The sequence below is a fragment of the Phocoena phocoena genome, chromosome 2 (assembly GCF_963924675.1).
Source record: "Phocoena phocoena chromosome 2, mPhoPho1.1, whole genome shotgun sequence".
Taxonomy (NCBI): Eukaryota; Metazoa; Chordata; class Mammalia; order Artiodactyla; family Phocoenidae; genus Phocoena; species Phocoena phocoena.
In genome coordinates, this window is record NC_089220.1 from 119097125 (window position 1) to 119241303 (window position 144179).

Sequence of the window (144179 nt, forward strand, 5' to 3'; positions counted from 1 at the left end):
TACACTCTTAGTACCAAGACATTAAATGAAGTTTATTGGGGCTTCCCTGGTGGCGCAGTGGTTGCGAGTCCGCCTGCCGATGCAGGGGACACGGGTTTGTGCCCCGGTCCGGGAAGATCCCACATGCCACGGAGCGGCTGGGCCCGTGAGCCATGGCCGCTGAGCCTGCGCATCCGGAGCCTATGCTCTGCAACGGGAGAGGCCACGACAGTGAGAGGCCTGAATACCGCAAAAAAAAAAAAAAAAAAAGTTTACTCGCCTCTGCCAATATTTTCTACTTTAGAGTAGCATATATTCTTCTATTCTGTCTCCATCATGGCGTAAGGCAGAAATGAAACAAAAATAACATGTCTTGTAAATATTTGACTATTTTTCTCTACACAGGCTAATATTAAAAAAAACTTTCTGGTAACATTCTTTACATAGCACATGTATTAGTTTTGTTTATTTAACAAGGATGTTATTACTAATACTATGTTTTGTTATTTTAGGATTTTCATTAAGCAGACTCATTCCCTTTCTACAAATGAAAACCAAGTCAGTCATCTAAAATCTCAATTTCAAATCAAGAGGATTTAGTCTTCTGTTTTCATTAAAATGGAATTTATGGTGGCGTTCAAATGGGTTAGACTGGGCACAAAATGACAGAAGTAGATTTTTTTCTCAAAAATTTCTGCAGAATGCCTAGGAAATTCTCAGATTTGTAAAAGTTTATTTTACATTCTTTGCATGTTCATTGTGTTAAATTGTAATATAAATTAGTGGCAAAACTCTTGCTGTTTGGCTTCTCTTACTAGGTTGAAAAGTTGTTTTATTTACCAATGATGCAGGTTTAAGCAAAGTTGAGAATTAATTACAGTAGTGAACTGGCCTTCTTTAGAAGGACCTCCTTCATTACTCTAGCTCACAGACTATTAATTATAACAAAGTGTAGGATGTCTGTTTTGAGATCTTAATTCCAAGCTTCCTTACTCTTTTTTATATTGCTACTTGGCGTTTCAAGGAGTTTACTCCTTTGAAGCAGCCTTTAACAAGGCAAATTGTAGCTGCAGAAAGATTCTGCTTTGAAAGCACATTAACAAAATCAATATTTTTTAAACACCTTGATTAAACTATCCTATCCTTGTCACTTGATAGAAGACAGCTCAGTATTGTAAAGAAAACAGTAAGGGTACATCTTCTCTTTTTGTGCTCATGTCAACTTTTTCATGTGATCATTTTTCCAGTTTCACAAATAACTACAACAGTTGCCATTTCTAGGAATTATGTTTTTAGCTGAAACAGTAACTTTTTCTTTAACGCCTGCTTTTAAGGCAAGCCTTTCAAAACCATAATAAATTGTTTTAACTTTGGTTAAATTATCATCCCCCCCTCCACTTCCACAGAAATGTCAAAGCCTCTGAGAGGCAGGGCCAATAACTTTTGTTTTCATCAGTACTACTCCTTCAATTGGTTCAACTTCTTCCCTTTCTATTTTGCACCAGGGTTACAATCTTGTGGCCAAATGAATTTACTGTTCCTAACAAGCTCCAAAGTCTCAGCTATAAAAAGGAGCCATATATTAACCTCGAATACTGTATGAAATGACCTTGCAGCAGACTCTCCTTTGAGTAGTAATAAAACATTTTATGTATTAATTTGAAAAAAATAAAACAGTTCATTCAACCAGGTGCATTTTGTTCATATTTCCGTTTTCAAAATCTTTTTTCCTCTACTGTTCAGTCAACTCTGGTTAATATCAAGGACAAAGAAAATTTACAAAGTATTTTCCTTATATGCTATGTAAGCATAACCAAGGACTTAAATTTTGAGATATTGTCTACTTGATAATGGGTACCAATGTCAAATAATAGAAGTTAATAAAAATGGCTAAATATTAATATTCACAGATTAAAAGTTCTATGGCAATCAAACTTTTCTTTGGACTTTCTTCAGGAACTAAGATTGAGTATAACCATAAATTAAAGAAACTTTTAAGTATTTTTATCATTTATATAAATAAACATCAAGGAAAAAAAATCTTTTGAAGTAAAAATTGGTTTAAAAAAAGTGATTAAAAATAGAAAAGCAGGGGCTTCCCTGGTGCAGTGGTTGAGAGTCCGCCTGCCGATGCAGGGGACACGGGTTCGTGCCCCAGTCCGGGAAGATCCCACATGCTGTGGAACGGCTGGGCCTGTGAGCCATGGCTGCTGAGCCTGCGCGTCTGGAGCCTGTGCTCCACAACGGGAGAAGCCACAACACTGAGAGGCCCACATACCGCAAAAAAAAAAAAAGCAGGAATGTTGTCAATGTATTTGATTTCACTTACCTTGCAAGTTTTCTTCTATCCCGTTAAAACCACTATTACAAAAGTGCCATATATTATACTGTATTAGAATATGCTAATACAGATATCCTGTAACAAAGACCTGGAAAAAACAAGTGCCTTAGGCAAGAATGTTAATTTCTGTCTTGTAAAACAACACTTTGGAGATAGATAGGCAGTCCAAATCAGTAATGGTAGCAAGTCAACAAAACTGTATGGCAACCTATCATTCTGTGTGATCTCTTCCACAATAGAGCATTGCCTCTTCTGTAGAGTCTAAGATGGCTCACAATCATATACACTTCTAAGCAAAAGGATTGAAAAAAGGCAAAAAAAAAAAAAAAAAAACCAGTCTGTTTTAAAGGACACGTTATCATTTCCCTCACATTTCACCAGCCAGAACAGTCATACTTGCAAGGGAGACAAGGATGTAGTCTTTATTCTGGTGTGCATGTGCCTAGCTGAAAATCAAAGGTTTTATGACTGTGTGAAAAGGAAAGAATGGATATCAGGGGGGAAACTGGTGTTCGCGACACAGATTTCATTTTGATATTTACATAATGAGAAATTTAAACTCGAAAAACATTTTACTGGAAATATGCCAGGATTTGCTAACTAACAAATACCATTATCCTGGGTTTTCTTTTCTAAAGGATTCCTTCACTCACTCACTAAAAGCAATGAAGTACACAGCTATCTGAGTTTCCAAGGTATGTTTTATTGGTATAAAACCAAAATAAGGTGATGATGTAATTGTCTCATCTGCCAATTAGTTACATAGAAGTAGGTGAAAAAAAGAATTTTCTGTTGCAATTTCTTTATTGAGGGAAAAGGAAAATTTTTTTCCTTATAAGGTAATAAAATACTGATTAGTCTTGGCAATTTATTTGACTAAGCAACTTTAGAGTACTAAAACAAAAATAGTTCTTTAACGTTTATCAAGTAAGTAAAAAGTCAGCAATTTGTTACAGCTTCTGAAAAAAATGGTAAAATTGTAAAGCAGAGAAAAATTTCCCAAGCCATCTGTGTATTTTTCTCCTTTATTAAGGGAGAAAAATATCTTCATGAGTCTGCTGAAAGATCATCTAACATTGCAGAGGTAGTCATGGAATGTCTTAAATCTCCTTTCTGTTGATGAATCCTTTTTCAGTCTTCCTATGCAGAAGACTATTTAAAGTCCTATCACACAGCAGCTACCTATCTGGTGCAGTATAGCCATAACTGGTTCACTTGTGCCTGATGCAAAAGCTCTCAACTCCCGGTCTTGCATTACATTATGTACAAACTTGTCCTTCATCTAATATATTAAAAACTACCAAATAATCTTCAGAATGTCAAAGCTACAAAACAGCTACATATAAAGTTTTTTGTTTGTAATATACATATCCCAAGTTTCCATTTTCTGGAAAAGACAGAGCCCAAAAGTTATACATTATGAAAGCCACTTTACAGGTGGCTTTATTTAGATGACCCAAGATGAATTAGTGCCATTATTGTTGTATAGCTGTGAAATAGATCATCATCCTTTACCTCATTACATTTCTTCAATATAAAGTTTCCAGTGACTATGCGATCACATCCAATTTCTCCATTTCCAAAGAAGCCAAATAAAGGAACACTAGGAAAAAACTTTCTAAATGCATCAGCCTCCACATTCCCCTTGTCTCTATAATACTGAAAGCCCCTGCCAACACACGCAAACATGAAGCCAACGGTATTCTGCTCTGGAATGTTGGCTGCTTTGAGGCGCTGCATGGCAGCCTCAGCAGTCTTCTCGTCATTGACATCCTCATTGAGAAGCACTGTGGCACTCTGGATACGATGTCCGCTAAATGATAGTCCAACCACACCGGTGGCATCAATATCCAGAGGGTTCCTAGAAAATTAAATTAGAAAAGTGGTAATATATCATGAAACACCATTCAAATTTACAGTATAAAAGAAAAATCCTCCTGATTCATTGGTCGGGAAGTGCTGCCTTAGTCTACAGTTAGTCTGAGGCTCTCTCTCCCTGATCAGAGGACTGTAATAAGGGTTAAAAATTAAACTACTGAAATTAATATATTAAAAGAATGCAGAAGGCAGATCTACGGAGAAGAAAGCAACCACTTCCTCAGTCACAGATACAAAGGGGCAAATGCATCATCTCCACAAAGATTTCTAAAATCCAACCTGAGTTTTAGAAGGGTACAGAGTATTCTTACCTTTCTCACTTCCCTGAAAAAGGAATCTTACAGTTTTATGCATATATAGTATGATATGTATTAAAGCTTTTGGTATTATTTACCTCTTTGGTATCTTCTCTCCCCTACCTCAGCTGTCAAATTCTAAAAGAGGTGTATTAAATATTCAATCATGGAGGATAATTTTATTAAGAACCCATAATTCCAGAAGTTTTAAGCTCTATACTGTTTGGTCCATAAAGGAATAGACTATATTGCTGTGTCTTACTTATTGCTTTGACCTGATAATGTAGCTTAATCTGAAGGTCAAATCATACATTTTCTTTTTGTTTCTATTTGCCTGGTATTTTTTTTAATGAAATATTTTATGGCTACTACAGAAAATAAAAATAAAATGCCAATAAAGTTGTAAAGCATAATACAGTGAACACCCATTGGGGGAAAACCAAGTAAGTACCTAATATTTCTATCAGAGTTTACAAAATGGACAGGATTCACTGGGTTAACAAGAAAGTAAGACTTAAAAAGCTTAAGTACTGAGCAACTTAAGGCTAACTAGTGGCAAAACCAGTTTCTGAGGGGCAGAATCCATCTTCTGAAGTCTGCTGCTGTTCCTTTAACCTTATTACATTTCCTCTTTGGTATACAACTGCAACACGAGTCTCCTGCCTAAAAAGAATTATTCACCTTTTTTTGGAGGGAGCGGGGCTCCTATCTGGACACCATTAACATGGAGCACTGATTTACTCAATGGCTTCCCTTACTCCATGACACAGTGTAAAGACCACGTTAAAATTAATGTGTCATGTAAGAGGTAATGATTGTTGAGGGTATATTTCCCACATTAGGTATAAAGAGTAGATTATATATAGACAGCCACGCTAACAGGCTAGCACCTCAGTTATATGTCTGAGTGAGTTGCATTTCAAAAATCAACTGTATGTTAAATTGCCATTGCCCTATCTGTATATAATTTCAAAGTAAAAGCAAAGACAATAAGGAAAATTAGGCAAAAGGAGAAATAACCCACAGATAGCTAACAAGAATCAGGTATACTTATGCATGAAATCCAGTGCTTAGAGTTCAGTGTAGTTGGCTTTCCTCCCTTCTTCCTCAGGTTCCAGGGAACTCAACTTAGCTACCTGCTTTCCCTGATCCATCAGTGCTGACTACCAGGAGGGAGATGATGCCTGGGACGATTTAAGCTGCTCTTAATGATACTGATCTCTAACAGTGTGTCTCCATGTCACCACTCTAGGATCCAAATACTAAACACAAATATAGAGAGAAACAAATAATAGTGCTTGCAGGAAACATCTGGAGAATGGGGGCGGGGGGGTCTCATTATCTTGCTTTTGGAAACAGCTGATATTTATGTCCACTTAATTAGCTCAAACTCAAAATACTACATACTTTCATTGGAAATGGAAAAGTAGTAATGGTTCAAGATAGAAGAGCAAATATTTTTTATCTTTGAAAACCAAAGCCCTAATAATAAAATGAAAGATGCATCATTTTTGAGCTTGAAAAAGCCTTTCAAAAGATCTAGTACAGTATTTCCAATAACGTGTGCCAAGTAATATTGCTATATGTGGAATCTAAAAAAATGGTACAAATGAACTTATGTACAAAACAGAAATAGAGCCACAGATGTAGAAAACAAACTTACTGTTACCAAGGGGGAAGCGGGGGGGGGGGGGGGGGGGGAATAAATTGGGAAATTGGAACTGACATATACATGCTACTATATATAATATAGATAATAAGGACCTACTGTATAGCACAGGGAACTCTACTCAATACTCTGTAATGACCTATATGGGAAAAGAATCTAAAAAAGAGTAGATATATGTATATGTATAACTGATTCACTTTGCTCTACAGCAGAAACTAACACAACATTCTAAATCAATTATACTCCAATAAAGATGTTAAAAATAAAAGATCTAGTACAGTATTTCCAAAAATGTGTGCCAAGTAATACCAGTCAGCCTGCAAGATGCTCCATGGACAAAAGGTTTTGTGGCCAAACAGATTTAAAAAGGGCCACAGGTAATAATATTCCCCCTCCCTCTAAAAGATCCAAAGTACTGAGCACAGTATTAGAGGCTCTGAGAAGTTTTACCATAAAGATGTACTGCTGAACCACGCATTTCCTTTAGAGGAGGAAAACAGAACCAGAGGAAGTGACATACATATGAACCATAAGAAGTCCCCTACGTACGAACAAGTTCCATTCTGAGAGCATGTTCTTAAGTCCAATTTGTTAGTTAAGTCCAACAAAGTTGGCCTGGGTACCCACCTAACACAATCGGCTCTATAGTACTGTACTGTAATAGGTTTATAATACTTTTCACACAAATAATACATAAACACAAACAAGAGAACATTTTTAATGTTACAGTACAGTACCTTGAAAAGTACAGTAGTACAGGACAATAGCTGGCATACAGGGGCTGGCATCCAGTGAACAGGCAAGAAGAGTTACTTACTGGAGGAGGGAGAGGAGGTGGGAGATGGTAGAGCTGAAGGATCGCCAGCAATAGGAGATGGAGGGCAAGCTGCAATTTCACTCATGCCTGACGCTGATGGCACAGGTTCTGGTTCCTTGCTGGATTCAATTCTATCTACCGTCTTGAAAAAGTGATGTCTGGGTAGTAGCTCTTTTTTTCTCGTCACAGATGACACGGTAGCACTGGATGGCATTCTGAACAGCTGCTACAACCTTTGTGTACCATTTTACGTCTGGGTCCTATGCCTCAAAAAGTTAACAGTGCCTCCTCAAATAAAGAAAATCCCCTTGGCCATTTCCTGTGTCGTGAATCTCTTCGGTTCTTCAGTTACTTCTTCTTCCTCTTGTTTCTCTGTGCCCTTTCTCTGGCCCCCCAATTCCATCAGGTCTTCATTAGTAAGCTCCTCATGTTGCACAGCAAGGAGTTCAATGAAGTGGTCCTCTTGTAGACCTAGCTCCAGCTTCTCGCTGAGAGTCACTAAGTTGCTGAAGACCTCTTTGGATTCCTCATCCACCTTCTCAAATCCACAAAAGTCATGAACAAAGGTTCTTCCAAACCCCATTCATGGTGACGGCCGTAACCTCACGCCAAGCAAAGTCAATGTTTCTTATGGCCTTGTATATGTTATAGTCCTCCCAAAACTGTCAGGTTGTTCCTGATTTGTCACTTGCCTTTACTGCCTGACGAAAAGTGTGACATAAATAATATTTCTTGAAAGTCACTGTAACTCCCTGGTCCATAGGTTGGATGAGAGACATTGTATTCAGTGGCAGATGCACTACTCTGACGTGGGATGAAAGCCGTCTGTGAATGGGGGGGTGGCCCAGAGCACTGTCAAGCAGCAAAGGAATGCTGAACGGGACGTCCCTCTCCAAGCAGTATTTCTCTACCTTCAGGATAAAGTGGTGGACAAACCAGTCCTGGAAAATGGCCTATGTAACCCAGGCTTTGGGGTTACTCTTGCACACAACAGGAAGAGAGCCCCCGGCTGTGTTTTTAAGGGCTCTTGGGTTCTCTGAGTGATAAACTAAGAGAGGCTTCAGCTTCATATCGCTGGAAACACTGCCACCAAACAAGAGTTAGCCTATGCTTTGCTGTTTAGAGCCTGGCATCAACTTTTCCTCCTTACTGATGTAACTTCAGTCTGGCATCCTCTTCCAGTACAGTCTCATCCACATTAAAAACCTGCTCAGGTAAATACGTGCCTCCATCAGTAATTTCTCGAAGCATTTCAGGAAATTCCCGGGCAGCTACCATATCTGCACTCGCTACCTCACCACTTACTTTTACATCATGAAGGTTGACTCTAGTCTTGAACCAATGAAGCCAGCCGTGGCTGGCATTAAAAGATGTGCCCTCTGATTCTTTGCCATGTTTCTTCTTCGAGTCTTCATAAAGGCTCTCAGCTCTCTCCTGAATCAGCATTAAGCTGAGCGGGACTCGACACTGAGGCTGATGCTGCATCCACACACTGAGAAGCTTCTCCATCTCCTCCATCACTTTTCCACACTTCTTCAATAATATTGTCAACATCACCGGCACAGCAGACTTCACATGTTCTTGTCCTTGTTCTTTAGAATCGTGCCAATGGTTGAACGATTCATGTGATGATAATGAGCGACGTCTACCATCTTTTTGCCTCGCTCCACTCTCTCAGTTCTTTTCGCTTGGCGTTTCTTAGCAGTATCAGCTACATCACCACTGCTTTTATGCTTGCTTCCGGACATCCTGGGCTTTAATTAAAGATACTGTACTACTGTACTCTATACAGTACTGTACAGTACACAAAAGCATAACCACCTGTAGAAGATGCACGCATGTGACAATGTATGCCAGTCACGTGAACTAATTCACGTGACTGGACATGCAAACGCACAAAAGTTTTGCAACTTGAAGGTTCGTTATGTAGGGGACTTACTGTATTGCAGTTACAGAGTACAGAGCTGCCAAGGGAGCTCAGTAGACAATGCTGAAAGTCAATTTTGAGGAGAGTATAAGTCCAACTAAGTTCTTAAAGGATAACATATATAAATTTCATTCTTCAAAGATAAGCAGAATTACACTGTGTGAGCCACTCAACCTATGTCTATTGCAAAACGGAATTAACTATTAGCAATTCTTTAAGCATGTTTTTTAAAAACCCAAACGTTTCCCATGAGAACATTTCCCATGATGTGCAGAAGAAATCAGAAGCACATCAGACATACTTTTCAGAGGTCAGCGATGCCAGGTTGTCCACCTGGCCTCCAGCCAAGATGACATTCATGTCACTGAAAGTGCTCACTACGTGCTGCAGATAATTACTGGCTCCCACTTTACAGCAATTATAGCCAAATACAAGGACCACACGAAGCTCAGGGTTATCTAAAAGACCTGCAAAGAAATGAAGAGAAACAATTAAAGATAGCCTTAAAAGAAATCCTTAAAAAGGACTTCTTCATTTTATTATTTTGCAAAATGAAATGTTACTGCTAATGTCCTGTAAGCCTAGTTAAGTGCAATTTACTGTTTAAGCTGTCAAGTCCTCCATTTTTTTTTGCAAACTTTAACATTACTCAAAATCTTTGCTATGATTAATTTTTCATCATTAAGAAAACTAAATGGCTATTTGAAAATAATACAATCAACACTCAACACAAATAAGGAAGCAGCTATGTAACTGAGCAGCACCCTTGGTGGGCCTTGGTGCAAGCCATTCCACACAGCCACCACCTGGAATGGAAGGGAACACTGGTTTACAAAGGACAGAGTTAGACGCAGTGGGAATTTAAACATCCAGAGAAAATGGACAGAAACAGCACTAACCACCTGTAGTGGGTTGAATGTGGTCTCCCAAAGACATATCCACACCAAATCCCTGGAAAGAAGAATGTGACCTAACTTGGAAAAGAAAAAGGGTCTTTGCAGATGTAATTAAATCTTGAGATGAGATCATCTGGATTATCCATAGGCCCTAAATGCATACAAGTATCCTTATAAGAGAAATAGAGACAGACAGAAGAGGCAATGTGACCACAGAAGCAGAAACTAGAATGATGCAGCCATAAAGAATGTCGATGGCATCAGAAGGTGGAAGAGACAAGAGATTCACCCCTAGAGCATCCAGAGGCAATGCAGCCGCATCAACACCCTGATTCCAAACTTCTGGCCTTCTGTACTGTGGTAGAATAAATGTTTTAAGCCACTAAAGTTTGTGCTAATTTGTTACAGCAGCCTCGGGAAACTAATACACCATTAAAATACAGGCCTTATCCATATATTCCAGGAAAGGGAGTGGGAGTGAAGGTGGTTTAACCATTGGAAACTCATTCCAAAGCAGGGAAATACTCAATTCTGCAGCATATGGATGAAAAGCAGCCACCACTAGAGGGCAGCATAGTCTATCAGGAGGCAGGCAGTACTCATGCTCTCCCCTACAAGCTCCCAGGCTTTCACATGTGCCTCTTGCACCTTGTTTATACACTATCAACTTGAAATTTGCCAAAGAGGTGGCTCTGGGACACAAAAAAGAAAAAAAATCAAACACCTGACTCACATTTGAGTTTCCACTGACTCAGCCACATGACTTCCATCTTCACAGACATAAGGGTAAATAAAGGTTGCCAGAAATAAGGCTCACTTAATAAGGAAACGGGGTGGAGTGGAGGTGAATGACCAATTCCTAACACCAAATAATGATTTATCTAGGGAGACTGCCTCTGGTCCATTTCTAATTCTCTATACAGTACATCACTGATTTGGAGAGTAAGAAGGATATTAGTACAAACCAGTACTTTCAAGATACCACATACCCCAAACCATTACTAAAAGGTCTTTTTCTCCACACAGACCAGCCCAGCAAATTTTCAGAGAATGTTTTTTTTTTTTTAGAATGAATTTTCAGAGTCAAAAGAGGCCCGTGGGATCAACAGTTTACGATTGTTTTACAAAGAAGGGCTGCTAATCCTAGAAAAGTGACTGGCCCAGGATGGCATCTTGGCAGACTCTAGACCCACATCTCCCGACTCTCAGTTTTAAGTTTTAGAAACCTAAGAACTTCTAAGTCTCTCCCTTTCCTGATTTCTAAGCTCTAGGCCCTCTTTTACAATTGCCTACTAAAATTTTCATCTGAATGTTCTATAGGCACCGTCCTTATTCATCCAACGCACACTGAGTGCTTTCAACATCCTCCTCCAGTGGTCTTGTTCTACAGCGGGACCACACACACACAAATCTAGAAACCAGACTCACTTCCCCCCACCCAACTTAGAGAACAAATCTGCCTTAGCCCAGGCTGGCTGCCTGACAGAGCAGACAGGTCTGTATCATGTACCAGAAGGAAGGTACAATTCAAACTCCTTGCCACTAAAAATTGAGGCCTAAGATACACGAGCCTGAAAAGACGACTACCCAGCTCATTCTGAGGGAAATCCTGGCACTGCCTTCAGTCCTGCCTCTGGGGAAACAGGAGGGCCCTCTGCTCACTATCAGCATCTGAGGACTTTCAACTTCAGGAAAGCACGCTGGCCATATTCTCAGCTCCGATGTTTTTTGGGCAGATGACGTACTCAACCAGCCCAACTATAAAAGGTGCAAGTTCCAGTTCCCTGAAATCCAGCATGAGATCTAAGTCACAGCAGACTGAGTGGCTGAAGAGCACGTGGGCCATCCATTCCTTTGGCAGCTCTAAACATTTTTAGATTTCACAGAGAGCTCAGTAACCAGACCTCATTGGTTTGGATCCTACAACTGCTTTTATTTTAAGGAGACATAGTTGGGGTGATGCCATTGGTGTTCATAGAGCGACATGGGGTAAGAAACAGCTTGAAAAACAAGCTATTTATTATAAGGGCATATGGATCCACTAGAATTTATCTCAGTTCTCAGAAAACTGGGAAGAGTTAATGCTTCTTCTGCCCTAGCTCAGCCAAACCTGTGGCCCACATCTAGCAAATGATGATGGTCTGTATCTCATGTACTACCCTCCATCCTGGCTGCACTATATTCCTCCTACACATGTCCCTCAACTCAGAATTCCTCCACTGATAGTCTATGTATCTTTGTATGCTGCCTTAAATTCATTTTCAAATAAGGCAGAATATAAATTCATTATAGCTATGCTCAAGCTGGAAGGTTAAATAAAAGGAAAAAAATCAAATCTAGACACCCAGAGCAGCATCAGATTCAGGAAAGCCAGCTATGAAGAACTATTCCAAAGATTGGCTAGGACTGCTTGAAAAGGCTTTAGGTCTGCATGTTCAGATTTCTACTCTTTAGGGAAGCCTCTCTGAAGACAGCTGTTTTATGGCCTGTTTGAAAGTGATGTAATCTAAATGCATGTAGAAAACCTACGTGAAAGATAATGTCTACTTGAAATGAGAGGCTAATACCATGAACAATTCATAGATAGAAGCTGTGTTCTCTCTTCCTCACAACCTTAGTTTTAGCATCACCTCCTTCCCTGTATCTTTATATCCATCTTTTTTACACTAAACATGTATAAATATGAAGTCAGCATGCTAGGACATGACTTTTGGAGTCAGACCTGGATCAGAACTCAGGCTCAACCCCTTGTAGCCATCTGACTGAGCCATCTACTAGACTTCTCCAAATGCAGCTTCCTCCTCTAAAACTGGGGCAGGAGCAAGTCTCAAGAGTGGTTGTGATGATTAAATACGATAATGTCATAAAGAAGCATCCAACCCTGCTCAGTGCCTGGCCCCCGGTAAGGGTTCAATAGAGGAGAGCTAACAAAACATGTTCTGGCTAAACTGAGGGCCTCGACCACGAGTTACACAAGTTATCAAATAACGAAATGACACTCAAGATGCTATTTCCCCTTGAATCAAATGAATCTGAAGCAAACATCATATTTAGAGGGAAAATAAAGAAGCCATGCATCCTATCCTCCAAACCAGCTAGGGGTCACCTGTGCTGCTCTGGCTATCACGTAGTTGTCATGCTTTTTTGAGATGCACCTTATCCAAAAATCTCTCTGATATCGTTCAATGAGAAGCCGTGTCACTTTACGTACATGGTAGGGGATTAAAAAAAAGAGAAGCACCACACCAGTCAGCTCCATGAACATGAGCCTACGGCCCGGGGGCTCAGGGGCTGTATCCTGCCAGCACCATAACCTGGGAGCTGGCCCCCACCAGGCCCCTTACAGCTCTCTGCTAGTTCTCTGCTCTCTCCTAGCTCTTTGCTCCTGGAGCTGAATGAAATCCACCACAAAGGGCAGGAAAGCCTAACAAAACACTGGCACCACCCTCCTTCTAAGTCACCTTCCTGCTTTAGAAGCTGCCCAGCTTTTTCAAGGGCTAGGCAGCTTCTAAAGCAGGACAAGTTCCGTCACTTAACTTTTAGCACCATTTTTCTCTGCTTTGCACCTGATCACTGACTGTGGCCCCCTCAAGATTCTCTATGAAATCTCCAGATAATTTAAAAACTTAATCCCTCAAATTTTTTTTGGACTCTGACTTAACAAATAATTAAAATTTAGTTTTTACACCTCTCAGTTGCTGGCAGAGTAGTCATCAGAAGACCAAAATGAAGTAAGCAGAAAGGACCTGAACAACAACCATTAATTACCTGATATTCCTAAATTTGTATCTGTGGTCGAGACCATTCTCCTGAGCTCCAGACCCACATATTCAACTGTCTAATCAATGTCCCCATCTCAAATTCAATGTGTCCAACCCAGAACTGATCATCTGACTCCTCCAACCTGCGCCCCCGTCTATTCCTTACCTCAAGGAGAAGGTACTGCGCACCTGCCCTGGCAGAAACCTCGGTGACAACACTGCCATGGTCCTCATTCTCACCCCACAACGTTTTAACCCATCACCTCACCCTGTGGACTCACGTGGGAACTTCATCTTGAATCCGCCCATGTCTCTACAACACCACTGCAATAGCCACAACAGCCCCCGTTCCCCTTGCCTCCTCTCTGTGTTCCTCCAAAGCCATCACACCACAGCCAGAGGGGCATTTTCCAAACACCCATCAGTTGTGCCACTCCTTAGTTTAGAATCCCGGCTTCCGCTGCCCTTGGGCACGTCAAGATCCTCAGTGCTGAGCGGCCCCACCCTGCATCCCAGCTCCACCTCACACCACACCCCTCCTCACACCCACCACTCTCCAGATACGCTGGAACTCCTTACATTTCCTATGAGCCGGTGAATCCACAGCACCTAAATCCTGAAGGTGACTTGCCAGGCCCTTTCTATGTCCTGTCCTTTCATCTATTTTTGTCAGTAAGCTGGAAAGAAGGTACAATACTCCTACGATACTCTTCCTGACTCCACATCTGAGGGACCTCTCCCCACTCTAGTTCACTTCTACCCAGCGCTCTGCCCAAATGTCACTTTCCCAACACCCCAGAGTGGATTAAGTCCATGATTACGCTTCCTAGCACCTCTTCTACTTGGTAACACTTACACATCTGTGGTACTGTATTCAAAGTCGGCCTGGCCTGCTAGACTGGAAGCTCCAAGAGGCAGGACAGTGTGTCTCCAACAAGCATCTCCAGAGCCCCGCACATACAGGGACTGGCATATGACAGGCACGTGAACAATTTTTGAATGCATGGACATTGGCTTTTATGGCACTTAGGGAACAGAGGTATTTTTGCCTTCACTCCTTAAGAATTAAGTGCTAGCCCACATACACATACACACACATATATATATATATATATATATATTTTTTTTTTTTCATTCCAGAGACTATTTTTAACACAGGATACCATACAGACTTTAAAACAACCTATGCCTTGTTTAAGAAATGCACCATTTTGGTAAGTTCTTCAAAAAGAATAGAAAAGAAAGTATGCATGTGTATGTATATATATAAATTTATACGTACCGTGACAGTGGGTCCGATTACGACACTCCCTATACACAGGGTCTGGAAAAACTATAATATCACACACGAGGTCCCTGCGCACAGAGGCACTGCCTATTTCACAGGAGGCCGAGCTGCTTTGTTTGCTCACACACCACCTTCTAGTCAGAGTGGCCAAGTCTACAACGCAGGGGAAGACAGACCACAGCCCAGGGGCCAAATCCGGCGCCCCTGCTTTTGTATAAAGTTTTATTGGAACAAAGCTGATTTTTTACCTACGGTCTATAGCTGCTTCTGCACTCCCAACGGCAGAGTTGAATAGATGCAACTGAGGCTGTATCACTGGCAAAACCTGTAATATTCACTATCTGGCCTTTACAGAGAAAGTGTGCCGAGCCTGAGGGACACTACCAGGAACGGGGTGCCTTCCACTGTCATGGAACATAGATAAGAGTTGCTCCGGGTGTCTGGTTCAGGAGTGCAGGCTGGAACTCTGTGGAGAAGGCACGTCCCACAGGCTCCAACCACACTCCTTGCCCACCTCAGAGGCCTCCATCTTCTCGTCCACATAAAAGACAACGGTCTAATTTCAGAAGTGAAGAAAATAGTATGGGAAAGAATAGAGATTATCATCTCAATCTAGGCAAAGCCTCAATTTCCAGAAGGCCACGAACAGGATGAAAATGATGCCTTGGAATAAGCCAAACTTGTTGACAGCAAACAGCTTAGGGAAAGGACACCAATAAAAACGCTTCACACAGCAGAAAAACGTGGGGCTCTTTTTCATTTCAGTTTTCTGATTCCTATACTTACTTAGCACTATAATGCAAACAAGGTCTAAAACAAATCTAATAACTATTTTATCATAAAATAGATGGTTCCTTCCACTCAAGATTTTGGGTCTTTCTTGTAAATGGACAAAACTAGGCTTCTAGCTTCAAGCATACCATGAGGACCTCAATCATGGATTCCCCAAGTTGCTCTAGGGCAGAGGGGAGCATGCCCAGGAGGCACCACACTTACTTCTGGACCCAAAAAGACAGTACAGAGGAGGCTTGGCAATATGACCTTCAGCAAAAGCACTGAGTCAAAGGCCAAACAAGCTTCTCTAACAAGTTAACCCCAATCAGTTCATCTGCAGAGGTAGATGCAAGGCCTTAACACTGCTTTGCTTGAATAATTAGTTTGTTGCTTACTATATTAAATTAAGCTTTCTTATCAGAGCTTAGAAACTGAGCTAACTCTTTACCTCTTCAAAATCACCTCATGGGGCTTCCCTGGTGGCACAGTGGTTGAGAGCCCGCCTGCCGATGCAGGGGACACAGGTTCATGCCCTGGTCCAGGAAGATCCCACATGCCGCAGAGCGGCTGGGCCCGTGAGCCATGGCTGCTGAGCCTGCGCATCCGGAACCTGTGCTCCGCAACGGGAGAGGCCACAACAGTGAGAGGCCCGCGTACCGCAAAAAAAAAAAAAAAAAAAAATCACCTCATGCATGACCTGTCTACTCCAGCCAAGCTTCCTGCCTGACATATCCTACTAAACCGTTGTTTGATATACTCTGCCTTAACTTACACTATTTCTAAAACTTATCAAGTTCGTTACACTTATTCCCGTCTTTCTAATTAGTCAATATTGAACTAACCTGTTTCTTTTAATTTTTGAAAAAACAAATGCTTATTACTAGCATAAAAGAGAAATAAAACCTTAAACTTTTCAGCTTCAAAAAACAAAATAGGGCAAAATGATAAGAAAATGTTCAAGGGCTTCCCTGGTGGCGCGGTGGTTGGGAATCCGCCTGCCAATTCAGGGGACACGGGTTCGAGCCCTGGTCCGGGAAGATCCCACATGCTGCAGAGCAACGAGGCCCGTGAGCCACAACTGCTGAGCCTGCACTCTGGAGTCTGCGAGCCACAACTACTGAAACCCGCGCGCCTGAAGCCGGTGCTCCGCAATGAGAGAGGCCACCGCAATGAGAAGCCTGTGCACCGCAATGAAGTGTAGCCCCTGCTTGCCGCAACTAGAGAAAGCCCACGCGCAGCAACGAAGACCCAACACGGCCAAATAATTTAAAAAAAAACAGAAAATGTTCAAAGAGGAAGAAATCCTTCAAAATTCAGAATTAAATACAAGTAAGTTTATTATCAACAGAGTATTTATGGAAAATTCATCTCTGGTTCTCTCAGGCTTTAATGTAAGTAAAATAATTTAAAAAGTAAATCCATTCTACCAAAAAAATATTGCACTAGCCTCTGTTAATCACTAATTTGAATTATCCACATCTGCAGTAACGTGTACTTAATTCAGACTCTCTCAAAGTAACAAACAAAATCAATCAACAATACGGGCAATTAATGGTAAATAATAACAACTTACCTACTTCAGTGAGTTGATGCCTTTCTAGTGTTAATTTCTTTGGATCCATAATAAAATGAAAGGGTTTTATTTTTATTCCTTCAATTTGAGGAAATAATAGAGCAAAACCAGATTCTCCAATTTCTATTTCCTGAGGTGGATTGCTACTTGATCCCATTGGCGTCACTAGGGAAAAAAGTTAAACAGTTTTGTGAATAGATTCAATAAAAACAGAAGTTTCATCTGGTGTAAATTAAAAAAAGTTACCCAGCCACATCTAGGTAACTTCAGTTTAGGTCACTAACATAATCAATAAGGTAACAGGCCACTATCTGAATAAGAGTTTCTTAGCTTTGAAATTTTTAGAGGTATAAGGTCATGATGCCTAAAATTTACTTTCAAATTGTTCAGAAAGAAATGTTTTCATAAACAAAGACAGAAAAAGCAAATGTTGCAAAAATTTTTTTACAACAGTGAATCTAGATGAAGGATATATGGGTGTTTATTGTACTATTCTATTATTCTTTCCCCTTTTCTATAGGTTTGAAGCTTTTCTAAATAAAAAGTTGGGGGAGGGTAGTAACTACATCTTCACAGCAATTCTACTTGTAAAATTTACCATAGAATATTTGACAATTATATACACTATATATATTGTGTGTATGTAGAATTGAAATACACACACACATATATATATAACTGTATTTGGAGATAAGGCCTTTAAATAAAGAGGCAATTAAGGTTAAATGAGGTCACACGGGTCAGGCCCTAATCCAGTAAGATTGGTGTCCTTTCAAGAAGAGGAAGAAACATCAGAGATGAAGGCATACAGAGAGAAGAGAAAAAGCTATGTGAGGACCCAGTGAGAAGGCAGGTGGCTATATGTAAGCCAAAGAATGAAGCCTCCGAAGAAAGGAAAAATGCCAACGCCTTGGACCTCCAGACTCCAGAAATGTGAGAAAATAAATTTCTGTTGTTTAAGCCATCCAGTCTATAGTATTTTGTTATGGCTGCCCTGGCAGACCGATACAAATACTGCAGATTACAAGTTCACTGAAAACTGTATTTTATATAAGTATATAAATACATATTTTATGCACGCACATACATATACACACATATATACATATATCTATACTACATACCTATCTGTATCTATACTCTGTACTACATACCGAAAGTCTGGAAGGTTATGCATCATAAAATTAACAGAGTGGTTAACTCTACTTAAAGCTTAAAGTAGCTTAATTTTTTTCTTTTTTGCTTTTCTAATTTTCCTTTACTTTTTTTAAAAAACAGTAAATGGCTCTTACTAGTATAAAAAAGAAACTCGTAAAAAAAAGTGTTAATAAGCCTTTTAGAAACCAAAGATAGAACAAAATGGAAAAAAGTTTTCAAAGAGAAAATTTCAGAATCTAATCAAACCCCACATAACATATTCTGAATTTAAAAACATGAAAATAAAATTTCAGAGTTTATTATGAGGCCCTCTTCTACAAAAAAATATCAAAACATAAAAGCAATTTTTTTTGTCCGTAGCAGGCCTCAAGACAATCCGAATTAAAAGCCAATAGGCTTTGTTATAGAAATTGACAGGATGCTTCTAAAATATATGTGGAAATGCAAAGGACCTAGATAGCCAGAGCAATTTTTAAAAAGAAGGACATCAAGATCTATGGAAATCAATCTTTAAAAAGGACATCAAGACCTACAGTAATATGACTCTGGCTTAAGGATACACAAATAAATCAATGGAACAGAATCAAATCCAGAAACAGACCCACAAACATACAGCCAATTATTTTTGACAAAGGTGCTGAGACAATTTAATGAGGAAGAGAAGTCTTCAACAAATGGCATTGGAATACCTAGATAAACATATGAAAAAAAATTAACCCTGAACCTACCTTATACCATACACAAAAATTAATTCAAGTTAAGTCACAGAATACTACTCTAGAATTTTTTTTAATGAATTACTCATATGCAAAAGAACATGAGTCTCAAAAATATTATGTTGTTAAAAATATTTATGTTGAGTGAAAGGGCCAAGATAAAGAGAGTATATAACATGATTCCATTTATATTACATTCAACAACAGGCCAAACTAACCTATGGTCACTGAAACTGGAACTGGGGTTTCCTATGGAAGTAGGGGATGGCAGGAAGAGGGCATGAGGGAACGTCCTGGGGTGATGGAAACATACTAAATATTGACTCGCATGTCAGTTTCACCAGGATATGAATTTGTCAAAACTCATTAAACTGGGGCTTCCCTGGTGGCCCAGTGGTTTGAGAGTCAGCCTGCCAACGCAGGGGATGCGGGTTCGTGCCCCAGTCCGGGAAGATCCCACATGCTGCGGAGCAGCTGGGCCCGTGAGCCACGGCCGCCGAGCCTGCACGTCCAGAGCCTGTGCTCCACAACGGGAGAGGCCACAGCAGTGAGAGGCCCGCGTACCGCAAAACAAAAAAAAAAACAAAAAAAAAACTCATTAAACTGTACACTCAGGATTGTGCATTTCACTGTAAGTAAAGTTGACCTCAATTAAGAAAGAAAATGATCTCTGTATATATAAAAATGAACAAATTCTCAAACTTGAAATTTTTCCAACCTAAAGAAGGAAGATGGGTTAGTAGCCAATGGCTATTTTAGAAATAATCACTAACTGTGGCCTAAGAAAAAGGAATCCAATTAACTGTCTTGGAAGTTTTTCTGTGACAATATGTGGAACAAAGAAAGTGCTCAGCTGTGGGAACAAGAATCAATAAGGGTAAGGAGTAGGTCCAAGAAAACACAAGAGGACAGGTCCCGACTAAAGGGAGTTGGAATGATACTCACTCCCGACATGAAGATCGTTAAGAGAACTTAGAAAGATGACCAACTGCTCTGAAACATGGCAAACACGAGAGGAAGGCTTCAGGTAGACTGCCCACCCCTCACTATGGGGTCATGGAGGCAAGAGTGTTGCCCAGGTTGGCCCGCCCTCTCCTGTCCCTAACCCCCAGCTGCAATTTTAAAGAGGAGAACCTTAGTCATGCTTTGAGGATGCCACAGAGTGTAGGGTGGGGAGGTCTAACCAAATGATGTAAGAAATGAAAGCTATGTTTCTATAGAAGCATTTGTTAATAACTAATAATGGTAAAAACTAGATCACTCATTTAAGGAAAATTCGAAAGTTAAAAGAAAATCAGTCACTGCCGTCATTTTTTTTAATCCAATGAGAAACAAAATTTGTGGTGATGGGGCTGATATAATAGTATAGGGGTGGGAGCTGATAGCAGGAGGGATGAAACAGTCCCCCATCAACCATACATTTACCCTTATTCATCTATAAACACTTGAAATCCTTTGTAGTTCATTGTACAAGACTCCTAAATTCCAATCAAAAGTCTCTCAGTGAAGATTAAAAATGCCATTTACAGAGTGCAACAGGAAATAATAATAGCTAACATTTAGTTACCGCTTATTGCATATCTTTATTCTAAATGCTGTACATGTGTTAACTCATTTAATCCTCAAACCCTCTGAAGAAGGTACTATCAATCACCCCCATGTAATAGATGGGTAAACTGAAGCCCCATGAGGTCAGCTAACTCGCCCAAAGTCATACCGATACTAAAGTGGTACAGCTGGGATCCCAATCTAGGGATGCGGACCACTGCACCATGACAGCTTTAACAGGATCTCGCTCCCCCCATTAGATACAGAACAGAAGTCAAAATAATTAAAACCAGCAAAAATTCACCAGTAGCAAACTTGGAAAAGGAAAGTTCCTGCTATAAACTTCAAACAGTGGCAGCCAAGCAGAGAAAGAGAAGTTTCCTAGTAAGGCCTACTGCAGCTCCTGATCCCAGCCCTGCCTCACCCCATCCACCAGAAACAGTTCTGGCTGAACTGACAAAAGTAAGAATGCTTGCTAATACTTTCCAGTTTGTAGAAAGGAAGAATGAGATCTCTGTCCTCTTATGAATGGCTCCTGGAAAGATATGAATTAGATTTGGTTTACATGGACAGCCCTGAGATTTGAAATATTAACCACAATAACCTAAGGAAAATTAATATAAGTGAAATATAATACGATGGTATATATGACCAACTTTATTGTACTTTGGATGGCCAAAAATATAAACATGCTGTTAAGCTACAAATAACCCACCAATCTATAGGACCCCACATTAATGCAAAGCATGGAAATCAAGTTGGTATTCTCTCACCTACAATCCCTGGGGTCACAATCCCAAGGACTTGGCATTGTTTTGGAAATAGCTTCTCAAGGGCAAATGCTGCTTCCATAGAAGTTCTTTTCCTGGCTGTAATAACATGGGAAAATTATTCATTGTCATCCATTTAAGGTCAAATTTGATGAGGAAGGGGGAAAAAAAGCAAATATTAAATTATTTTACACCAGAACACTTTACAAGGAAGTCTAAAAGCTTTGATTAAAAACAAAAAAGTTTTTCTGTTTTGAGCCCTTGTTTTATATGTTAAATTCTAAATCTGACCTTAAACATTGCCAGTTTGCCTTCTTCTACTCGTTCACATACTGCTTCTGCCTCAATGACATCAGCAGCAGCAGCTGATTTTCAGATTTACTCTTATACCTTTCTGTTCAGCTGATATTAAAGCATAATGACTTTTCTACCACACTGTCACCTGGATTCAAATCAGACAATGATAATCCACTATCCAAGTCTAACTCTGGGCGTCAGTGTGCCCAACATGGGATATAGTCTACTTCTTCGTTTAGCAAGCCAAGAATGCACAGTATCTACAGATAACCTTGGTAAATGGTCATCCAATACAATAAAAGGCTTGAATACCCAAAGACATCCTGTTTTAATAGTAAAAAGAAGTGCCTGGAGGATTAAAGTATTTCAAAAAGAGAAAAACACCTTACTAAAGAATTTGTTTCAATTGTACCACAAGGTTTAGAAATCAATCTTCAAAGCAAAAGGGCTTCTCAAAGTTCAAAGACAGCATATTCATGCATTCTCCAGGGAGTAGGCCCATAGCCTCAGAAAGTCAGTAACTCTCAGAATGAGAATAGTATTTATCTCCAAAAAGACGTACATAGGGAACAAAAAATAAAAATCCAAAACTTTTTCCTTTGATATTCACCTCTCTTATGGCCACGACACTCCTCCAGACTAATGAAAGTTTCTGAATCAGCCATGTAAAGAACTGTCTGTGGTAAGATATGGACATTCTGCAAAGGAAAAAAAAAAAAATCAGAACCTGATCACACAAATCTATGAATGCTTTTGTGGTCCCTTAAAGTTCTGCCCTGGTCCAAACTACTGTTGCCCTACCCTCCCTTCAGGTCAGTATTGGCATTCTGAGTCGATCCATTTCTCACTCATTTTTCACTCATGAGCTTTCATTTTCAGTTCATTCATTTGTTGAGCATCTATTACTTCTTCAAGTCAAACTCATTCCAGCTTGACTCAAGAAGTTCATTTTCACAATAATTTAAGCTCTTAAACAAAAACATTAAGTACCAGCAAAAGATTCCACTTGCTTTATGTGAACAGGTACCACAGCAACAGAAACATCTCAGCAACAGAGGGAAGGTATACAGACCGTATCATTCCTCCTTTTATTGCCTACCGAATTAAATAATCCAGGCTTTCACTTCCAGCTTGCCAACTAGTTTCCTACAGGAATCTATTGCTCACTACTATCCAGACAAGCCCGCTTCTGTATATATTCTTCTGCAGCTCTCTTCCTTTTGTACTTGATTTAAGATGGTTTCCCTTAAGAAACAGCATTAAGTGCCAGACCCTCTATAAAACCTTTTCCTAGACTTCCTTAGGACCTCTGACCTCATATGCGACATCCCTGACATCCCAGTCATTCTTGTTTGTGTCTTATCTCCACTTACAAGGGAGGGCTGTAAGCCCTTACAACATGGGCTTATTTGTTTTCCACCAAAATTCATAACAGACAAGTGGCAAAGTGGCTCAACTAAATGAAAAGGTGAACATGTTTTTCCTCCTAAGCTGGTTATTTTCAAAGATTTTTACTATCAAAATGGAATGAAAAAGTGAGCATATAGCAAAGCCTCAACACTGACTAAATGAAAAAGAAATGTTGATTTTCGGAAAGTTAAGATGTTTCAGAATAGATTCCATATAGACAAACTCATAAAACATACTGAGATAGAATGATGACCCTGAGGTCGCTTAAGGGCTGGATAAGACCTGTGGATATAGTTTCCTTGGTCCACAAGGCATTTTCAAAGAATATAATTTGGGGAGGAGTGGCTAAGATAACAGAGTGATAAGACCTTGACTAACATCCTAGCACAGGCACTCTAAAATTACAACTATTTATAGAGGAACTATTGATGAGAACAACTTCAAGGCTAGCAGAAAAAAATTTTCCACAACTAAAGACATAAAGAAGGAACCACCATGAGAAGGGCAGAAGGGGGAAACTGGAGATACAGTATAGTCAAGACCCACACCCCTGAATAGGTGACCTACAAATGGGAGGATAATCACAATTGCAGAGGTTCTCCACAAGGAGTGAGGGATCCGAGCCCCACATTGGACTCTCCAGCCCAGGGGTCCTGCACCAGGAAGATGAGGCCCCAGAACATCTGACTATGAAGGTCAGCGGGGCTTGTGTACAGAAGAGCCGGAGGGCTGGAGGAAACAGAGACTCTATTCATAGAGGGTGCATGCAAAATCTCATATGCCCTGAGTCCCAGCTAAGAGGCAGTAATTTGAAAGGAGCCTGGGTCAGACATACTTCCTGATCTTGGAGAGCCTCCTGGAGAGGCAGGAGGCAACTGGGACTCTCCCTAGGGACAGAGACACTAGCAGCAGCCATTTACAGGAACTTGTTCTAGCAGGAAAACCCTGATGCTGGCTAGCACCATTTTGGAGTCCTCCCTCTAGTCTACTAGTGCCGAGGGCTTACCTACCCACCAGCTCCAGCCCCTTCTCCAGGCCACACAGCCAACTTCACCAGGACCCAGCCCCACCCACCAGCAGCTGGCAGCCTCCACATGAGGAGCACCTGGCAGCCAATAAGGCTGGGGGGCCAGCCTTGCCTACCAGCACACCCACAGTAATCAGCCCTGCCACAACAGAAGGGCCCTTGCAGCCCACATAAGGGGCATCCCTAGAGGATATAGCTCTGGTGACCAGAGGAAACTGTGCTCCTGGGCCCCACAGGACATCTCCTACTTCTCCAAGATCAGGAAGCATAAATGACCTGCCTAATACAAAGAAATAAAAACAGAAAAATCAGGCAAAATGAGGTGACAGAGGAATATGTCCCAAACAAAGGAACAAGACAAAATCCCAGAGGAAAAAGTAAGTGAAGAGAGAGAAGCAATCTACCTGATAAAGAGTTCAAGATGACGATCACAAAGATGCTCAATGAAATCAGGAAAAGAATGGACACAGTGAGAAGTTTAACAGTAAGTGATAAAGAAGAATCAAACAGATCTGAAAAACACAATAGCTGAAGTAAAAAACACACTAGAAAGAATCAACAGTAGCTTAGATGATACAGAGGAATGGATGAGTGTACTAAAATATATAGTACAAACTACTCAAGCTGAACAGAACAAAAAAAAATTGTTTTAATGACAATAGTTTAAGAAACCTCTGGGACAACATCAAGAGTACTAACATTCACAATATAGGGGTCCCAGAAGTCGAGGAGAGAGAAAGAGGCAGAGAACTTATTTGAAGAATAGTAGCTAAAAACTCCCCTAATCTGGGAAAGGAAACAGACATCCAGGTCCAGGAAGCACAGTCCCAAAAAAGATGAACTCAGAGGTCCACACCAAGACACACTGTTATTAAAAGGGCAAAAATTAAAGATTAAGAGAGAATCTTAAAAGGAGCAAGGGAAAAGCAACTAGTTAGGTACAAGGGAATTCCAATAACACTGTCAGCAAATTTTTCAGTAGACACTTTGCAGGCCAGAAGGGAACGGCATGATATATTCAATGTGATGAAAGGAAAAAATACACAACCAAGAACAGTCTATCCGGCAAGGCTATTATTCAGATTTGAAGGAGCGATATAGAGTTTTACAGACAAGCAAATCCTAAGAGTTCAGCACCTGTAAACAGCCTTTATAAGAAATGTTTAAGGGACTTCTCTAAACAGAAAAGAAAAACACCACACTAGGCAATATAAAAATCTAGTAGGAAGGTTAAAAGACAAAAGTAATAAAATCATCTATATCCACAAAAAGTAGTTAAGGGACAAACAAACAAAAAAGGAAAATATAATGTAAAAAAACAATAAAAGGTGGGAGTGGATGCAGGTTTGTTAGAATGTGTTTGAACTTAAGAATCATCAACTTAAAAGAATCACAAATATATACATGGGCTGTTATATATGAACCTCAAGGTAATTACAAACCAAAAATCTACAATAGATACACACACGGGGCTTCCCTGGTGGCGCAGAGATTAAGAATCCGCCTGCCAATGCAGGGGACACGGGTTCAAGCCCTGGTCCGGGAAGATCTCACATGCCGCAGAGCAACTAAGCCCGTGAGCCACAACTACTGAGCCTGCGCTCTAGAGCCCAAGAACCACAACTACTGAAGCCCTCACGCCTAGAGCCCATGCTCCACAACAAGAGAAGCCACCATGATGAGAAGCCCACGCACCTCAACAAAGAGTAGCCCCCACTCGCCACAACTAGAGAAAGCCTGCACACAGCAAAGAAGACCAAAACGCAGCCAAGAAAATAAAATAAATTAAAAAAAAAATACACACACACACACACACACACACACACAATAAAGGAATCCAAACCTAACATTAAGGATAGTCATCAAATCACAAGGGAGGCAAGCAAAATAAGCAAAAAAGAACTACAAAAGCAACCTGGAAACAATGAACAAAACAGCAATAAGTACATACTTATCAATTATTACTTTAAATGTAAACGGACTAAATGCTCCAATCAAAAGACACAGACTGGCTGAATGGGTGAAAAAATAAGACCCTTATACATAGTGCCTAGAAGAAACTCACTTCAGATCTAAAGACACACACACTGAAAGTAAGGAGATGGAAAAAGGTATTCCATGGAAATGGAAATGGAAATGAAAAGCAAGCTGGGTAGCATTACTTTGATAAATGGATTGATCCAACAAGATATAACAATTGTAAATATATATGCAACCAAAAAGGGAACACCTAAATACATAAACCAAATAGAAACAAAGGGAGAAAGTCCCAGTAACAAAATAATAGTAGGGGACTTTAACACCCCACTTACATCAATGGACAGATCATTCAGAGAGAATATCAACAAGGAAACACTGGCCTTAAACAATACATTACAATAGACAGACTTAGTAGCTATAACATATAGAACATTCCATCCAAAAGCAGCAGAATACACATTATTTTCAAGTGCACATCAAACACTCTCTAGGGTAGATAACATTCTAGACCACAGAACAAGTCTCGATAAATTTAAGAAGACTAAAATCACATCCAGCATCTTTTCTGACCACAACACTATGAGACTAGAAATTAACCACAAGAAAAAAAAAAGGCAAAAAAACACTGGTGGGCCAAACAATATGTGACTACGTAACCAAAGGGTAACTGAAGAAATCAAATACCTGGTAACAAGAAAAATATACCTGGTGACAAATGAATATGGAAACACGATCCAAAATCTGTGGGATGCAGCAAAAGCAGTTCTAAGAGGTAAGTTTATAGCAATGCAAGCCTACCTCAGAATACAAGAAAAATCTCAGTACAAAACCTAACCTTAGGGCTTCCCTGGTGGCGCAGTGGTTGAGAGTCCGCCTGCCGATGCAGGGGACGCGGGTTCGTGCCCCAGTCCGGGAAGATCCCACATGCCGCGGAGTGGCTGGCCCGTGACCCATGGCTGCTGAGCCTGCGCGTCCGGAGCCTGTGCTCCGCAACGGGAGAGGCCACAGCAGTGAGAGGCCCGCATAGTGCCAAAAAAAAAAAAAAACCTAACCTTATACCTAAAGGAACTAGAAAAAGAAGAACACACAAACCCAGTTAGAAGAAATCATAAAGCTCAGAGCAGAAGTAAATGAAATAGAGACAGTAAAACAACAGGAAAGAGCAAAGAAACTAAGAGCTGGTTCTGTGAAAAGATAAAACAAAATTTAGATAAACCTTTAGCCAGACTCATCAAGAAAAAGAGAGCTGAAATCAGTAAAATAAAATGATCAAGGAGATGTTATAACTGACATCACAAAAATACAAAAGATCTGAAGAGATTACTATCAACAATTACATGCCATGGGCTTCCCTGATGGCGCAGTGGTTGAGAGTCTGCCTGCCGATGCAGGGGACACAGGTTCGTGCCCCGGTCAGGGAAGATCCCACATGCCGCAGAGTGGCTGGGCCCGTGAGCCATGGCCGCTGAGCCTGCGCTCTGCCAACGGGAGAGGCCACAACAGTGAGAGGCCCACGTACCACAAAAAAAAAACAAACAAAAAAAAAAAAAACCAATTACATGCCAATAAAATGGACAACCTAGAAGAAAGGGATAAATTTCTAGCAACATATAATATCCTAAGACTGAATCAGAAAGAAACAGAAAATATGAACAGACCAATTAGCAACACTGAAACTGAATCAGTAGTTTAAAAACTCCCAAACAAAAGTTCAGGACCATGGAGCTTCACAGGTGAATTCTACCAAACATTTAGAGTTAACACCTATCCTTCTTAAATTATTCCAAAAAAAAGAAGAGGAAGAAATGCTTCCAAACTCATTCTTATGAGGCATCACCCTATACCAAAACCAGATAAAGACACCACAAAAAAGGAAAATTACAAGCCAATACCCCTGATGAACATAGATGCAAAACTCCTCAACAAAGTATAAGCACACCAAATTCAATAATACATTAAAAGAATTATACACCATGATCAAGTGGAATTTATCCCAGGGATGCAAGGATGGTTCAATATCTGCAAGTCAATCCATGTAATACACCACATGAACAAACTTAAGAATAAAAATATGATCATCTCAATAAATGCAGAAAAAGTTTTTGACAAAATTCAATATCCATTTATGATAATAACTCCAGAAAGTGGATATAGAGGAAACATACCTCTACATAATAAAGGCCACATATGACAAACTCACAGCTAACATCATACTAAATAGACACCATACTAAATAGTGAAAAGCTGAAAGAAAACATTTCCTCTAAGATTAGGAACAAGACAAGGATGCCCACTCTTGCCACTTTCGTTCAACATAGTATTGCAAGTTCTAGCCATGGCAATCAGACAAGGAAAAGAAATAAATGGAATCCAAATTGGAAAGGAAGTAAAGCTCTCACTGTTTGCAGATAACATAATACTATATACAGAATACCCTAAAGAAACTACCAAAAAAAATTAGAGCTATTAACTGAATTCAGTAAAGTTTCAGGATACAAAATTAATATACAGAAATCTGTTGTGTTTCTATACACTAACAAAGAACTATCAGAAAGAGAAATTAAGAAAACATCACTTACATCAAAAAGAACTGGGATTTCCCTGGTGGTCCAGTGGTTAAGACTCCATGCTCCCAATGCAGGGGGCCCGGGTTCAATCCCTGGTCAGGGAGCTAGATCCCGCATGCCCCAACTAAAAGAGCCAGCATGCTGCAACTAAAGATCCTGCATGCTGCAACTAAAGATCCCACATGCCGCAATTAAAATGACCCCACACGCAGCAACAAAGATCCCACATGCCACAGCCTAAATAATAGATATTAAAAAAATAATAAAAGGGACTTCCCTGGTGGTCCAGTGGTAAAGAATCCGCCTTCCAACACAGGGAACGTGGGTTCGATCCCTGTTTGGGGAATTAAGATCCCACATGCCGCAGGGCAACTAAGCCCGCACACCACAACTACTGCGCTCACGCACCTCAATGAGTGAGCCCACATGCCGCAAACTACAGAGCCCACCCACCACAACTACAGAGAAGCCCAAGCACTGTAATGAAGAGACCGTGTGCCACAATGAAAGATCCTCCATGCCTCAACGAAGATCCCATGTGCCTCAACTAAGACCCAACACAGCCAAAAAAATAAAGAAAATAATTTTTTTAAAAAGCCCTAGGAATAAAATAACCAAGGAGGTAAAAGGTCTGTACTCAGGAAATCATAAGACACTGATGAAAGAAACGGAAGATGACACAAATGGCAAGATATGCTGTGGTCATCAACTGAAGAATTAATATTGTGAAAATGACCATACGCCCCAACATACTATAGGTTCAATGCAATCCCTATGAAAATACCAAAAGGCATTTTCATAAAACTACAACAAATAATTCTAAAATTTGTATGGAAACACAAAGGACCCGGAATAGCCAAAACAACCTTGAGAAAAAAGAACAAGGCTGGAGATGTCACGTTCCATGATTTCAAACTATACTACAGTAATCAAAACACTGTGGTACTGGTACAAAAACAGACACATAGATCAATGTAACAGAATAGAGTCCAGAAATAAACCCACACTTACATAGTCAATTCACCTATGATGAAGGAGGCAAGAATATACAATGGGGAAAAGACAGCCTCTTCAATAAACGGTGTTGGGAAAACTGAAGAGCTACATGCAGAAGAATCAAACTAGACTACTTTCTCACACTGTACACAAAAATAAACTCAAAAGGCATTAAAGACTTAAATGTAAGACCTAAAACCATAAAATTACTAGAAGAAAACATAGGCAGTACACTCTTTGACATGAGTCTTCACAATATTTTTTGGATATGTGTTCTCAGGCAAGGGAAACAAAAGCAAAAATAAACAAATGGGACTATATCAAACTAAAAAGCTTTTGCAGTGAAAGAAACTATCAACAAAATCAAAAGGCAGCCTACTGAATGGGAGAAGATATTTGCAAACAATTTATATCTCTTATGGGGGTTAATATCCAAAATCTACAAAGAACTCATATAACTTATCCAAAAAAACAAACAACACAATTAATAAATAGGCAGAGTAAAGCAACCATACTCCAATAAAAATTATTTATATATAAAAAAAGGCAGAGAACCTGCATAGACTCCAAAGAAGACTTACAGACAAGCAACAGACACATGAAAAGATGTTCAACATCACTAATCATCAGAGAAGTGCAAATCAAAACCATAACAAGATACCACCTCATACTAGTCAGAATAGGTACTATCAAAGAGAAGAAACAATAAGTGTTGGCAAGGATGCAGAGAAAAGGTAACTTCATGCATCGTTGATGGGAATGTAAAATGATATAGCCACTGTAGAAAACAGTATGAAAGTTCCTCAAAAAATTAAAAACAGAACTACCATATGACCAGCAATACCACCTCTGGGTATTTTTCTGGGAGAAAAAACAAACAAAAACACTAATTTGAATAGATATATGCACTGCAGCATTATTTACAATAGCCAAGATACAGAAGCAACCTAAGTGCCCACAAATAGATGAATGGATAAAGATGTGGTATACCTACAATGTGATATTACTCAGCCATAAAAAAAGAATGAAATCTTGCCATTTGTGACAATACAGTTGGACCTAGAGGGTATTAGGCTAAGTAAAATAAGTCAGAGAAAGGCAAATATCATATGATTTAACTTATATGTGGAATCTAAAAAACAAAACAAATGAACAAATGTAACAAGTCAGAAACAATCATAGATAGAGAATAAACAGGTGGCTGTCATTGGGGAGGGAAGTTGGGGGATGACTAAAACAGGTAAGGGAGATTAAGAGGTACAACCTCCCTGTTACAAAATAAATGAGTCCCAGGGATGAAATGTACAGCATGGGGAATATAATCAATATTATAATAACTCTGTATGGTGACAGAGGAGAACTAGACTTATGGTGATCATTCTGTAATGTATAGAAATATTAAATCACTATATTGTACATCTGGAACTAACTTAGTGATGTAAGTCAAGCATACTTAAATTGTAAAATAATTAATTTTCCCGAAGAAAACAAAGCAGACAGACAGACACACACACGTATTTCAGTTGCCAACATTTAAAATTCCCACAAAATATTTATATAAAATGTGGATTTATTTTGAAAAAGTAGACATTCTGGCAACACTTATTAGACTGCATTCCCCCTGACTGGGGCCAAGGAGAAGCAAGCACTATCTGGTCTGCCATAGCCCTATCACTTTTTATGATGTCACACTGAGTCATCCACCCACTGTGAGTTACCTAACTCTGGAGTCATTTGAGTTCGTGATGCTGGGTATAGTGAGTAAAGGAGAGAGAATTTAAGAGATTTAGGTGTTAGTGCTGACTCTGCCATAAACCAGCAGAATAACCCCTGGAAGTGCTTAGGCCCTGGGTTTCCTATTCTTAAAGTTTGGAAGTCTAACCCTGAGGTTTTATGATTCTCTTTTCTGGTACGTACTGAGAAGCAGCTGCTGAATTTTCCTTCCCAAGTCTCACTAGAAGTGACAGTGGCAGTCATCAACATGAAATGTTCTCAAAGCAAAATAGAAGACAACTAGAATCTCATTTAAAGAAGTTCCAAATGACAAGCTGTCTTATAAAATTTTCAGTGGATTTTAAAATATTTCTAGTAAAAATGCTAAATCAACTTTCTTTATGGCTAGAAAGTATCATGTCTACTAGATAATTTGGCAAACACAAAGAAAAAGAGCATGAATGATTTGGACAAGGTTTTCATGTTTTTGTCTCCACACTAGAGTTTTCTACAATGTATAAATTTCTTTAAGGGTATTAGTATATGAATTTTAGTAATGATATTAATAGAGAATAATACTTTCAATTATTGAAAACATTATATTCCTGGCACTGTAGGTAATGTTACATGGGTTAACTTTCCATTATTTAATCCTTACAACTCTGTAAGAGTGTAAACGGCATTATTTTCTTTTCATTTTACAGGCTCAGAGAGTTTAGGTAACATTTTCAAAATCACACAGCTAGTAGTATGTGCCAAAGCTGGGTTCACACCTATGTCTGCCTGGCTTTAACAGCCACTGCAATATATAAACTTTTAAAGCTAAATAAAAATAATACTTGCAGTGGTAAAAATCTGAAGGAAAAGAAACAAGTTTTTAAAAACACAGTGTACACACACACACACACACACACACACACTTCTACCCCCAAAGGAAACTGTTGCTAGCATTTTGGCTTATTTCTTTTCTGTTCTTCCTTTTTTGCTTTTAATAATTTAGATTATACTAAACATATCATTTTAAACAGGACCAGGGATTGAAATTTTGGGGTTTCAGTATTGGTTCTTGGCATTTTTATGTGACACTATGCAATAGAGAGCCTTCAGTTACCACCCCTGCAAAACAGTGACAAGGAAAGCAGGTAAAAGTATGGTTCTAAACAGCATTTTCATAACAGTGGCAATCTGGATACATAAAGTGCCCAATATGTGAAGAACGGTCAAAGCAGCCATGGCACATCCTTACAATATAGTCATTAAAACTGATGTTTACAAAATCTTTTCACGTCACGAGAAAAACCTGCCTAAATTACAAAAAGTAACGTCATATACAAAATTGTTGCATTTAGTTCTCAACGACTGACCCACCAACACTGCAAAGGACTGTAAACAACACCCATTCTTACTTACCTCAAGCTTTTCAGCTACCACGCGGACCAAGCAATGCTCCTCCAGATGGCCGGCAATCGCCAAGCGCGCGGAGATCCAGGTCACACTCCGATGGGTCCGCAACACTCTGCGCACACACTCCCTCCATAAGCGACACACGCTGGGGACGCAAACGCACAAAGGGCTGTGAACGGACGTTCACTTCCCTCTCTCCCGCGGCTCACAAACCACCGGCCCCCACCACCCATTAGCGCAACTGCAGGAGATTCCTGCGGGATCCAAAGTCCCCGGGAGGGGGAGGCGTCGGGCGCCGGTTCGGAGGGAGAGCCGGGGGCAGAGAAAACCTGGCTCCTCTGGGAAAGGTCCACGGGAGCACTACGGCCGGGGTACCTAGCTTATGGGGCCACCACCTGGGGCAGGGGTAGGGATAGGGAGCCCGGGTCATCCCTGGGTCCCGACGGTATCCGCCCACCCCGCCAGCCCAGGCAAGTCCCGAGGTAAGCTTCCCGCCTCCTCTCCCCTCACCCGGCCACCCGCAGCAACGCCTTGGCGGGCAGGAAGGTGAGGACACGCTCCACCACCTCCGCTAGGTTACTCAACACGAAGGTGCTTCGCGGGTCTGCGGGGGAGGAGCCGCGGCGATCACCGCCACCGCCACCGCCACCGCCACCGCCCACCGGCTCCATGCCTCACCAACCCGACGGGGAAGCAGTACGGCGGCTCCGAGGGAGCGGCGTAGGCCGGGCCGCGCGCGTACTGAGCAGGCGCGCGCGCCACTTCCGGCCGGTCAGGGGAGGTGGTGCCGCTGAGGAGGCGCCCACGTGACTCCAAGCCAAAGCGTTTCCGGCGCTGGTCTGGGAGCGGCGGCAGGTTCTTGGAGGTGGTGGCCACGCGTCCTGTAATCCTCCCGGAACTTTCCAGGAGGCTTTCCACAGTCGAACCACATCCATCTCCTTCTGTGCCTCTCACTGCACTTGCAGCGGTATTTTCTTTGTCGGTACAGGTCTTTCTCTAATTCTTGAGTTCTGGAAGGCACAGACTAAATAATGGGTCTTCACAGTCCCAATGCCTGTTAACAGCATGAGTCCAATTTTTGAACTGGCAGTATCTGCTTTAAGATAAACTGTGAAAATCACCACCTTTATTCAACACCGTGCAGCCCTCAAGTGCTGAATGTGTTCAACGGCTTAAAGAGCACCTACCATTGCTATGAAAGCACGCCCCCAAACACTAGTTCCCTGCTAGTAGCATCAGATTCACCTGAAAAATTCTGTTTGGCGTATTCTCGGTCCTCACCCCAGGCCTACTTAAACACTTGGGGGTGGGGCCCAGCAGTCGTAGTTTTAGCTTTACTGTGATTTAAGCTTTCCCGTGATGCAAGCCCAGCTTGAGAATCACAGATAGAAGGAATGTAAGCACAGCAGATACTGCTGTATCCCCAGCTAACATCTATTCCTCTTGCCGCTTCCTGGCTAACAAGGGCCTGATCTGATGCCCAGCTCTTGACTGGTAAATTTGGTTGGTCTAAACAAGCTGGTTTCAAACATTTTGGCCTCAGGACTGCTTCACAATCTTAAATATTGGCAACACTAAAGAGCTTCTTTAGATGGGTTATGACTATATTTACCATATTAAAAATTAAAACACTGGGGGCTTCCCTGGTGGCGCGGTGGTTAAGAACCCACCTGCCAATGCAGGGGACACGGGTTCGAGCCCTGGTCCAGGAAGATCCCACACACCCTGGAGCAACTAAGCCTGTGCCACAACTACTGAGCCTGTGCTCTAGAACCTGCCAGCCACAACTACTGAAGCCCATGCTTCTAGAGCTGGTGCTCCTCAACGAGAAGCCACCGCAACAAGAAGTCCGCGGACCGCAACAAAGAGTAGCCCCCGCTCGCCGCAACTAAAAGAAAGCCCACGTGCAGCAACGAGGACCCAACGCAGCCAAAAATAAATAAATTTTATTTTTTTTAAATAAAAACATTGTAATATTAATTCACTTAAAATTCATGACACATAAACAAAATAACTTATGAAAAAATAACTTTACCAAATCTCCACCACTCTCCCCCTCCAATATTGAATAAGTGTAGCATCTTTACATCTTGCAAACCTCTAATTTCTGGCTTAATAGAAGACAGCTTGATCTGCTTCTGAATTCAATCTGTTGCAATATCACATCTATCACATCACATAGCCTCTGGAAAACTCCACTGTACACTTGTGAGAGAATGAGAGTGAAAATAGCAAATAATGCTTTAGTGTTAAGAGAATTGTTTTGATCTTAAAAACCTCCTAGATGGGTCTCAGGAGCCTCCAGCTTTCTCCAAATCATAACTTGAGAACCACTGGTCCATATTAATCATGAAGGTCTCATTCTTTTCACCAGCCATTAGTTTAGGGGTAGACACAGGCCCGAGTTCTAGCCAAGGAAAAGTGAGAGGCAATAATGCTTTGGGGGTGGGGGGGGACTTCTAAAGAGCTCCTCACTTCCTAAGGAGACACTAGACAACAGGACCATTATCTACCTCTGGATGGATTAAGGTGGCTGCACGTCCAAGACAACAGTCTAGCCAAAGATGAAACCAACATGGAAAAATCTCAAAGCAGCAAAGGTACCATGCCTAGAATTTTCCTACCTCTGGATTTCTTGTATGTGAGATAAACTGACAATTGTGTTAGAGGCTATGGGTATACTAAAGAGGGAGCAGATTACTGTAACTTGGAGAACTAAGGACAGCCATAAAGAAAGTAGCACTTGAATTTATATTAAAAAATGAGGGGCTTCCCTGGTGGCGCAGTGGTTGAGAGTCCGCCTGCTAATGCAGGGAACACGGGTTCGTGACCCGGTCTGTGAAGGATCCCTACATGCCGCGGAGCGGCTGGGCGCGTGAGCCATGGCCGCTGAGCCTGCGCGTCTGGAGCCTGTGCTCCGCAACGGGAGAGGCCACAGCGGTGAGAGGCCCGCGTACCGCAAAAAAAAAAAAAAAAAAAAAAAAAATGAGTGTGGGAGAAGGAATAGGTTGAGGAAGCCCTGAGTATGCCAAGTCTATACACACCAATTCTGGATTCTCTAGCTTTCTCTTGTGAAATCAATCTGCCTCTCTTCCCCTCAAGCCTCTCCTCACCCCATCCCACCATATATAATCCTATTCCAGAAACCCAACAGCCTGTAGAAACTTGAAGCAAAGACTATCTTTTATGAGGGAAAAGTGACAAAGTTATTTTTTAAATGGTTCTTTATTCATAAACTTGATGCAAGTTTACAAAATTTACTGTACATTGCCAAATAAATCTGCAATGAAAAATAAAGTCCCAAAAAAACCAAAAACCAAAAAAAAAAACCAAACAAAGCATGCCAAATGTGCAGCTGTCAATCTGCTAGCCATCAGGATATTAAAGAATTCAATAATGTATTCAAGATTTAGCCTTAGGTTTAAGGAACTTTAATGCTTTAAAGAATTCTTCCTTGTCACTTATCTGAGCAACTGGCAATCATAACTTTATACAAATGTAACCAAGTGAACAAGAATGCCAGAAAATCTTTTTCTACTGTCTTCTTAACCAAAATAGAAAAAAAAAAAAAAAAAAGGAAATTAAACACAATAATGCAGAAGTGCCAAGTCTCTCAGATGTGGTTTACAAAGTTAAAAACTGAGTCTCAAAGCATAAGAAACACTTTTGAACTTTGTAATTGGTTTGTGCAGAAAAAATGTGCTTCTGGATTTCTTTTTAAAAGTGCTTAATAACTAGAGTTTACTTTTAAATCAAATTTGGGTATATAAAAAAATCTACTACCAACCCAACAGGACTGATTCTGGTAAGGCAATAAAATGGAGAGTACACTGATTTAAGTCAGGTTTTATAAAAGAATTAATATATGTAGAGTTCCTATTAGTCTTTCAATGTAAAAGCCATTGTTATGACTATAGCAAAAACTTTAGGTCTCCAAATTAGATACTTTTTGTACTTAACTGTGCAGTTTTTGTTCAAAGAGTCTTTGTGCCAATCACTTTATAAGTTTATTAGTTTACAACTGATTGCAACATCCCGTTAATAAAATGGAAACGTAAAATGACTTAGTATTTAAAATAACTTCAAGCTCTATACTTCAAGCTCTTCTTCATAGTAAATATTGAACCAACAAGAAGCAGATTCAGCCCAGCAAGACTCTGATGCCCCAGTGGAAATGACTACTTACAAGCCTGAATTGGCACAGCCTTGCTTTGCTTTGCCTAAAAAGTACAACTTACTAAACAGCAAATCTTGGAAAAACAATTCAGATCTTCATAGCCATAAAAAAAAAAAAAAAAAAAACTTTAACAGTTTAATAAGTATGTTTCCTGTCATTATTTTGGCAATATCATAAAATGGTTTTAACCTGAAAAAGCTACTGTGATTTAGAACATCTTAAATTTTCTAAACCAGTATTAAACATCAATTGAACTTTTATTGGCTTTAAATGGAACAATATATTGCAAATCCTCATAACACATGAGCTCAAAATGGGAAAGTTGCCCTCAAGTTGCAACTTCAGTAACCTGATGCTGACTTGTCTGCTTAACACATTTCACCTTTCAAAGAAAGAGATAAGGAGTGGCCAGTATGTGTATTTATCAGGAAAAATATAGTAAAGGCCCCACTGCTCAGTCCAAGATACCTAAAATGAGAAAAATGGAAAGGCTGTAACTTATACTGGATCAGTTGACAGATTATCCACTAAAATATCTATTAGCTAACATCTTCGGTACAGCTGTTATAGGGGCACTCAAAGCTTGTGTCTGCATGTTGGAAAGATTTTCTTTAAAGCAACATTGGTCCAAACATACAAAAGTCAACACATTTAGCCATCTTCCTTTGGAGGGGTGTACCAGCCTGAAAAAGAATGGGGAAAAAAACAGTTAAAATATTTTAATTCTTAAACCAACTAAGAGCAATGGCATTTTACCAAGGTTAGATACTTTCTCTACTCATAATTTTCCTCTGTAAACCTACTGTAAAAATTAAACTGACACTTGGGTTGGTAACATAGCATTTTGATATTTATGTTCACAATATAAAGTTATTTTCTATGAATAAACTGTACTTGAGTTTTCAATATAAGATCTCTATATTAATGGCATTTCTACCAAAAGAGAACAGTGTGGAAATATTAGGTAACAAGCTAGGTTTTATATTTCATTTCAATTCGGTATTTGAAAGGAAACCACACTGAAAATAGCAATCCCCCAAACAAAATCCTGGTATTTTAGAATAAGAGGAACTTGGACTGTCATCAGGCAGTGATGTCATTTTACCAGTGAGGGTGCCATCTCAGCAGGTGCACTGATTAAGTAAGCCCAAGATCAGATTTAGCAGAAGATACCAGAAGCCATCTCCTGAATCTGAATCTATTGCTCTTTCACCATAGCTAATTATACACACACCCACACTTTCTCAAATACAGTTTCCATAAACATTTTTGAATGCTGACTACAACATCTAATTTAACAAAAAATAAGACATAAGAAAAAAATATGTTTCTAAGCTCAACAAAAATATAAGCTCTCTCTAAAAAGGCAAATGAGATTAAGTATTGCTTGGTACGAAATTGCCATTGGAACAGGATGAATATACCAAGATTTGTGAAGCATCCACGTGGTTAATGAAGTAGCATACAGGAGTCTTTGGGTCTGTTAATTTAGGGTGCTGGAGATTATTATTATGAAAACCCAGTTTTGTCCTCAAGTTTTTTATCATTTCCCTCTTCAGAAGCTTGAAAATTGTTCTGAATGCTACTCTTTCAGAAGTAAGCAGTCACTGCAAAAGTGGCAAGTTTGCTCTGTCATTAAAATAAAAGTGAGCACAGACAAAACACAAATCCTAAGTCACAAACTACCACATTCTAGCAAAGTAAAGAACACTTTACTGTAAATACTCTTGAAGAAAACTACTTCCTATCAATTTACTTACTCTGCACAAAAAAGCATCAGTTTCACTACCCCAGCTACCACGAATATCAGCACTTGGTTATAAAATGCTGTGCGTACACACTACTCGCTTTTTCCTCACGTTCGGCAAGACAGACATCATGCCAATTTTAGAGATGAGGAAACTGAGGCTGAGCGGTAATGGGACTAATTACCCATTAGCTAATGGGTGACACAAATGCCACTTGATAATAGGTTGCCTGATTCCAGGTCTACTTGTTTATTGCCTCACCATTAGAGACAAAAGCTCCAAACATGCATTGTGAAAATAAGCAAAATTTTAAAAGGCCAATAAAGTTTTGAAAGATATTTTAATATTTTTTTAAAATTTACAACTCAAATATTCTTAAGTATAAACTGAAATCAGTACTTTTTTACTTGAATAAATAAATGTGTACAATTGTCAAAAAGCATTAAGTAGTCTGAAGATGTTTCAGAAACTGGTTCATGATCCTGATTGCATTTACTCAGTATTAACAGCAAGAACTCCACCTTTAGAGTTGCCTCTAACTCAATTCCTATCCCAATACCATACATTTCAAGTGAGTAAAGTGATCCATTCCTCAATCTACTCAAAAATCTTGACTCTGACTCAGAGGTTCGCAGGCCAAGTATTTAGGATACAAAGATTTTGAATGAAACACTGTGTGTGTATCCTCAGGTTAAAGTTTTTCACTGTAGTGGCTGTAGTTTGTAAGAAATTAAAGCAAAAACAGAAGAATGAAACATGATAAATATCAACAGTACATTATGTAAAATTTCATAAATGGCAATAAATACTTATTTAACTAAACATACCATTTTTCTCATGTATCTGTACAATGGAATTATAGGATTGTTGGGCTCTTGCTAGATTATATTGATTCTGAAAGAGAATTATACATTTTATATCAAAACTATAAGTAGATGAAAATCATTACAAATAATTTATGGATGCATCACTGCTGTACTTAAAAGAACACAGGAAACTAAGTTATATTTCCATTTCCAAAATAAATTTCTCAATTTCATTATTCTCTACCATTTTAGAGGGACAACAAAACTAATTGTTCTCTAGGAAAGATCTACAAAATTCACAGTTCATTTTTATAAGTCCTCCCACCACTGCACAAGTACAAGGCTTTATGAATAAAGTTAAAGGATGCTATTTGGATGCAAGTAGAAAAACTCTTCCTCATAACTTCCATCAAAAAAAAAAAAAAAAAAAGAACTACAAAATATTACCTTCAGGTAAGGAAACATTAGGCTTTAAGGACTACACATATGAATGACATTTTGAGTTAAAAATCTAAAGAATGTCCAAGTGGCATCAAGCCATTACTAAAGGAGTCTTCTTTTGTTAACCTCTAGATCAGAACCTCTTTTAAGGGGCCAAGTTTAGCATTAATTTTATCCCCATGAGTACAACTGGCCTACATCTTAACTTCCAGTTAATACATCATAAGCATTCTCCATAGTGGTACACACCTATTATATTATGTCACAGAATTTTTAAATAAATTCACACAGCATAAGAATAAATGTATAAACATATTCTAAGTAACAACTCTCCTTTTTACCTGTCCTGAAACCACCCAGTTCCTCCCCTATCCACCTTCCTTCTTCTACCCAAATTAAATACTGTTATTAGTTTCCTTCTTCTACCCAAATTAAATACTGTTATTAGTTTCTTTCTTGTATAACCTTAAGGTTATACAAGAAAATTAATGTACAGCCTATTGTTGTCAGTCACTGTCCCCTGCTTTTTCCTCTCAACAAATGATAGGTAGCATGACAAAGTAAAAAATTATATCCTCCTGGTTAAATGAGACTTTCATCATTAAGTAGTTGCCAATGCTTTCTGTTCCAAAATCAAATTGTTTGATACTGCAGCTACATCATCTTTTTGTTAGTGTATACAGGCAAACCTCATTTTATTGCACTTCACTTTACTGCACCTAGCAGATATTGCCTGTTTTACAATTTGAAGTTTCTGGCAACCCTGTGTCGAGCAGGTCTATAGGCTCCATTTTTCCCAGCAGCACTGGCTCATTTTGTGTGTCTGAAATATTTTGAATTACCAAAATGGGACACAAACTTTTTCATTGCTATATCTGTTACAGTGATCTGGGATCAGTGATCTCTGGTGTTACTACTACAACTCACTGAAGACTCAGATGATGTTGTAAATGTTAGCATTTTTTAGCAGTAAAGTTTTTTTTAATTATGGCATGTACATTGTTTTTTAGACATAAGGCTATTGCACACTTAATAGACTGCAGTATAGTGTACATTTTGTATGCACCTGGAAACCAAAAAGTTCATGTGACTTGCTTTATTGTGATACTGGCTTTATCGAAGTAGTAGTCTGGCACTGAACCCATAACAGCTCCGAGGTATGCCTATACTGGCCTATCTTTATCGTTCTTCTTTAAAAAAAATTTTTTTTTCAATCTCTTTGTATCCTCACATTTTAAATATACTTCTTGTGACAAACCATAATGTAGAAGAATATAAAATATAATATATTTACTTATGTATAAATGAGTCACTTTCCTGTACAGGAAAAAATTAACACAAAAGAAATTAACACAACATTGTAAATCAACTATACTTCAAAATATTTTTTTAATAAAAATAAATAAACAAATACACTTCTTAAAGACCACTTTTTTTTTCTTTTTTTGCGGTACGCGGGCCTATCACTGTTGTGGCCTCTCCCGCTGCGGAGCACAGGCTCCGGACGCGCAGGCTCAGCGGCCATGGCTCGCGGGCCTAGTCGCTCCGCAGCATGTGGGATCTTCCCAGACAGGGGCACGAACCCGTGTCCCCTGCATCGGCAGGTGGACTCTCAACCACTGCACCACCAGGGAAGCCCAAGACCACTTTTTAATTTGAACTGTCTAACTGGTAACTTTAGTCCATTTTTATTTGTTATGAGTTATTTATTTGGGCCTGCTTCTACAACTTCACTTTCTGGTTTCTATTTCTCTCTTTAATATAATTTTATTATCTCCTACTGGGATTCGAATAAGACATGTTTTAGACCTCGTTCTGAGCTCTACAACTTCTGCTGTACTGTCTATCCCCAGGTCTCTCTGTGCAACATTCTGAGTTATTTCTTCTAATCAATTAATTCTCTCTTCTGATGTTTAATCTATTGTTTCTCATTTCAACATTTTTCATTTCTATAAATTCTATTTCATTCTTTTTCAGATCTGTCTCATCATTCCTGGTCTTATCATTTGCTCAATTTTATGATTCTTTTTTCTTTACACTAGATTTTACATAGAATTATTCATTTTCTCAAAATTCTAGTATCTGCTAATTCCAAACCCTCAAGTCTTTGGGAATATGTATCTCTTATTCATTGTTTCTGCCAGTTCTCATGTATGTTAGGTTGTCTACTTACATGATGTGCTTGTCATCTTTCACTGAATTCGTATTTGCTTGATCTTAATCTTTGAGAATCTTACAGGCTTAAATTAGAAATGCTTTCCTCTAAAGATTGTGTCTGCTGCTGATGAGAACTGTGGATACAACTAACATGAAACCACTTTAGTTCCCTTGGAGAATCTCGGGATTATTCAAGGTTCCCAGATTCGGCTCCCCAGTCTCTCTCATTTATAATAGAAGACTGGAGAGCTTAGTATAGGTAACAACTTCCCCCAGGGGGGAAAAAAAAAATCAGTTCTCCATCTGAATGTGATCACTGACTAGGGGATCCTATAGGTAAATAACTGGAGGTCTATGGGCTGTAGAGAAGACAGATGCCTTTCCTGATGATAGAAATAGCTAGTTAGGGCTGTGTGCTCTAGGACTTCACTATTTAGCTCAACTACCATTACCCTCCAAACAGTGAACAGAAGCTTCTTAGAAGGCACTGTCTTGCCTATCTAAACCCCCAATTCCTGCTAAAAGTCATATGATCAGACCTCTACTTTAGAAGGCTTTCTCACTACTATAGCCTAGAGTTAATGTTACAGTCTATATTCTATTCCATGTTAACTGAATAAGAAAACCAGCTTTGCCAAGATCCTTCTGTCCCAGGCATAGCTGCAGATCCTCAGCTCTATCAATCTGACCCTATCTCCAAATTTCATGTGTGTGGATGGGCAACTTTTTCTGTTTTTCAGTACTTACGTATATTTATCTCATTTTAATAAGATATTTTAGGGTACAAACTCATTTATTTTGAACCAATAGCTGACAGCATTTTTTTATATTTTAAATATTTCTGAATAGTTGTATGGCAAAAAGAAATTCAAATAGCACAAATGATTTACAGTAAAGTCTCCCTCCCAATTCTAACCTGCCCCCTCAATATTTCAACACTCCCTTGTCAGAAATAATCGTTATTAGCATTTTCTTGAATATCCTTCCAGAGATATTCTCTGCTTATAAAAGCACATCTATAATATGTCCTTGTCTATCCCTCTTACACAAATGGTAGCGTATTTTTAACACCATTTAGCACCTTACTTTTTTGATAGTAGTATTTTTAAAGTTAACATTCAGACTATTCCCTGCTGAGTAGAAGGGAAGGTAAAACTCATATTACATCATGCAAAGTTTCTACATTCTTAACTGACAAATATTTCTTAATAAGAAAAAAAAATAGAAGGGTAAGGTTTCACCTTGACAATTAAAAAAACTCACCTTCTAAGACATACTCTAATATGCAAACATATTTAGCTGCCTACCTTGACACTCTATATAAAATGGTTATATTTACTTGCTAACAAAACTACAATTATGAAAATGTAAAGGTTTAAGGCAATTATATTGAAATTGATTGATTCCAAGGGGATTACAGCACTGAACAAAGATAGCGTATTGTTATTACAGAATGTTAAAACTGGAAGAAACTTAAAATATCCAGATCAATTGTATTTCAGGTAAAGATACAGATGCCCAGAGAGGTAAGTTTACAGTGTGAGTTATTGGTAAAAATGGTCTTTCAATTACTCAAAAAAAAAAATCACTGTTCGAAGCCTTTTGTATTTTCTCTTAATGGGAAAAACACGCTAATTTAAAAAAAATGATGAAATTTAACATCAAGTTCTACATATAAATAAATGCCAGGAAGAAAATTTAAAAGACTGGAAGTACACCAAAATGCTAATAGTATTTCTAGACACTCAAATTACAGATGACTTTTTTAGTTTGTATTTATTTCTATTTGTATTGTATAGTGAGCATAAATTGTCATTTAGAAAAACAAAGTTTTGATGTTCTAATACATCATTCTATTGCCGCATTTAAAATACCTAAAATACATACACTGTTAAGAAACACTAGTTAAATGTAGTTATAAGCAATTCACTACTTTTCAATTAACTTCTAGATTTTATACAAAATGGTACTTTGTTCTAATGCAAAGAAATAGCTGTTTAAAAAGCTAAAAGTAAGTTATTTGATAATATTATCCCAAGTATATAATTCTGTAAAACAGCCTTTTCAATTTTTTGCTTCCCCTTTGAGTTAAGATTCTAGTGGGCTCACGATTTGACGTGCATTACAGTTATAAATACCTATTTAGATTTAGTACTATTTGGATAGGCATTTAATACAAAATTCACAAGAAACTTTAGGAACATCCAGATTTTTTTAAATGTCAGGTCAGGATGATTTCCATCACATATTTTTCCAAAACATACTAACTTCAGAGTACATCCTTAAGTGTCCACTTAAGTGTTTACAGATAACTCCAATTAGACATGAAAAGATATTTCTGATATAGTAAGTGAATAAAGAAAAGAATTCAGTGGTTAAGAGCAGAGACTAACGGCCAGAAAGTCTGGTTCCAATCCTCACTCTGCCACCTGTGACCTTAGATGAGTTACTAACTTCTGTGTGCTTCAGTTTCCTCATCTACAAAATAAGGACAATAACAGCACCTACTTTTAGGTTATTAAGAGGACTGAAAGTTAATACAAATAAAAAGTTTAGATTACAGCCTAGCACGTATATGCTCACTGGGAATTAACTATTACAACATGATCTCAATTTTTGGAAACTTACAACTACATATAATTTTTTTACTTATTAGTATATATAAACCAAGAATAAATTTCAAATTATAGACATATTTAACTATAGTAGAAATAACAAAGACTAAGAGAACAGAAAGAAGCCTCCTCATAAGATAACAGGAAATATATCTTACAGTTTATGTGACATTCTTAATAAAAGTACCTTATTTGCACCAAACTGCACTCTGGCTTTGCCTTTGACTAAGGTGGCATTGATTTGCATGATGACTGATTCTATTGAATAGGCACTGCTCCAGCCCTACAGAAAGAAGAAAACACTTTTTAAAAACACAGTGGTATTCTTGATTCCCAGTTAGGAAAGCTTAAGAAAATGGCATATAATGACTCAATAACAGCAAATTAATGTTAAGAAGTTTGTGGTCAAGGAGTAAAAGTAAAGTTGGACCATTTCCAAAATCTCACAAAAAACGAAGCAAAGCAAACCAACATTCGAAGTGCTAAAAATGAGCAAATTACAACTTTAAATATACATCACTCTTATTGCCCATCCTAGCATAGATTAAGCAGCAAGTACAATGTTATTTTACTGGTTTAAAAAGCTTTCATTATTAAAAGTAGGTGCTTTTAGCAAAAAACAAAAATTATGTTAAAGTAGATAATTACAAAGAGCTTTGTCCACTTAGAATCTAATTTACATAGTTAAAACACTCTATGTTTGAAAAACACGAGTACCATAAGAAAATAGTCACCTGTTTTGTGAGTAGTTCCATGCATAATGCTCCACCACCCAACACATACCTTAAAAAGAAAAAGGAATCATACAAAATTCTCTAGATCTTGGTATTCCTTCTTCATCAATTTTTAAAGTACCATTACTAAGAAAGTATGCATACAAGTAAAGATTAGAAGATAACATGCAAAAATGAAAATAGTTGTTAAGAGTTACAGGACTATGGGTAATTCTAAAATTCTGATGTCTTCATCTAAATGTCTTATTTTTTTTAAAATAATAGTTCTTAATAACAGAAGACTTCTAAGGTATCAGAAACTAAGAACTTAGCCCTAAATATTCCAGAGAATGGGGGAGAAAATGGGGGAGAAAAATTTCCTTATATGGCCTTCAACTGTTCTACTCAACCAAAGATTTCTCCACCATCATGTTACACAGCCAAAAGTTTTTCCTCTGACAGGAGTGACTTTACCCTATCTATAATAATGAACATCTGCATTTATATTTATAGTTAAAAATTTTTTTCATTCTGTTTTGAGGATCAAATGGTTCTGACCATGGAGCCCCTCTCTGGGACTCCCCTATTTCTCTTCCCAGTCCTGAGGACTGTTCTCTGAACCAACGACAATTACTGGGGATTTCCCAGATCTCTGTTAGGAAATCATTATTTAGATCAAGATTCTTCAGCCTTTTAACACTTTCTCAAACAAAGTAATTCCTCCTTTAATGTTAAACTTTAAAACACATTAGGATTTCCCTGGTGGTGCAGTGGTTAAGAATCCGCCTGCTAACGCAGGGGACATGGGTTCGAGCCCTAGGTCTGGGAAGATCCCCCATGCCACGGAGCAACTAAGCCCATGTGCCACAACTATTGAGTCTGTGCTCTGGAGCCTGCGAGCCACAACTACTGAGCCCATGTGCCACAACTACTGAAGCCCATGCTCCGCAACAAGAGAAGCTACTGCAATGAGAAGCCTGTGCACCGCAACAAAGAGTAGCCCCCGCTCGCCACAACTAGAGAAAGCCCGCACGCAGCAACAAAGACCCGATGCAGCCAAAAATAAATAAATAAAAATAAATAACTAAATTTATTTTTTAAAAATAGAGCTCGAATCTTTAAAAAAAATCATTAAATATCATGCTTAAAAATAAAATCAAAGGAATGGTAATTACAGAAGAAAAACTGTGGTAATCTTGAAAATACATAAGGTAAGACCACTGATCAGGTCTAGGTGAAAAGTGAGTCTACCACAAATTTTTTTTGTCCTCTGGGACTTTGCCCATGCCTTTCCCTTCCTTGCCTGAGATTCCCACTGCTGCCTACTCTTCCAAATGTCATATTCCCCCCTGCCCCATAAAACTTTCCAAGACCATTCTAGCCAGCAAATTTTGCATTCTGGCTAACCAAATGCATCCTTGTGTTGACTAAACCAAATTACACATAAGTAAGCAATCTAAAAACTTCTACTGTAGACCATTAGTAAAAACAGTTACAGTGAAATTATTCACTATCATAAAGTAGTCAGTAACTACCCCCATCCTGAAGAATTTAGGCAACTGTCTCTCTTACTTGCTTGTCCCAACTTCTGGGAACTTTCAAAGAAAAAGTTTAATACGAAGGAAAGAAAAACACTCCAAAAAATTAAATTAGGGAGGAGAATCATGGGATTTTAAACTTTGTATATTCTCTTAGGTTCCTGAAACTCAGAAATCTGTCTCCAATTCTTTGAATCTCCCACTGGGCTCAAAGTGCATCTTGTATATAGTCATCTTTAAATAAGCACTTGCTGATTTAACAGAATTACAAGATCCAAGTTCTCATTTGGATTTTGGCTCCTCCAAAACTGCTCAAAGTCTAGTAATCTGTTAATGAGTTAACACTCATTACACTCATTGGTCCTTACACTTCAGAAATGCTAAAGAGAAACATTTTAGCAAAAGGAGATTTGTAGATGACACTGAGTCACGAATTATCTAACCACCACCTTCCCTTTTAGCACCCCACTCTTCATTTTGGGGTGGAGAGTCTTGTCAGGAGGGAAGAAGGGAAGTTTTCATACTTGTAGATCAAAAGAAAGTACATTTTCTACAAGCACATAATAGCTACAAAAATGTTTGTTGGATGTCTAACAAGACAGAAGTAGTTCTAGTACCTATACAAAAAGCGAGCTAAGTATATATTAATGCATATTAAACTTTTCCTTAATATACACTTACTAAACTTTTCCTTAATATATACTGTCAGCAGCATTTACACCTAAAAAAAGTAGCCAATTCTACTTTTGTACTGTATCATTTTATCAACTCTACTTCTGTACTGTATCATTTTATCAATATGTATTCCAAGCCCTTATTGCTCTTTGCCTCCGAAGAGTTCCTGCTGAATATTGAGACAATCCAAGAACACTACAAAAAAAATAATAATCTAAGAGTCATCTAAAGATAAAATGCCATATACATGGGCATAGTAATATTTTCAACTTAAAAAAAATTTCAATTGCCAAAGTTGTATAGCAAACAGTATCCTAAGCTCAGCCTCTTCAGGCATTCAATTTATAGAATTTTTGTTTTACTAGAAGGTTCCTGCAAGAATGTTTGCCAGCTAACCTCCCCACCCACAGTCTATGATGATCACTTAATTGCTTTGAGGGGACAACAGATACCATTAATCAGTACTTAAGGGGACAAGTAACATTAATCATACACGTGATTCTTAAATCATATAACATGATCCAAAAAACAGAGATGAGAAATAAAATTTTTATATTATAGTCAAATTCTTGATAATGACATTAAAAAAAAAGACAGGCTTATCAGCCCACATAGAACAACCATAATCCTCCCCTTTCGAGGTAAGGAAAGGGGCAATGGATTCTAAGAACAGAGCCCTAAGAGAGGGATAAAGAAAATGCTGACATTTAAAACCAGTTTCTTAAGATAATGTTCTCTCAATAAAGACAGAAACAACTCATGGTCATCTAGAAGTAGAAGTATTTTCTTTGTGGATGACTGGGACACAAAGAATACTTCTTACTATATCAACCAATAAAGCATCTTCAGTTGCCTACAAACAGCTCTCTCACAATATATTGTATTATCATCAAATAATCTTTCTGATTCTCACTACACTACACCCTGGACTAAGCAAGAAAGATGGTCAAGTTTCGATGGCTCAATAATATAGCTCATAAAAATACCAGTGGACTGGGAATTGTATATTACCCTAAATTGCCTACATCTTGCTAACTTACTATATTTTCCTATCTCATTCATTCATTCAAAAATATCTACTGCGTATATAGTATGGATGCTAAAGCACTGAACCAGACACAGAGCATACAATGAAGAAAACTGACATGACCCTGCCTTCATGATGTTTACAATCCAGTAAAGATAACAGATGTTAAACAAATAAAGTGGGGGATGGAGACCCAGAGTTCTGTGAGAAGGAAAAACCAGGAGGCTTATTTTAAATTTGCTGGTCAGGAACAGCATATCTAAAAGTGACACACAGGCTGAGACCTGCAGGAATTGAAGTGTGGGTGGGAATAACATTCCAAGCAGAGGAAATGTATATGGAAGTCATGAGGAAAGAGTCTGCTCGGCACTACGGGCTGAAAGACAACTAGTGGGGCATTAGCTCAGAGAGGAAAAGTGTAGTAACAAGATGACTGAAGAGGAAAGCAAGGGCAAGATCACAGAGGGCATGCAGAATATGGTAAGGACATCAACCTGTAGGAGCAGTGGGAAGACATGCGAACAGCTTAAGCAGGGGAGCAACATAATCAGAACAAATTTGTAAAAGCTCACTCTAGAGAAGCTTTATGAATGAGGGAATAGAAGCAGGAGTCTGATCAGGAATCCTCTGAAGTGATCCAACTGGGAACTGATGGGGGTAGCAACAAAAATGGAGACAAGTAATTGGATCTGAGAACTCTTTAAAAGGGAGAATCAAAGGAAAATGAGGAAAAGGTGATGCAAAGAATGACTCCTAGGTTCATTAATTAAGATAAGCAAGACTGGGGAAGGGAAACTGAAAAGAAGATGGGTTCAAGTTTTTGTTTTTTGTCCTGAAGAGTTTGAGGTGCCTGTATAAGAGACATTCAAGTAGAGGTGTCAAGAAGGCAGAAGGATATTGGAAGCAGAAAAGACATAGGGATGTGAGATACGAACCTGGGAGTCACTGGCACATAGAAATATTTCAAAAGCCATGGGAGTTTTTTCAACGAATCATGCTAGAGCAACTGGACATTAGGCAAAAATCTATGAACTACACCTCATACCTTATGCAAAATTTAATTCAGAATGACTCACAGACTTATCTGTAAACTGTAAAACCTTGAGGAAAAAAAGGTAGGAGAAAATCTTTGGGATCTAGGACTAGGCAAAGAGTTTTTAGCTTTGACACCAAAAGCATATCTATATAAGGAGAAACATCTATAAATTTGACTTCATCAAAACTAAAATATTTTGTTCTACAAAAGATTCTGTTAAGAAGATGAAATGAAGCTACATACTAGAAGAAACTAAAAAACCACACATCCAGGGTTTCCCGGGTGGCGCAGTGGTTGAGAGTCCACCTGCCGATGCAAGGGATACAGGTTTGTGCCCCGGTCCGGGAAGATCCCACGTGCCGCGGAGCAGCTAGGCCCGTGAGCCATGGCCGCTGAGCCTGCACATCCGGAGCCTTTGCTCCGCGCAACGGGAGGCCACAACAGTGAGAGGCCCGTGTACCGCAAAAAAAAAAAAAAAAAAAAAAAAAAAAACACATATCCAGCAAAGGACTATTATGTAGAATATATTTTTAAAACTTTCAAAATTCAACGAAATACAATCCAATTAGAAAACTGGCAAAAGACATGAACAGATATCTCTTGGAAGAGTATAAGCTGTCAAATAAGTACATGAAAGATATTCAACACTGGGGAATATTAGGGAAAGCAAGTTAAAACCACAATGAGACATCACTACACACCTAACAGAATGCCTATAATAAAAACAAGTGACATCATCAAATGCTGGCAAGGATATGGAGAAAGTGTGTCACTCACACATTCTTGGTAGGAATGTAAAATGGTAAAGCCACTCTGGAAAACAGTTTGGTAGTTTAAAAACTATATGCAATGACCATATGACCCAGCAATTGCATTCCTGGACTTGTATCCCAGAAAAAGGACAATACATTCACAAAAAACACCTGTACACAAGTATTCACAGCAGCTTTACCTGTAATACCCAAACACTGAGATCAGTCTAGAAGTCCTAAAGCAGATTACTGGTTAACCAGACTGTGGTACATGGTGCACCATGGAATACTACTCAGCAATAAAAAGGAACAAAGTAGTCAGATGCTTAGATGACTCTCTAATTATGAGTTAAAAAAAAAAGCTAATCCCTAAAGTTTGCAATCCAAAAATGTATGATTCCATTTATGTAAATTGTTTTTGAAATGACAAAATAGTAAGAATGCAGGACAGATTAGTAGTGGTTGCCAGGAATGAAGGGAAGAGGGGGCATTACAGTAAAATGGGTATGGTTTAAAGGGGCCTCAAGAAGGATCCTCATGGTGTTGGAACTGTTCGGTACCTTGACTGTGGTGGTGGATACATAAACCTACTCAATATAGAGCTTAATATACACATACACACACGAGTTATAAGTAAAACTAGGAAAATCTGACTAATCTCTACTTATCGTACCACTATCTCTGTATCACTGTCTCATACTGTATCACTGCCTCCTCGTAATATTATACTACAGCTTTGCAGAAATGTTACCACTGGGGAAAATCGGCAAAGGGTACAAGGTATTTCTATTATTTCTTACAACTGTGTGCAAATACAATTAACTCAATTAAAATTTTAATTTTTAAAAAAAGGCAAAGGAGGGCTTCCCTGGTGGCGCAGTGGTTGAGAGTCCGCCTGCCGATGCAGGGGACACGGGTTCGTGCCCCGGTCCGGGAAGATCCCACATGCCGTGGAGCGGCTGGGCCCGTGAGCCATGGCCGCTGAGCCTGCGCGTCCAGTGCCTGTGCTCCACAACGGGAGAGGCCACAACAGTGAGAGGCCCATGTACCGCAAAAAAAAAAAAAAAAAGGCAAAGGAATGAAGGGAAAAGAAAAAAGGACCCAGCACTAAATTCTGAAGAACTCCAAGAGGTAGAAGTTAAGTGAACAAGGAGTTTCCAGCAAAAGAGACTGAGAAGAGGCAGTCAGAAGCCAAGGGAAAAATGTTTCAGTGTTGCTGAGAAATCTGATAATCAGATATGACAGAGCCTGAAAAGGGACTTCTGTCTAATACCAAAGTCCCTATCAGCTATACCAGTTTGTTAGGAACACTAACAGCCAATGCCAGACTACATGGGGCTGAAAAGTGAACAGGAAGTGAAGAGTGTGGTTATATACACATTGCTTGTGGGAATGTAAATGGTGCAGCCACTTTGCAGTCTGGTACTTCATCAAAAAGTTAGTTACCAAAGGACCTAGTGCCTCCTCACATAGGTATATGCGAAAGAGAAATGAACATGTGCACACAGAAGCGTGTACATGAATATTCACAGCATTATTCATGATAGCTCGAGGGTCATAAATAAAATGGAATGAGGTATTGATACATGCTGCAACGTGGATGGACCTTGACAAATTTTTTTTAATATAAATTTATTTTATTTATTTATTTTTGGCTGCGTTGGGTCTTTGTTGCTGCACACAGGCTTTCTCTAGTTGCAGCGAGCATGGGCTACGCTTCATGCGGTGCGCAGGGCTTCTCACTGCGGTGGCTGCTCTTGTGGCGGAGCATGGGCTCTAGGCACACGGGCTTCAGTAGTTGTGGCACGCAGGTTCAGCAGTTACGGCACACGGGCTTAGTTGCTCCACAGCATGTGGGATCTTCCTGGACCAGGGCTTGAACTCACGTCCCCTGCATTGGCAGGCAGACTCTCAACCACTGCGCCACCAGGGAAGCCCACAAATTTTGTTAAGTGAAAGAAGCCAGTCACGAAAGGCTGTAATTTGTTTGGTTCCATTTAAATGAAATGTCCAGAACAGGCAAATCCAGAGAGACAGAAAGGAGATTAGTGGCTGCTGGTGGGTGGGGTGTAGGAGGGAGGAATGAGAAGTGATTGCTAATGGGTACAGAGTTTCTTTTCGAAGGTGCTGGAAATTAGTGGTAAAGGTTGCACAACTCTCAGTATACTAAACCACTGAATTATACACTTTAAAAGGTAAGTTTTACCATATGTGAATTGTATCACAATAAAGCTGTTATGTTTAAAAAAATTTTTTGACTATGACAAGAAACAAATAAGGGAGCAGCTAGGAGATGTGGGATATAAAATATCTGGAACAAAAATTGCTTAATAATCTATCCAGAGTCACAGTGTTCAAGCTTTAGCCTTATTCTAAGATTGCAAGCTCTGTTCTATCAGGCTTCACACTTTTTAGTTCTTCTTTAGTTCTTCCCGTGTCAGCCAGTAATTCTTCCTCTTTACTTAATAGTAGACTGTTATTTTGATTTTGCCTCAAAATCATTTTGATTCTGCCTCAAATCAGCACTCACCTTTCATTCATCTTTCCATTCCCATTACTACTGTACCGATTTAGGTTCTCATCACTTCATCCTAAGACAGTGGCCTCAGCTCTAGTTAACAAGGCTCGCATTCTTCCAGGTTTTGTGAATATAAGTTTGTCCTGTAGTCTCTTCTACTGTCACCATATTTATCTTTCTAAAACATTCTCTTTACTGTTATTTCCCTGTTCCTGAACCAGTTACAGAAAGATAAATTCAATATCCATGGGAAATAGTTTGCTCACCAATCCATGCTCCTATATAATTATAAGATATTGTCAACACAATTTCTTATAATTCTCCTATATGAATTCTACCCCTCTTGTGTTATAGCTCAAACTGATCTGGTACACTTTGAATACATCATGCTCTTTCCCAAATGAGTGACTGTGTTTACTTTTCGCCTACACAGACAATTTTCCTTCAACCTCCGTCAGTTGACCAAACCCCACCCAATACTTCATGGCCTAGCTGAGATCCCACCTACTTGTCCAAGTCTTCCCAGATCACTATCGCCAGGAGCAATCTCCTTCTCCTTCAACCTCAGAGAACTTAAGTCCATATTTAACATTTGACAATCAGTTGAGTACTCAATACTTTTAATCTTTTACATTGCTGGCTTTTCGTATAATAATACGAAAAATACTTTATTAGAAGTTAGAAGATTTATCTGGATAAACCACCAGCTTATTATTCCAGTTATTCACTTGAATAATGGGAAAATAACCCCATTTGGTAAAAGGAATCAATGAAGAGAAACTGTTCAATATATAACAGATTTTTAAACTGAAAATGGCATTATTCATAATTTCATGTGTTTTCTCTACAGGTGGTAAACTACTAAGATCATAAATTCTTAAAATTCTTGGGATTTTTCACAACAGAATGTGAAAAATCTGTGTCAAGTTTACATGAGATTTGAAAATGATCTGATAAAAATATTTTTATATATTTATCCTGAATTTACAAAAAGTTTCCAAATATTTTCCTCAATCATTTATAGCCACCCAGATTGCTTTAATCTAAATGAAACTATTACTATATCAACCATAGAGATGATCAGAGGACTGGATATTTTTAGGTTTTAATCACCATAATATGTCTCACAAAGTGGAATTGATTAGCTGAGCATATCAGAATTCTCAAATTAGTTTAACTGCTCTTACTTTGAGGATCTACAGAACATTTCACAACTAACCTAGGTACAAATTCTGATCTTTTCCCCATCCTTCACCTGACTTCTAATCACCAAAAGGCAATATAAGCTTCAATTAAAAAATGGATGACAATTACCATTTGATCCTACCAAACTGAGACAACTACCTTTAGAAGATCAATGACCAGCTCCATAGGCCCATGAGATTTCCTGTGATTATTCCTAGGATCATAGGCATGTGGGAATCACTCTAATCCTAACTTTCTCTAAACCCTCAATTACATCTTACATTTGAAAAACTTTCGATTTTTTAAGGTGAAGTATATACAAATAGAGGTCATTAAAAACTCTACCTGTAAACATAATGGTTTATGCCAATGATTCTCAAATTATGGTTCCCAGCCTAGAACATCAGCTTCACCTGAGACCATCTAACTCATGCAAATTCTTAGGCCCTACCCCAGTCCTACTGAATCAGAAACCTTGAGGTAAAGCCCAGCACTCTAGGCATCCTAGCATTTAACTACCCCTCCAAATGATTCTGATGTAGACTATCAAAGAAAACAGTCACTTAAACTTACCCTCCTGAGAGAACAGGTAACACCACTCGAACAAATGGAGGATCAAATGGAAAGTTATCCTAAAAAACAAATAAGCAAGTTTAATTTTAAGAATATCCTTAATACTGTATTATTTAGAAGATTTAAAAATACTCTATAGCCCAGTCACTGAGCCGCCACCAAGGACTCAGCAGCCTCCCCCTTGAGCCCCCTCGCTTCCCAACACTCTGTCCCCACAACCCGCCTTCTCCAGCCGCCGCCTTCCACAGGCCATTTCCACCGAGGAAAAGGGATTGCATCATATGTCCACTATCCAGAAGCTCCACACTATCTACCCCTTTGCTGATGCAAGGGTGATGATCTGCTTCCTGCTGGCACTGAGGATTATATCCATGTAAGAATTCAACAGGAAAACAGCAGGAAGACCCTTACTACTGTCCAAGGGATCACTGATGATTACGATAAAAAGAAACTAGCAAAGGCGTTTAAGAAGAAATTTGCTTGCAATGGTACTGTAATTGAGCATTCAGAATATGGAGAAGTAATTCAGCTACAGGGTGATCAGGGCAAGAACATCAAAAATATATGCCAGTTCCTCGTAGAGACTAGACTGGGTAAGGACGATCAGCTCAAGGTTCATGGGTTTTAAGTGCTTCTGGCTCACTGAAGCTTAAGAGAGGATTTCCTTGCAATGAGTAGAATTTTCCTTCTGTCCCCTGTCACAAGTTTAAAAACCTCACAGCTTATATAATGTAACCATTTGGGGTCTGCTTTTAACTTGGACTAGTAACTCCTTCAGGCAATAAAATAAAAAGAGCCAAAAAAACCCATAAACATTAAAAAGAAAAAAAAAGTTTATAAAGAATGTATACATTTATTATCTAATGATGAATGAGGGTCATAAACATAAAAATAGTCCTCCAAAATGAAATGAAATGAAAACAAAAGCTAACATAAATGAAGTTAAGATCAGGCCCAACAAAAACAGAAATATAGAAAAAATATGGAACAGGATAGAAAGCACAGAGATAAACCCACACACATATGGTCACCTTATCTTTGATAAAGGAGGCAAGATTATACAATGGAGAAAAGAAAGCCTCTTCAATAAGTGGTGCTGGGAAAAATGGACAGGTACATGTAAAAGTATGAAATTAGAACACTCCCTAACACCATACACAAAAATAAACTCAAAATGGATTAAAGACCTAAATGTAAGGACAGACACTATCAGACTCTTAGAGGAAAACATAGGCAGAACACTCTATGACATAAATCACAGCAAGATCCTTTTTGACCCACCTCCTAGAGAAATGGAAATAAAAACAAAAATAAACAAATGGGACCTAATGAAACTTAAAAGCTTTCACACAGCAAAGGAAACCATAAACAAGACAAAAAGACAACCCTCAGAATGGGAGAAAATATTTGCAAATGAAGCAACTGACAAAGGATTAATCTCCAAAATTTACAAGCAGCTCATGCAGCTCAATAACAAAAAAACGAACAACCCAATCCAAAAATGGGCAGAAGACCTAAATAGACATTTCTCCAAAGAAGATATACAGATTGCCAACAAACACATGAAAGGATGCTCAACATCATTAATCATTAGAGAAATGCAAATCAAAACTACAATGAGATATCATCTCACACCGGTCAGAATGGCCATCATCAAAAAATCTAGAAACAATAAATGCTGGTGAGGGTGTGGAGAAAAGGGAACACTCTTGCACTGTTGGTGGCAATGTAATTTGATACAGCCACTATGGAGAACAGTATGGAGGTTCCTTAAAAAACTGAAAATACGGCTTCCCTGGTGGCTGACAGTCTGCCTGCCGATGCAGGGGACACGGGTTCGTGCCCCAGTACGGGAGGGTCCCACGTGCGGCGGAGCGGCTGGGCCCGTGGGCCATGGCCGCTGGGCCTGCGCGTCCGGAGCCTGTGCTCCGCAACAAGAGAGGCCACAATGGTGAGAGGCCCACGTAACGCAAAAAAAAAAAAAAAAAAAAAAAAAAAAACTAAAAATAGAACTACAATACAACCCAGCAATCCCACTACTGGGCATATACCCTGAGAAAACCGTAATTCAAAAAGAGTCATGTACCACAATGTTCATTGCAGCTCTATTTACAATAGCCAGGACATGGAAGCAACCTAAGTGTCCATCATCAGATGAATGGATAAAGAAGATGTGGCACATATATACAATGGAATATTACTCAGCCATAAAAAGAAACGAAATTGACTTATTTGTAGTGAGGTGGATGGACCTGCAGTCTGTCATACAGAGTGAAATAAGTCAGAAGGAGAAAAACAAATACTGTATGCTAACACATATATATGGACTCTAAGGAAAAGAAAATGTCATGAAGAGCCTAGGGGTAGGACGGGAATAAAGACACAGACCTACAACAGCATGGACTGGAGGATATGGAGAGGGGGAAGGGTAAGCTGTGACAAAGTGAGAGAGTGGCATGGGCACATACACACTACCAAATGTAGGGTGGATAGCTAGTGGGAAGCCGCCGCATGGCACAGGGAGATCAGCTAGGTGGTCTGTAACCACCTACAGGGGTGGGATAGGGAGGGTGGGAGGGAGGGAGATGCAAGAGGGAAGAGATGGGAACATATGTATATGTATTACTGATTCACTTTGTTATAAAGCAGAAACTAACACAACATTATAAAGCAATTATACTCCAATAAAGATGTTAAAAAAATAAAAAAATAAAATAAAAAGATCAGGCCCAAATAGGACAGTATATTGTAAACTTAAGAAACACACAGAGATAGCCTCACCCACCAGAGGGCAGCCAGCAGAAGCAAGAAGAACTACAATCTTACACCTGTGGAACAAAAACCACATTCACAGAAAGACAGACAAGATGAAAAGGCACAGGACTGTGTACCAGATGAAGGAACACTATAAAAGCCCAGAAAAACAACTAAATGAATTGGAGATAGGCAACCTTCCAGAAAAAGAATTCAGAATAATGACAGTGAAGATGATCCAGGACCTCGGAAAAACAATGGAGGCCAATATCGAGAAGATGCGAGAAATGTTTAACAAACATCTAGAAGAATTAAAGAACAAACAAACACAGATGAACAACACAATAAGTGAAATGAAAAATACACTAGAAGGAATCAATGGCAGAATAACTGAGGCAGAAGAACGGATAAGTGAACTGGAAGACAGAATGGTGGAATTCACTGCTGCACAACAGAATGAAGAAAAAAAAAGGATGAAAAGTAATGAAGACAGGTTAAAAGACCTCTGAGACAACAATAAACGCAACAACATTCGCATTATATGGGTTCCAGAAGGAGAAGAGAGAGAGAAAGGACCCGAGAAAATATCTGAAGAGATTATAGTCAAAAACTTCCCTAACATGGGAAAGGAAATAGCCACCCATGTCCAGGAAGTGCAGAGAGTCCGATATAGGATAAACCCAAGCAAAAACAGGCCGAGACACATAAATAATCAAATTGGCAAAAATTAAATACAAAGAAAAATTATTGAAAGAAGCAAGGGAAAAATAACAAACAAGGGAATTCCCATGAGATAAACAGCTGACTTCTCAGCAGAAACTCTACAAGCCAGAAGGGAGTGGCATGATATACTTAAAGTGATAAAAGGGAAGAACCTACAAGCAAGATTACTCTACCTGGCAAGGATCTCATTCAGATTTGATGGAGAAATCAAAACCTTTAGAGACAAGAAAAAGCTAAGAGAATTCAGCAGCACCAAACCAGCTCTACAGCAAATGCTAAAGGAACTTCTCTAGACATGAAACACAAGACAAGAAAAGGACCTACAAAAACAAACCCAAAACAATTAAGAAAATGGTCATAGGAACATACATATCGATAATTACCTTAAACGTGAATGGATTAAAATGCTCCAACCAAAAGACACAGGCTGGCTGAATGAATACAGAAACAAGACCCACATATATGCTGTCTACAAGAGACCCACTTCAGACTTAGGGAAACATTCAGACTGAAACTGAGGGGCTGGAAAAAGATATTCCATGCAAATGGAAACCACAAGAAAGCTGGAGTAGCAATACTCATATCAGATAAAATAGGCTTTAAAATAAAGAACGTTACAAGAGACAAGGAAGGACACTACCTAATGATCAAGGAATCAATCCAAAAAGATATAACAATTATAAATATATATGCACCCAACATAGGAGCACCTCCAATACATAAGGCAACTGCTAGCAGCTTTAAAAGAGGAAATCGACAGTAATACAATATTAGTGGGGGACTTTAACACCTCACTTAAACCGATGGACAGATCATCCAAAATGAAAAGAAGAAAGGAAACACGAGCTTTATATGACAAAACAGACCAGACAGAATTGATATTTATAGGACATTCCATCCAAAAACAGCAGATTACACTTTCTTCTCAAGTGCGCACGGAACATTCTCCAGGACAGATCACATTTTGGGTCACAAATCAAGCCTCAGTACATTTAAGAAAACTGAAATCATATCAAGCATCTTTTCTGACCACAATGCTATGAGATTAGAAATCAATTACAGGGAAAAAACATAAAAAACACAAACACATGGAGACTACACAATACATTACTAAATAACTAAGAGATCACTGAAGAAATCAAAGACGAAATCAAATCAAAACTACCTAGACACAAATCAAAAATTACCTAGAGACAAATGACAATGAAAATACAATGATCCAAAACCTATGGGATGCAGCAAAAGCAGTTCTAAGAGGGAAGTTTATAGCTATACCAGCCTACCTCAAGAAACAAGGAAAATGTCAAATAAACAATCTAACCTTACATCTAAAGGAACTAAAGAAGAACAAACAAAATCCAAAGTTAGCAGAAGAAATCATAAAGATCAGAGCAGAAATAAATGAAACAGAAACAAAGAAAACAACAGCAAAGATCAATAAAACTAAAAGGTGGTGTTCTGAGAAGATAAACAAAATTAATAAACTTTTAGGCAGACACCTCAAGAAACAGAGGAAGAGGACTCAAATCAATAAACTTAGAAATGAAAAACGAGAAGTTACAAAAGACATCGCAGAAATACAAAGCATCCTAAGAGACTACTACAAGGAACTCTATGCCAATAAAATGGACAACCTGGAAGAAATGGACAAATTCTTAGAAAGGTATAACCTTCCAAGACTGAACCACGAAGAAATAGCAAATATGAACAGACCAATCACAAGCACTGAAATTGAAACTGTGATTAAAAATCTTCCAACAAACAAAAGTCCAGGACCAGATGGCTTCACAGGTGAAGTCTATCCAACATTTAGAGAAGAGCTAACACCCATCCCTCTCAAACTCTTCCAAAATATTGCAGGGGAAGGGATACTCCCAAACTCATTCTATGAGGCCACCATCACCCTGACACCAAAACCAGACAAAGATACTACAAAAAATGAATATTACAGACCAATATCACTGATGAATATAGATGCAAAAATCCTCAACAAAATACTAGCAAACAGAATTCAACAACACATTAAAAGGAACACATACCACGATCAAGTGGGATTTATCCCAGGAATGCAAGGATTCTTCAAAATACGCAAATTAATCAATGTGATAAACCATATTAACAAATTGAAGAAGAAAAACCATATGATCATCTCAATAGATGCAGAAAAGGCTTTTGACAAAATTCAACACCATTTCTGATAAAAACTCTCCAGAAAGTGGCCATAGAGGGAACCTACCTCAACATAATAAAGGCCATACACAACAAACCCACAGCAAACATCATTCTCAATGCTGGAAAACTGAAAGGATTTCCTCTAAGATCAGGAACAAGATAAGCATGTCCGCTCTCACCACTATTATTCAACATGGTTTTGGCAGTCCTAGCCACAGCAAACAGAGAAGAAAAAGAAATAAAAGGAATACAAATTGGATAAGAAGAAGTAAAACTGTCACTGTGTGCAGATGACATGACACTATACATAGAGAATCCTAGAGATGCCACCAGAAAACTACTAGAGCTAATCAATGAATTTGGTAAAGTTGCAGGATACAAAATATTGCACAGAAATCTCTTGCATTCCTATACACTAATGATGAAAAATCTGAAAGAGAAATTAAGGAAACACTCCCATTTACCACTGCAATAAAAAGAATAAAATACCTAGGAATAAACCTACCTAGAGAAACAAAAGACCTGTATGCAGAAAACTATAAGACACTGATGAAAGAAATTAAAGACGATACCAACAGATGGAGAGATATACCATGTTCTTAGATTGGAAGAAACAATAATGTGAAAATGACTATACTACCCAAAGTAATCTACAGATTCAATGCAATCCCTATCAAATTACCAATGGCATTTTTTAAAGAACTAGAACAAAAAATCTTAAAATTTGTATGGAGACACAAAACACCCTGAATAACCAGTGCAGTCTTGAGGAAAAAAATGGAGCTGGAGGAATCAGACTCCCTGACTTCAGACTATACTACAAAGCTACAGTAATCAAGACAATATGGTACTGGCACAAAAACAGAAATACAGATCAATGGAACAAGATAGAAAGCCCAGAGATAAACCCACGCACCTATGGTCAACTAATCTATGACAAAGGAGGCAAGGATACACAATGGAGAAAAGACAGTCTCTTCAATACGTGGTGCTGGGAAAACTGGACAGCTACATGTAAAAGAATGAAATTAGAACACTCCCTAACATCATATACAAAAATAAACTCAGAATGGATTAGAGGCCTAAATGTAAGACCGGACACTGTAAACCTCTTAGAGGAAAACACAGGAAGACAGAAAAATGGATAAGTGACATGGAAGATAAAACAGTGGAAATAACTACTGCAGAGGAGAATAAAAAAAAAAGAATGAAAAGAATTGAGGACAGTCTCAGAGACCTCTGGGACAACATTTAACATACTAACATTCGAATTATAGGGGTCCCAGAAGAAGAAGAGAAAAAGAAAGGGACTGAGAAAATATGTGAAGAGATTATAGTTGAAAACTTCCCCAACATGGGAAAGGAAATAGTCAATCAAGTCCAGGAAGCGCAGAGTCCCATACAGGATATATCCAAGGAGAAACACGCAAAGACACATATTAATCAAACTAACAAAAATTAAATACAAAGAAAAAATATTAAAAGCAGCAAGGGAAAAGCAACAAATAACATACAAGGGAATCCCCATAAGGTTAACCACTGATCTTTCAGCAGAAACTCTGCAAGCCAGAAAGGAGTAGCAGGACATATTTAAAGTGATGAAAGGGAAAAATCTACAAACAAGATTACTCTACCCAGCAAGGATCTCTACCCAGCAAGGATCTCATTCAGATTCAGTGGAGAAACTAAAACCTTTACAGACAACCAAAAGCTAATAGAATTCAGCACCACCAAACCAGCTTTACAACAAATGCTAAAGGAACTTCTCTAGGCAGGAAACACAAGAGAAGGAAAAGCCCTACATAAACAAACCCAAAACAATTAAGAAAATGGTAACAGGAACATACATATCAATAATTACCTTAAATGTCAATGGATTAAATGCTCCAACCAAAAGATATAGACTGGCTGAATGGATACAAAAATAAGACCCATATATATGCTATCTACAAGAGACCCACTTCAGACCTAGGGACACGAACAGATTGAAAGTGAGGGGATGGACAAAGATATTCCATGCAAATAGAAATCAAAAGAAAGCTGGAGTAGCAATTCTCATATCAGACAAAATAGACTTTAAAATAAAGACTATTACAAGAGACAGAGAAGGATACTACATAATGATCAAGGGATCGATCCAGGAAGAAGATATAACAATTGTAAGTATTTATGCACCCAAAACAGGAGCACCTCAACACATAAGGCAAATACTAACAGCCATGAAAGGGAAAACTGAAGTAACACAGTAATAGTAGGGAACTTTAACACCCCACTTTCACCAGTGAACAGATCATCCAAAATGAAAATAAATAAGGAAACACAAGCTTAAAATGACACATTAAACAAGCTGGACTTAATTGATATTTATAGGACATTCTATCCAAAAACAACAGACTACACTTTCTTCTCAAGTGCTCATGGAACATTCTCCACAAGAGATAATATCTTGGGTCACAAATCAAGCCTTGGTACATTTCAGAAAACTGAAATCATATCAAGTATCTTTTGCAACCACAACACTATGGAATGAGATATCAATTACAGGAAAAACAACTGTAAAAAACACAAACACATGGAGGCTAAATAATACGTTACTAAACAACCAAGAGATCACTAAAGAAATCAAAGAGGAAACCAAAAAATACCTAGAGACAAATGACAATGAAAACACGATGACTGAAAATCTATGGGATACAGCAAAAGCAGTTCTAAGAGGGAAGTTTATAGCAATACAATCCTACCTCAAGAAACATCTCAAATAAACAACCTAACCTTACACTAAAGCAATTAGAATACTCTGGTTTCTCTTCAGATAGAATAAATCTTTCACCTTTTACAAAAAAAAAAAAAAAAAAAAAAGCAATTAGAGAAAGACACAAAGTTAGCAGAAAGAAATCATGTAGATCAGAAATAAAGGAAACAAGAGCAAAGATCAATAAAACTAAAAGCTGGTTCTTTGAGAAGATAAACAAAATTGATAAACCATTAGCCAGACTCATCAAGAAAGAAAGGGAGAAGACTCAAATCAGCAGAATTAGAAATGAAAAACGAGAAGTAACAACTTACACTGCAGAAATACAAAGGATCATGAGGGATTACTACAAGCAACTATACGCCAATAAAATGGACAACCTGGAAGAAACGGACAAATTCTTAGAAAACCAAATCTTTCTGAGACTGAACCAGGAAGAAATAGAAAATATAAATAGACCAATCATGAGCACTGAAATTGAAACTGTGATTAAAAATCTTCCAACAAACAATAGCCCAGGACCCAATGGCTTCACAGGTGAAGTCTATCAAACATTTAGAGAAGAGCTAACACCTAGCCTTCTCAAGCTCTTCAAAAATACAGCAGAGGGGGCTTCCCTGGTGGTGCAGTGGTTGAGAGTCCGCCTGCCGATGCAGGGGACACGGGTTCGTGCCCCGGTCCAGGAAGATCCCACATGCCGCGGAGGGGCTAGGCCCGTGAGCCATGGCCGGTGAGCCTGCGCATCCGGAGCCTGTGCTCAGCAACAGGAGAGGCCACAACAGTGAGAGGCCCACGTACCGCAAAAAATAAAAATAAATAAAAAATACAGCAGAGGGAGGAACACTTCCAAACTCATTCTATGAGGCCACCATCACCCTGATACCAGAACCAGACAAAGATGTCCCAAAAAAGAAAGCTACAGGCCAATATCCTGATGAACACAGATACAAAAACCCTCAACAAAATACTAGCAAACAGGGCTTCCCTGGTGGCGCAGTGGTTGAGAATCTGGCTGCTAATGCAGGGGACACGGGTTCGAGCCCTGGTCTGGGAAGATCCCACATGCCGCTGAGCAACTAGGCTCGAGAGCCACAACTACTGAGCCTGCGTGTCTGGAGCCTGTGCTCCGCAACAAGAGAGGCCGCGACAGTGAGAGGCCCACGCACAGCGATGAAGAGAGGCCCCCACTTGCCACAACTAGAGAAAGCCCTCGCACAGAAACGAAGACCCAACACAACAAAAATAAATTAATTAATTAATAAACTCCTATCCCCAACATCTTCTTTAAAATACTAGCAAACAGACTCCAACAGCACATTAGAAGGATCATACGCCAGGATAAAGTGTGGTTTATCCCAGGAATGCAAGGATTCTTCAGTATACCCAAATCAATCAATGTGATACACCATATTAACAAATTGAAGAATAAAAACCATATGATCATCTCAATAGATGTAGAAAAAGCTTTCGACAAAATTCAACACCCACTTATGATAAAAACTCTCCAGAAAGCAGGCTCAGAGGGAACCTGCCTCAACATAATAAAGGCCATATATGACAAACCCACAGCCAACATCGTTCTCAATGGTGAAAAACTGAAACCATTTCCTCTAAGATTAAGAGCAAGACAAGGTTGCCCACTCTCAACACTATTATTCAACATACTTTTGGAAGTTTTAGCCACAGAAATCAGAGAGAAAAAGAAATGAAAGGAATCCAAATCAGAAAAGAAGTACAACTGTCACTATTTGCAGATGACATGATACTGTGCAGATGACATGATACTATACATAGAGAATCCTAAAGATGCTACCAGAAAACTACTAGAGCTAATCAATGAATTTGTAAAAGTAGCAGGATACAAAATTAATGCAGAGATCTCTTGCATTTCTATACAATGACAATGAAAAATCTGAAAGAGAAATTAAGGAAACACTCGCATTTACCACTGCAACAAAAAAAATAAAATACCTAGGGATAAAACTACATAAGGAGACAAAAGACCTGTATGCAAGGAATGAAGACACTGATGAAAGAAATTAAAGACAATATAAACAGATGGAGAGATATACCATGTTCTTGGATTGGAAGAATCAACATTATGAAAATGACTATACTACCCAAAGCAATCTACAGATTCAATGCAATCCCTATCAAACTACCACTGGCATTTTTCACAGAACTAGAACAAAAAATTTCACAATTTGTATGGAAACACAAAAGACCCCGAATAGCCAAAGCAATCTTGAGAACGAAAAACAGAGCAGGAGGAATCAGGCTCCCTGACTTCAGACTATACTACTAAGCTACAGTAATCAAGACAGTATGGTACTGGCACAAATACAGAAAGACAGATCAATGGAACAAGATAGAAAGCCCAGAGACAAACCCACACACATATGGTCACCTTATCTTTGATAAAGGAGGCAAGAATATACAGTAAAGAAAAGACAGCCTCTTCAATAAGTGGTGCTGGGAAAACTGGACAGCTACATGTAAAAGAATGAAATTAGAACACTCCCTAACACCATACACAAAAATAAACTCAAAATGGATTAAAGACCTGAATGTAAGGCCAGACACTATAAAACTCTTAGAGGAAGACACAGGCAAAACACTCGATGATATACATCACAGCAAGATCCTTTTTGACCCACCTCCTAGAGAAATGGAAATAAAAACAAAAATAAACAAATGGGACCTAATGAAACTTAAAAGCTTTCACACAGCAAAGGAAACCATAAACAAGACAAAAAGACAACCCTCAGGATGGGAGAAGATATTTGTAAATGAAGCAACAGAGAAACGATTAATCTCCAAAATATACAAGCAGCTCATGCAGCTCAGTAACAAAAAAACGAACAACCCAATCCAAAAATGGGCAGAAGACCTAAATAAACATTTCTCCAAAGAAGATATACAGATTGCCAACAAACACATGAAACAATGCTCAACATCACTAATCATTAGCGAAATAAAAATCAGAACTACAATGAGGTATCATCTCACACTGGTCAGAATGGCTATCATCAAAAAATCTACAAACAATAAATGCTGGAGAGGGTGTGGAGAAAAGGGAACCCTGTTCCACTGTTGGTGGGTATGTAAATTGATACAGCCACTATGGAGAACAGTATGGAGGTTCCTTAAAAAACTAAAACTAGAACTACCATACGACCCAGCAATCCCACTACTGGGCATATACCCTGAGAAAACCGTAATTCAAAAAGAGTCATGTTGGGCTTCTCTGATAGCGTAATGGTTAAGAAGCTGCCTGCCAATGCAGTGGACACGGGTTCAAGCCCTGGTCTGGGAAGATCCCACATGCCACGGAGCAACTAAGCCTGTGTGGCCCAACTACTGAGCCTGCGCTCTAGAGCCCATGAGCCACAACTACTAAGCCCGCGTGCCTAGAGTCCGTGCTCCACAAGAGAAGCCATCACAATGAGAAGCCCACATACCGCAATGACGAGTAGCCCCCGCTTGCAGCAACCAGAGAAAGCCCACACACAGCAATGAAGACCCAACACAACCATAAATAAATAAATAAATTTATTAAAAAAACAAAAAGAGTCATGTACCACAATGTTCACTGTAGCACTATTTACAATAGCCAGGACATGGAAGCAACCTAAGTGTCCATCGACAGATAAATGGATAAAGATGCAGCACATACATGTAATGGAATATCACTCAGCCATAAAGAGAAACGAAATTGAGTTATTTGTAGTGAAGTGGATGGACTTAGAGTCTGTCATACAGAGTGAAGTAAGTCAAAAAGAGAAAAACAAATACCATATGCTAACACATATATACAGAATCTAAAAAAAAAAAAAAAAAGGTTCTGAAGAACCTAGGGGCAGGACAGGAATAAAGACGCAGGCGTAGAGAATGGACTTGAGGACACGGGGACGGGGAAGGGTAAGCTGGCACGAAGTGAGAGAGTAGCACTGACATATATACACTACCAAATGTAAAATAGCTAGCTAGTGGGAAGCAGCTGCGTAGCACAGGGAGATCAGCTAGGTGCTTTGTGACCATCTAGAGGGGTGGGATAGGGAGGGTGGGAGGGAGACACAGAGGGAGGGGATATGGGGATATATGTATACATATAAGTGATTCACTTTGTTATACAGCAGAAACTAACACAACATTGTAAAGCAACTATACTTCAATAAAGATGTTTAAAACAAAAAAAAGACTTAAAGACAACATGATCAGAAAACAAGAAGCAAACTACAGACAAAACTACAAGGGGTCAAAATAAGAGAGTTATCAGACACAGATTTTAAAATAACTATGCTGAGTATGTGTAAGAAAAGGCAAGATTGAAAACCCTGGCAGAAAATTAAAATTATAAAAATGAACTATATAGGAATTCTGAAGCTTAGAAATACAGTTACTGAAATTAATAACTTAATGGATGAGTTTACTACCATGGAGACTTGGAAGAGAAATTCAGTATGCTAGAAAAATAGGTCAGAAAACATCCCAAATGAAGCCAAGTGAGAGAAAAATGTGGAAAATGCAGATAATAAACAAGACATAGGGAAATGTATTGAAAAGGCTAATCATATATGTAGAGTCCTAGAATGGGACAGATGCAATATTTGAAGAGATAATGCCTGATAATGTCTGAAAATTTTCCAGAACTGATTAAAGACTTCATGAGATTTACGCACTATAAATACTTCAAGAGAAACAATGGAAGCTATAATAAGGGAATGATATCTTTGAGGTGCTGAAAGAAAGGAATCTCCAACCTAAAAATCTATACACAATAAAAATACTTTCCAGGGGCTTCCCTGGTAGCACAGTAGTTGGGAGTCTGCCCGACAATGCAGGGGACAGGGGTTCGAGCCCTGTTCTGGGAAGATCCCACATGCCGCAGAGCAACTGGGCCCGTGAGCCACAACTACTGAGCCTGCGCATCTGGAGCTTGTGCTCCGCAACAAGAGAGGCCGCGAGAGTGAGAGGCCCGCGCACCGCGATGAAGAGTGGCCCCCACTTGCCGCAAGTAGAGAAAGCCCTCGCACAGAAACGAAGACCCAACACAGCCAAAAATAAACACATAAATAAATAAAATTCACCTCTTAAAAGAAGAAAATTTAGGGCACTGAAAATTATATATATAAAAAAAATACTTTCCAAAAGTGAAGTCCAAATAAAGATATTTTCCTATAAGCAGACCCACACTGAAGGAAACAAAAAAGGATATTCTTCACGCAAGAGAAAGAAGATCCTAGATGGAAACCTGGAGAATAAAGACCATGAAAAGAGCTAATATGTACAAAGATCCAAATGAATACTGAAGAATTATGTAACAATAATGTATAAGGTTTTAGATAAATATAGAACTAAATGCATGACAACAACAGCACGTATTTGGCAGGGTGTACATGTTCTAAGGTCTTTGCCTTGACAAGGAAAAGGAAAAACACAAATTAACAAATTTATCTTATACTTTGACAAGCTAAGGATATGTATTATAATTGTAAGGTAGTAAATCAGAGTAAAGAATGATAAGCACCAAGCTAACAGAGGTGGGAAACTGGAGTAATAATAAAAAAAAACCAAAAAAAATCCAAAAGAATGTGGGGGAAAAAAGCATGGAGCAAGGACAAGTAAATGAGACAGATTTAAACCCGAATAGCAATACCAATATTAAATGCAAATAGATAATTGCTCCAATTAATCTGACAACGATCATCAGACCTGATAAAGATATATAATGGCAAGATGAGAGAATAGAACCTCAGCTAACTCTCTGGCTGCACAATTCTCTGTTTTAAATTTTCAGTCCTGGAAACTGAGGTTTCCAAAAGAATAAAACTTTTTCTCTCAATGAACTGAAGTAAAGATGGTAGCTGAAGTGGCCAAGAGTGTTAGAGGTCAGTCTCTAGTGGCCAGGAGGCCAAGAAGGCTACCCCTCACTTTCCTACAACAGAGGAGCAGAGTAAACAGCATACTGCCTCCATTAAGATATGTCAGGAAGTCTAAGAGAAATTACTTCTGATTTCTGTGTTCAAATAAATGAGAATTAAGAAACTAACACCTCTTAAAAAATCAATTTGCAAGTAAAAGAGGTAAACAAACATTTGTTTCATCCAGTTATTTCTAAGGAACACAAAACTACAGTTTTAACTGGAAAAATAACCAGCATAATTCCAGTACCTTACTACCCATCCTCAAGTAAGATTCTGAGGAACATGTAAACTATGTAAATTCAATCCTAATAGGAGAGGGAGATAAAAAAGCACACTTCTGACGGCTAAAACAGATAATCTTAGCTATCTACTGCAAGGCAGAAAAAGAAATCTACCCACAAAAGAAACCAGCTTAATGACAGTTATTACAATCTACTTCCAAATAAGTAGCTTACCTTTCATCTACAACTTAACAGATAAAGAAAGGCATAGATGCAAAGCTTGGTAAAGTACAACTTCATTTAATTTCCTATATTTCAGATCTTTAAATATGTGATCCCAAATGAGTGACTACCACACCTTGTTTTTATATATATAAATTTATTTATTTTATTTATTTTTGGCTACATTGGGTCTTCATTGCTGCATGCGGGCTTTCCCTAGTTGCAGCGAGGGGGGGCTACTCTTGGTTGCATTGCACGGGCTTCTCATTGCATTGGCTTCTCTTGTTGCGTAGCACGGGCTCTAGGCACGCAGGCTTCAGTCGTTGTGGCTCACGGGCTCTAGAGCACAGGCTCAGTAGTTTGGGCGCACAGGCTTTGTTGCTCCACGGCATGTGGGATCTTCCCAGACCAGGGCTCGAACCCGTGTCCCCAGCATTGGCAGGTGGATTCTTAACCACTGTGCCACCAGGGAAGCCCCAAAACCTCTTTTAATTGATTATGTGACAGTGAGAACTCCCTTCATTTTAAGTAATCCTTCAGATTAACTATTCTACATCAAAACACAAGGATTCTATTCCATAAACTTTGGAACTCAGTAATCAAGATTTTACAGAAATAAAAAGGCGTGGGGTTGTGGGGGTGTTGTTTACAGGCATTGGTGGGTGGGGTGGAGGAAGGTTTCTGTTTAAATAGATATGCAAGAGGGAATTCCCTGGTGGTCCAGTGGTTAGGACTCTACGCTTTCACTGCCAAGGGTCCGGGTTCAGTCCCTGGTTAGGGAACTAAGATCCTGCAAGGAACTAAGATCCCACAAGCCGTGCAGTGTGGCCAAAAAAAAAAAAAAAAAAAGATATGCGAGCTATTGTGGTATACTAACTCAGAAACTAAGAACCTCAGGTTTTACAAGGATATCATAAAGTTATCCGATTTCCAAATCAACATCTTGGGCTTCCAAGCTATTCTCAGCCATGAGGCACATTCTATTTTTAAAAGACTAGAGCCATCATCAGATGGCTCTAAATAGTTATACATCACCTCCTTATATTGAATTGAAAATTGTCTCTTTACAGTTTGACTTACTAATTCTATTGTCATGCCTTGTGTTCATCAAAAACTAATCAAACTAATATTTATACACATACAGCCCTTCAAATAGTTGAAGACAAGATATCAGGAACCCCCATGTTCTCCTCTCCAAATCTATAATTTCACCTGCTATCTTAGGACATGGTATGGAATCTTTCTAATCCTTGCTACTATTCTCTAAATAAACCCAGATTTGTCTAAATAAACCCTTCTTAAAGTACTACCTCAAAATTCAACTCAGTAGATCAGATGTGGCCTGAAAAGCCAGACCACCACTTCCTTACCAAGTTGCTGACACATCTAACAGGTCCCATTCCCTCCTACCCCTTCCCCATCCTTGTGTCATGTTACATCTCAAGTTTCATTTTCTTACTCTTCATGACCCTCAAGTTGTCACCATGGCCATCCAAGGCCCTAAATACTGTTCATGCTCCTTCTGTGACTCCTTCTTTCTGAGTCATACTTGCTAATCCTCCAAAGTCTATGAATCCCGATACTAGTAACTTGGCAATTGAGTTTAAGATCCTCTTAGTAAGGTCAGTTAGCTCAAGGCAATCACATTCTTCCCAGGCCTCTCAAGAAATACTTCAACCCTAGCAAAGGCCCTTCTTTCTGGTATCAGGAACCATGGTTCAGAAACAAATCCAACAGAATTTCAGCCATTTACCTCCCAGATCATCCCCTCCCTGAAGTTCTACCTATAGCAGGAAAATATAATGAAAATGCTATCTGCAGTCACAAGACCTTCAGTTTCCTGGTCAAGATTTCAGATTCCCTTAGAAGATATCTCTGAAAGACGAAGTAAGAGGGGAGGGGCCCACATCAGTCTTCAAAGATATTGATAAGCTTGGTGTTGGGCCTATGGGAATATGATTTAATATGATTGCTTAGATTTCAGGTTAAAAATATTTTGCATGTATTTTTTAAAAAGATACATTCCTAGGGTTTTTTTTCACCATATGCATCAGTAAAAATACAGTCACTAGCAATGTCAGTAAATATATACCAGATTCACTCTCTAGGAAGACAACCCAGTTGATAGCCACAATAATTTCTACAATAACAAAGCTGTGGGAAAACAATGACATTTGACATTTGGCCTATTTGAAGAAAGTTCAATCATAAATGAGGATATAAGCCCAAACAAGAATATACACACACAAAAGCTAAGTAAGCAGCTTTCAGAAAAACTACCCTTTTTGCAAGTATAAAAGTATCCTTTCATGTCTTTTGTTTTCTTCCTTCAAAACATCTCATATCCATCTATTCTCACCTATTCCTACCACTACCAACCTTCATTGCTCTTTGCCCAGATTAAAATCAAAGTCCCCAACTAGTCTCCCAGAAATCTACTCTATCCTATCTACTCTGATGCTGAAGGCATACTAATTCTTTTTTAAAAATAAAATAAAAAGCCTAACAGATCAATCATGCCCCTGCCTAAAAACCTCTGTTGGCTTTTTACTGCATTAAGGTAAGCTCCCAGACTCTTCATCATGATCTCCAAAGCCCTATAGTTTTCCTCACAGATTTCTCCCCAGAAAGACTACAGGCTCTTGAAGAACAGGGATTATTTAGATGCCCCATGTCCTCAAGCCTTCTATAGCACCTAGTGCATTGAAGTCCACCTAACTGAAATGGGGGGGGGGGGGGAGTTTATCTGCAAGACAACTGCTACACAATTTTTTCTCCATTTCAAAGAACAGGTCAAAAAGAAGCTCCAAATAATTAAAATATAACCCCTTAGAAACACTTCCTAGTTTTTTTAAACAAAAATTTAAAACCACTACATTTTACCTAGATTCCATTGCTTTAACCTTTATTTTTTAGCATCTTTTAAAAACAAATATAACACATAAATTTAGAAAAGTGCATAAAATATAAAGGTACACCATTACAAACTAGCATGAAATAGTATCCATGCAACTACCACCCTGGTCAAGAAACAGACTACAGTCAATAAACAAGAAGCCCCCAGGTGTCCCTTTCAGCTCACGACTCCCTCCCCGCTTAGCTAGATGTACTTGCTATCCTAAACTGTATGGTAATCACATCTTCGTTTCTCTTGATACTTTTATTGCCCAAGTATGAATCCATAAATATTTCTCATTTTTGTTCCACTAAGAAGCCTTTTTAGAATAATTTTTTCCTAACTCCTCCCCATCCTGCTCCCCGACAAAACTTTTAATACCACAGACATACTGTGTATCTATTTATGTATCGTGGCCCTTTGAAGGGCTACAGACTATTGTAATATTTAAGACTTTTTCATTCCAAGGACCAATTTTCACCCCATTCGGGGGAATACTGCCTCCGATGAGAAGGCATGCTTAAATAATATAATTCAGTTTTACCTGTTTTTGAGCTGTACTAATGAAATTGTACAAAACATGTTTTGGGAATATGGTTTCTTTTGCTCACCACTGTGTTTAAGATTCATCTATCTTGTTGCACATAGCTCTATTCCGTTTTATGAATACCACAGTGCTCCGTTCTATTGGAACAGACACTTGGGTTATTTTTATTTGAGGCTATTATAAACAATGCTGCTTTGAACATTCTTGTGTTTGTCTCCTGGTGCATCTAAGTACTCATTTCTTGCAGGTTATATGTCTAGGAGGAGAATTCCTGGACCACAGGATATGAGTATCTTCTACTTTACCAAGTTATACCAAACGGTTTTCCAAAGCAATTGTACAAATATACGTTGCCATTAGAAGCATATGGAGTCCCCTTACAATTTTCTTACCTTAAAAGAGAAGTTAAGCAAAATATATTCTATGCCTTCTTTTTCTTTTAAGATCTGAAGATCACTGTGCAAAGGACTATCAGGATCAACCCTAAGAATTACAAAACAAAAAACAGTTCAAACAAAAAGTCAGGTTTTTTTTCTCACTAAACTCAAAAATAAACCATTCCAAGAGCTAAAACAGAGCCCCTAGGGTAAATTCCAAACAGAGAAGGTCTAAAGCTGCTCTACGGTTCCTGGAAAAACAAATTAACTATAGCCTCCAACGCCTTGGGATTAAATGTCCAAAAAGAGATCACAGTATTCTACACCTACTCTCCTAAGGGCATGCAAAGTTAGCAGTTATTCTAAAGGAAAGGGTCATATGTACACAATCTTCTCAAGAAAGTCTGCTTCTCTCAAACTGTATTATTAGACAAGGGGTTCAAGGAGAGAAATTTACCATGGACAAGACCAGAAAAAGTGAAATCACTAAAAAAATCTAAATTTGTCTACAACTGTTCTATATATTCAGGCCCTACTCAAATTTCTTATTTCAAATATAAACTGGTTGGCACAGTCAATCTCATCAAGTTATTTATACACTTTTGTTTGTATAGTTCCTAATTGTCTCATTAACTCCATAAAACACTTTTTCCCACAGCTGGCTCTTCTTTTTCTCCTCCTTCTTTCTCACTTTACTTATTAAGCCCAAGAATCAGCTCATTTTAACAACCTAAGAACTATTTCTACAGAAACAGTAAGTAAAAGCCACAGTAAATAGGTATCAAATTAAGGGGGAAAAAAATCTCCACTGTGATAGTCTACCATTAAAAAGAGTGGGTTAGCATAAAAAAGCACTTACTTCTGCAGTTTAACATGCCAGTCATATAAACTGTCATTTATGAGTTCCACTGAATAAATCCCTGTAAAGGTATAGGGCATGTTAGTTACTCTTCATTTGATCTTATAACTATTGCTCTGGTGTAAATATATACACTAAATAGCCAACAAAAGCTACAAATTTTGCCATTAAAACATGGAACAACTAAGCTGTATTATAAATAGTTTGGTGCTGGAGCTGAGTATCTTATACCATTAACAGATGGACAACTAAAGCCATCAATGAAGAGGATTTTTGGGTTTGAAAAACTGTTTACCATTAATTGTAAGAGGAAAAAAAAGCTTATGCAAAATCATATGTACTTAAGACTTTTCTCCTATGCATATATGCAAACAGTTCTATTAAAATGGAATCCCTCTACATACAGTTTTATAATCTTTCTTCAACTTTTTGGGACATCTTTCCATTAGAATATAAAAATTTATTGTCAATCTTTTTAATAACTGTAGTAATTTATTTTATGGATAAGCCATAACTTAATTCCACCATATAGCTGGTTATTAATTTAATTTTTTGCTACTACAAATAATGCAGTAACAAACAAGTGATGACTGAACGTTTTAAGGTAAACCAGTATTCAAATATTTAACTTTATTATCTTTCTACACACAAACTTTTAGATTTCTTATAAGAGGAACTGTTAGGACACCAAAACTTCTAACAACCTCAGAAACAAATCTGACTTATCTTGGACTCTATAAAGTAGGGGGATTTTTTTGCTTGTTTGTTTTTAAGTAAGCTCTAATGATTTAGACTTGATCACTCTGAAAACTTCTTAATGGATCATAATGCTACCTTTTCAAACAAACTAAAGTTTGGCTCTTTCTCTTATTCAATACTGTTAGACTCTCTGCAATAATCTGAGGGAATTTTATTTCAATTAGAGAGATTCCATAATATTTAAGCCTTATTGGGTAAGAAAGAACTCTTAAGTCAAACTATAAATTTTTAAAAGTAATACCATTAACTACAATAAGAGTTGCTTATGTTGTTTTCAAAAAAAGGAAAAAAGAACATAAAAATCAACTTGACAACAGTTCTCTGTTCATACAATAAAACATATACTCATTTATTTTCCAAAGCATATATTTCTTGTACCTTTCCCAGAAGACAAAAATCATGAGTTAATCCCCAGCAGCAAGAAGATAAAAAATTATGTGTCCATAAAAACATTTTTAAAAATCCAAACAAGTGAACTCATCCTATTTTACCCCTGTCTTTTGGTAACTTGATTAAATTTGTGTTTCACATTCCTAAAATAAAGTTAATAAACATTTCTGTTTCTGTCCAGTTATACTATAAGAAATGAAGTTACTATCTGAAAATTTAAAAGGGCATAAGGACAACAGCAGAGATCCAGAGGTCCTTACCTGTTTTATAACTCTGTGATCTGTATATGTCCCTGAGCTCTTTCATAAGTCTATCTGAAGCTTGTACAGACCCAGACACTGCACCCTGAAACATAAAATTTGCTGTTTACCAGGATCTACTGATTTAAATAACTAAAGATTTAAGGTATCTGAACCTGAAATAAACGTTTACAATGATATCGTAAAAATGGATCACCACTCAACATTTTAAGAAGTCAAAAAAGTTAAGTTCAATTAAATCAATGATCATGAAGTTTCAGTAGGAATATAAATTTGGGGCAGGTCTGATTCATTTACTATTTGTCATCTGAAAAAAAATAAATAAACAGCTAACCTATGTTCAGATCACCATGGCCACTCCAATAGCCTAGAACTAGTAAGGGTCTATTTCAAATTCCATCAATTAAAAAAAAAATTTATTAATTTTTTTCTTTTTTACGATTTTATTTGGGGTGGGCAGTTTTAGGTTCACAGCAAAATTGAGAGGAAGGTACAGAGATTCCCCATATAGCTGCCCCTCACAGTGCATAGTCTCCCTCATTATCAGCATCCTTCGGAGGTACATTTCTTACAACTGATCAACCTATTTGGACACATCATTACACCTGAAGTCCATAATTTACCTTAAGGTACCTTTACCTTTTGGTGCTGTACATTCTATGGATTTGGATAATGACAAGTATCCGCCCATTATAATAACATACAAAGTATTTTCATTGCCCTAAAAGTCCTCCATGCTCCGCCTATTCATCCCACCCCCCACCCCGAAACCCAGGGCAACCACGGATCTTTTTACGGTCTCCATAGTTTTGCCTTTTTCAGAATGTCATATAGTTGAAAACACAGTCTGCAGCCTTTTCAGATTGGCTTCTCTCACCTAGTAATATGGATTTAAGGTTCCTCCATGTCTATATCCTGTCCTTGACAGCTCATTATTATTATTTTTTTTTTAAGCAGGGACTAATATTCCACTGCCTGGATGTACTATAGTTTATTTATCCATTTTCCTACTGCTTCCAAGTTTTGGCAATTATGAACAAAGCTGCTATAAACATCTATGTGCAGGTTTTTGTGTGGACATAACTTTTCAATTCATTTGGGCAAATACCAAGGAGCTCAATTGCTGGACTGTATGGTTAAGAGTATGTTTAGTTTTGAAAGAAGACTGTCAGACAGTCTTCTAAAGTGGCTGTGCCATTTTGCGTTCCCATCAGCAATTAGAAAAGTTTCCTGTCGCTCCACATCCTCACCAGCATTTCGTGTTTTCAGTGTTCCAGATTTTGGGCATTCTAATAGATGTGTAGTAGCTCCATGCATTTTTGAAAATACCAGAAGACCCTCAATGTGATACATTAACTAAAGCAGGTCCCTTAATCAGACTATAAGAATCTTATACTAACAATCTAGTTTACATATTAAGAAATTGAGAAACAACATGTCCACATATATGCAACTGGTTTCAGTTCTTTTCAGTGTTCCACCTTCTCTGAAGATGAAAATGCACCAGTATCTTATCCTAAGACTGAATATGAATGGAACTATTTATCATAAGACAAAAACATTTAGAATGACTTCTGAATTAAAAAAACCTGACCTTGTAAAATTTTAAATGTTGCACCTTCAAAAGTTTCACTACACTTTGAGGTGGGGTAGAAAATCAGGTTTACAAAAGATATTACTTCCTGGCTGTGTGCCTTTGGCTACGTTACTTGATAGGTTAAAACCCCAGTTTCACAACTATAGAATAGGAAGAATATTTCCTACAGTGGTTATGAAATCAAATGGGAAGGCATATAAACGTTAAAAGACTTTGCTTAGTTTGTCATGTGATAGTGTTCAATAATTTGTAGTTGTTTTGACTATAACACACAAACTGGAAGCAATCACAAGATACAGAAAGTATCGTAAATATCTTTAACTTAGATACTACAAGCTTTTTTTTTAAAAAATAATCAAGATAAGGACTTGGCTGAATTTCTTTGCTCTCTAAAGATTTGCCAATTACATTAATACAGTAAATAGGACTGAAGAAGTGAGAGTAATCTACCTGTTTACAACACTTGTCATCTCCTTGCATAACAATTCATTCCCTGTGTTTGAGAACCTATGCTCAGGACAAAAGAACTGGTTCTCAGATTTCATGGGTTTGATAAATAGCTCTAAAACAAAGGCAGTAAGTAAATAATAAGTGTTGAGATGGCTAGTTGGACTTTTGTTTGATATTTCCCTACTCTGGGCATTTTATATACGTCGTTCTCATTTATTATTTACAGGAATCATCTAAATGGTACATAATGTCCACATTATAGAATTGAGAAAAATGAAGCCACACAGCTGTGTTTGTCACCATGCTGCTTCACATAAAAGATGTTAAGTCAAAAGAAAAAATTACTTTTGGTTCAGTCAGGGCAGGATAAACCAGATGGCAGCTTCATGAAGAAGAAAGAATTTGAATTATACTTTGTACGAGAGACTGAATTTAAATTTGCACATCCCACAGGAGAAGGGTAAGGAGAGAAAACAGGATAAACAAGTTGGAAAGTGAATGATTTCAGATGAACGGGGTAGAAAGTGGCTATCAATAGATGAGAAATGTTGTGGGGGGGGGTGGGAAACTAGGGCAACAAAACATATGGCTGAATCTACAACCAAGGCAGGGATGGAGGGGGGTGGCTTTGATTGGTATCTTATTGAATTGCCCTGTATTTATATTATTCCTATACAGCTGACTCTTGAACAACACAGGTTTGAACTGCGTGGATCCACTTATATGCAGATTTTCTCAATACGTACTACACGATCTGCAGTTAGTTGAATCCTCGGATGTGGAACCGTGGATATGGAAGGCTGGCTGTAAAGCTATACGTGGATTTCGGTGAAAGGTCAGCACCCCTAACCCCAGCACTGTTCAAGGGTCAACCGTAATTACTTAACCACAAAAGTCCAGGTTCTATACATTTACACATACTTACATTTAGATGGTCTTGCCTTTGAGTCTTCCTAATTTTCTCTAATATTGCCAAATTTTCTTTTTCAATTCCTTCATCCTCTGACTTTTTCCCACTAATAGGCTCTTCTTCCTTCATTTCATAGTGATCTAAGTCTTCTATATCCTATAAAAAATTTAAAAATTTAGCTTATTCAAGCTCATGTCAAAAGCTAAATTATTCCTGACTCAGAGAACAAAGAGAGAATATATGTATCCTAAAAAAGCCTTCACATTCCATTCAAAAGGTTCTCTCCTTTTATATACTATACTTTAAAGCTAGAATCTGAGTAAAGCATATTTAATAGTTTTACAAAGCCATAACTACTACCAAATGAGCCATCTTAAATTGCTTTATATCTCCTATTAAGGGGAACTTTTGCAACAGTTTAGCATGAGGTACCAAGAACCATAACTCGACTTCAAGAAATCTATTAGATTCACTTTAGAAATTAGTCTAAAATGTGAACACAGATTTAGGCATAAAGATGCCTATTTCAACTTTATAACCACAAAAACAAAATCTTCATGTGCAAAATATCAGAACAGTTAACTTAATTCAATGGAATACCGGAAGACCATTAAAATGCCAACACAGCATAATGGTTTCTTCTGTATCAATAATGAAATGAAAAACACAGAATACAAAAATGAATATATAGAATCTTAGTTATGCCAAAATAAGCACAGAAAAAAATAGAAGGACACATACTGAAATACTAATAATTATCAATAGAGACATTTAGTGCTTTTCCTTTTCCAAGTTTTCTGTAGTGAGCACCTATTGATTTTTATAATTAGGAAAAAAGTTAGAAAAAGAATTTGAACATCGCTAAGCCAACATCTTTAATCATTACATCATTCTTCTCCCTCCCTTCCCTTAGCATCAGCTCTTACAAATTTTAAAATTCTGCATAGATTTGTATAATAAATCCTAACCTTTTTCTATTACCTTTCTTCTAACTTTACCTCAATCATCAAAATCTCTAAAGAAGTAGTTTATACTTTATCTCCACTTTATCAAGCAGACTAATTCACTGTGATTTCTAGACCAGGTTAATAATTTAGACCACTTTTGTCCAGACTCAATGGTCTTTTTCTTGGACTGCCATCTCTTCAACTCCTATTACATTCCTTTCTTATTTATACCGTGTCTATGACTGCATGCTTCATGGAGCTCCCTTCCCCTGGTTTGCACCTTTCAGCTACAATTTTCCGTCCTACACTTGTTTTCTTCAGAGTTCTCACAAATACCCTTGGCCTGTACCTCCTCCTCCTCCTCCAACTTCAACCTCAGTCATGTTCTAATCCACAAAATTTCTCCACTTGAGTATTAATCAACACAGAACAGAAATCATCATTATCATCTTTACAAAACAATATTCACTGTACACTATTCTCTGCTTAAGGCCTTACCAACAATCATACCAAATATAAACGTATTTGTCTCTAATTCAAGACTTAGCCATCTGCCTTTTCTAGCCAAACTTGCTTTCCAAGACTCCAATACAGCAATGTCCTTCTCCCAAAAGGACAGCCTCCAATGCACCCAAACACACCATGCCCAGGGTTGTTCTGGGCCTTTTTACCACATTATTTTAGTTGCCTAGGATATCTTTTCACCTACCCTAATTTGACATCTCCAAAGTCCATCCTACCTTTCTAGATTTCCCTAAATGCTGCTGTCCTTTCTTCATATTATCTTGTGAGGGGAAAAAAGAAAGGTACATAAACTCTTTGCGTACAATGTCTACTTTATTGTACATTGGGCCCATGGTAAAGGTTTAATTTTTTTTTTTTACTTATTTTATTTTTTATTTATTTTTGGCTGTGTTGGGTCTTTGTTGCTGTGCACGGGCTTTCTCTAGTTGAGGCAAGTGGGGCTACTCTACGTTGATGTTGTGGCTTCTCTTGTTGCGAAGCACAGGTTCTAGGTGTGCGGGCTTCAGTAGTTGTGGCACGTGGGCTCAGCAGTTGTGGCTCACGGGCTCTAGAGCGCAGGTTCAATATGTGTGGAGCACGGGCTTAGTTGCCCTGCGGCATGTGAGACCTTCCCAGACCAGGGCTCGAACCCACGTCCCCCTGCAATGGAGGGCAGACTCCTAACCACTGTACCACCAGGGAAGTCCCAGTTTAATGTTTTCTTGCAGTTTATTCCTAAGTTAAACTGCATGAAAACATTAAAAAAAAAAATCTATCCGCCCAAAAATCATTCTAACTGGACAATGTTAAGAACTATTTTGCTTCCAGACTCACAAAACAAACCAACAACTACTTTAGTTCTAAGGCATTCTAAGAAGTGTATTTTAGATTTAAGGTAATAACCTAAATTAATTCTAAGATCCAAACAGAAAAATGTTTTAAAACCAAGACTGTGGAACTCAAATCCCTTGTATCAGGTCAATGTAGAGACACAGATTCTTCATTATGAAGTTTGAATTTAAATGCAAAGACTCAGAGCCTGAAAACGTCTAAAATTTTATCAATGGCTGGCAACTAAACTGACTTAAGCTCAGTGTCTTTGGAATTTCCTCTTTGATATTCTTAGATGATTTTTCAACATGAGATAGTTTTCATTACTTCTAGTGAATAGTAGCTGAAATGTGGTCAAATTCTCCTTTTATTCAAACACAAAAATTCTGAAACTTCGTAGTTCCTATTCTTAAACCAAATCAGATTAAATACTGATTACTATTAAATGTAAATATAATTTTAGTGCTAAATGTTAAGAGCTCTTATTTTCCATGAAATAAAATCCAAGGACATCAGATAAGAAATTTGCTAAAAAGTATACCATGAATTAGAGGTAAAGCCAGATTTTAGAAATTGTATTAAATTACAAATTCAATGTGCTTCTCATTATTCCACATTAACAATGATTTATAAAGGAGATTAGAAAATTAATAAAATGTTCAAAAGTGAAGATAGTTATGAAATGTTATTCTTATATAAAATACCTACTTCAGCCATCTCTTCCTCTTCCTCCTCTTCTGAAGTCACTTCTTCTGCTGTCCCATTCTGCAAAGAGAAAAGAGTTTGCCAGGACTACACAGAATAAGTAAGCAAACACTGAGTACTTCAGAAGATTTTAGGGACAAAGTATCAATCATCTGTCACTGCAGTTCCACTAAGAGCTTATTAAAGTTGAAACATTTACTTTTAAATTCAGCTTTGATTTGACAAATAATATTTATCAGCTTTCTAAGAAGAAGTAATTTTGAAAAATTCAACTTAATAGATGCCTTAGAAATTAAGAAAGGCAATTAGTCAAATATAAAGCAAAACAGAAATAAAATTTAAGCATATTCTAATTTAAAGTCAGAAAACATTTTACACATATAGCTACATGTATAAGGCTAATGGCTTCTTTTGCTTAAAATACCCCAGACGATGGGTTTCTTAAAATATCTACCTTTTTAGCTTTGAAAAGCCTGAATCTTTCCATAAATTCTACTGGCTTACATTTTAAAAGGTCAAATGTGTTACACACGCATAAACACTGTATAAAACTAAAAGTTATAAAGTGATCACCATTTCACTAAGGAGCTATTTTCCTTTTTTTTTTTTTTAAACAACATGTCATGTACCACAATATTTCTGTATAAGACACAATTTAACACTCATTCACAACGGATCTGACGAGGTTTCAAGAAGGGCCTTCATACCTAGTTTTGTCAGAGTTCATAAAGACAAGCTTCCTGGACCACAGCACAGTTCTCTACGACACAATATATAAAAATTTAGTAGGATTTTTTTCCCCTAGAAATTCTTGCTGTATTTGTTCCAACTACAGCTGGTAAGGATCACACTCATATAGGACGCCAACCTTGCTGGCCTCTTATTGTGTCAGAACCAGAGAGAAAAGACAATTTTTTAACGTAACTCAATGCAGCAGCAAAATTTCTTAACAGATTTATCTCTCCCTTTTACTCAGGAGTTGTAAAAGTCCACCTGCCAGCACCTCCCCATTCACGTGCCACAGGCAGAGCACAGGTGTGCAAAACCAGAAAGGGGAGGCCATAGCACAGAAGACTGACAATTGCTGAGGACACTCATAACAACTGATACTGATCAACGGTATACCTCATCTATAAATGAGCAGATAACCAAGCATCACCAGATATTTGAAGAAAACTAGCAATCTGAAAGAAAGGCACCAAGTTGAACAAGCAGAAAAAGTGACCTGAAGCATTATTAATGAAGGCAATAAAACAGAATTTAAAAATCTAATAATTGGAATCTTTAGCAGTAATTGAGAAGACACTGCATCCACAAAACCTAACAAGATTATTATGTAAAGAACAAGAAAGTTCTGGAAAATCAAAAAGATCTCCCCTCAAAGAAAAAAAAAACTCAGAGGGGCCAGAGAGAACAATGGACCTAAATGAACAAAATATTTATGACTGAAGAAGACAACCAAACTGTGACATTCCCCTAAAATGTGGAGAAAAAGGAGGTGGGGGACGGGGAGAAGGTGATTAAAATAAGAGAAGAGTTAGGGAAATGGAAATAGGAATACAGAGATCAAATATTCATCCAGCATTCATTCAGAAGATGAGGGAAAGGGACAAATGTTGCCAACCTAAAGAAGGACTTCATAAGAGCAAGTGGCTCTGAATGCCCCAAAGGAATGTTGGAAATTAAAACCCCATACTTCACAGTTAAAGAAAAAAACCATGCCGACTTCCAGAAAGAAAAAATATAAAGAGCTAAGAATCAGACAGGCATTCAGCCTTTTCATCTGTAACAACAAATACCAGAAGAAAAAAGTGTAAAGAACTTGGAAGAGACTCAATTGTGAACTTAGAATTTGATATCTAGTTCCATCAGGATGGGAGCCATACCTGTGTTTGTTCAGCACTGGATCCTCAACATTTACATAGAGTACATAGAGTGCTTTACACAGAGTCAAATAAATACTTGTTAAATGAATAATAAAAACAGACACAGTATTCAAGGAACACTCTTCATACACATCCCCACAAATCCTTTCTAGAAAAAAAGACATTATTCAGGGATATAGTTCAGAAAGGGGCAACCATGGAATACAAGAAACAGCAATAAGCAGAGACAACAGCAACCCCTATCAATGGTTAAGTCTAAGCAATTGCTGCTAATGCAGCTGAAAGGTTACAGGCCATATTCTCTGGCCACAGTGAAAAACGAAAAACCCCAAAGCTGTGTGAGAATCTCTAAAAACATTTTTTTCTAAGTAATTCTTGAATTTAAGAAGAAATGGACCCTCATGCCCCAGTAATCCACTCTTAAATACATGCCCAGAGACATACTTGCACGGGTGTACCGTGTACTACAGACAAGAATAATCACGGTAGCACTGTTCCTAATAGCAAACTGGAATTAACCCAAATGTCAGTAAACAGTCAAATGGATAAGTATGTTATGGTACATTCAAACAATGGAATAAATACAGCAATGTAAAAGAACTACAGCTACACACAATATAAATGAATATACTCACAATGGTGAGCAAAGACAAACATGAAAGACTACATAGTATAACTTAATATGAAGCTCAAAAAACAGGCAACACTAAACCATATTGTTCAGGGTTGCATATATGAGTGTTAAGACTAGAGAAAAGTAAGGAGAGGATTAGCGTACAAGGGAATGATAATCTGAAAGGAGCCTGCAGAAGATTCTGCAGTGCTAGCAATGTTCTATTTCTTTACCTGGGTGGTGGCTAGGTGGTATAGTTGTCAGGTATTCACCATAACTTTTACACTAAACTTATGTCTATATGCTTTCAATACATATTATTTCGAACTTTTTCTTGTAAAATATAAGAGTGATACGAACGAAAGATGGAATCAAACTACTTAGAAAACACAAACTATTTAGAAAATAAGTACACTAAATTTTAAAACCTGTGCAATAAAGTCAAACAACACTCGGAAAAAAACGAACACCCTTACATGTTTGATAAAAAAGCACTTTAAATCATATTGATCCAGTAAACTAAAAACGTAAAAGGAGACATTATTAAGACTGGACTGGGGCTTCCCTGGTGGCGCAGTGGCTGAGAGTCCGCCTGCCGATGCAGGGGACACGGGTTCGTGCCCCGGTCCGGGAAGATCCCACATGCCGTGGAGCGGCTGGGCCCGTGAGCCATGGCTGCTGAGCCTGCGCGTCTGGAGCCTGTGCTCTGCAACGGGAGAGGCCACAACAGTGAGAGGCCCGCGTACCGCAAAAAAAAAAAAAAAAAAAAAAAAAAAAGAGTCTGCTATACAAATATTGAATCATGATGCTGTACACCTAAAACTAATATCATGTGATATGTCAATTATACCTCAATAAAAATTTAAAAAAAAAAAAAAAAGACTGGACTGAAAAATAAAAACATTCAATTTAACAAATAAAACTAAGGGCCAGTTCTTTCAATAGACCATTATAATAAAACAGACAAGCCTCTGACAAGTAATCAAGGAACTTCAGGATTATAACCACAGATGAAGATGATGCAAAAAGTGAATACTCTGCACATCTTTCCAACAGCTTCAAATGTATAGATGAAGTTACCAATTTTTTAGAACCTAAAATTACTAAAACTGACAGAAGAAATGGAAAATCTAAATAGACTAATACACAGAAGAGAAAAATGGATCAGGTTCAGATCTTTGTTTAAATCAGGCTTTCTCAACCTTGGAACTATTGATATTTGGGGCCAAATAATTCTTTGTTGTGGGGAACTGTCCTGACATTGCAGGATGTTTAGTAACATCCTGTCTACCCACAAAAAGCCAACAGCACACTCCTCCAACCCGGCCAGCTGTGACAATCCAAAATATAGCCAGATACTTCCAAATGTCCCATGGGAGGCAAAACTGCCCCCAGTTGAAAATTACAACTGTTCTAGATCTTAGGAAAAAAACACAAGGCTTGGGGCTTCCCTGGTGGCACAGTGGTTGAGAGTCCACCTGCCGATGCAGGGGACACGGGTTCGTGCCCCGGTCCGGGAGGATCCCACATGCCGCGGAGGGGCTGGGCCCGTGAGCCATGGCCGCTGGGCCTGTGCGTCCAGAGCCTGTGCGTCAGGAGCCTGTGCTCCGCAACGGGAGAGGCCACAACAGTGAGAGGCCCGCGTTCCGCAACAAAAACAAAAACAAACAAAAAAAAAAACACAAAGCTTCCCAAGTCATGAGACTGCTTATACCCTGATACCAAAATGAAACAAGAAGAGCTTAACGGGAAACAGACTATATTACAATCTCACTTAAAGTAGAAAAATCCAAAAATAAAGTATCACATCTATTGTGTTCCACCCCCAACTACCAACCTATGTAGGTGCCGAACGTTTATTATGGGAATGCAAGGATGACTCAAAATTGGGAAATTTCTTCATGTAATTCACAAGTTATATCTTGTGAATGGAATTAAATGCAGTCGTGAAAAACAAGGTAGATCTATATGTACTGTGTCCAGGATATATTAAGTTAAAAACCTAAGTTGCAAATATTCTAAAGAAGCAGATTGAACATAAAATATATTCTTCTCCCATCTCTTTCCTGAGGCTCCACTAGAATTACAATGAAGACATACGATGAAGAATAAACACTGTACAAACACATAATGGTAACAAAAAATAAAAGGGGGCTACCAGCAGAAAAAAGAATTCACTCGTGCTAGAAGATGACAGTGAATGAAAGAATGGTAATTAATGGAGCAAACAAGTAAAGCCATAGGATAGGCGATAATCAGGTGGCTAATTTGTCCCACAGCACCCTGGAGAGGCTCTAGACTCAGACACCAGGTACATTCGACAGCAGGAGTGATGGATAGGATTGAAAATGTAGATTAACTGAAAGCCTATATACAGAACAAACTGTCCAGCCACCAAAACACACTGCTCTCCTTAAGCAAAACTCAGGCATACATATCTACCTCAAGCAAGAGATTATAAGGTTTCATGTCCAGAGAAACCAAATAGTTCCAGCCATCATTTACGATTATGCCAGGAAATAGGGGGTGGGGGATAGGGGGTTGAAGTCAGCTTAAATTCCTCCTAAAAGCCATCAGTTGACAAGTCTTGGCAACAAAGAACTCCCAATCAGCCTTTCAGTACACCTCTCTCAAATATGAATGAAGAAAAAGAAGGAAAAAACATGAATAAGCAAAAGAGAATAAATAGATATATGAGGAAAGTCTTCAGAAAGAAAAAAAAGACCAAGATAAACTAAAAAAAAAATTATTAAAGACTTATTAAACTTATTAAAGAAAAACAGAGATGCTTGAGGGAGAGTATCAAAGTAACTCCTTAAAGACACTCACGAATATATTACATTGATAAAAACAAAAACAGAATGCTATCAATAAGGAATCATCAGAGAACAAGAACTTATGGTTCATCTTTGGAGAGGACCCACAATGAACGACACCTCCCAGCATTCATCCCTTATATGGACCCCTCCCACCATATGGGCTGGCCCTGTGACTTGCTTTAACCAATAAACATGGTAGAAATGACACTGGGCCAGTTCCAAATCTAAACCTTAAGAAAGCCTGGCAGCTTCCACTTTTGTGCTCCTAGAAGCCAAAAATAAAAATTCTGACTACCTTCCTAAATAAAGAGAAGCCACGTAAAGAGACCCTGGAATGAGGAGATGTCATGTGGACAGAAGGGCCATGTGAGGAAACAGCAAGGCACCAGACATGTGAATGAAGAAGGCATGCTGGACATTTCAGTGCAGTCATGTGTCCAAATAACTACCAGTCCCAGCCACTATCTGACTGCACAGTGAAGTCAGCAGAAAAACTGTCCAGCTAAGCCTAACCAACTCACACAGTCGTGCGAGATAGAACTGCTGTTTTAAGCCATTAAGTTCTAGTGTAACTGGTTAAGCAGCAATAAATAACCAAAATAAAACTTAAAGTTATGACTGTTCAAATAAAATTTCCAGAAGTTGAAAGATAAGAAAAACGTTCCAGAATTTGAAATTAAGACAAAGAGACAGAATACAGTGATAATAAGAGATACAAAGACTCAAATGAGGAGGTCTAAAATCCTATTAGTAGGCATTCCAAAATGAACAAATAAAGAATGGAAAGGAGAAAGTTACCACAGAAAAAAATACAAGAACATTTACCCAAGAAGAAAGATTCAAGAATCCAAATTTGAGAAGGTCCATCCATACTGAGTACCCAACAAAAATGGAAAAAACAAACAAACAAACAAAACAACTCAGTACACCACTGTGATATTTCAGAACAGCAGGGAAAGGACAAAGTCCTAAAAGCGTCCCGAAGTCACACAGAGATGACTAAGACTCAGAATGGCATCAGGCTTCAATACCATTGACTAGAAGACAACAGCGGTTACCATTTATTCTCAGGGAAAATTATTCTCAACTTAGAATTATATATTCAACCACACTATCAGTCAAGTGAAGGCAGTTCCCATTTATTGGGCATCTACTATGCCCAATAAAGGAACTGCTCTAAATGATTTACATGCATCAACTCATTTAATCTTTATAGCTCTCCCCAAATATAGGTATTACTACCATTTCCCCATTTTGCAAATGGGAAACTGATGTACATATTGCTAGGTAATTAGCCCAAGCTAATTAGGTAATTAAACCAATATTCAAACCCATGGTGGTCTGGCTATACATATATATTTTTTTTTTTTTAAGAAGTTAGAACTCAGAAAATGTACTACCCCTTGACGTTTTTCTAAGATTTTACTTGCGTAAAATCATTTTACTCAGGCAAAATGAGAAAAGGTAAGCCAAGAAAGAAGACATGAAATCTGGAAACAATGGATCTACTACTCCAGCAGAGGAGACAAGAAAAATTTCAATATGACAGCTTAATAGCCAGCCCAGAAAAGAACCTGCCAAGACTGGTGCAGAAGAGCCAAAGGCTCCAGAAGAGAGGGAGATCTCATAGAAAAGAGACAGAACATAAATTTTTTAACTAAGAATTATTATTATAAGGAAAACATTGCAAAACAAAAAACTGTACAGATGAAATATAAAACTCTACATTACAAAGTCCTAATGATAAGTGGTGATTATTCATATTACTAAATATAATGATGTTTTAGGAAGGGGAGGTGGGTGGGTAAGTGGGTGGTATAAAAGCTAAATCTTTATTATAGTACAAATCAATAAATTATGCCTAAATAGGTAAATCCAGAGAGGTTAGAAGTGGTGGTGAGCTAGTGGGTGCTTCTGCTGCCTGGAGGAGATAACATTTGAGTTAGGACTTAAGAAGCACAAATGGGTATAGAGAGATGGCATTCCAGGTGAAGGTAAGTGAATAAACAAAAGCAAACAACTGCAGAAGCAAGGAACAGTTATCGAAACCAGGAACATTAACAAAAAGGTGGTGGTAGGGAGGAGGCAACTGTTTGCCTGTCATAGTAAATAAGAGCAGCTCCCAAAAATGAAAAGGTTATTTTTAGTACCTAAAACAAACAAAACAATTCAACAGGAAAACAAAAACTAAGTTCTAAATAAGTTGTATAATAATGAGAAATCATCCTAGTTTTACTTGTGCTTGAGACAATTTATTTTAGCTCTTGAACACTAGAGAATTTTTACTTTACCTGACCCGTGGGTAGTGGTTGATCTAGCATCTCAACATCCAGGTGCTTAGGAAGGTTATATAATCTGCAGAGTTCACATATCAACCACTTCAACTGCTGACGAAGCTACAAAACACATTTCAGTAAATAAGCATTATGTTAAAGAGTCCTTAGAGACATGAATAACACTATAACTACTGTAACTAATCCAGTAGGAAATGAGAAAAGTTTATTACTGCTCAATTACAGCCTACAGATAAAATAACAGTCTTTAAAAAATATTTTAGGGGCTGCTAGTGTAAGAAAGTTACTATGGCTTTAGTGCAATCCCTACAACTGATACCTAGCAGAATGACATCAACAAAATGGCAGAGGAAGGGGAGCTCCAGACATTGTCTAATTTTCAGTTGTTAACTTCTTTTCTTAGTAACTTACAAGAGTACATTAATACATTAACCAGGCTACAAAAAACAGAGGCAGTGTTGCTGCACACGGTTTATAAAATTATATATTTCACAGTCATTCATTTGAAAGTAGAGGCAAATGTGGTCTAGCAAACAGCCTTGGAATCCAGGTGACCTTGGATACAGTATCTAACGCCCTGAGTTTTGAGTCTCCCCATCTATAAAACAAGGAAATTAAAACCTTCTCATAAGGGTAAAAATTAAATGAACTCTTCTGTGAAAACACTTGACATTTAGTAGGCTCTTAAGTGTTTGTCTAAACAAACAAAAAAAGACCTTACTAGGAAAACTGCAAAGAATAACTCATTTCCATTTTTAAATCCAGATTTTTAAGCATATTTACTTTAAGTAAGCAAGGTAAATTATGTGCACAAACATGTTTTTCATTGTTTAAAAAACTGTTTTCAATGTATAAGTTTAGAATTATGATTTAAGAAGAATGGTCACTATCAGTAGCCATGATCGGCAGCAAGTAAGTTAACTTACTTCACTTGGTCAGGAACAGTTTCCTGGATGTCTCTAAGCAAGAAAAGAGATGAAGAGAAAGGAGCAGGTTTATGAAGGACTGAGGAAAAGACAGAATTAGAATGGGTTAAACAAAGCAAAGAACAAGCCTTTCCAAAGTGGAGCAAGTAAAGTGGACAATGGAGCAAGTAAAAATGAGGAAAGTTGAGCAGTAAATTAGTATAAAAAAATATCCTCAAGCTTAAAAAGCAGCAAAGCCCCACCATGGATTTGTTATCCATCCAATAAGCTCTGTTTTGTGCTCAGTACATAACAAAGACAAGGCAGGGTGAGCTGGACACAGACCCGACACTCCAACCCCTGGTACAGGAAGAGCTACGGTAGCACTGTGGGAAAGACAGCAGCGTGGTGGAGATGCACCAAGCAGTTAAGAAACAGGGCAGCACAGCTTCCAGGAATTTCAACTTCACGGTCCACCCAAAAAAGTGTTTGAGGGATCGAAGGAAGTAACTAAGACCATGGGGAAGAATTTAAGAAATACTTATAGAAGGGAGATGGACAGGTCTTAGAAATTTACTAGATAGTCCGGGGTTGAGGGGGTGGGAGTCAGGAAACACTGGTATAAAAAAGAACTCTAAGATAGTTCCCAGCTTCAGACATGGGTAACAAGTTTCATTATTTCATTTTGCCCCATTCACAATCACAGAGAGAATTTTTGAGGGGAAACATGATGCGGGAGGTGGAGTACTAAGAGGTATATGAGTTTAAATTTAGATGTAATCATTTTGAACAGCCACAGCACATCTGAGTAAGATTCCCTGGATCTACGTGATATATAGACAGATAATGGGTTTCAAACTCAGGAGATAAATTTTATCTAGAGATACAGATTTAGGAATCACTGGAATATAGGCCATGATTTAAGTACTGGGGGTAGAAGAGATTACTCAGAGAAAGCGCAAAATGAGAAGAAAGAGGCAGACCAAGGAATAAGAGCTCAGAGGAGACCAAGGCAAGGCAATAATAAGAGATAAAAACAGGAGACAGTGATCTGATGGAAATCCTCATCAGATTATCAGTTCCCAGAGGACAGGGATATGACTTGTCTTTTATACCCACCACTTACCACAAAGCCTGGCATAGAAGCCAATTTTTAAAAAAATACTTTTCTGCATTCTACTACTAATAGTTTCCTGTATCCACCCAGGTGGAAAATAAGGTATGTATAATCCAGCATAGATATATTTATTTATTTATTTATTTACTTCGTATACTAAAGGAGCCAGATTATAGACAATATGCTATGCCCTGCTTTTTCACCTTAGTATATCTTGGAACATTGTATGTGCTCTTGTGGAAAGACTGGCTGCATTCTTCTTAACTTCAACATGATATTCTATCATAAAACTATACAGTAATTTTTATTTAACCAGCTCTTTATTGGTGGACAATAAGGAATACGTGTTTGTTGAATGGAGGAATGTTTCAATAAGGAAAGAATCAACAGTATCAAAATGCTGCAGAAACTTTAGGACTAAAAATGAAGTCCTGGATTTGGCAACTAGAAGTAAAAATTTTAGTACAACAAAGATGGCAGAATCCAGATTATAATGAATTAAAGGTGAGGAAATATAGCTTATTCTTATTCAAGAAACTAGGTTATAAAATAACTGGCAGAGAGTATAAGAAAGAGTGAAGCGTGAGTTTTGGCTTTTTTCTTTTATGTAAATATTTATTTATAAAATTGGATCCCATTTTATATCCTATGTCAATTTACTTTATGAGCATTTTTTTGATGGATACTTTAGACATCAAAAAATAACCCCACTCATTTCTACTATTACAAAACTTACACCTTTAGATCTTTAGAGGCAACCTCCTAAGCAGTAAGGGAGCTAAGTCTATCCCTCTTTACCTGTCCTGTTGCCCCCTCCCCTGCTGGAGATGTGAACATATGTCTGTCTAGCTTTTAATTTTTTCCTCTAACTTTCATGGCTCTCTTATTACTCTTATAATACTCTATAAACCAATGTTCTTCTGTTCTTAATTTTAAGGATAGATGTGCTTAAACCACCTCTAACTTATGGTGACAAAAATCTGAGGTAAGTCTCTAAATTCCCCAAATCATTAGTTCTCCCATTTATTATTAATAATCTATCCTTTCCTTATTGAGTATTTTGGTTCAATTTAACTCATTCTAAATTCTCAATTGCATGACTCCGTTTCTAAACTTCTAACTGCCTTTACTTGTCCAGTTCGGTGCCAGTACTCAATATTTTATTTTATTCAATATCTGGTCAGACATGTCTCTCATTTTTTTTCAACTCCATTATTGTTTTTGATTATTTACTCTTCAAAAACTTTAGAGTCACTTGTCAAGTCCCAAAAATAAATCTGTTGGGATTTTTACTAGAATTGCATTCAATTTATAAACTAACATGAAGCTATACAGATAACTGACATATTTATAATATGGAGTCTGCCCATCTAGGAACACAGTAGTCAAGTCTTTCATTTTACTCAGCAAATTTTTGTAGTTTTCTTGATACAAAACCTGCACACCTAACCTTATTCCTAGGTATTTAGAGTTGTCAATAAAATACTTGTCCACCATATTTTCTGATTATAGCTGATATTTGGGAAAACTTGATTTTTATATAATAGAACTTTTAACCAGTCATCTTAAAAATCGCTTTTTCAGCTGACTCCTTTGGATTTTTTTTTTAAGGTAAACAATCATGTCACCTGCAAATAATAATTGGTATTTTTCTGTAAGGACTTTGTGACATCGTGGAAAAATGTAATGATAATGTTAACTTTAAAAAAGCATTTAAATTATATAAAACATAACCTCAACTATTTAAACATATGTATAAGAGTATGTGTATTTTACTAGCAAGGGAAAAAAATACCGATAAAAAATAGCCATCATGTCAGCAATGGTTGTATCAGGTAGAGAAAATAAGATTTCTATTTTCCTTTTTTTGTTGTTTTTAATTTTATTAGTTCTCTCACAATGGTCACTTATAGTTTTATAATCAAAGAAACCAGGTTTCTAAAATGGAAAGTTAGATTGTTTTATATATTAGAAAATAACTTTTTATTTATATACCTTTGACTTTTACCTCAGAGTTATAGAGTCTTGACAGAAACAGCAATTGGTGTCATTCTGTCATTATTTCCCCCTCACATCTACCTTGATCTTTTTCCCTTTTTCTACTTCCTACCTTGGCTAGTGGTCCCAACCAAAACGGCCTGCTTAGTTTAAGGATTAGGATTCATGGAAAAGAGACCACCTAATTCCTGATCTAAATTAAGACTATACCTATGGGGAATAAAAATGAAAAACCAGGTATTAAACAGTAGAATATGAAGAACAAAAAAAAAGAGAAATCTTAAAGGAGCTAAAAACCAGGTTATCAAATAATCATTAATCAGGCTTCTATATCATATTACCTCTTAACACTTAAATTCTATATGTTCATGAGAAACAAAAAGTAGTGTGGCTTATTTTCTCACCGAATTGTTGTTCTTAGTGTCTTCTAGACGTTCCAGAACTGATGTCAGATTTGGGTCATCAGAGTCCACAAACCATATTGGTGAAGAAGATGGATAAGATTCCTGTTACAGAGACACCTACGTTAAACACATTTACAGACAGGATAACCTGGATATGCAATCAAACCTCACCACTAAATGGCAAGATGACCACAAATTTAAGTAAAGCATATCATGGAAAGAAAAGTAACACATTAAAACCCATGTGTGGAGAAACAAAATTTTTAATGGATTTTTTAAAATAAAAATTATGTTTTACAGTTTAATCTTTCCTGTTCCATGTTACATAATTTATTAGTCTTAAAAAAAAAAAAGGACTTTTACCCAGTAAGCAGTATGATTTAAAACAAACAGAAGAGAATACACTGCAAAAGTTATGTTTCATCAAAAGTATGCAAGCACCAAGGAAGACAGGCTTCCTTTCTTTACAAAGAAAGGTCTATCATGGCCTGGATTCACCAGCTTTAACATTTAAGGGCTTTAAAATCTGGAATCACAATAAATCCCTCAAAAAGCAAAAACAAATTAAAAGCAAAAACTAAAAAACCCCAACCTTGAAGTAGTCTACAGAGTTAAACCATACTACTTTTTGCCTTTTAATATAATAAAACTACATTTCTAAGATTTATCTAGATGAGATCTAACTCTGAATTTTTTTAAATAAAGCAAATACATATCTAGGCACATGTTTTTAAATCCTTACAAATGTTAAAAATGATTTTTTAAATCTTCTACTCACTATACTACTTGCCTTCTGAGTAGTGTAATTACAGAAGCTACTTTGAGATTTCTCTCCAATAGAAAATTGGCCCTTATTGGCCCCTAAAAATCAATCCCATTTAATTTTGCCTTTTTCCTAATAATTTCCCATCCCTTCTTAGATTGCAAGGAAGACTCTTGCTTCTAAAGGACAAATTTCTTAAATGAGGTTAAGATTACTTCTTCAAGACAGCAAGGTGTTAGAAAGGCAGAACAGACAGCAACATAGCTGTCTTAGGCCTACATTAGCCACTATGACACTAGTCATAGTGCTCACTAGCCACTGGAGTTGGGCTCTGAGACAGGCATTCTCCTTGTACAGCTACTGTCTGCGTGCTCCAGCTCATCCAGGTCAATGATGTTCTTGAACACTGTAATAGGCTGCCTCTAAAATGGCTCCAATAATCTTAACCTCCTGGTAGTCACACCCTTATACATGTTTCCACCTAATAACAGACATTTACTCTGTTCATTTGTACTGTTTTCTATTATGTATTAGAGAAAAGCCATTATTATTAGTATTAGGTACAGTCAGATTCTAGTCATAGAGAAACAACAATTTTGCAGAAACAGTTTCAAGAAGCATTGCTTTGAGAACTCTAATCTCAATTATAATATAGTTGGAGCCACAGAAGCTGATTATTTTTAAAGCATTTTACAAAATGTTCATTAAAGAAAGAAAAACTGTATTGAAGTAGGACATCATTATATCCATTCAGTAATGGTTTATTTTTGTATTCTCATTCCTCAAACTCTTACTGTGTCCCAAACCTCTTTAAGGCTAAAAGGTAAACAGACTGTCTTCAAAATTAATCCTATTCTTAAAGAGAATTACTTATTACATTTTCTTTAAATTCTTCAGCCTAGTTTGAGAACACACCATCTAAACCATTTTTATTGTTTTAGATTTGTATTTTCTTTAGCCTTAAAAGAAAAAAAAAAGCACTAAATTCTCAGCTTCATTATGTAGATTAAACTTCTGCATAAGCAAAAGAAAATATATGAATTGTTGCTCTGGACTAAAACCCCTCAAAACCATATTATGAGAATTGCAAAAAAAGAGAAAAACATAAAAGAAATACCCAGATCAGTTACTACCTATGCCATATTTTTCTAATCCTGTACAAAAGAAGACAGGATATATACTAGGTCTAAGCAACTATGTTAACAGTTCTCAAGAGGGGCCCTTGGACTCCTAGGTCCAAACTATTTCTACAAGAATACTAAGATGTTAATTGCCTTTTTCACATTGACATCTGTACCAATGGTGCAGACATAATGATGGGTAAAACTAACTGCTGGTACCTTAGCACAGATAAAGGCAGTGACACCAAACTATACTTGAAGACATGGTATTCACCACCAGTCATTCAAGGTGTTTAAAAGAAAAAAAAGGCATTTCACTTATGAGTGTCTGTGATGAGGCAGTTATTTTACTAAATCTCAATCCTTATGTCTTTTTAATATTGCAAGTGATGAAATGTGAAGCACACATGAGCACTCCTACAGAACACATGAGAAAAAGCACTTGTATGACAATTGTGAGCTGAACTAACCACTTTCACAGGACACAATTTTCACTTGAAAGAATGACTGACAAACAATGGTTATTCCAACTTGGATTTTTGATAGATGTTTTCTCCAAAAAGAATGAAGAGAGCCTGTCATTTCAAGGAAAACACAGGACAGTATTTATTGCCAATGATAAAATTCAAGCTTTCAAGCAAAAATTAGAATTTTGCAAAACCTGTATCTACCACTGTGAACCTGACAGCTTCCTAACAGTATTCTGATGAGGTTGATGGTGATATTAATGAATATAATGTTTCCATGTCACCTAACAAAATGTATCAACATTTAGAAGATTTCAGTGAACCAATATTTTCCAAATGACCAATGCATGATGCCATAATATCATGGGTAAAAGATCCATTCAAAGTTCAAGAAAAAAAACAAGTTTGGGTAGAGTATCCAAAATGAATATCTACAACTATCTAAAACAGCTGTCACAATATTCCTTTTTCCAACCAAGTATCGGTGTGAGGCTGGATTTTCTTCCTATTACTTCAACCAGAACAACATATCACCACAGATTGAATGCAGAAGCAAATGCTAGACCAGACATCAAAGAGATTTACCTCAAAAAATGTAAAATTGTGGGGTTTCCCTGGTGGCGCAGTGGTTGAGAGTCCGCCTGCCAATGCAGGGGACACGGGTTCGTGCCCCAGTCCAGGAAGATCCCACATGCCACTGAGCAGCTGGGCCCGTGAGCCATGGCCACTGAGCCTGTGCATCCGGAGCCTGTGCTCCACAACAGGAGAGGCCACAACAGTGAGAGGCCCGCGTATCGCAAAAAAAAAAAAAAAAAGTAAAATTGTGCCACTATTCTCATTAAAACTTTTTGGTTTAGAGCATAAGGTCATTTTCCACAAAAACATTTATATTAACATGTAATGAGTTTATCTTAATGAATATTTTAAATATTTGTTTTAATTTCTAATGATAAATATTGACAACCTACATAAACAAAAGCTCCTTGGGACCTCAATATATTTTTAATAGTGTAAAAGAGTCTTGACTCCAAAAAACCTTGATAACTGCTGCCTGCCCCCTATCTCCCAACCTTTTTCCCCCCTCACTCTCAGAATTTCTTCCTTGGAAGAAACATCCTTTTATCATTCTATATTAATGTGGTTCTACTGAGGTTAGTTTTCCTATCTCCTTCCCATCTTCCTACCTGCCTCCCTTGACCCAAAACCTGATCACAGGTCTCTACCAGCCTATCCTACTCCCAGTGGTTAGCTGTCAGATAAGCTAAACCAGGCAAATCTGGGTCTTCTCTGGGACCAGAGCCGTCTTTCTTGGAGATCCAGCATCACAAGGACAATGTTGGCCAACCGGGGTAGCCAGCATATATCTTGCCAAAATAGAGAGGGTTAAAAGAAACCAAACTGTTTTCTAAAGGGTCATAGACATTTATACTATACTTTGTGCCATGACTGTGAGAACGCCCCTTTCACTTCACACCTGCTAACGTTTTTACCAATCTAATAAAAGCTGCTACCTGGAAGAAAAAAAAAAGTTCCTATACAATATAATTTGTTACAACATCTCCAAAAACCAATTCATCAACAAGAACAGAAAGCTACCACTTCTAGGAAAATTTCAAAGGATATTACCTGTATGCACAAGGATTTAGCTCTAGCTATTAATGCTCAAAGCATTACTTAAAATAGAAGAAAACAGAAACCATCGATAGTAGCAGACACGACTGACTCAATGCTGTAGTCATGTAACAGAACAGCACATGATAATTGAAGACATTGGAGGAAAAAGTTTATGACAAAGGTCTACAATACTACTGAGTGAAAAATCAGATAACAAAATAACCTGACTTTTTTTTAAAGGGAGAGGAAATCTACATAAACGTAAGAGAAAAAAGATGACCAGATGACAAGATATGTACCATAATTTTGACGGTGGTGTCTTCTGAGTGGTAGAATTACAGGTGATTTTTTTTTCTAGTTTTGCTTATCTGGTTTTTACACTTCTTAAATGTCTTATTTTCCACATTATAAAATATCCACTACCACCACCTCTGGAAACTGAATCTTCAGCACAAATTTCACATCATGGTCAAGGCTTGTTCAGTGTAATATTTAGAAGACAATCTACATACTTTGAAAGGCATCTAAAATTGTCACCAATACTTAAAACTAAGCATTAATGCTTTCAACCTCTCATATACTTCAAGCTTTTAAATTTTTACAAGGTTAACAACTAAGCTTTGTATCTATCTTGAAAAGATAGTTTCCTTACTATTTCTCTTTAAAATGACCCATGATATACAATTTTTAAACAACAGATGGTGCTCTAAAATCCCAGTGTAAGTTCAAGCAGCTTTCCTTACATTAAATGTTTAAGTGCTTCTAACACCTCTCTTTCTCGCCAGTTATGAAAATTTTAGACAATTATCTAAGCATCTAATTACTCAGGGACCCTGTTTTTCCTCAATTCTACTATTAGTTTTATAGTGATTTTAAGGCTTGAAGGATGAAGTTGTCTGTGACCACCACCATAAAGGTTACCATAAGTGGACAAATTTCAAAGAAATTCACCGCCACGGCCACTGCCACCATAAAATGTTGTGTTGTCCTAATCTAAGGCAACATAACTCAAGGTTAATCAAACCAACCTCTTCGCTTGTCATTGCCTAAGGAGTTTGTCTTGTTCAGAAATAGCTTTACCTATTTTTCCACATAAATCCACTAAGAGACCGATGTGTGGCTCTATATCAAGCACCAGCCAGCAAAACTGCCTGCCAGAATGCTCAGTTTCTGGCATTTTTCCAAATGACATGAAATCCTTGGAGATGGCTGTATCCTAACTTTTTTTGAAAATTGATACACATACTTCTTGTTGAAGGTTCAAAGGTAAAACAGTTTTAATTCTTCTGGAGAACAGCTATGGGACACTCTATTTTCACACTTTGCCGTTCAATAAATGTGGGATGGAGAATGAAATAAACTGACAGAATTACCATATCGTAGCTTAATAAAATTCTAAATGACCTGACAACATAAAAAAGCTACCCAAAAAAAAAGAAGAAAAAGAGATTGCTCCCTGATAATCATTTTACAAGTAAATAACATACAACTAAATATCTAACATGACCAGAGCCCAGAGAAGCAGAGTAAAAACACTAACATTTGGTAAAAGAAAAATGCATATATACCCCTGTGATCTGAAAAAAATTCCTAAATGTTTGTTTGAATAGCAAATTACAGCTAATCAAAACATCATTCTAAAGGCACTGAGGCAGAGAAAACAAAAGTGCTGAGGAGAATTCAAACCACCTAATCTGCAGAAACCACTGGTTTCCTTGGTTCTGAGTCCGCTTTGTCTTTCAGAATGATCTTTCAGAAGAGAACACAGAACACTATTACAATGGCCTTGGAAAAAGGGACCTCTGCTTCACCACTCTGGCTCTCCAGTAATGCTTTATTTGGCAGGGACTATTTAAATTCAATTCCCCACTAAATTCAATTCCCCACCCCTCAACTAGCTGACATTTATCTAATACTATCCTTTTCCAGGCCTAAGGAAGTTTAACAACAACAACGAAAAAAAACAAGTTACTAAAGGATACACCATTCACAAAATGGAAATCTAAGTCTCCTCTGTTCATGTATCTGTTCCTTTCAAGGAAGGGCATAAAAATGGGGATGAGGAAAGAGAGATACCAACTAGGAATTTGACTCTATATTATAAATTGCTCAAATGAATGGAAACAATGATTCCTCTGGACTGAAAGTACCACTGAGGTGCTTAACATGACAGCTGTGATACTTCCAAAAGATTCTCTAGGAGTTCAATTTGGAAAAGTAATCTGTCCCAGGAGAGTAGACCAAAGAAAAGGTCTTGGGCTCTTTAGTCAAGTTTTGTTATTTTCCTTTGTATAACCTTCTCTGGGCTACTTTTTATCAATGTAAAGACTAGAAACAAGAAAAATTAAGAAATTAACAGCACTGGTTTATTTCCCATGAAAAGCTATTAAAAAGCATTTTCAAAAGTGTTATTCAGCTGCTAATGACACCATCACTTTTATATTTGTAGAGATCATTATCAATGTTAAAGAGCTTTCCTATATATGCTCTCATGTGGGGCAAAAAGTATTATCTATTTCATAGAAAAATACAGTGAAAGTAGTAATTTGCTTAAGGTCCCAATGACTAAAGACTAAATTTTTTTCCGTCTCCTAAACTCTCAGCTCTAACATTTTTAATTTAGTATCTTGCTGTTAGGGTTGGGAGGGGGGTAACCTTTTTGGCAATGATGAATAGAAATTTAATTTAAAAAATGTTCCACCACAAATAGCCTGGCAAATAGCCACTCAGGCAGAAAGAGTAATGATTTATGCTACACAAATAATAAAGTACTATGAGGTTTTATTTGTTTACCAGCTAATTTACTTCCTGGGGGGGATTTCTCACTCTAAAACAGCAATTCCCTACCAAGAGTTCCCAAATGCCAAGAAGTCCATAAAAGGAGTAATGGAGTTGCCAAGGTATGCTAAATATTTCAAAAGGACTAAAACAAAGTCCTACACTAGCTCCCAATAAGGCTGCACAAGTTATTAAAACGAGCTGCTTTGATTTTAGGTGTGATCATAACTGGATGTTAGCACTGACTGGCAATTAGATCTATTTACTGAAAATGGAAAGACAATACTTCTAAGTTTGCATGACAAACTTTCATATCATGAGTTCACAGAAAACAAATTTTTTAAAAAAGACTCCTTGAAGTTGAAAATAGCACTCTTTCCCTTTCATACTTAAGATTAGGACAAATTTATAAAACAGAAAAAAAATTTAACTTCATTCCCTTGGCCTAAAGAGTAACACATCTATGCCTTGTTTTTTTTTTTTGGTTTGTTTTTTGTTTTGTTTTGTTTACTTCTTAAAACGCTTTCATGTGAAGTCAAATTGCAGATTTCCTATCGAACCCTAAGTGGCCTTTTAAATATTTATGCACTACCCATGACACTTTCTTGATGTTTTCTCTGCCCTTTTGACCAACTCTTAGCAGTTAACTTACATGGTAGTTAAGATTTTTGTTCCAACAGAATATAGCTAAAATGGTGGCCATATCATCAATAGTACAAATATTTACTGAGCATTTAGTGAGAGGAAGATGAAAAATATAACTACAGAATATTCCCCCCTGCCACCATAAAAAAGGCTTTTAAAAACTACACAACTAAAAAAAAAAAACTCCACAACTATTATAATATTAAGAAAACATAACCAAAGCAATAAACAGTTAAGGACTATAGAAGACAGGAAAGGAAATAGATATCAGCATAAACAGCTTATGACTAGAAGAGCCTTGGGGATGGTCAGACATGTCAAGACAGATTGGGGTAGGGTAAGGGGCACATTCCACATGGGAAAAAATGCTGATGCAGAAGGCTGAAAGAAAAAGGGGGCAGTCCTCTGAGTAGAGGACTACTCAGAAACTGACATGCAGGTGTATAAGGAAACAACTAGTGAGGTACCATTCACTCAAACATTACAGAAACTGCCTAAGGATGCTTCTTGATAAGCATGGAGAAGACAGGGCCTGGCATGTAGAAGAGCTCAATAAACATATGGGAATAAGAGGAAATAAGAGGAAAAGTTTTTTAAAAGATAGATCAAAATTATTATTATTTTTTAAGAGCTAAAACTTTTTAGAGAATAGCAAATCAAACACAGTAGACAGGTCCTGACATATGAAATCCAGCCCCATTTTTTCCTTGCTCCTTCCCCTCTAAGAAAATGGCATCAGCAAGAGCAAACTATGGTGATTTTATCTAAACGCTCAGCCATGCTTAAAGAGTCTTTATCTTTTGCAGATACACACCGAAATATTTACAGATGAAGTGATATGTCTGGAATCTGCTTCAAAATAATCCGAGGTGGGGTATAGATGAAATAAGATTGGCCAAAAGTTTATCACTCTTGAGGCTGGGTACGTGGAGGTTCTCCACACTATTCAACTTTTTATATGTTTGATGTTTCTCCATAATAATGTTAACACACATTCGTATACACTGAGCATCTACCATGATAATGTGTCATAATTCACTAACATCTCAATTTGAATAGTTTGTATTAGTGGTACCATTATACTAGTCCCCACCAGAACCTCCTTTTGCCAGGTGCCTCTAATTCACTTCTTGTTCCACTTCCTAATCCAGGTCATCACTCAGTATCTTTCTGTGCAGCTGACTCCATCAGCCTCCAATATGGCTCTCAATAGGGCACTGCTGGCATTTGAAGTGGGGTAATTCTCTGTCGTGGCAGACTGCCTGAACATTACAAGACATCTGGCATCCCTGTACCCCTGCCACTAAATGCCAGCACAGCACAGCAACACCACCATCCCACCCCCACTGGGATTACCAAAACCACACACTTTTCCTAATGCCACCCACTGTACAGAACCACTCCTAGTCCTGGATGGCAAAAACATCTTCCCATTTACCTAACTCAGCAGCTCGCCCACAAGCCTACAAGTTCACTCTATCATTGAAACCAGCCCTACTTTTTCCTGGCCATACCTGAACCTGTACCAGAGTAATCATCATTCAGACTAGCCAGTCTCTTTATTATCACCTACTTCATGCTCACTACTACTTCCTGTTTTCCATTCTTGGAAAATCTTCACCTTCACCAGCCTATATCCTGGGCTTCTCAAGACTCATTATAACTTCTCTATGCCTAATCAATACACATTTTCTCAAGCTTTGCTGTCTTTTTTGGATGGAGTTTCCTCTGCCCGAAATGCCCTTTCCTTCCCTTCCAAAATTCTACTCACCTATGAAAGCCCAACTCCACAATCAGCCTCTCCTCAAGGCCTTCTGTGAAGCGACCCCACCACCACCAAAGTCAAAGTTAATTGCTCTCTTTGGCTTTCATGATGATACCATAGAACCTGGTCACACTTCGCTGTGTAAAACTCTTCCCCCAAGAAGACTAAGTTCTGAAAGCAGGGACTGCGCTACCCAGTTGTGCAAAACCAGCGTCTAGAAAAGAACACCTGAGTACAGCTCTTTACTGAACTTTTTTTTTCTGAAATATACACCTGCTCCCCAGTATTCTGAAAACACTTTAATGTTAATTATCATAACTTCAAGGCTTTTACAGACTCCGGAGCACCAGGTACGCTGCAGGGTAGGCACTTAAGTACCTACTAACTTAACAAAAGGGAGTTTAAAGACGCCAGACTCGGTTTTAGCCATATTTACAGAGGAACGTGAAACCTTAACTCCTGTTATAAGAGGCATATTCCGCAGTTTGGACCAATACCCTAAGTCAATTTCACAACGAACAGCCTCATCATACACTTTTATGAAGAAACTTATTTAACGTTTCTTTTTTTTTTTTTTTTTTTTACGCGTTTCTGACGAGATTTCAGATGAAGTTAAAGAGTGAGCTTTAAAGGGTCTTCTCGGCTTTGGGACATAAAACAATCCTACTGGGCAGCAGACTTGGGCACGTATCGCCTTTCGCCAGCTCTTAATCTGAACGGCTTACCCACAGGAGGGGCTGCACAAACATACTCCCAGAACACCTGCCGCATCCAAGGTCCAATGCGCCTTCGGAAACGCGTTAGCGCGGAGCCAGGCCAGCAGGAAGGGGATAATTCAAACAGTGCCAGAGGCTGCATTCTAAACTTTTTTTCCTCAAATGCGTCAGTTTTCAATGTTAGCTTTTCCTTAAGCACAAACTTAAAATATAATTGGGGGAATACGAGGAACCAGGGAAATCTGACTCGAGAAGGACGCGCTCAAACTTGAGGGCCCTTCGCCTGCCCCGCCGGGGCTCAAACAACAGCCGACCCGCCGCACCGCGGCCCCGGAGGCAGGCCCCTGGCTGTGGGCGGCCATGGCGACCCAGCGAGGGCTCGGCCGGCAGCGGTCTTCCACCTCAGGGCGCGGCGACGGGGGCCGAGAGGGACCAGGAGTCCCAAACAGGCCGGCGGGAAGAGCCGGAGAAACGAGCAGACCGCCTCCTCCCACCCGAGCCGCGCGCAGTCCCGGCGGGGCTGGGCCGGGCCCTTCTCCGGGGAAAGGGGCGGGCCCGCCCCGCCCGGGGGTCCGAGGGTCCTCTCCGGGGCAGGCTCCCCTTTGTCCAGGGACTCTGGGCGCCCCTTTCCTCCCCGGCCCGGCCCTACAGGGCTGCGGCCGGGCGTCTCACCGTGATATTGCAGTGGAGTGTGAGCGGCGGCGGCGGGGAGTGAGGGCTGCCCGGCGGCGCCGGTGGCGGCACCAGGAACTGGCAATGCAGCTCGTCCAGCTTCCAACTGACGATGCGGAATCTCTCGTGGTTCTTGTCGAAGATGGACGCCAGGAACTTCAGCTCGGCCTTGAGCCCTGACACGGACATCTTCCCCTCATCTCCGGCGGGAGGGGTGCGGAAGGGGAGCCGGGCCCGGAGCCGCCGTCACGGCCGCGACCGCCCCGCGGGGCCGGCCCGGGCCGCGCTCTCGCGGCTCCGCCTCTCCCCGCCGCCCCGGCCCGCGTCGGTCGGGGCTGGAAAATGGCGAGGGGCTGTGTGGCGGCCTGGGCGGCTGCTCCCTTTGTAACTGACTCCACCGGCAGGAGGCGGCTGCCCCGCGGCTTAAAAGGGCAACAGCGACACCACCCCCGCTACCGCCTTGGGAAAGGGCTGCCCCCACCCCGCCCCCATCCTTCCCCGCCCCGGCGCGTGCACGCGGCTAGCGCGCGCGCCCGCCAGGCCGCCCCCTCCTCGCCGTGACCCAGCCCCCTTCCGCCCGGCCCAACTGCTCTGCTCGCGCCCGCGGACGCCAGGCTCGGGCCAGCAGGCGCCCCGGCCCTCTGATCACCAGGAACCTGAGACCCCCGCGCTGCCCTGTTCCCCAGCCCTGGAGCAGACACGTGCGCGGCCTACTGCGCCGGCCACGTCGGCGGGGCAGCGGACGCGCGCCGGCCCCTGGGGGCGGTGCTCCGCGAGGCTACGAGCGGGCCACCCACTCACCTGACCCAGCCCCGGACCCTCCCTGGTGGGAGACTGCGGGCTGTGAGGAGCATTCGGGACCCGTATCGGCCCACCTAGCTTCATCTCCGCTATTCTCATCCTAGTCACCTAGCCACCACTTTAGCCTGAGTTCCTGCCAAGACCTTCTCGCCGGACTCTGCTCACTCCTTTGCCCTCAAACAATCCTTTTACCAAAAAATGATAATTTGGTCTCTGCCGGCTGCTCCCTCCCACCTCTCGCAATTTCATCCTTCCCCTTACCCACTACCTCTGTTCACTCTGGCATTCATTTTCTCTCCCTCTTTCCAGCCTTGAGCTTTTGTCATTGCACAAGCTTAAGATAACTCTCTCCACCTCCCATGGAGGCAGGGCTGGCCTATTTTCAGTAAAGTCTTAGTTCAAATGTCATCTCAGAAAGGGCCTCCCTGACCACCTAATCGAAAATAGCCACCTAGGCATGGACATATATACACTACCAAATGTAAAATAGATAGCTAGTGGGAAGAAGCCACATAGCACAGGGAGATCAGCTTGGTGCTCTGTGACCACCTAGGGGGGGTGGGGATAGGGAGGGTGGGAGGGAGAGGCAAGAGGGAGGAGATATGGGCATATATGTATATGTATAGCTGATTCACTTTGTTATAAAGCAGAAACTAACACACCACTGTAAAGCAATTATACTCCAATAAAGATGTAAAAAAATAAATAAAATAGCCACCTAGTCACCCTGTATCACATCATCCTATGTTAATTTCTTTCTCATCACCTGTCACTATCTGATATTTTTCCTGTTTATTTATTGTTTCTGCCCAACATGAATGTCTTATGCAGAGCCATAGTCCCAGAACCTAGAACAAGGCCTTTTATGTAATAGACACCCAATGTTATGAATATATGCTCCTATCTGGAATCCACAGCACTTAACACAATCCCTGGCATATTCTAGATGCCCCCAAAATGGATGGAGGACTGCGTGGCAGTCCAAAGGAATATAACATAATTAGGCAGGTAATTAAGTGTGTTTAGTGGTATGTCCTAGAGGCAGGACCAGTTTCATGGGTGTGCAACCTGTAGTTGCATAGGGGTCCTGGTTTAGAAGGGCCTTGTGCTTGGTTTAATGCTCTGCTAATAATTTTCCAACAAGGGGCTCTGCATTTTCCTTTTGCACTGGTCTTGACTGGAGGTACCTAGCCTTCTCTGGTCCCTAAATGTATCCTACTTCATGATCTACAAATGGTTCCTTGTCTACTGGTCCTTTAGATAACAAAATTCAGAACAACACTGGGAGGTAGTAAGTCCACTGAATGGGGAACATTTTAAAAGTTTTTATTTTCATTTACTTCTGAGATATCATATCATGTTATATTGCCTTTCAAGGGGTCACAGACCCCTCTGAGAATCTAATAAAAGCTATGATCCATCTTCCCAGGAAAATACCTCTGCATGTAAAGTGTTATATTTATGGGGATTCCTGGCCCTGGCACTAGAGGTATCACTATGAACTGGGACTGGGAGAAGAAGGGGTTCCAGTCCTGAGCTCTGAGCCAGAAATAACTAGGATACTGTATTGGCATTATTGCTGGGTTAAGCACAAGTATGGCTTGCTGCTTTTCTTTCCTTCAGTCCCCAGTACTCTTGGGACCCTAACAGGCATGGCAGTCACAGACAAGGACTTGAGACAAAGAGAACAAATTGTTCAGAACTTGGTATGACTTTGAGAAATAAAATTCCCTGAATAAGTTATTTAATCTATCTAAACTTTATTTTGTTATCTCTAAATTGCTATGAGAAAATAGAGCTCTATAAATTGCAAACTATTACTAGTTATATCTCAGAAATATATATATATATTAATTTCACAATCCCATTTTTTGAGTATCTGCTGTGTTTCAAGCCCTAAGAGAGCTAGAAATGTAAATAGATACAGTCCCTGAATTCAGGAAGCTTAAAATCTAGCATCAGAAACAAAACATTGTTTCCTGGTGCAAATAACAGAAAAATGTGACTTAAAGTGGCTTGGACAATAAGGAAATATATTACTTCACATAATAGGAAGTCCAGAATCAGGGCAGGCACTAGGATTGGTTGATTAAAGCTTTGATAATATCAAGAGCGCAGACTCTCTATTTCCTTTGTCAAGATGACAGCAAGGTGGCTGGAGCTGTTCTTGCAGGTCACATCCAGACATAACAATATCCAGAATCGGAAAGGACTGTTTCTTCCATGTCTCCTTCCAAGACATGGGGATTTTCCAAGAATATACCCAGCTGACTTCTCTTCTGTGTCATTGGCCAGAAATGTGTCACAAGCCTACCCCTAAAACAATCACAGGTAAATGGATAGGATCATTCATTGGACTTCCAGTCATCTGGGTTGGAATGGATATTGGGGAGTCAACCATAATGTCTACTACAGACTCATAAATAAAGACAACATCAGATCACATTTGATAAGAGGTTCAAACTACTGAACTATGACATATCAGAGGAGGAAGAAATTAATTCCAGAAATTATTTGCATTAAAGTATGGCCAGGTTCAGAGAACATCCAAGAGCCCAGCTGATTATATAGTACAGCAAGGTGCCAAAAAGAAGATATAGTTGAGACTTTATTTGAGCCTGGATTTTGGAACCCTGAAATACCTGGGACTACTACAGTTCCATTTGGTGAGAGTCACCACTTTTAAGAAGATTAATCTGGCATTTGTGCACAAAATAGATTACAATGGGTTTAAAACTGTGAAGTAGCCAACAAAGAAGAGGCAGGAAACCCAGATTCTAGATCTGGCGTGCCATTAATTTCATGGGGCAAGTCACATCCAACTCAGACATTCTCCAGCTCCAAGCAATAGAGTCTTTTGGATTGGTCCAAGTCAATAGTGAGAAACACTGAAATAGAAATGGCGGTGGGCATGGAAAGACTACACTGATTCTAGGGATATTTCTAGAGTAGAACTGCTAGATCTTAGAGCTGATTCAGGGATAGAGGAAGGGAGAGAAGTGTTGCTTTGCTTAAAGTAACAATTTGAAATTTCTACGGCAGGTGGCTGGGAAGGAGTGATACTATTGACACAGCCAGACAAAGACGAATTTGAGGTGCTGATGGGACCTCACACAGAGAATTGTATTATAGGTCTGGAGTTTATAAGGGAAGTCAGAGCAAGGGACATATACTTGTGGATCAGCCAAACGGGATGATAGTCTAAGTCGAAAGTCAGAGGATGACCCGTGTGTCAAATTATTTGTGGAAAGGGCAAGAAAGATCAGGACCAAGAAAAAGCCGTGGGCTTTAGGGATTAGGAGGTCAATGGTGTTTTAGAGAAAACAGTAGAATGATGGGCATGGGGTGGAAGTGGAGACAGTGTATGTAGACTACTACCTTGAAAAGTTTCAGAGTGATGAGAAAGAAAAATGAAGAGTCATGTAGTAGCATAGCAAAGGGAAGCTATGGGGTTTTGTATTGTTTTTATTATAGTATGGACAGAGGTGGATTTACTGTGTCACTTAAGATTTAGGGCCCCTTACACAGGCACAGGCCCCCTTCTGTATAAATATTAGCTTTTGGTTTTAAGTGGGTATTTGTAATTTTGTATTCTTTTTCTTGAAGAGAGCTCTCCAGATTGAATAAGCTTCAGGCCCTACAAAACCTGGATCTGCCCCTAAGGAGAGAGCCATTTACAGGCAATGAAAACTGAAGACACAAGAGGGGAGATGAGGCGTAGAACTAGGTTCTGGAAGAGGAGGGAAAGGACGGGATAAGGAGCTACTCATAGAGAGGAATTCCCCCTCCAAGGAGGATGGGGGTGGGGGAGAGAACTGGGGAACACACAAAGAAATGTTGAGTTAGAGTGGAGGGTTGTTGAGAGACCTCATGCTGAATAAATGACCTCGAATATAGCAAGGCACGTTCAGGGATGGGCAAGACAGATAAATACAGAAGTCAGAGGACAGCGGAGCGCTGACAAAAATGGGTTGAAAACTCTGACCACGGAGTCCCACCTGGATGCACATGAAGGACCATGAGAAGAAGCTGGGCTTGAGAGTCTGGAAGTCTCCAGGGAGACAGAGCAAGTTCAGTATGAAAGAAGAGTGGGAGAAATCACAACGTGTACAGAATTGCAAACTTCAAGAACTTGAATGTGGAGTAATTCCCAGTGACAGCATATTCCATGCATATTCCATGCTACTCTGTTTCAACATATCCTGTAGGGCTACTCTCAAATGCCTTTATCCTTTTTCAAGCCTTCCCTAGTCCTCTAAAATGAATTTAATCTCTCCTTTTCTCCAATTTCCCAGTACCTTGCCTGTTCCAGCACTTATTTCATTGGTTTTGCCTTGGTTATGACTTGCTGGTTTTAGGTTTGTCTCCTCTACTAGATTATAAACTTCTTGTCTTAATCGTCTTCATATCTGTAGCACTTAGCCCAATCCTTGGGACATAGAAAGCACCCAGTGAGTGATCACAGAGTGAACATAGCCTACTGGAAGTGAAAGCCATGTAACGTCTTCAATTAAAGAGACTGCAAGTAAATTGTGAGAGAAGTGATCTAGTTTCAGTGAAATCTCAGGGAAGCTGCGAGGACCTCTCTCGCTCTCTCCCTGTCCGAAGAGCGCACACATCATTATGTGGCCGCATATGCCCAAACCACCGTATGCCCAAACCACAGGGCTCCTCACGAGGCACAGGAAACGGGGCCCATCCCTGTTGAAATGAACAAGTGACTCATTATTCTGCTGCAGCCAACTCAGCCAGAAACTCTTCTAAGCTGAAATTTTCACAAGTTTGGGCTCTGGCTTATAATAAAACTCCTATCTTTGATTTTACTTTTAGTTACCGATGCCCACCTCTTGCCTGTATTGTAAGGGGCTTTCACCAAGGTGCAAACACGCTGAAATTGTGTAAATTTGAAGTAGATATGCATATGAATATTATTCTGGGGAGAAAGTCGAAAGCACCACTATCCTGTAGAACTTTCTGTAGTGATGGAAGTGTTCTGTATTTGCACTGTCCGCTAGCCAAATGTGGCCATTGGGCACGTGAAAAGTGATTAATGTGACTGAAGAACTGAAAGTTACTTTTATTTAATTGTAATTAATTTAAATTTAAATAGCCACACATGGCTAGTGGCTACCATATTGGACAGCACAGCGCTAGGTTATTCTATAATACCTCATATTAGCTCAGTCCAGCACTTTTTAAAACATGTCTGTCCTTCCTTACTCCTTGAAAGCAGCGACCATCTGTTGCTAATTACCATATCTTCAGTGCCTGACAGACTCAGTGTTTAATAAATGTTAAATGAAGACCAAATTTCACATTTTCTCTGAACTTAGTTTTCTTATTTCTAACATAAAGACAGTGTGCACTAAGATTTCTTCTAGCTCAAAAAACAAAAACAAAAAACCCTAAGACTCCAGTAAGCAAATATTCACTCATTCAACAAGTATCTATTGAAGTAGCCAAGTTACTCCATCATTGTAGCAACCTGAGGAAACTATCATTATACTCCCGAACAACTGAATTTCAGAAAAGGGAAGTAATTTGCCCAAGATCATGCAGCAAGTAACTGACCAAGTCAGAATTCGAACCCAGGTCGGTCTAGCCGTTTCCACTATAATCCTGCTTCTATATAAATTATAAATAAAAATGTAAATTTAGATAAATATGAAATAGCAAATAACTTAGCATTGAGAAGGCAGGGCAGCACAGAAACTTCACTGGAGTGAGATATAGATCTTCCTGTTAGGAAGATAACAGGTTCTACAGACAGATTCCTGATTGCTGAGTGAGGGCTGCCAGCTCCTTCAGGAAGACCACCTGGTCTATTGAGTAGGGGCACATGCTCCTCCAGAGAGGCTACTTAATACAATGGGAGGAACTCCCGACCCCTGATGCTGACGAAAGGAGACAGGAGGGAAATCAGCCTGAGGTTCATTACAGTAAATCCCTAGAAACCTTTCAGAGAATTATCACCCCTCCGTCATCAGCATATGAAAGATTCAAATAAAAAGATTCCCTCCTTATCCCATCCACTTGGGAATTCTGTCACATTCTTACAAAATGTTCTTTTGGAATGTTTAAGGCTAATGAGTGAGAACATCTTTCTAGAGCTAGGCATAATATACCTTCAACCCAGTAATTTTTCAAATGTAAACATTTATCCTGAAGAGCTACTTGAGCACGTACGTCAAGATTTAGTTACCAAAGTGAATGTTACTAAACGCATCAAACATTTATGAGCCAATTGGAGAAATCTGAACATTAAATATTTGCTGATATTATGGAATTATTGTTTAATTTTTTTGGTGTGGCAATAGTATTGTTATTGCTATTTTATTTTTCAAATGAGAGTTATCTTTTGGAGCTACTTATTGATGAAATTTAAAAATTCATTAAAATATTTATTCCAGCTCTTTTTATAATAGTAAAATATAAGGAGGGACCCAGTGCTTAGAATTGGATGTACCAATGGAAGTTTTTGTCTGTCCTCACAATGGAATAACGTGCAGCCATTAAAATCAAGTTGTGTTTATATATCCGGAAGGATATACCAAAATGTTAACAGTGGTCAATTCTCTTGAAAAGTGGCACATAGGCAACTATAGCTCATTCCCCTCCAGGGAACTCTGAGAACATTACAGAATATGCCTCAAAGTGATCCCGACCATGAGGGAAGACGCTGGTGTTCATTCACCAACTCCCCGTTCGCTGTTGGTCATGGGCTGAGTACACTGTGCATGACAGAACATGCCCCCCACGATAGAAGGTTGCATATGATCACAGATTTCCTTTTTTTTTTTAGTTATTTCTGAGATATACATTTTAAAGTAATAACTAGAATCATGATGTATGACATTATACCAGAACATATAAGATTTTTAGAAATTTCATGTAATGTTTGTAACATATTAACATATTTACATACAAATAACCCAAAGAAAGTTTAGTATTAGTTGCTTGTTTGTTTGTTTATACTGCAGGTTCTTATTAGTCATCAATTATATACACATCACTGTATACATGTCAATCCCAATCGCCCAATTCAGGACACCACCATCCCCACCGCACCGCGGTTTTCCCCCCTTGGTGTCCATATGTTTGTTCTCTACATCTCTGACTCAACTTCTGCCCTGCAAACCGGTTCATCTGTACCATGTTTCTAGGTTCCACATACATGCATTAATATACGATATTTGTTTTTCTCTTTCTGACTTACTTCACTCTGTATGACAGTCTCTAGATCCATCCACGTCTCAACAAATGACTCAACTTCATTCCTTTTTATGGCTGAGTAATATTCCATTGTATATATGTACCACATCTTCTTATCCATTTGCCTGTCGATGGGCATTTAGGTTGCTTCCATGACCTGGCTATTGTAAATAGTGCTGCAGTGAACACTGGGGTGCACGTGTCTTTTTGAATTATGGTTTTCTCTGGTTATATGCCCAGTAGTCGGATTGCTGGATCATATGGTAATTCTATTATTAGTTTTTTAAGGAACCTCCATACTGTTCTCCATAGTGGCTGTATCAAGTTACATTCCCACCAACAGTGCAAGAGGGTTCCCTTTTCTCCACACCCTCTCCAGCATTTACTGTTTGTAGATTTTCTGATGATGCCCATTCTACCTGGTGTGATATGATACCTCACTGTAGTTTTGATTTGCATTTCTCTAATAATTAGTGATGTTGAGCAGCTTTTCATGTGCCTCTTGGCCATCTGTATGTCTTCTTTGGAGAAATGTCTATTTAGGTCTTCTGCCCATTTTTGGATTGGGTTGTTTATTTCTTTAATATGGAGCTGCATGAGCTGTTTATATATTTTGGAGATTACTCCTTTGTCCGTTGATTCGTTTGCAAATATTTTCTCCCATTTTGAGGGTTGTCTTTTCGTCGTGTTTATGGTTTCCTTTGCTGTGCAAAGGCTTTGAAGTTACATTAGGTCCCATTTGTTTATTTTTGTTTTTATTTCCATTACTCTAACAGGTGGATCATAAAAGATCTTGCTGTGATTTATGTCAAAGGGTGTTCTTCCTATGTTTTCCTCTAAGAGTTTTATACTGTCCGGTCTTACATTTGGGTCTCGAATCCATTTTGAATTTATTTTTGTGTATGGTGTTAGGGACTGTTCTAATTTCATTCTTTTACATGTAGCTGTCCAGTTTTCCCAGCACCACTTATTGAAGAGACTGTCTTTTCTCCATTGTATATCTTTGCCTCTTTTGTCATAGATTAGTTGACCATAGGTGGGTGCGTTTATTTCTGGGCTTTCTATCTTGTTCCATTGATCTATGTTTCTGTTTTTGTGCCAGTACCATATTGTCTTGATTACTGTAGCTTTGTAGTATAGTCTGAAGTCAGGGAGTCTGATTCCTCCAGCTCCGTATTTTTCCCTCAAGACTGCCTTGGCTATTTGGGGTTCTTCTGTGTCTCCATACAAATTTTAAGATGATTTGTTCTAGTTCTGTAAAAAATGCCATTGGTAATTTGATAGGGATTGCATTGAATCTGTAGACTGCTTTGGGTAGTATAGTCATTTTCACAATATTGATTCTTCCAATCCAAGAACATGGTATATCTCTCCATCTGTTGGTATCATCTTTAATTTCTTTCATCATTATCTTATAGTTTTCTGCATACAGGTCTTTTGTTTCCCTAGGTAGGTTTATTCCTAGGTATTTTATTCTTTTTCTTGCAATGGTAAACGGGAGTGTTTCCTTAATTTCTCTTTCAGATTTTTCATCATTAGTGTATAGGAATGCAAGAGATTTCTGTGCATTATTTTGTATCCTGCAACTTTACCAAATTCATTGATTAGCTCTAGTAGTTTTCTGGTGGCATTTTTAGGATTCTCTATGTATAGTATCATGTCATCTGCAAAGAGTGACAGTTTTACTTCTTCTTTTCCAATTTGGATTCCTTTTATTTCTTTTTCTTCTCTGATTGCTGTGGCTAGGACTTCCAAAACTATGTGGAATAATAGTGGTGAGAGCAGACATCCTTGTCTCATTCCTGATCTTAGAGGAAATGCTTTCAGTTTTTCAGCATTGAGAATGATGTTTGCTGTGGGTTTGCCGTACGTGGCCTTTATTATGTTGAGGTAGGTTCTCTCTATGCCCACTTTCTGGAGAGTTTTTATCAAATTTGGTGTTGAATATTGTCAAAAGTTTTTTCTGCATCTATTGAGATGATTATATGGTTTTTATTCTTCAATTTGTTAATGTGGTGTATCACATTGATTGATTTGCATATATTGAAGAATCCTTGCATCCCTGGGACAAATCCCACTTGATCATGGTGTATGATCCTTTTAATGTGTTGTTGGATTCTGTCCGCTAGTATTTTGTTGAGGATTTTTGCATCTATATTCATCAGTGTTATTGGTCTGTAATTTTCTTTTTTTGTAGTATCTTTGTCTGGTTTTGGTATCAGGGTGATGCTGACCTCATAGAATGAGTTTGGGAGTGTTCCTTATTCTGCAATTTTTTGGAAGAGCTTGAGAAAGATGCGTGTTAGCTCTTCTCTAAATGTTTGATCGGCTTCACCTGTGAAGCCGTCTGGTCCTGGACTTTTGTTTGTTGGAAGATTTTTAATCACAGTTTCAATTTCATTACTTGTGGTTGGTCTATTCATATTTTCTGCTTCTTCCTGGTTCAGTCTTGGAAGTTATACCTTTCTAAGGATTTGTCCATTTCTTCCAGGTCGCCCATTTTATTGGCATAGAGTTGCTTGTAGTAGTCTCTTAGGATGCTTTGTATTTCTGTGGTGTCTGTTGTAACTTCTCCTTTTTCATTTCTAAGTTTATTTTTTATTATTTTTTTTGCGGTACGCGGTCCTCTCACTGTTGTGGCCTCTCCCGTTGCGGAGCACAGGCTCCGGACGCGCAGGCTCAGCGGCCATGGCTCACGGGCCTAGCTGCTCCATGGCATGTGGGATCTTCCCAGACCGGGGCACAAACCCATGTCCCATGCATCAGCAGGCAGACTCTCAACCACTGCGCCACCATGGAAGTCCATTTCTAAGTTTATTGATTTGAGTCCTCTCCCTCCTCTTCTTGATGAGTCTGGCTAACGGTTTATCAATTTTGTTTATCTTCTCAAAGAACAAGCTTTTAGTTTTATTGATCTTTGCTGTTGTTTTCTTTGTTTCTATTTCATTTATTTCTGCTCTGATCTTTATGATTTCTTTCCTTCGGCTAACCGTGGGTTTTGTTTGTTCTTCTTTCTCTAGTTCCTTTAGGTGTAAGGTTAGATTGTTTACTTGAGATTTTTCTTGTTTCTTGAGGTAGGCTGGTATAGCTATAAACTTCACTCTTAGAACTGCTTTTGCTCCGTCCCATAGGTTTTGGATCATTGTATTTTCATTGTCATTTGTCTCTAGGTAATTTTTGATTTCCTCTTTGATTTCTTCAGTGATCTCTTGGTTATTTAGTAACGTATTGTTTAGCCTCCATGTGTTTGTGTTTTTTACGTTTTTTTCCCTGTAATTCATTTCTAATCTCATAGCATTGTGGTCAGAAAAGATGCTTGATATGATTTCAATTTTCTTAAATTTACTGAGGCTGGATTTGTGACCCAAGATGTGATCTATCCTGGAGAATGTTCTGTGTGCACTTGAGAAGAAAGAATCCTCTGCTGTTTTGGGATGGAATGTCCTATAAATATCAATTAAATCTATCTGGTCTATTGTGTCATTTAAAGCTTCTGTTTCCTTATTTATTTTCATTTTGGATGATCTGTCCATTGGCGAAAGTGAGGTGTTAAAGTCCCCCACTATTATTGTGTTACTGTCAATTTCCTCTTTTAGAGCTGTTAGCAGTTGCCTTATGTATTCAGGTGCTCCTATGTTGGATGCATATATATTTATAATTGTTATATCTTCTTCTTGGATTGATCTCTTGATCATTATGTAGTGTCCTTTCTTGTCTCTTGTAACATTCTTTATTTTAAAGTCTATTTTATCTGATATGAGCATAGCTACTCCAGCTTTCTTTTGATTTCCATTTGCATGGAATATCTTTTTCCATCCCCTCACTTTCAGTCTGTACATGTCCCTAGGTCTGAAGTGGGTCTCTGGTAGACAGCATATATATGGGTATTGTTTTTGTATCCATTCAGCAAGCCTGTGTCCTTTGTTTGGAGCATTTAATCCATTCACGTTTAAGGTAATTATCAATATGTATGTTCCTATGACCATTTTCATACTTGTTTTGGGTTTGTTTTCTGTAGGTTCTTTTCTTCTCTTGTGTTTCCCACTTAGAGAAGTTCCTTTAGCATTTGTTGTAGAGCTGGTTTCGTGGTGCTGAATTCTCTTAGCTTTTGCTTGTCTGTAAAGCTTTTGATTTCTCCATCGAATCTGAATGAGATCCTTGCCGGGTAGAGTAATCTTGGTTGTAGGTTCTTCCCTTTCATCACTTTAAGTATATCATGCCACTCCCTTCTGGCTTGTAGAGTTTCTGCTGAGAAATCAGCTGTTAACCTTATGGGAGTTCCCTTGTATGTTATTTGTCGTTTTTCCCTTGCTGCTTTCAATAATTTTTCTTTGTCTTTAATTTTTGCCAGTTTGATTACTATGTGTTTTGTCATGTTTCTCCTTGGGTTTATCCTGTATGGTACTCTCTGTGCTTCCTGGACTTGGGTGGCTATTTCCTTTCCCAGGTTAGGGAAGTTTTTGACTATAATCTCTTCAAATATTTTCTCGGGTCCTTTCTCTCTCTCTTCTCCTTCTGGGACCCCTATAATGCGAATGTTATTGCATTTAATGTTGTCCCAGAGGTCTCTTAGCCTGTCTTCATTACTTTTCATCCTTTTTTTTTTCTTTATTCTGATGTGCAGCAGTGAATTCCACCATTCTGTCCTCCTGGTCACTTATCCGTTCTTCTGCCTCAGTTATTCTGCCATTGATTCCTTCTAGTGTATTTTTCGTTTCAGTTATTGTGTTGTTCATCTGTGTTTGTTTGTTCTTGTTAAACATTTCTCGCATCTTCTCGATCTTTGCCTCCATTATTTTTCCGAGGTCCTGGATCATCTTCACTACCATTATTCTGAATTCTTTTTCTGGGAGGTTGCCTATCGCCACTTCATTTAGTTGCTTTTCTGGGGTTTTATCTTGTTCCTTCATCTGCTACATAGCCCTCTGCCTTTTCATCTTGTCTATATTTCTGTGAATGTGGTTTTTGTTCCACAGGCTGCAGGATTGTAGTTCTTCTTGCTTCTGCTCTCTGACCTCTGGTGGATGAGGCTATCTAAGAGGTTTGATGGGAGGGACTGGTGGTGGGTAGAGCTGACTGTTGCTCTGGTGGGCATAGCTCAGTCACAGATTTCTTACCTTTGGATATTTGTGTTCTCTCTGTGACAGACCATAGCTGTCCATGCCTGCCCCACCCCAACGCCCCCCCATTCTCCTCTTTCAAAATAAGAATTTAAATTGGACATAGGGCTACCTAACCAGAGATGTCTTTTTCAACTTTCTTCGCAAATAACTGTGGCCAAATAGCCTAGTTATGGACCATGGCGTGTCGCTGGAAGGATGTACACTACTTCCAAGTTTTGCCCTTAAAAGGATGGGTCAGGCACTCTACTACTCCCCCACCCCGACTCCCCACTTTCCTCTGTAGGGGATGCTAAGACCAGAACAGCCAATCTGGACTCAGTGACAGAAACCACATGTTAATGATGGAGGAGCCACCCTTCCAGCTTTTGAAGGTATCTCCTGATTATTATGTAAGAGACAAACTTCTTTCTAGTTTAAACATTATATTTTGGGGTCTCTATTTATACCAGCTTAGCCTGTACCCTAACCAAAACAATTCCTTTCTCTCAGGACTTAAAATTTTTCCTTTTTAGCCTTATCTTATCCCTCCTATTGGATAATGTCTTTTAGTATGTTTCCTTACCTCCTTCCTGGCAAGAGGCAAGTAATTTAAAAAAATAAAGAACAACAAAACCCCTGTGATATTTGCTATATCCATGGCTTCCAGTCATGCTTTAAATCATCTTTTTATATTTGGGAAGGTTCTGTCAAAGATAAATACAGCTGGACATGAGTAAAAGTGATCTAAACAGAGTTTATTCAGTAACTACTGACAGCACAGGAAATACTGTGCTCTGATTTGTACAGAGGTGACAGTGCATTTTAAAAGGAGAAGGAAGGAGCAGGGAGGGGGAGAAAGAGGGAACTCAAGTAGAAAGTTACAAAGGGTTGCCAGGTGTACATGTGATTAGCCCAGCTGTGTCTGATAGCTGGCAATTATAGAAGTTAGGATTCTCTCCTCCCACACAGACTGGGAGACAGAGGCCCTATCCCTCTTGATGATAACATTTTAGAGGAATTGTTTTCAGGTTCTTGAAAAAGACACTCCTGACTTGTAGGAGATACATAAACATCTGGAGCGGACAGAAAAATGATTCATAATTGCAAGTCCTTTCTGATAAATGCTCTAAGAAAGGGAGATCAGATGCCTTTTCTCAGGTATTGGCTAGAACAGATCGTAAATTCCTTTGACAGCCCTGAGCTTTTCCAGACAGGCACTCAGGAGGCAGCTGGGTTGTCCCAGGCGTGCAGCCTTAGGCTGCTAGAAGCCATGTTTTTGCAGTTCTCAGTTCCCACTTTATGAATTCCACCACCTCAATGAAGGAGTCAGAACTCACAGCTCCAGACTCCCTTGCAGCTAGGTTGCAGGTGCTTGACGAAGTTTCTAACATATTCTTGGATGGTAACATGTGAGTAACATGATGAGGAGGCCAGACTCAGGGAAAATGATCTTCAAGTAAGCACAGTAGTGAAGATATTGGGATTTCGTGGCAGCAAGGCTGATGTCTCTGAGAGGTTGTGTAAGACTGGGTCTCAGAGCATATATACTGCGTATGGAATTGCTTGCTTCTCCTCAAGAAAACTGCCACCACCAGGATGAAAGACTGCTGCTGGGGGGATACTGACAGAAACAGGAAGCAATAACAAGGAAAGCACAGATCCCTTCTCCCTTCTCCAACCTTTCAGATGCCTTCAAGCAACTCCTACCACCCAGTACGCAGAAGAGGAATATAGTCTGTAGCCCCAATACCCCAAGCAGAGTATAGAAGGGTGGGTTTGAAACAGAGAAACAATAGCTTAATAATCAGCAATGATCTTAAAAACAAAGGTGTTATATGTTCTTAGAGGTACATTATTTCTTGCAATGGAATAGACCCTTTGGTTATTTCCTTTATTTGTCTCTTTTCTTCTTGTCCTCTTCTCTCTTCCTAAGTGATCTCCTCTATGGCTTCAATTACAGTCTCTATGACATTATCCCCAAATTTCTATTTCCAAGGCAGACCTCTTGTCTGCACTGCAGTCCTATATATTTGACTGCCCTCTCAGTATCTTCTCCTTTTGTCTCCCAGGCCCCTCAAACTTAACACATCCAAACTCTTGGTCTTTCCCTGGAGGATGCTCCTCCTGCAGCATTCCCTAGTTCCACGAATACACCATCATTTCCTCATTTCTTCTTCTTTTTTTTTTTTTTTTTTTTTTGGCCACATTGGGTGGCAGGCAGGATCTTAGTTCCCCGACCAGGGATTGAACCTGTGCCCCCTGCTTTGGGAGTGTGGAGTCTTAACCACTGGATTGCCAGGGAATTCCCACCATTTCCCCATTTCATGCTAACACCTGAGAGCTACTCTTGATACCTCCCCTCTTCCCTCATTTTTCACATCCATTTAGTACCAAGTTCTGTGGGCGTACCCCCTCATTATTTTTGAATGTCTTCTTCACTTCTCTCCACATCTTCTATCCCTGCCCTGGCCCAAGTCACCATCTTCTCTCACCTGAGCTGTTGCAATAGCCTCCTAAGTAATTCCCTGCATCCACTTTTGCTCCCCACAAGTACAGTCTTCTCAGTGATCTTTTAAAAATCTGATCATAACTCCTCTAGGTTTAAAACCCTTCACTGGTTTCCTGTTACTCTTAGGATGAAGTCTAGAATCCTGACCATGGCTTGCAGTCTGCCTACCTTCCCAAACCATTTTACAGCCCTCTCCTTCTGACCATTTATATACTAGGCCATGAATCTGTTTTCAGTTATTTCAAAGTACCATCTCTGTCCTGCGTCACGACCTTTGTACATGTCTTTCCCTCTGTCCAGATTTCTCTTCCCATCTCCTAGACCCTTTACCTCACTATCTTCTACTAATCCTTCAAGTCTCAGCTTAAATGTCACTTCCTCAGGGAAGCCTTCCCAGATCTAACTTCCATCACTGTCGCCTGGGCTAGGTAAGGCCTGCTTTTATGAGCTCTAATAGTACCCTCAAATTATTTGTGGCGTTCATCACCCTTGTAATTGCTTATTTATATAATTATAAATAATTATATAATATGTAATATGTCTTCTCACTACACTTAAAGTCCATGAGGATAATGTCTGTCTTGTTCATTGCTATAGTCCAAGCACATATCATTTATCTATCCCAGCATATATACCACAGTGTCAGGCACATAGTAGTACACAGTAAATATTTGATGAATAAATGAGTGAGTGATAAGAAAGCTACTTTAAGAAGTGGCATAGCATAGTAGAAATCACACTGAACTAATAGCCACAAGACCTGGGTTCTAACCTTGGTTTCATCATTTCCCAGGTAATTTTCAGCGATTATAAATTTCATTGAGTTTCATTGTCCTACTCTTTAAAACAAAGAGATAATGAATGGTCTCTGAGATTTCTTCAGTTTCCAAATGCAGTACTACTTTCTAGTGATGACTCTAGTGGCCACATGAAAGGGTGTCACTATGTTGACTGCAGTTCTGGAAAAGAAGAGCAGTATCTTTCCCCAGGTTTCTAGATTCACCTTTCCCAGGTCCTCCCCATCTCACCTCTCTTGGCTTGATTACAGAGTAAATATCCCTGTCATCACCACCAAACCAACAGCTGACCCATCTGTTTGGCAGATTAAGAAATAAAGAAGTTAAGGTGTGTCAAGCTTCTAGCAAAGACTGGGAACTGGTTCCCCTGAAAACAACTTTCCCTCTTGGGTTTGAGAATTAGAGAGTCAATTTATTTATTTTTCTTTGAATTTTATTTTATTTTATCTTTAATACAGCAGGTTCTTACTAGTTATTTGTTTTATACATATTAGTGTATATATGTCAATCCCAACCTCCCAATTCATACCCCCTCCACTGCTTTCCCTGCTTGGTGTCCATACGTTTGTTCTCTGCATCTGTGTCTCTATGTCTGCCTTGCCTTGCAAACCGGTTCATCTGTACCATTTTTCTAGATTCCACATATATGCATTAATATACGATATTTGTTTTTCTCTTTCTGACTTACTTCACTCTGTATCCACATCTCTACAAATGATCCAGTTTCGTTCCTTTTTATGGCTGAGTAATATTCCATTGTATATATGTACCACATTTTCTTTATCCATTCGTCTGTCAATGGGCATTTAGGTTGCTTCCATGACCTGGCTACTGTAAATAGTGCTGCAGTGAACACTGAGTTGCATGTGTCTTTTTGACTTATGGTTTTCTCTGGGTATATGCCCAGTAGTGGGATTGCTGGGTCATATGGTAATTCTGTTTTTAAAGGAACCTCCATACTGTTCTCCATAGTGGCTGTATCAATTTACATTCCCATCAACAGTGCAAGAGGGTCCGCTTTTCTCCACACCCTCTCCAGCCTTTGTTGTTTGTAGATTTTCCTATGATGCTCATTCTGACCGGTGTGAGATGATACCTCATTGTAGTTTTGATTTGCACTTAGAGAGTCAATTTAGTAAAAGTACCTGAACTTTCGTATACCCATAGCTCTCAGCGACACTTCCACGTGGGAAAGGCTGCTCAACGGGGAGTGTGGAATGATGCTGAGGGCAGAAGCAGCACAAACCCCGGGTTCATTCACAACAGGCTCCAGGATGGGTTTGGGCCTGCTTGCATGTGGGTGTGTCAGGCATTCTGGGAATTCATGTCAAACAAAATCACTTCTCTACAACAGGAAGGTCTGAATCACAAGACACAGACAAGTTGTCCGGTTATCCCCACCCTGCTCCTTGAACTATTCCTTCCCTGCCCCCCAGCCCACACCAGGGATCAGTGCACTCTCTGTGTGAGTGGTACCAGGCTCTAGCCAGAAAGAGCAGGCTCAGAACAGCACCCCGACCTCCCTGCCCCCCAGCTATTCTCAGTCACCAACCATGTAGTTTGGGGTTTTAAAGGCCTCTCAGGAGCAAAGCAATTATATCCAGAACTGCAAGAAGCATTTGCCCCCAGAGATTCTGTGGCCCAATTGCATTATAATACACCTATTTGAGCTCTGCCATCCAGGGCTCTCCTCCCACATTCAGGAAGCTAAGGAGGAAATGTGTGAAAAAGATCACGCTGCAAACAAAAATACCACATTTCCACAAAATCTGAGCTGTAATAGGCTTCCTCAGAGAATCGGTCACATTTCTAAGACGGAGTGACAAGCTGTGTTAAGATTATATGTTTTGTTCAAGAACAGGGTACCTGGTTTGGGGGACTGAAAGCCAGTCCACACTCAACGCTTCAAACCCTGTGTTTTGGGACCCACTTCCTTCCAGAGCCTGTGGCTTTTCCTGTTTCGCACAAGGGCAGTGTAGGAGCTAGTGGTGGCTCTGGCCTAGGACTCCAGATCTAGAGGGGATAATGACCATCTCAGAAAGAGACACACATTCATAGTGTGGCTTTGCCCCTCTCCTTTTCTGAATCTTCTGCAAAATACTATCTTATTTCTTCAAAGCAGTATTTTGTCATTCATTTAGGAAACATGTATCTTCTCTGTGTTGGGCAGACTGCTACATTAGGAGGTTGTATCAGAAAACATTTCCCAAGAGAAAACAGATGGCACTCTTAGATTCAGATAATTTAAGGAGGAGGTCTATTAACAAAATAATAATATGTAAAGGTGTATTTGTGGAGGACTCATGAGGAATAGGGCAGTAACCTAATGCAACCAAGCTGTTTCCACTCCTAGGCTTGAGGGGAGGGAGTGATTACTTGGGAGTTGGAATAAGAGAGAATCAGTGTTACCCCAAGTGTGATCTGGGGACCTGTGCAGGTCTGTACACTGTTACCAGTCTATGAGAGACATGTATGGCAATTGAAAGTAGACTTTTAGAAAATTCGATTGCATTTTGACATTACCGTAACATCAAAGTATGTGATCAGTATCAGGAATTGTAGTCTGAAGTTTAGGTTTTGTGGAGGAATATGTTCTGCTGATGCAGCTGCAATGACAGGAAAACATTCTGGGGTACTTATTCAGATTAGGAAGCATGTGTCAGAATGTAAATCAACATGCTACTTCCTTCATTGAGAAAGTCGTACTCTCCTTCCCACCACCCCACCCTGCAAGAAATAAATTAATACAAAGTAAGCTAAATTTTCTTGTGCTAGGTGACATAGTAAAAATTGTTCATTCCTTAAAGGCTAGTGAATGTGTTCAGTTTGAGACCATTTTCTTTATTTTGTGATAATCTGTAAGCTGATCATAAACAACTGTAATTATACCCTGAAGTATGATGGTTATCTAAGGGAAAAGTTCTGTCAAGAATGTTTGAACTACAGAATCAAACTCTGTTTCTGAAAAATAAGATACTAGTTTGATCCCAACTTTTTCAGGTTGGACAGCCAGACCTGCTTTTTTGTTTGATATCTTGAGTATTTCTAATGATCCTAATACTTTCATGCATGGAAGGAACAGAAGCTTGGAAGAACAGTGCTTCTACAAATGGAATAGTATATTCCAAAACTTAACAATTATCCACAAAGTTGGTGAAAATGCTGATGTTGCATATCTGTGAAAAGTTAACACCAAATACCTCACAAATTTGATAGAACATTTTCAGTTCTATTTTTCATCAAAAGAAGTTCCATGCGTAGGAAATTAATAGATCCAGAACTAAAACTCTATGGGATAAATTGTTCATGTTGGCTATTGATAAAGGAAAGGAGATGACTTTTGAAATGTAGCATCACTTGCCTCATTTTGTACTGAAGTAAAAAACAAATAGTCTGAGCCTGCTGAGATTGCTTAAAATCTCTTCCTCTATTCCTGTCAACATACCTTTTTGAGACTAATTACTCAAGTGTAATTTTTTAAAAACATTGAAACCGTTTATATATACATCATATCCTGTTGGTATCAATGTTGTTCATCCAACCTAGATTAGATAAATTAACAAGCAAAAAGCAAGATATTTGTCACATTAAAAACTTAAAATTGACATATACATTGCTCTTTCCAATTATGTGTAGGCATTTAACATGGGCAATTACTACATCCTTCCTAATTTTGGGTTTAGATACTATTGTAGAACATCAAGAATTTATGTGTGGGGCAGCAATTCTTTATACTAACCACCTATATGCAGACTTTCAATGAGCAGTATGTATAGTGTTTGCAATTCTTTTCTTTTTTTCCTCTGTTATGTTTCTTCTGATTATATTTCTTTTGAATATAGCTTTATGACTTTAAATCTAGTCATAAAAATCTGGTCTTATATTTTATGTTATTACTTTTTAATCTTTCTAATAATTCACTTTTAAATAATTCATTTAAATTGTATTTCCTAAAAGTATCATTCTGCACTCATTGGGAAATAAAACCAGCTGACTCTTCACCCCACATAGTTTGCGGAGGAAGAAGAGGGCCAGAAGAGCGGCTGTGAACTTCAGTGAGGGAAGCAGCCAGTCTGAGGCCATCTCCTAGGGAAGGAGCCAGGAACAAACACCAGGACCTCACTTCCCGCCCTCCTGTCTCCTGCTGGGGCCTCTCCCCAACTGGCCCAAACCAACCGGAAGCCAGAGGGCAAGGACACCAATACAAGCAGTCCTTTGAGGTCAGCCTCCAGGGCAGAGGGCAGGATGGAGGACAGAGAAGGTATATCTTGGTGGGGGAAGGGGGTGGACAGAGACACAGTCTGTGTCCCAAGGTGTGTATTGGCTTTTTGGGGTAATAGGCAAATAGATCATCACAAGGCAGTATAATCAGTGCCAGGATGGAAGGAAAAGTGGAATCCTGTGGGAGCACACATCTGATCCAGGGCACATCTAACAAGCCTGGGCATTCATCTGGGGCCAGAGGTAGTCAGGTCTGGAATGGCTTCCTAAGGTATGTGATGTGTGAGCTGAGGAATGAAGAAAGAACAGTAGTTAGCCAGGAGACAGGGCCAAGGGGAGTGAGGGTAAGGGTGCCCCAGAGGGAACAGCCCTCACAAAGGCAGATATGTTGAATGACAGGAACAAGGAACGAAGTGGGTGAGGCAGGATGGGTAAGCCTAGTCAGGTCATGGGGCAGCTTACTCTTGGGCAAGGAATTTGACTTTATCCTGACATAAAGCGGGTGTAAAGTTTATGCCGCAGAGAGAATGACTGAGAAGGTCTTGAATTTGAAAAGCCACAGGGAAAAGCAGGAAGCCTCAAAGTCTGGATTCAGGAAGGAGCAGAGATGATAATAATAATAGCTAAGCTTTAGAGAGGGCTTACTCAGTGCTACATGGTGTTCTAAGCTCTTAATATGTGTTAATTCATTTAATACTCCCAGCGACACTGCCAAAGAGATGCTATTACTACTCCCACTTTGTAGATGAAGAAACTGAGGCACAGAGAGTTTGAGGAATAGCCTGAGTTCACACTTAGTAAAGTAAAAAGACCTAGGATTTGAACCCAGGCCGTCTGGCTCCAGCATCTGTGCTCTTAACCACCACCCTGGGGCAGGGGAGCAGGCCAGAGTAGGGCATCTGGGGACCAGGGGCAGGGGGCGTTAAAGCTAACGCCTGCCTTCTACTGTTTCCTGTATGGAGAGCTTGCTGAGCATGAAAACTGTGGCGACTCCGCCTTCCAAATTGGCTGTTCCTCAGTACCTTATTTGTCCTTGCCCACACCCCTGAGATGCACAAACCTATCATCTGTGCTGGATGAGCTTTTCTCATTTCCATTTGCATCTTGGCTTATGATATAATGGCAAGAACACAAGAGATGGGAGACATAGACTCAAGTCCCAGCCTGATCCTATGGCCCTGCTCAAGTCACCAACTCATAGGGTGACTGTGTAAAATGATTTTCCTTCTTCCAGTAGCTCCCCTTTTGTCTTTTTGTGCAATCTGATAAAAATTTGCTGTCTTTGTCGCATTCCCTCCCATTCTGGACATTTTGTTGGTTGATAGCTACATTATGTTATTATTGGTCTCTGACTAGGGGTACTTGCTGTTTTAGTTGATCTGTGTTGCTTCTGAAGTGCTTCATCATATACTAATGCAGGGTAGGGCCTGGGTTCCTATCAGTGGTACAAACAAGCAACTCGATGTGCGTGCATGTGTGTGTGTGTGTCTGTCTGTCTGTCTGTCTGTCCCAAGGGAACAGGGCACTGCTGAGTTCAGGCTGATTATTAGCTCATGGTCTGTCAGGAAACTATGTTCACAAGAAAGCAATTTGCTCTTATATCTCCTGCAGTGATGCCATGTTGCTCATGTTTTATGTTTTTCAGAGTTCATTAGTTTTTATGCATCCTCGGTTAATATCTAGCTCAGTGGATTTTGTAAGTGGAATGTCCCCAAACACAAAGTCACCCTCTTAAAATATAATTGAAAATACGTGCACATTAACTTCGAGTTGCTGACACTGGGTATTATAATGGCTAAGGGCACAGGATCCTGGAGTTAGACTGCAGGGTTCGAATCCTGACTCAGCAATGGCTAGCTAAAAAATACTTAACAGCTTTAAGCTTCAGTTTCTTGACCTGAAGAATAGAAATTATGAAATGAGGGAGTCTGTGCGAAAACTTTTAGCGAACTGCCTGGCTCAGGGTAAGTCCTCAATCATTGCTAGCTACGGTTTCTTGTCATGCCAACTACACTTGCATCAACGAGGCAGGAAAATGCTCAAGCTCCACAGCCAAGCTAGGAGGGGTACACGTGTGTGCATTCTGGTGTTTTAGCTCAGAGCCCCCAGTCTAGTGGGACTCTTGAACTCAGAGCCCCCAGCAGCAACAAGTTAACTTTACCGTTGAGCTATCACTTCTGCTGATCAATGAAACCAACATAATGCCCCATTTTTTGAGCACCAGCCATGTGCCTAGAGCTGTCTGTGTCAAGGAGAGCAGCGTGCTTCAATTGGCTGGAGTGAGCAATCCAATTAGGGGAATAATAAGAAGTGCTGATGGGATCAGAAGTATAAACAGCCTGGCTAGAGTTCATTGAAAGTCAGGAAAAGGAAATGGGGTGCAGTATCATGTTAGGACAGAGCCAGTCATCCTTTGGTCCTACGGATGGCTCCTTGGAGAGGAAACCGAGCCAGGTCTGAGGCTGCAGATCCTAAAGGACCACCAGCAGCTCTAGGCTAAGTCAGAGGAGCAGAGGGGTGGCCATCAGGTTGGAAGAGAGGGCTGGGGGACATGGCTTGAGTCCCCTGAGACTGGGAGAAGAGATTATGGCCAGAACAAGAGACCTCACATCAGAACTCTGCCCAACCACACCCCCTTCTCCTCAGGGCTTCCTTGACCACAAACAATAAATAAACTTGCTGGAAAGCCAAGCAGATTCCCACAGGGATGCCTACCAGGCCAGACCTTGCTGCCCTTGACCCACGGTGACTGAGGATGCTGCCTGACCCTTCAGCACACCTTGGAGAATCTTTCCATCTGCAGACACACCGTGCCCACAGAGGCAGCTCTGAAGGTTTCTTTTGGTTTGGGGAGCTGTCCCAGCAGTTGCCTTACAAATAGATGGGATTGAAACGGGATGCCCTAGAGCTTAGTTAACTTTTTTTTCCCTCTAGAATGAAGGGGTTCCTAGTTCTGTTTGCTTTATGAAAAGTGGATCTGTGGTTGAGCTCTTAGAACATTTGGAGAAAGATTTGTCAGAAGGCAGCTAGCCTGAGCCCTCAGAGATGTTTCTCTCTTCCTAGAGCACTAGATTGAGAGTCCTGGATTTTCATCCTGGCTCAGCCACTCTCCAACCATGTGGCCTTCATGAAGTTGCTTAGTACATTATCAGGCATATAATAGGTACTTGATAAATGGTAACCCCAATAAACTTTATAATGTTTTAGGGGAGCCTAATGGCAGAAGCATTTGAAAAGACAGACTTGGACGATGACTATTTCTTAGAGATGTGAACCTCCCGCATCCACAACCCCCAGAGACCCTCGGCATTTGCTCAGTGGGCCCTTCATTCTCTTCACTCTCGTTCTGGGCTGAAGCGGTTGCCCTACGGCTGAGCAGGACTGCCTCCACAGCCTCTGTTGCTACAAGAAGGCTTCCTCTCCCCAGGCTAACCACAGGTCAGCCGCTTGCATCATATGGCTACAGGAACTCAAAGAGAATGAAAAACGTTAACAGCAAACCACAATTTATTCATCTACTCTCAGTTGGTGGGCAGTAGGTTTTTGCTATTGTGAACAGAACTGTTAGGAATTTTTCTTGTACAAGTCTCCTATCTCACACGGGCAAGAATTCCTCTTGGACATAGAGTGGAAATGCTGGGTTGTGAGGCATGTGAATATTCAACTTTATGAGATAGAGCAAAACTGTTTTCCAAAGTGGTTCTACCAATCGACACTCCCAGCAAGGAACGCATAAGAGATTTCAGTATCTGCGTCCTCTGGTGTTGTCACATGGCAGTCAAAAAGGATGAACCAGCTACAAATGTTGTTTATATGACTCTTAGCAATATAATATTAACTGAAAAAAAACAAATCCCACGAGGATGCATATGGCATACTTTATGTAATTAGGAAAACAGCTAAAAAGAGAATATGTATATATATTTCGGATTATATAAGGGTAAAATAAAATAAAGCTATAGCAAAAACAACTCAAGGGGAAGAGGTATTTGTACACCCATATTCACAGCAGCGTTATTTGCAACAACCGAAAGGTAGAAGAAACCCAAGTATCCATCCATGGATGAATGATAAAAAAAATGTGATATATATAATTTAGCCTTAAAAAGGAAAGAAATTCTGATATATGCTATCACATGGATGAACCTTGAGGACATTATGCTAAGTGAAGAAAGCCCATCACAAAAACATACTCGGGGGCTTCCCTGGTGGCACAGTGGTTGAGGGTCCACCTGCCGATGCAGGGGACACGGGTTCGTGCCCCGGTCCGGGAAGATCCCACATGCAGCGGAGCGGCTGGGCCGGTGAGCCATGGCCGCTGAGCCTGCGCGTCCGGAGCCTGTGCTCCGCGACGGGAGAGGCCACAACAGTGAGAGGCCTGCATGCCGCAAAAAAACACACAAAAAACAAAACATACACCGTATGATTCCACTTAGATGAGGTACTTAGGGCAGTCACATTCACACGTACAGAAAGTAGAAGGGTGGCTGCCAGGGGCTGTGGGGAGGAAGGAAGGGGGAGTTGTTTAATGAGTACAGAATTTCTGTTTCTCAAGATGAAAGGCATTCTGAAGATCGGTTGCACAACAGTGTGAGTATACTTAACACTACCGAGCTGTCCACTTAGAAATGATTAGGATGGTAACGTTTACATTATGTGCATTTTAACACAAAAAAAGGAAGTCAAAGGAGCCAGGAACATGAGAGTCAGGAGAGTGGCTACCTGTGGGTGGGTGAGGTAGGGAGTGGGCGTGATGAGAAGACAGGCACGGAGAAGTACCACATACGTAGCTCTAAGTTGCTGACAAGGTCCTAACTTTCACTTTAAGTGGTGAGTTCCCTTAAAAAATATATAACACTAATTACATTTTAAAAACAAACAAACACACAGAAATGCTCCTGCATGCACCAATGATGAGAGTGTGTCATCAACCAGATGACACAACCAGATCAACCAGATCAATCCAGTTCTCTACAATCAAGGTGCAAAAACATTTATCCTCAAGGTCCTCTATAGGAAATTATAAACTGTTTTTAATTTTACAATAGGAGTTTAAGCTTCCCCCACTAACATCTTCCTCTTGTCAATTTTATAAAGCCTTGAATTAAAGAACTCTTCCAGGTGTTGCTGCAGATAGAAGCCTGAACCAGAGAGACCCCCATCTGGCAATTTCAGTCAAAATTCTGGCACCCAGCAGAGGTAAACAAGATAGGAAGTTTGCTCTTATAGGTAGGTATATTTTAAAACAATTCAACAGGACGCTAATTTATTAATTAACCCAAGTGAGAATTTGGTTGCAAGTGGGCTAGTCAGTACTTCTAATTTTTCTATAAGATTAATCCATAAAAAATTTGATAACTAATTCTGACCTAAATTTGTTATAAGATGCTGATTTAACAAGGCTTTGTTCAGGTCTGTTTATATCACAGGGTATAACAACATGATTTTAGAACTGAAAGTAACTGTAGAGGTCATCTTGTCTCTTTGCCAGAGATGGCGAATAGTTGGCACATATGCCACTAGTTCCCAAACTCATGCCCATGGCAGACATTGCTAATCAGTCGTGCCACACTTTCCCCTTAAGCCTGGTCTACCATAGAATCTTTTATAACACAGCTCTCCACATGAGATGACACCTATTTGGCATCTCTGATCTAGTCCAACCCTCTGCTTGTACAGATGGAGAAATAAGCAAAGGAGGTGACTGTCCAGGGTCACATAACAAGTCCAGTGTCTTTTCCACCACCCTGAGTCATCCTTTCCTTTGGGCCTCTGACAGAAATCAGACACTGTCATCCCAGGAATCCCAGCCTTTGCCGCTCTTATGAGCTGAATGCAGCCCTCGTTATATAGCCCCACCCACAGACGATTTTCCTTCTGGGACTTGAAGGCCTCTCTCTCGCTCCCTGTCCTTTCAGCTGTGACTGCTGCTGTTGGCAAGGCTTTCCATGGAGGAGAAAGCATCCTTCTCATCTTTCATGATGTTCTGTTGGCATCTCCCCAAGCCAAGTCTTTACAAACAACAGTGCCAGGTCTGGGGCGGATGTAACCTGTCACGTCACTCAGCAGGGACATCTTCCCTCCAAGGCTGTCTTATCAACATGGAGCAGTTTCCCTTCATGGCGTGAGATGATTCCCCCTCAGTAACTCCCTACCCCACTCCACCTCACCCCCACGAATAACCAGAACATTACTTCTCCAAGGAAACCTACAAACTTCAAATTTGGGGGCAAATGAAATAGAGGTAAAATTGTAGGAACAGATAAATTGGAGAAAGGCAGGCCACAGCTAAGTACCTTTCCCTTTGAAGTGCCACAGAATGGCAGCACGAAGGCCTTATTCCATTGAAAGTGTCACCGGGGCAGGTAAGGCATCATCACCTTCCCTTCAGTCATGTAAGGACATTTCACAACCTTGGCCAAGCTGCTGGATTTGATTTAAACTTCAAGTGGTTTTGCCAGACCCTCTTCCAACTGAGAAGTGAATACTTCATCTTAAGACCACAGGAAATGCTTTGAAGATAACTGGTACAAGTGTCTCATTTCAGACCAGAGAAAGCGCAGCCCAGATCAGGCAGGGGTCAGCTTCAGGTCATATCCAGGGAGTCAAAGCCCAAAGTCAGAGTCCACAGCTTCTGCCTCTGGTCCAGGACTCTTCCTCTGCTCCTGTTTCCTAACCAGTGGGCCTTGCTTGGTGCCCTGGGAAAGGGACATATCAAAGAGAGCAAAGAAACTCACATCTGAAGACTAGCCTCCATGGGTGAGTAAATGAAATTGAGGGATTTCAGCCTCGCAACTGGAGGGTGAGGTTGACACAGGCAGGGGCTGGAACCAGCATGGAGCCTGGCATGGTGCAATTGCCTGTGGGGATTTTTTCTCTTTTAATCCTCTCAGCAGATCTGGGCAATTTAGACCCATTTCATGAATGAGAACATGGGGGCTCAGTGACAGTAAGCAACTGGTCTAAGGCGGCCTCATCAGGAGAAGTTGGCTGTGCCATTTGAACCCAGGTCAGCCCTGTGAGTCTGGGCTTTCCTTTCCAATACCCACTCAGGATCACCTCAGGCCACACAGAGTCAAGCCAGTCCCTTGTGGATTTTTAAGAACCCAGAGTTAGGTAGAGGTATATTTCATTTTGATGATTCCAAGGAAACCCTGGGTAAGCAAACCAGATCATGGGTAGGTGTGGGGGAATTTTATTTTTTTGTGCGGGGGGATATATAATCCTCTTAGGAGAATAAAATGTTCTCAAGCCACTTGGCAGTAGCTATTTTTATAGATCCATTCTATTATAAGGTATTACTTCTAGCTCACTGGCCTACATCTTCCAGAAAAGAAAACTTTGCATTTAATGTTTAAAATGAAATAAATACTTATTTATATAAGGCATACTATTTATACCTTATTACAAATTTGGGAAATGCAGGAAATTGGGGTCTGCTGTAAGCCCTGTAAGGGCAGGAAGACCCATAGCTTCAAGCTGGGGCTCTTCTGCACATGCTGTTTCATAGTGGGAATGTTGTTTAATAACTCAACCAAAATCTTATGGTTGGACATTTACAGCTGGCCCACTGTATCCATGGGTTCCACACCTGTGGATCAAAAAATACTTGAAAAAAAATTCCAGAAAGTTCCAAAAAGCAAAACTTGAATTTGCCACGTGCATTTACATTGTATTAGGTATCATAATCTAGAAATAATTATAAGTATACGTAGGAGAGGATGTGTGTAGGTTATATGCAAATACTACTCCATTTTATATGAGGAACTTGAATATCCATTGATTTTGGTATCTACGGGGGTCCTGGAGCAAATCACTCACACATATGAGGGACCACTGTATATTGTTTTGTTTTTAAAATATGGTCAACTACATTGTAACAAATAGCCTCTAGTTAAGTCGTAGCTGATATACGACATTATTTCGTTATAATTAATTACTGGAAATTATGGGTCAGATTTAAGACTTTTGATAGATGTTGCCAAATTGGCCTCCATAAAAGTTGCTCCAATTTACATTCTCAGCAGTGTACGAAAGGCCTATTTTCTCAAATCAACATTAACGCTGGGTTTACTTTTTTTTCTATCACCAGTGAAACTGAATATTGTTTTATATATTCATTGGACATTTGTATTTTTTCTTTTCTGAACTACACTTCATTTCCTTGCCTCATTTTTTCTTATTACTGTACTTGTCTTTTTCTCATTAGTTGACAAGTACTTTTATATAGTGGAAATACTATTTCCACACTTTGATATATTTCATTATGTAGAAATCAAAACTTCTGTATGTTACGAGACACCAGAAACATACATTAAAAGACAAAAGACAAATGGAAAAAACAAATTTACAACGATGTAACACTTTTTCTTTTTAGTTTCATGCTTAGAAAGTCCTTAATCATCCCCAAGGTTATAGAAAAATCCATTTTTGTTTTCTATTCATTTGTTAGTGTGTTTATAGCTTTCATTATTAACATCTAAGCCTTTACAAGAACTGGAATTAATTTCTGATATGAGGTTTAAAGCAGTAATGATCAAACTTGATTTTTTTCCAGGCAGGTAATTAATTGTTCCAACATAACTTATTGAATAATCCTTCCTTTTCTTGGGGATTTCAAATGCCATTTTATCACATCCTAATGTATAGCCTCATGAAAATTTGGGTTTGTTTCTGGACTTCCTATATTCTGTTCTGTGAATGCTGGCCTCTTCTAAATTCTAAAGCTATACCTATTCCAACAAGGGCTCCCAAGTTCTCAGAAATGGATTTTGCATTGCTTTGGAGGTTTCTGTTTATATTCTTGTCTCTTACTCTAGACTGTGAGTTCCTTGAGGGCAGAGGATCTGTCTTATTTCTCTTTGCTCCCAGAGTGTCTAGTATGGTCCAATGAAAGGAGGACACATCAGTATCACAGAGAAGGGGACACAAGTCCTAGGCAGAGGGTTGTCAGATTCAGTAAATGAAAGTACAGGATGCCCAATTAGATTTGAATATCAGATCAACAATAAATAATTTTATATGCAATATTTGGGACATACTTGTCCTAAAAAATTATCCGTCACCTATCTGAAATTCTAATTTAAGTGGGAGTCCTATATTTTATCTCACAACCTTACCCGGACTGGATGTCAAGAGACCTGACTTCAGTTCGGCCTCTGCCAGGACTGGCTAGGACACCTTGGACAAGCCATGGAACCTCTCCAGACCTCAGTCTGTCATTGTGTAATTAGGGACTTGGTTCATTCCACAGACATTTATTTATCAAGGACCCACGACACACCAGGTTCTCTAAGGCAGCTGTGTAGCAAAAGCACAGGTCTGGGAGGCAGAAGTTGGGTTTCTGATTCGAGTTCCCCACGACCAACATGGTAAGACACATACCAGGGAGAAATTAGGCTAGGTGAGCTCTCCAGTGCCTCCCACCCTGCATTTCAAGGGCCCACCCAGACATCCCCTTTGGAACGCTCACTCTCCCTGGACCTTGCATTTGGCCTCAGCCCTTGCTATGCACTCTGCACTGGCCAATAAGGAATTCATCTTTTACAAACTAAATGTCGCAACTGACACAGGCTTGAGTTAGAAGTACCCAGCTGTCTGAGTGCAAGGGTGTGGAATGCAGCCTTCCACACCTGCAGAGGCAGCTTCACAGGCCAGGGAGGCACTAACTCACAGCCCGTCCTCCGAAAAGCCCCAGGGACCTGGACCCTAGTGGAGTGGGGCAGACCTTCTATAATTCTGCAGTGACTATTCATGCTCTTTAACCTTCCCTTTGCATGTGAAGGGAAAATAGGGCTCTTCTTCTCTGATACCACCCAGCACATGACGGCAGACAGGAAACGCCCAGCAGATACTCAAACAAGCTGGTGAAGCAGTTATTCTGTTTCTCCTTTTTTCCTCTACACCCTCTCCTGTGTACACAGGTGACACAAGCCCACACAGCCTACGTACTTGGTCCAAATGGTCCCGAGCCTGTGCCAAACACAATGCTAAGCATCGGGGTTACAATAGTGTACCAAAACCATCCTGACCCTTGCTGCCATGGAGCTTTCAGTCTAGCGAAGGAGATGGCCATGAAGCACACAATCAAACTTATTTACTTGGAAAAGTATAAGGAGATATGAGGGCATATTAGTAGGAAATCTGATTTGATGGAATGGGTAGTCAATACCTCAAACAAAGGATATTTGAATAGGAGTTCACTATCTATTCTAGGAGAGGTCTTTCTGGCAGAAAGAACAGTATGTGCAAAGGTCCTGAGGTGGGAGGGTGTACCCTCAAGGATCTGAGATGAGAGAGGGAGTAAGAGAGAGAGATTGAAGCAAGAGGAGACTGCAGAGGCAGGAAGGAGCCAGATCCTGCAGGCCGAGGGTGAGTCAAGGCCATTGAAGGATTAAGCAAGATGGTGATTTAATGATATTGGGTTTTTAAAGATGAGTATGGCTGTAATACAGGAATGGGTGGTTGGAAGGGGCCAAAGTGGAGACTACTGGGAGTGTGTCTGTGAGGGCTGATAGTGACCTAGTAGCAGAAATGGGGAGGGAGAGAAATAGACTGTATTTGGCTTGGTCATGATTGAAAGAGGCATCAGTGAGATGGTGGCACAGCAGGGGAAGACTTCACCTATGGGAAGAGGGGTGTGGAGAGAAGCAGGAGCCTTAGTTGGGGGCGGGGGAGCAAAGGGGGTTGGGAAAGGGAGGGAGCAAGAGAGAAGATACAGGAGCAGGAGGGCTGCAGCGGAGAGCTCAGAGGACCAGGGAAATCCTATAATACCCAGTCAGAGGTGGGGCAAAGGGAACACTAATCTTTCCCAGCTTTATCTCATTTTAGCCTCACAGAGATCCTGCCAGGGAGGGGCCTCATCCCCCATTTTGCACAGGAAGCAAGTACAGTTCAGAACTTTTCCCAGAAGGCAGAGTTGGTGCAAGGCAGAGTTGGGATTTAAACTCTGTTTAACTACACTCTTTCCCCTCTGCCAGGAGCTCCCTCCTGCCCCCTGATTCATGGGCTGGTGATTTAACAAGGTCCAATAGTCAAAAGGGAGAGCTCACAGATTCTCCAGGAGGGGAGGAAAGCAGATTGGTGGGAGAGTTAATTCTCATTTACTGTAGTGATCACCTGGGAGCCTGGGAGCCTGGGACGGTATCGGGGGACCAAGGCAGCCGCAGAGTGGACACAGCAAAGGGCGGTGGTTCTCAACCCTGCCTATGCATTGCAGTCATCAGAGGAGCTTTGAAAAGTCCTGGTGCCCAGGCTGCCTCCAACCCATCACTCCCCCCGGGTGATTCCAACGTGCAGCCAGGTTAAAACCCACTGGCATATCAGCTGCTCTCAACTCCATCCTCTCTTGGCCCCTCAGGCTGGAGAATCTTAGAAAGGCCTCCCACGGCTGTGTCTGGGGATATATTGCCCGGGATCCTAGCCTAATCTGAGTTTAGGGCCTAATTAAGGTCTTTAAATGGCATAATTAAGGTCTTTAAAGGCCCAAGACACAGCAAACATTACCTGGCCTCTATCTCTTAAGTAATTCAAAATAAAAACCAGACTCAATCATAAAATAAAATTTCATTTTTTGGGGGGAAATGACACTTTCATGGCAGCTGAAATTAAAATAGCTTATTTCTAGGGAATTCCCTGGGGCCCCGGGTTCAACCCCTGGTCGGGGAACTAAGATCCTGTAAGTGGCGTGGCCAAAAAAAAAAAAAACCCAGCCTATTTCTAGATTTTCTGGGGGTGTGTGTGTATATGCGTGTGTGCACTCTGCCTTGGCTGGCGCCCCACATGTGTAATTGCTCTGTGTACTGGGTCCATCTGCATGGTTTCGGACTGCTCAACTTCTAGCAAATGAAAACTCTACACAGTCCGATTTCTGGGCAGTAGAGATGGAAGCAGCAGTCTCCTTTTGGGTTTAATTTGAATTAAACTGCCAGGCTGCACTTGATGTAGGAAACTGAGAATTTTCAACAAGAGATCTTCAGATGAGGCCTGTCAGCATGAAGTGTAACTCTAGAGCCTGCTTGGCAAGGGAACCAGCTTTGTCTGGAGGCCAAGTCAAATGGGTTCCCCATCAGGAGCATGAGACAGGCTGACAAGACCTGTCCATTAGGGAAGTGACCCTCGGTCTGTCCAGTTTTAACAGAGGAGAGTGCTTGGTGCAATGACCACTTCTAATGGGGGAATGAGTCAGGGACATGGGCACTGCCTTTTCCACTTGGACACCACTGGGTGCCCACACATGAGGGATGAACAGTTCCTGGAGATGGATCAAGAGTGGGGTGTACCTGTGAGAATGGCCACCATCAAAAAGTCTACAAATAACAACAAATGCTGTGAGGATGTGGAGAAAAGGAAACCCTCATACACTGTTGGTGGGAATGTAAATTGGTACAGCCACTATGGAAGACAGTATGGAGGTTTCTCAAAAAACTAAAAGTTGAACTACCATATGACCCAGCAGTTCCACTCCTGGGTATATAGCCTAAAAAAAACAAAAACACTAATTCGAAAAGATACATGCATCCTAATGTTCATAGCAGCATTATTTACCATTGCTAAGATATGGAAACAACCTAAGTGTCCATCAACAGATGAAAGGATAAAGAAGATGCGGTATATATATACAATGGAATACTACTCAGTCATAAAAAAGAATGAAATTTTGCCATTTGCAGCAACATGGATGGACTTGGAGGGCATTATGCTAAGTGAAATAAGTCAGACAGAGAAAGACAAATACTGTATGATATCACTTACATGTGGAATCTAAAAAACACAACAAATGAATGAATATAACAAGAAAGAAGCAGACTCACAGATATAGAGAACAAACTAGTGGTTACCAGTGGAGGGGGGGTCAATATAGGATGTGGAGGAGTGGGGGGTACAAACTATTGGGTGTAAGATAGGCTCAAGGATATATCGTACAACATGGGGAATAGAGCCAATATTTCATAATAACTGTAAATGGAAATTAACCTTTAAAAAAGTATATAAAAACAAAATAAATTTTAAAAATAAATAAAAATGTATTTCCATTTAAAAACAAAACAAACAAAAGAGTGGTGTGCATGTCAGGGGTGCCCAGGTTGGTCTCCTCCAACCATCCCTTGATCCTGCCCTCTGGAACTCTGGGCAGGCTGACGGAGAGGCTCCTCGGGGTCTTAGCTTCTGACCAGGATACCCATGTCCTCCTAGCACCCCAGTAGGGAAGCATGGTTTGAAGATCCTGAGACTAGGAGAACAACTGATCAAGTGAACTCAAGATGCGGCCAAGGGCTTCCCTGGTGGCGCAGTGGTTGAGAGTCCGCCTGCCAATGCAGGGGACACAGGTTCGTGCCCCGGTCTGGGAAGATCCCACATGACACGGAGCGGCTGCGCCCGTGAGCCATGGCCGCTGAGCCTGCGCGTCCGGAGCCTGTGCGCCGCAATGGGAGAAGCCACAACAGTGAGAGGCCCGCGTACCGCACACACACACAAAAAAAGATGCGGCCAAAACTCCCTTTGACAGGCAGGCTTTGAGGACAAAGAATCTCACTCAAGGAGAGATGGCACCTCTGACCAAATCCTCACTCTGACGCACTGAGACAATAAGCCTAGCCTCGCTCACATTCGGGGCTGGAGGAAGCTATTTCGTCACCTCCTGTGTCCTCGTCACAGCTGATTTCACCCAACCCAGTCCTCTGCCAGAGCCAGACCAGCCTGCCACGTCCTGCCATTTCGGTCAGGACTCTTTCGCTGTGAGTGACAGAAAATTCACTTGAGTTAGCTCAGGCAAGAAGAGAAGCTCACTGGCTCAGTAAATAAACCACAGAAGGGCAAAGGATCGGCTGGGCCTGGGGAATACCTGGACCCAGGGTCATCAACACAGTTAGGATTTGTAGTCTCCTTTGTCTGTCTCTGCTTCAGTCTGCGTACCAGCTTTGTTCTCTCAGAGCAACTTTTCCCATGAGGTAGGAATCAGGCTATTGGTGGTACTAGGCTCCCATCTTCCTGGCTTTACCACCCCGGAAAGGATGATTCCCCCCCACCCCATCTTAGTTCCTATTCAGAAAAATCCAGGGGAAGTTTTCTGGTTGGTCTAGTCTGGGTTGCCTGTCCAGCCCATGGCTGGGGAGCCAGGACACTACAGCTGCGGGACGTTCTAGTATCATATGGTTGGAGTAGAGTGGGGAGGTGTGTTTATTAGCCTACTGGGACTGCCACAACAGAATGCCACAGACTGGGTGGCCTAAACAACAGAAACTTATTTCTCACAGTTCTGGAGGCTGAGAGGCCCGAGATCGAGGTGCCAGCAAGGCAGGTTTCATTCTGAGGCCTCTCAGAATGGCTGATAGGCAGCTGCCGGTCTGCTGTGTGCTCACATGACCTCTTCTTTGTGTGTGAGGGAGGAGAGTCTGTGTGAGAGACAAAGACAGAAGGGGCGGTGGCGTGGAGGGAGAAGGAGAGGGAGCTCTAGCTCTCTGGTGTCTAGTTTTGTAAGGACATTAATCCTATAAGATCAGTGCCCCACCGTTATGATTTCATTTAACCCTAATTACTTCCTTAGAAGCCTCATCTCCAGATACAGCCACACTGGGAGTAGGGCTTCAACATATGAATGCGGGGGGCGGGGGACCAACCATTCAATCCATAAAAGGAGAGAAACACTATTTACCCAAAGAAGGGGATTTGGTGGTCAGACAGGAAGGAATCTGGGGGCTCTGGGCCCCCCAGTTATTTTATAAAGAACATCTTCGAAAATGTCCAGCACAATGGCTTCTTGTCTCCACTACCCAAGATCCACAAGGCCTCATGTTTGGACAGATTTTGTTTATCAAGCAAACTGCATTCACAGTCATGCTTCACTCATTTTCCTAGGAAATATCCCAAGTTACAAAAGAGGGATATGTTTGTTGAGAAAATTCCAGCCCAAAGGAAAGACACTTCCTGTTTTTGTTTGCAGTGCAGCAGCCTTGTTATGGATCAATATTAGATTTCCATGAGGCGCTTTCCATTTTGCAAATATTGCTCAAGTCAGAGACCTAAAAAGAATACCAGCTTTGGAGGCAAAGACCTTTGCATTCAAATTCCAGCAAGTCACTAGCCCACTCCAATCCCGTGTCCCTGTTGTATAGCCACCTACTTCCCGCCATTTACGAGGATGGAGATAATGTATGTAAAGTGCCCACTTTGTGCTCAGCACATAGTAGGAGCTTAGTAAGTTTAAGTTCCCTTCCTTCCCCACTATCCTAATGTATTTGTTAAAGATGGGGGAAGAGAGGTATGGGGGAATGGGATGGGGAGAACAGTACCAGGGAGGCTCCAGATGTATGCTTCACAATCCTACCAGTCAAGTCTCTGAATTAGGCCTCAGCTTTCCGTTTATAAACTTAGGCAGGACAGGGGTGGGTAGGAAGAGGAGGAACTTGGCTTTGTTGGTTCCAGCAGGGCCCTTCTGATTCCATAACCTGGTCTTCTCTGCCTGGTTCCTGCCCACCCCATAGCCCCCGCTTCCCATGCTCTGAAGGTCTTTTGGCCAAGTTGAAGGCTGTGGAAAGAAGGGTGGAAGGAGGGAAGGAAGAGGCATTTCCCCCAGAGAGCCTGAAGGTGGCACCAGAGCAGCGCAGGAGCTGACATCGGTCTCTAGCCATCCCGCCCAGCAAGCAAGGTGGGACAGGGCAGGCAGAGGTGGTGAGGACTGCTCAGCAGGGCAGCGACACGTGGGCGGCAAGCCAGGCTGGGGCATCTGTCCGCACCATTTGAAATCGGCACAAGGGCCCTCTGGCTAATTTCCTCTCTTTGGTAGGATGATCGTGTGATTTACCATTCAAATCCAGACACTGATTTATCCCTCAAATCCAGATGCTTCAGAGTGAAAGGGGCACTATTAATAATTGCTTCCGGGACAGCAGGCTTAAACTCACCTGTCCCTGGCAAAGCAGAACTTCCTGTCACCTTACCCTCAGGTCACATTTTTCTTCATTGTTTTCACTATTCTTCTCTCCCAATCACCACTGTCTTTTTTTTTTTTTTTTGGCCACACCACACAGCATATGGTATCTCAGTTCCCCAACCAGGATTCAAACCGCACCCCCTGCAGTGGAAGCACAGAGTCTTAACCAATGGACCAACAGAGAAGTCCCCATCATTGTCTTTGAGGATATTGTCCTTGCACTGGGATATTTTAATATATATATGTATTATAAATTATTTTATTTATTTATTTTTGGTCGCGTTGGGTCTTCGTTGCTGCGCACGGGCTTTCTCTAGTTGCAGAGAGCGGGGGCTACTCTTCATTGCAGTGCACGTGCTTCTCCTTGTGGTGGCTTCTCTTGTGGAGCACGGGCTCTAGGCATGCAGACTTCAGTAGTTGTGACATGCAGACTCAGTAGTTGTGGCTCGCGGGCTCTAGAGTGCAGGTTCAGGAGTTGTGGCACACAGGCTTAGCTGCTCCGCGGCATGTGGGATCTTCCTCGACCAGGGATCGAACCCATGCCCCTGCACTGGCAGGTGGATTCTTAACCACTGCGCCACCAGGGATATCCCACAATGGGATATTTTAGACCTTGAAGCACGTGCTTTAACTTCTTAAGTCTGAACAGTCTCTCTGAACCCACTCCAATAGCTGGTTTTACTTCTAGTCAGAAGATTCTGTGTTCCCTGGTTTGCCAACCCCACGGCTCAAGAGTTAAAGATGTCAGATGTGGAACAGTGACCCTTATCTCAACTTCAGTTGAGATTTATTTATTTATTTATAAATTTATTCAGGAATAAATTTATTCCTGTAATTTTGTTCTGAGTGCTCACATCCTTTAACTCTTTGAATTTAACTCTATTGGTTTATTGAATTGCAAATAGACAAGTCCCATTAAGCAGGATTCTTAGATTTCCAAGATCATCCCGTTACTCCATTCAATCCCAAATTAGCATGTCATTTATCCCCTTGTTTCTGAATCCTCTTCACTTAATAGCCTCATAAACATCCATCCATTGCAAAAAGGGCTCAAACTTTTCTCACTTCCAATTTTGGTTGATTCATTGATATCCAAGTAATGGATTTGTCTGGGGGGGTCATTGTAGAGAACCGTGCCCTTAAACATATTTTTAGAGCTGGATTTTACTAGTTAATAGCCTATCTGTCTGTCATTCACACTTGCCACAAATGACTAAAGATTTCAGTCGTAACCTAAAATCTAAGTTAGGCTTTTCACTTTATCTGAATAACGCAGTTAATGTGAGAAATAAAAAAGTTTTTACGGAAATTTTCTCAGCTAAGAACCTCATGGTCACAAATATGGTCACAAATATGTGTAAGCAAGAGGAAAATTAGGTTCAAAATATATAAAATCTTAAACTGTTATTTTTAGAGGCAAGATTGTCCATGATTTTTTTTTCTTTATTAGTGAAGTACATTTTACATATGGTAAGGTACACATATCTTAAGTGTACAACTTGATGACTTTTTGCAGTGTAACCATGCCCAGCTCAAGATATAGAAAGTTTCCATCACCCTAAAATGTTCCCTTATGCCTGCTCCCAGTCTCTACCCACCTCAAAGATAACTGTTCTGATCTTCACAATCATAAACTAGTTTTGCCTGTTCTTGAACTTCATATGAATGGAACCATACAGTATGTGCCCTTTTGTGGCTGGCTTCTTTCACTCAGCATAATGTGTATATGATTTATCCGTGTCACTAGTGTGTACTGGTAGTTACTTATTTTTCATTGCTGTGGTTTCCCATATTTTATTTATTACTCTCCTATTTATGTGTAACACAATGTCTTATGGGGTCTGTTGTTCCCTTTGGCTAGATTGATATTAAAAATCTTCATATCAATGGAGCGTAGTAATTTTTAGAAGACAAAAGCCAAAAACGTCCAGTCTTAAACCAAGTTTTCTCCTCATGCCTCCTTCAGTCAATCTTCTCCTTGTGCTACTTTTCCTCAAAATTCATAGAAAATTAAGGAACCTTAAAGCTCTTCATTGTGTTATCAGCATAGGGAAACTTGTCATCTGGACAACAGGGTAGAACATTTACAATCCGAAATGCTGAAATAATTGTAGCAAACACATAACACTTACTAGTGTTCAAAGTGCTTTATATATATTACTTATCCTGAAAACAACTCTATGAAGTAGAGTTGTTTCCGATGGGGAAACTGAGGCACAGAGAGGCCAAGTAACTTGCCTGAGGTGGTAGAGCCAGAATTTGAATCTGGACGGTTCAGTTTCAGAGCCCTCACACCTCACCACCATCTTGTGCCGCGTGATACTTTCTGTAGCTGAAGTGTTTTCTTCTATGAGCTTGGTAGCACTTTCTGAATAATTCAGATCTTATAAATTTGCTTCAAAGAATACAACTAAATTGAATGGAAGATCTAATATAGAATGTGTGGCATTCATGAATAAATTATAAGGCCCTCTGGTTTTAAATAATAATTATTTGCTTATCTTGTGACTTCTGCCAGATGGGGCTGTGATGTGCCGAGCCTCATTTCCCTTCTCTTCAGTGAGAGGCACGATTTATCGTAAAATCTCATCAGCCTCAACATCTGGCAAGCTGGAGACAGGTTTTTTTTTTTTTTTAATAGTTTTAAAATTTATTTATTATTTGGCTGCACTGGGTCTTATTTGTGGCACTTGGGATCTTTGTTGCGGCATGCAGGATCTTTCAGTGGCAGCATGCAGGCTCTTAGTTGTGGCATGTGGGATCTAGTTCCCTGACCAAGGATCGAACCCAGGCCCCCTGCATTGGGAGCACGGAGTCTCCCACTGGAGAGAACCACTGGACCACCAGGGAAGTCCCTGGAGACAGGTTTGTGGAGTCTTAACTGGTTGAGACAGAGTTGAATGCCACTTGTAGCATCGTGAGTTCAAGAAAGATGATTTTCACCCTCGATTCTGCTGCAAAGGGTCGTGTAAGCTTTGGCAATTAATATAGGTGATTGACAGTTTTCTCACAAAAATCATCAGGGTTCCAGGTGAAATTGTCTTCAAGTTTCCTTCTGCTGCTAAAGACAGGAGATGGGGGCAGACTGACTGTTCCACTTCTAGAACTCTGGTTATAAGCTTGATGGGGAAATGTCATGGTAATTGGGAGGGGGTATTTTTATTTTCTAACTCATCCTCTCCCCGTGCTATACTCAGCACTGGAACTCAGTCCCTTTGAACAGCCTGAAGCCTGCACTCTGGGCCACATGTCTAGTTTTCTGGCTTGTTTCTCAGCCTCCAGCTGTGCTCACCTCTACCCACTCTGGTACCAGATCTATCCCCCAAATACCCCTTCCATCATGTAAACTTCCCTCCCACACAAGGCACCTTCCACCCTATGAGAAATGACTCCAACCTCAGCCTGGCATTCAAGGCTCTTCCTGATGTGGCCTCACCTTTTACCACTCCACTGTGTCACTCCTCGGTCCCTGCCAAATTG

At 39.6% G+C, this 144179-nt stretch overlaps 2 protein-coding genes and 1 pseudogene across 3 annotated transcripts; 1 reads left to right on the forward strand and 2 right to left on the reverse strand.

The window, feature by feature from the left end:
* Positions 1 to 3333: 3333 nt before the first annotated feature.
* Positions 3334 to 33551, reverse strand: FBXO22 (F-box protein 22). The gene is made up of 7 exons (XM_065871755.1): positions 33296 to 33551; positions 32792 to 32930; positions 22299 to 22386; positions 21395 to 21490; positions 17200 to 17364; positions 9209 to 9374; positions 3334 to 4181 (listed from the first exon to the last, which is right to left on the reverse strand). Exons 1-7 carry the CDS (start codon positions 33454 to 33456, stop codon positions 3764 to 3766), a joined length of 1233 nt encoding a protein of 410 aa, XP_065727827.1. The 5' UTR covers positions 33457 to 33551; the 3' UTR covers positions 3334 to 3763.
* Positions 33552 to 37200: 3649 nt separating this feature from the next.
* Positions 37201 to 104470, reverse strand: UBE2Q2 (ubiquitin conjugating enzyme E2 Q2). 2 transcript variants are annotated; one of them, XM_065871076.1, is made up of 13 exons: positions 104127 to 104315; positions 93586 to 93687; positions 89159 to 89263; positions 81553 to 81609; positions 78578 to 78718; positions 75606 to 75690; positions 74197 to 74257; positions 73353 to 73443; positions 54747 to 54805; positions 45464 to 45512; positions 44917 to 45012; positions 39538 to 39604; positions 37614 to 37645 (listed from the first exon to the last, which is right to left on the reverse strand). In XM_065871076.1, exons 1-13 carry the CDS (start codon positions 104313 to 104315, stop codon positions 37614 to 37616), a joined length of 1134 nt encoding a protein of 377 aa, XP_065727148.1. The 2 variants fall into 2 exon arrangements, with proteins under 2 accessions (XP_065727149.1, XP_065727148.1); XM_065871077.1 differs by lacking the exon at positions 89159 to 89263 and having other exon boundaries at positions 37201 to 37645; positions 104127 to 104470.
* Positions 55028 to 55374, forward strand: LOC136119075 (eukaryotic translation initiation factor 1 pseudogene; annotated as a pseudogene).
* Positions 104471 to 144179: the final 39709 nt, after the last annotated feature.

What these genes read in the sequence shown, in the direction of transcription:
- FBXO22 (XM_065871755.1), bottom strand. Translation starts at nt 33,456, where the DNA reads ATGGAGCCGGTGGGCGGTGGCGGTGGCGGTGGCGGTGGCGGTGATCGC. An exon ending in TGGTAGCTGAAAAGCTTGAG is followed by an intron (nt 22,387 to 32,791) that starts GTAAGTAAGAAT and finishes TTTCCTTTGCAG; the next exon opens with AATGTCCATATCTTACCACA. An exon ending in TGTGACCCCAGGGATTGTAG is followed by an intron (nt 17,365 to 21,394) that starts GTGAGAGAATAC and finishes TTTTTTCCCTAG; the next exon opens with TGACGCCAATGGGATCAAGT.
- UBE2Q2 (XM_065871076.1), bottom strand. Translation starts at nt 104,315, where the DNA reads ATGTCCGTGTCAGGGCTCAAGGCCGAGCTGAAGTTCCTGGCGTCCATC. An exon ending in AACCACTACCCACGGGTCAG is followed by an intron (nt 81,610 to 89,158) that starts GTAAAGTAAAAA and finishes TTCTCTTTGCAG; the next exon opens with AATGGGACAGCAGAAGAAGT. An exon ending in TGGCATGTTAAACTGCAGAA is followed by an intron (nt 73,444 to 74,196) that starts GTAAGTGCTTTT and finishes TGTAATTCTTAG; the next exon opens with GGTTGATCCTGATAGTCCTT.